Source organism: Bufo bufo, chromosome 3, assembly GCF_905171765.1.
Source record: "Bufo bufo chromosome 3, aBufBuf1.1, whole genome shotgun sequence".
Classification (NCBI taxonomy): domain Eukaryota; kingdom Metazoa; phylum Chordata; class Amphibia; order Anura; family Bufonidae; genus Bufo; species Bufo bufo.
This window is the reverse complement of record NC_053391.1, coordinates 124,308,015-124,433,135: the sequence shown is the minus strand read 5'-3', so window position 1 is coordinate 124,433,135 and position 125,121 is coordinate 124,308,015. Positions and strand designations below refer to the sequence as shown.

Sequence of the window (125,121 nt, the reverse complement as noted above, 5' to 3'; positions counted from 1 at the left end):
TGACCCCATTTTGGAAAGAAGACACCCCAAGGTATTCAATGAGGGGCATGGCGAGTTCATAGAAATTAGCGGAAATTGATTTTAAATTTTTTTTTCTCACAAAGTCTCCCTTTCCGCTAACTTGGGACAAAAATTTCAATCTTTCATGGACTCAATATGCCCCTCAGCGAATACCTTGGGGTGTCTTCTTTCCAAAATGGGGTCACATGTGGGGTATTTATACTGCTCTGGCATTCTAGGGGCCCTAAAGCGTGAGAAGAAGTCTGGAATATAAATGTCTAAAAATTTTTACGCATTTGGATTCCGTGAGGGGTATGGTGAGTTCATGTGAGATTTTATTTTTTGACACAAGTTAGTGGAATATGAGACTTTGTAAGAAAAAAAATAATAATTTCCGCTAACTTGGGCCAAAAAAAGTCTGAATGGAGCCTTACAGGGGGGTGATCAATGACAGGGGGGTGATCAGGGAGTCTATATGGGGTGATCACCCCCCTGTCATTGATCACCCCCCTGTCATTGATCAGCCCCCTATAAGGCTCCATTCAGATGTCCGTATGTGTTTTGCGGATCCGATCCATGTATCCGTGGATCCGTAAAAAACATACGGACATCTGAATGCAGCCTTACAGGGGGGTGATCAATGACAGGGGGGTGATCAGGGAGTCTATATGGGGTGATCACCCCCCTGTCATTGATCACCCCCCTATAAGGCTCCATTCAGATGTTTGTATGTGTTTTGCGGATCCGATCCATGTATCCGTGGATCCGTAAAAAAACGTACGGACATCTGAATGCAGGCTTACAGGGGGGTGATCAATGACAGGGGGGTGATCAGGGATTCTATATGGGGTGATCACCCCCCTGTAAGGCTCCATTCAGACGTCTGTATGTGTTTTGCGGATCCGATCCATGTATCCGTGGATCCGTAAAAAACATACGGACATCTGAATGCAGCCTTACAGGGGGGTGATCAATGACAGGGGTGTGATCAATGACAGGGGGGTGATCAGGGAGTCTATATGGGGTGATCCCCCCCCTGTCATTGATCACCCCCCTGTAAGGCTCCATTCAGACGTCCGTATGTGTTTTGCGGATCCGATCCATGTATCAGTGGATCCGTAAAAATCATGCGGACGTCTGAATGGAGCCTTACAAGGGAGTGATCAATGACAGGGGGGTGATCAGGGAGTCTATATGGGGTGATCACCCCCCTGTAAGGCTCCATTCAGACGTCTGTATGTGTTTTGCGGATCCGATCCATGTATCCGTGGATCCGTAAAAAACATACGGACATCTGAATGCAGCCTTACAGGGGGGTGATCAATGACAGGGGGGTGATCAATGACAGGGGGGTGATCAGGGAGTCTATATGGGGTGATCACCCCCGTCATTGATCACCCCCTGTAAGGCTCCATTCAGACGTCCGTATGTGTTTTGCGGATCCGATCCATGTATCAGTGGATCCGTAAAAATCATACGGACGTCTGAATGGAGCCTTACAGGGGGGTGATCAATGACAGGGGGGTGATCAGGGAGTCTATATGGGGTGATCAGGGGTTAATAAGTGACAGGGGGGGGGGTGTAGTGTGGTGCTTGGTGCTACTTATTACTGAGCTACCTGTGTCCTCTGGTGGTCGATTCAAACAAAAGGGACAACCAGAGGACCAGGTAGCAGGTATAGTAGACGCTGTTATCAAAACAGCGTCTAATATACCTGTTAGGGGTTAAAAAAATCTCATCTCCAGCCTGCCAGCGAACGATCGCCGCTGGCAGGCTGGAGATCAACTCTCTTACCTTCCGATCCTGTGAACGCGCGCGCCTGTGTGTGCGCGTTCACAGGAAATCTCGCGTCTCGCGAGATGACGCATATATGCGTGACTGTGCGTAGGGCTGCCGCCTCCGGAACGCGATCCTGCGTTAGGCGGTCCGGAGGCGGTTAAACAGTGAAGAGACCCCCGCCAATCTGATATGGATGACCTGTCATCAATAAAAATAACTTGGACAACCCCTTTAATGTCATTGTTCTTTTCTTCAACATTTTATGCTTACAGTGTAACTGTCTATTTTTTTTATAACGTGTAGGGGCAGTGACACTGACCATTTTTGTAATATACTTTAATTACTGAAATCGTACATTTGATAGAAAAATAGCTGTAAAGTGGCCCATTTTGAGACTTAGCAACGCTTCTTTGTCTTCTGTTTATATAACACAGTCAGTTTTGAGCAAGTCTCCACAGTTATGTAAACAGAAGACAAAGGAGCGTTGCTAAGGCTCAAAATGGGCCACTTTAGAGCTATTTTTCTAATAGAAATGTACGATTTCAGTAATTAAAGTACATTACAAAAATGGTCAGTCACTGCCCCTATACATTACAAAAATTGAAAAAAGAATGACAGTTACACTTTAAAGAAATCCACCAGATGGCGCTATACAGCCACTTTTTATTTATTAATTTATTTATTTATTTATTCCAGACCAACCGGTTTGCAAATCATGTTTTAGGCTCTGATCTACAGCTTTGAGTCATGGTAATCTCAGATCTTTCCAAGAGATTTGTAAAGAATAAACTACAGCTGGCTTTTTTTTTTTAAACAATCAGGGACTTAAAATGTTCTCAAGTCCAGTAATTCACAGACTTTCTGTTCCCTCGACCCAGAAGAAGAAATAATCTGTTATTTTGGAAAAGTAGAACATCTGCAGAAAAACAAATCCATTATCTGCCGTGTACGCAAAGACAAGGCTTTCAGGTCAACCCTCATTCGGCACCCCCGGGAGTCTGGCTTACTGGGGCAATCTACTGGTGTGTCCACATTTCACTGCTGGATGATCATGAAATATGTGGTTGTGCCAAGTCTTCAGGGCAAGGGCTCATGCACACGGCCGTTGCCTGTATTGCAGCCTGCAAACAACAGGTCAGCAATATACAGGGACCGGCCATGTGCGCACTGCATCACGGATGCGGACCCATTCACTTGAATGGGTCCGCAATCCCGGTGATACGGTGCGAAACAGAGGTACAGAGCGGAAGCCCATGGAAGCACCACAGAGTGCTTCCGTGGGTTTTGTGCACTAACTACTTTTTGGCTGGATGCGGATCGCAGACCCCATTCAAGTCGGTGGGCACACGCTCAGGGCCCATGCATTGGGGACCGCAGCATGAGCTCCAGCCGGCACACGTTCGTGCGCACGATGGAATAGCCAGCAGAGGAGGCAATATGGTCCATCACAATACATTAGTAAGTGTCTCTACATGATAAATGTCATTTGCTGAAGTGAGACAACCCCTTTAACCATTTCTAGAATGTGGTATGCCTGTGCATGTCCTTGTGCTCTTTTGCAATCTTAACGAATGTCACTGCTGAGAAAAGAAAAACATAACCTTCTGGTATTTCGCCAAGTTCAAATCATATTGGTGACTTGCAAAACGACATCACTTTGCAATTTGAAGTGTATTTACACATCCCTCAGCAATTTTCTGTCTTTGTCCTAAAAAAACCTTGGACTCTGCAAGATTTACTTTAGGTGTTCCCTGACTAAAGCTGCGTTGTTTACCAACGTAGGTGTCAGTTGTCAGGCGCATACAGTCATGCTCCAGCTATGCCGCACCCAGGGCAGGAAACGGTTGCTGTCATTTTAAAGAATTTCTGGTGTCACAGAGTTATGATTGTGGATATTTTGTGTGTAAATTGGGAATATGTAGACTGATAATACACGGGCCTGCAGCAAACTTTTTTTTTTTTGCGCTGGCATATTTGTGGGAGCTTTTTCCCATTTAAAAGCGTTATCCCTTGTATCATATAGTACATGACAATCTCTTTCTAACAAAGCTATAACCAGCCCTGTACCTCACATGGATTCAATGTTCCTATTGTTCTGCTACATTTATATCAAACTGGCAGCTTAGGGAGCATGTCCTTTCTGCTGCAGCTCAATGGAGCATGTCCTTTCTGCTGCAGCTCAAGGGGGCATGTCCTTTCTGCTGCAGCTCAATGGGGCATGTCCTTTCTGCTGCAGCTCTCTCCCTATCACAGCTCTGGAGGTGGTTGAAGGATGGAACTTGGAGCATGTGCGACCATCACACTGAGGTGGACAGAGGAATAAGAAAAACAATTTTTTAATTACATGCAGTTTCAAACATATTCAGTTTCAGGTGCTGGTGTAAAACCTGCAGAATGCTTTTGTGGGACAACCCCTTTAACTTCAATGTAGAGAAACCCATAATTTATGTTTGGTCCCTAAGATGGAGAAAAAAAGACAATGCAGCAGCACCCTGCAAACCAGATAAAGTACAATAATGCCATAGTCACAAAAAATATTATAGTGCTAATGCTACGCTTATTTATAAAGTGAGATGACTGGCAAATACATTTTGTACAAAACCATTTGAGCCCGACTGCCGAACGTCAAGGCGATCTCTGTAAGACGGGTCCTAACACTAAATAATACCTGTTATGCGCCATAATGTTCAGGAAGTGTTGGATCCACATGCATGCTGGGTCCACTTTGCCTTTTACCATTTTTGGTGCCAAAATGGCCTCCATTACTGCAGGTACCAACATGCATGCCGAGCCCACTCCATACCTTTCCTTGTGCCAGACAGTTAGGACCCGTCTTACAGAGATCGCCTTGACGTTCGGCAGATGGGCTCAAATTTGTACAAAATGTATTTACTAAGCATCTCACTTTATAAATAAGCGTAGCATTAGCACTATAATATTTTTTGTGACTATGGCAATATTGTACTTTATCTGGTCTTTTTTTCTCTTTGTTTTCAGCCATGGCAGTGTGCACCTGCGCATTGGGAGGTGCTGACTAACCCCCTTTTCTTGGTCCCTAAGATGACCACATTTCGTGGCAGGTTTATGTGGATCCTTGTGCCACAGGTAATAAAAGACACAAGTCAACTCCACACAATGGGTGATGCATTGCACTTTACACCAATGGTCAGTTGCCATCTATGCCATCCCAGGAACTGCAGACTAAGCCATAGCTTGGTGACCCCTTTTTTTTATAATATGCAGCCAAACCTCACATATCCCTGCCCCTTTCCCTCTGGTAATTGGTCTCTCTAATTTTTCATTTTGCTTTTTTAGCCTTAATGTTCTTGAGAGTACGTGCCTCCCAATGATGATCCTTATAGTACCAGACTCACAGTCTAGACCCAGGTACCCCTTATAATGTAAGCCTTCTATATCTGCCTACTAGAAAGAGTTCCTCCACCTCCACGGCAGCCACAGTGTCACCCACTACCCCCCATAGTCTTAGGTGCCTCACAGAGCCCGCTCCACTCTTGTCTCCATGGCTGGTCTTCTACCAATGTTCTGCAGGAACTGAAGGACCTTTATGATATCAGTCTCCCGATTTCTGCCCTTACAAATCAAAAGTTGGTTATGGCTGTGGTGTAATAAAGATTCTTCTGTAGCAACACTTTCTAGGATAGAGTATAAATTTATCAAAAAAACTTTTTGGGTTCCCCATTGATATTTCATCTTCTGGAGTTTTTGGGGCACTGTTCCTGTCTTAGGGATCATGCACAAAACCGTTTGTATTTTGCAGTCCGCCAAAAAAACTGATGACATCTGTGTGCATTCTGTACTTTGTGGTACGGCTGGCCCTTCATAGAACTGTACTATCCTTGTCCGTAATGCGGACAATAATAGGACATGTTCTATTCTTTTGAGGAACGGAAATACGGACATACGGAATGCCCATGGAGTAACTTTCGTTTTTTTTTTTTGCGGACCCATTGAAGTGAATGGTTCCGCATACGGTCCGCAAAAAAACAACAGAACGGACATGGAAAGAAAATACGTTTGTGTGCTCTCCAGAAGTAGACAGTAGCACAATCACAGAAATGTTACATTTGGCTTCTAACCCAACTGGTTGGTGGAGTCTACTGGAATGTTAACCAGTGGAAGTCAAAGGGCAGGGCATATCCTCCTATTTGATTATGGGTTCTTCTAAAAAGTATTTAAATGCTATTTACACCCTTTTTTGAACATTGTTTTTGTGTTAATGCCTCTGCTATGGGGCAGCACGGTGGCTCAGTGGACTTAGGTTCAAATCCAGCCAAGGACAACATCTGCATGGAGTTTGTATGTTCTCCCTGTGTTTGTGTGGGTTTCCTTCGGGTACTCCGATTTACTCCCACACGCCAAAGACATACTGATAGGGAACTTAGATTGTAAGCTCCACTGGGGAGAGCAAGTGATGACAATGTTTGTAAAACGCTGCGGAATATGTGAGTGCTATGAAGGTAAGACAAATAAATGAAATATAAAGCAACTTTGTAACAGACCTTAAAAATGTCTTATCTTTTGTTTCCACAGCTCATATGTATACAATGCATCTCCATGGTAACAGACAACAAAAGGACCCTGTGAAGTCTAATCTTGCAGCCATTTCTCTTTCCATTTGTCCATTACTTTGTACTAATGTACAGTTGTGTTCAAAATAATGGCAGTGTGTTTAAAAAAAAGTGAATAAAGCTCAAAATCCTTCTAATAGCTTTTATTTCCATACACACAAATGCATTGGGAACACTACACATTCTATTCCAACTCAAAACATGAAGAAAAATATATAAAATTTGTGCTGTTCCTCAAATTTCTTTTTAAGAAAAGTGAATATTAGGCTGTTCAAAAAAATAGCAGTGTTATCTGTCTGTAATGCGGTTGAGTTGGCACTGCCAATGTGGCTATCTGAAGCGCTGACTGTGTTACCGCTTATTGATGATTATTTTGTATGTCTAAAAGTCAATAAAAACTTATTGATTGAAAAAATAATAATAAAATAGCAGTGTTTGTATTCTTCTTTACAATATATTCTTCTCTATAAACTGAAAAATGTTTGAAGATTTTGCTTTCCTTTGAATCACTTTACTAATATTTAGTTGTATAACCGCTGTTTCTGAGAACTGCTGTACATCTGTGTTGCATGGAGTCAACCAACTTCTGGCCCGTGAACAGGTATTCCAGCCCAGGATGATGGGACTACATTCCACAGTTCTTCTCTATTTCTTGGTTTTGCCTCAGAAACTGCATTTTTGATGTCACCAGTTTTCTATTGGATTAAGATCCAGGGATTGGGCTGACCACTTCATAACGTCCATCTTGTTGGTCTGGAACCAAGATGTTGCACGTTTACTGGTGTGTTTGAGGTCGTTGTCTTGTTGGAACACCCATTTCAATGGCATTTCCTCTTCAGCATAAGGCAGCATGACCTCTTCAAGTATTCTGATGTATTCAAACTGATCCATGATCCCTGGTATGTGATAAATAGGCCCAACATCGTAGTATGAGAAACATCCCCATATCATGATGCTTCACTATCTTCACAGTGTACTGTGGCTTGAATTCAGTGTTTGGGGTCGTCTGACAAACTGTCTCCGGCCACTAGACCCAAAAAGAACAATCTTACTTTCATCAGTCCACAAAATGTCTCTTTAGGCCAGTCAATGTGCTTTTTGGCAAATTGTAACCTCTTCAGCACATCTTTTTTTTAAACAGTGGGATTTTGCGGGGACTTCTTTCAGATAGCTTGGCTTCACATAGGCGTCTTCTAATTGTAACAGTACTCACAGGTAACTTTAGACCTTCTTTGACCTTCCTGGAGCTGATTGTTGGCTGAGTCCTTGTCATTTTGGCTATTCTTCTATCCATTCGAATGGTAGTTTTTCGCTTTCTTCCATGTTTTGGTTGCCATTTTAAAGCATTTGCAATAATTTTAGCTGAGCAGCCTATCATTTTCTGTACTTCTTTATATGTTTTCCCCTCTCCAATCAACCTTTTAATCAAGGTACGCTGTTCTTCTGAACAATGTCTGGAACGACCCATTTTCCTCCGAATTTCAGAGAGAAATGCACTGTAACCAGCATGTACATTTGCTGCCTTCCTTCCTTAAAGGCAGTGCTTCTCAAGTAGTGGGGCGCGCCCCCCAGGGGGGGCACCAGGCTCCGTAAAGGGGGGCTCGTTCAGGGCCGGCCTTTGGGGTGTGCGAATTTCTTCTGTATAATGCCGGCAGGCAGGCCGGCGCGTCCCTCAGTGATGTCACGTGCCTGCGCAGCCTGCTTTATGAATGAAGCAGGCGGCGCAGACAAGTGACGTCACTGAGGGACGCGCCGGCCGCCCGGCCCGCCTGCATTATACAGAAGAAATTCGGATATACGGTACTATTAGGAGTGAGGGGGGCATGTTTAATAACTTTAAACGGCGGCGGCGGGCACACGGAATCTGTGGATGGCACAGTTAAGGGGTGGGGGTCTGTGGATGGCACTGTTATGGGCTGGGGGGGGCACTGTGGATGGCATTGTTATGGGGTGGGGGGTCTGTGGATGGCACATATATAACAGTGCCAGCCACAGATCCCCCTGTAACAGTGCCAGCCACAGATCCCCCCATAAGTGTCCGTCATCCACAGATCCCCCCATAAGTGTCCGTCATCCACAGATCCCCCCATAAGTGTCCGTCATCCACAGATCCTCCCATAAGTGTGTGCCCGATCCACATTTCTTTCTTTTTTTATTCTTATACGTTAATAAGGATACAGTGTTATGCAGAGGTGTACTTATAACAATTTTATAGACAAATGATACTATTTACAGTCGCGCGGGGGGCGCAAAATGTTTTCTTCTTCCTAGGGGGGGCATGACAGAAAATAATTGAGAAGCACTGCTTAAAGGGAACCTGTCACCGGGATTTTGTGTATAGAGCTGAGGATATGGGTTGTTAGATCGCTGCTAGCACATCCGCAATACCCATTCCCCATAGCTCTGTGTGCTTTTATTGTGTAAAAAAAACCGATTTGATACATATGCAAATTAACCCGAGATGAGTCCTGTCCCTGAGATGAGTCCGGGACAGGACTCATCTCAAGTTAATTTGCATATGTATCAAATCGTGTTTTTTACACATCAAAAGCACACAGAGCTATGGGGACTGGGTATTGTGGATGTGCTAGCAGCGATCTAGCAACCCATATCCTCAGCTCTATACACAAAATCCCGGTGACAGGTTCCCTTTAAATAAAGGCAATAATTGCCACCTGTTTTTCAAGGAATGAATGACCTCACCCATTGAACTCCACACTGCTATTATTTTGAACATGCCCCTTTGAATAAGTGGTTGAATTACAGAGAATCAGCAGCATGCATGTCATGACTGTTGGATTTCTATTACTCTACTACACCTGCTAGTAAATTTTTTGCCATGTAGAAATATCATTTCTGCCAAAAACAGTGATTGATCAGGTTAGTGATGTCTGACTGCTATTATTTTGAACATAACTGAACATCTATCTGCTAGGTTAGCAAGCAGTAAAGGACAAATAGATGGGAGTATGACTGCAGAATCAGACTATACAAGGTTTGTGGTTGTCTGTTACAATGGAGACACATAGGTCTGTATGGTAGCTGTAGAAAAAAAAAAACTTTTTTTTTTTATAAATTAGTAGCAAAGATGGACACAGTGTTTAAAGGGGTTTTCCAGGCTCCTGATATTATTTATTAAAGCGCCAATCATTCCATTTGCGCTGTACATACGATAAGGGGTGCACATACATAATACAGACAATTGCACTAAGCACAATATGAGTTACAAACTGGTACAGAAGTAGAGAGGGCCCTGCCCATGAAGGTTTACAATCTACAAGGTATGGAGGAAGGAGATTTGATGACCAGGATAGGTTATCAATATCTGATAGGTGGGGATCCAAGACGTGCACCCCAACAATCAGATGTTTCCTGCAGCCACCTATGCAGAAATTAACACTTTGAACGCAGCAGGAAACACAGCTCCATTCGAAGTGTAGTGTCCATGCAGGGTACTGCAGCTCAGCTTCCAGTCACTTCAGAGGTGGCCAAGCTCCAGTAACATGACAAAGCCACTGTACTTTAAATTCGAGCTGGGCTTCAAGCACTGGAGGCTGAAGGTAATGGTTAATCGGTGGAGGGTGTCAGATCGGCTATTTAAGACCTCCCTTTAAACATGTGATCACCAGTAAATGTGCTGAGGAAGAGACTGCCAGATATCATTACATTTATAATGTTTACGCCAAGTCTCATCGTTATTTATTAATCAGAACAATCTGCAAGAACCTACACATATTGTGATGTTGTAAAGCTGTGGGCGTGCTGGGTCATCCAAGGCAAATATTTCTAAAGGGCAAACAGAAAATAGCTGCAGTTTGGGTGCAGGGAACTATTGGTCAAGACTATTTATTCCAAGCAGCCAGGCAGGTGCGTCCCTATCTGCAAGCATTGCCGGAATCTATGCAGGGGGCGGTGGACCCGTTTCAACATCAAAAACTGTTTCATCAAATTCATTATTGGTCTCTGCTTGAGGCCTCGTGGTCAGTGGTTCATCCCTGAAGATGTCCGTGTGTCCATTCTTGGCCCTCCATGTCATCCGTATTCCATGGACACTGCTAGGCTGAAAATTTATTTCAAGAGCGTCTGCTGCCAATGGTCTGTGAAAACCACGGATCAAACACGGATGGCATCAGTGTTGTGTTCGTGGTTTTTGCAAACCTACAGGTGATGTGGTTGGTCCACCTCTGTGGTTTTTCCATAAACCCAGTCATTGGAAAAACACTGATGTGTAAACAAACACATTAAAACCAATGGATCCGTGTGCTGTCCGTGGAGAACACAGACAATTGACTTACATGTGAATGAGGCCTTAAAGGGGTAGTGCAAGAATGTGGGGGCGGTGACCAACCCTTACACCATGACAAATGGTCACATGATGTAAGGGGATATGATCTCTGCCGCGGCCAGGACAAACCGGATGTTGACATCGAGGGAGCCCAGCGGAGCAATGCAGGCCTGCTGGAGAAGGTGCAGGGAGCTGGCACCAGGCAGGTAATATCTCTTTTACAGGTCCGGCCGAGTTTGTCAACCCCCCTCCCCCCCAATTCTTTGACAACCCCTTAAATCTGTGATTTCCTAGGACGTTTTATTAAGGGTTCAAATCCACAGCCATGTGAATGTAGGTGTTCCATATCCCCCCCGCCTACTGTTAGGGAAGATTCATCAATATTAGCGCACCATGCGAACCCTATGCCTGAGTTTAGCGCAGCATCTGACAGATTTACCAACAGGCCGCACTCCCTGTGGATGAATCTGACCTAGTTTTTGGCCACTTTCACATGGCAGTATCTGTAAGACAAAACTAGGAGTGACAGCGACACAAACAAAGATTTCTACCTGCTCCGTGTCATGGCTTACAAATGCTGACCTAAATACTGCCAAGGTAAAGTTGCTTTGGACTGAGTTCAAATGCAGACGTAAAATCTACAGCGAATATTTCCATGAATCTGTTGTAAAAGCCGCTTGTGTATTTTTCCCTGAATGGAGTTCACCACTTGCAGTGTAGAAGGTCGAGACCCTCCGTAAATCTGCAGCGTTCCCTCAAACCCACAGAAAACCTCATGCCCTCAGTTCTGTTCAAAGCACCATTCACACGAATTGAACTTTGATTCACATTTTTCATGTGGAATCTGCAGAGATTCGAGAATAACGGCCGCGGCCTTGGAACACCAGATCAGCCATCATCTTCTGATACTTTGTTGCCTGGAACTGTCAGAAATCTTTGATAAACCAGTCACGTTCGGCACCACTCCAAAGCCCCATCGAGTCTCTTCGACGGAGGGTACGTTCACATCCGCGGCAGAGGATCCTGCGGGCTGTTCCGGCAGAGAGAAGCCTGCTGGATCTGGCTGATTTCCGGCATAGATGCTGGGTTTCAGCCAGGCAAAAACTGTTGCATGCAATGGTTTCTACCCGACCAAAACCCAGCATTTGTGCCGGATCAGGCATGCCGGACACGTGCCGCACACAGCCTGTTACACAATCGTATTTTTGGTCCGATCTGCATTTTTTTGCAGATCGCACATGGACCCATTCATTTCTATGGATCCGCAAAAAAAAAAAAAACGGACAGCAGAGCAATGTCATTGGCATGCTGTCTGCAACAGTGTGACTGGACAGCAAATTATAGAACCTGTCCTATTCTTGTCTGTTTTGCGGACAAGAATATGCTTTTTTTTTTACAGTGGGTTCCGTGCAAATTGCGGGACGTACATGTACCCCATCTGTATTTTGTGGATCGGCTTTCACACAGTCAGTGTTTGATCAGTGATTTCCAACATTACTTAGGAGCCAAAACTAAGCGCAGGTCCAAAACACAGGACAGGTGCAAATCTTTCCCTTAGGCCTCGTTCACATGACCGTATTTTTAGTCCGCGTCCTCTCCGTAAAAAATGCGGATCGGATGTGGACCCGTTCATTTTAACGAATCCGCAAAAAATGCGTGCTTGCTGTCTGCATCCGTCTGTCCGGTCCACATCTCCGCAAAAAAAAAAGAAAGAACATGTTCTATTCTTGTCCATTTTGTGGACAAGGATAGGCATTGTTACAATGGGCCCTCAAAAAAAAAAAAAGGATGCAACACGGACGTCATTCGTATTTTTTGTGGATGCTTGTTTTGCAGACCACAAAATACATACAGTCGGGTGAATGCACCGTATACCATATCTCTGGGTAACCTCTACTGCTGATTTTGGAACGTTACCGGTTTGGTGGGTCTAGGAGTTCTATTATGGATTCCGTTATAACGAACTTTGTAGGTGGAATGCAAAGCGGAAGCCTTTACGGGGCATTCCGTCATTATAGAAGTCTATGGCGAAACACGACGGATCCGTCTGGTTTCCGTTACGCAGGACTGAAAACAAAGTCCTGCATAACGGAAACCAGACGTATCTTTTATGCTTGCCCATAGACTTCTATTATGACGGATCAAAACGGGGCGCCCCTTAAAGGCTTCCATTTTGCATTCTGTCTACGAAATCGGTTATAACGGAATCCATAGCGGAGTTCCTACACCACCCGAACCCGAAAAGTTTGGGTTCGCTCATCCCTAATGAAAATCACTGATCAAACACTGACTGTGCAAAAGCAGTGTAAATCATACTTGTCAGAAGTCATCCAGGGGCTTCTTCGATATGACATTTGGCCTGAATGCTATATCCAGAAAATACACATTGACAACATATGCGCCCCTATAAATGACTGGATATCTTCCGGGGTGTAAGTACCGGACCACTGGTCACACTGCAGGTGGACTGACACGTTTATGGCCGGCATATCTCACAAGTTCAGGATGATTGTATAAAGGCATGGACAGAGGAGCTGTGTCCCGGCTGCTGGGTGGGTGAGGGTCTCCAGCTGCTGTCTGTCCTCTTTGTCCCGGCTGTGTTTTGCCATTGGCTGCGGTCCATGGATCAGGTTTCCTTTTGAGATGACAAAATAACAATGGCTGTCTAGAAGTGTCCATATGTCCTTCTGGAGACAACATCTCAGAGCAGTGCCACCCCCACCTCTGCTGGTCACTGGGTGCGGGCAGGTATGTGCCCCCCTGGGCGGATGCCTCCTTCTCCTCCTCGCTCCTCTCCCTCTCTGCTTACTATATGTATCTGATCACTTCTCTCTATCCAGCCGCCCTCTGATTGGCTGGATTCTGTCTCTAGCCCCTGTCAGCCAATCAGCGTCGAGCACTGTTTTTCTCAGAAGCTCCGCAATAAAAAGGACCTGAATAAAGCGCAATGAGAAAACAAGTCGGTCGGGCCCGAAAAGGACGAGAAGGGGCTGCGGTACCGGAACCGATCCGGTCCAAAGGCAAGTAAGGAATAGGAGGCAGCCCCGGGACCCGCACCGAACATCGCCGGCAGCATCCCCTGTCACTGGAGTCTACTAGCCCGGTAAGTGAGGTGACAACAGCTGCTGTCCCGTACACGGAGCGGGGCTCGGGCTGCGCTGGGTAATAGGGGGTCGTGTACACGGAGCGTTCCAGTCCTCCTCACCAGGAACAGCTGTGTGCGACACTTCTCTACTAAATGTCGCGCACTATTTCTCACACACTGTAGTTGGCACCGGGTGGTTCCAGTACAAGTGTATTCTCCATTACACCGGCTGTACAGGTAACGACTATTGCATTCTATAGACCCCTGTCCTGTCCCCCTCGTCTTCCGTCCGGGACGACCCCCTCTTCTGACATGTCGCGCACTTGCGCCCTATTGTTTCCACACATACATATGCTGTACATTAGGGTTCCGTCTCCGTCATTATTGACAACTCCGAACCTGTGACCCGTAACGTGTGTCCCCGTGTATGACAGCTGTTCCCCCAGCTTCCCGTCGGTGACACAGCCCCCCATGTTCCTCTCTTTTTCCCGTCGTCAGCGCCCAGCAGCTCATACAACCCCCCTCCTCCGCCGTGCCCGCCCGCGCTCTCCCGTCTCCCCCTCGCGAGCACTTCTTCCGCAGAGCCGCAGCCTCGCGCCTGCCGGTTCAAACCGGCTTCTCTGACACCTGTCCCCCCCACCCCTTGCCCGGCTTCAACTCACCGGCCAATCAGAGGAAGGCTGTTGGTTTTAGACGACCAATCCCTGCTCGCGGGGCGGAGTCGATCTCTCCAGAGCGCGCTCATTTGCTCCTTTCTGCAGAGCCGGGCGCTACGCGCTAGTCCGGGAAGCCGGCGGTGACTGTGCTTGACAGGAGGGCTGTCCTTCTGGGACCAGAGCTGCGCGGCTTCTTCTCATGTGTGGCCACAACCTCGCATGCTGGAAGGAAACACGTTTTCAAAGCTGTGGCGAAGTATTACCTCAGACTGTCTAATGGTTTCTAGTCAGTAAAGAAAGTAGATATTGTGCTCCACTGCCCCAGTACTGAGAGGCGTCACCAGGGTCGTTTTACCTCATTGGTGGGCCTCATGAAGAAATGTCACGAGTGCCCTCTAGGGTGTTTAATTTTTCCAAATATCTAATTTTCATATGACTTTGCTTATGCCCCGAGTTTCAGTGATGTAAAAGATATCTATGCCAAATTTCAAGAAGATTGGATAATATTTAGGGGTTGCACACATTGATCACCTTTATTACTCCTCTCCCTCCTGTACCTAAGAGGTTGGTCTAAAAACGACTTAAGGATCCCAGGGGCTCTGCATCAAGCAAGGTGGATGGCAAAGGCAATATATGCACTTAAAATTGTCCTCTTCACTAAACAGTTGAATATTCCTCAACGAGAATTGAAAGGAATGATACAGGTTGCACATTTTGTCAGCCTCCTAAATGTTCATTTTTTGCACAAGGCAATTGTAAGTCGATGGTCTCCAAAGAATGATTTGGATATGTCTACAGCTTCTGAGAACCTACCCAGATGCAGACGTCAAAAGAAAGTGCTCTCCCAGTTGCTAAAACAAACGTAGGATTGGCTTTTTTGGACAAACGTATTACTCAAGCTGTTAAGCAAAATATGACTAAAAACGTGCAAAGAAAAAGGAAATGAAACAATTAGAGGGTGAAAACCTAGTTTTTGAAGGAAAAGACCTGAACCATTTTGTTACTAATAAAACAAAGACGTTCTTTGAATTGTTTGGGGTCCACAACGTGACAGAATACTGCAGAATAAGCCATGTGAACGCTCTTAAGGTGGTCAGTGATACCGCAGAAAGAGGAATTGCTCTGATAAAAAAGTGTAACGAATCGGTCAGGGACGAGCAACAAAAACAGTTCTTGTTGAGGGTCGTCGAGCATCACAGAAAAGTCGTCACCAAGCTAACAAAAGAAGGGATTGCATCATTCAAAGTGGATTAATATAACACACGTTTTGCCGATCATACTACCTATTAATCTTAGTGTCTTGTTTTAATATTATTTTAAGTTTGTGATTTCTAGTTTTCCCAGTAAAAGTAATTAACATTGAAAAATCTTATTTTTTGCCTACTTTGACAAAACTGATCAAAGTGTGCAACCTCCAAATACCCAATCTTCTTGAAATCTGGCAGAGAGGACATCACTGAGACTCAGGGCGTAAGCAAAGTCTGCAAAAATGTTACATTTTATTTTTTTCCATTAGTGCCCTCCACTTAGTATCCCCACATGTTTTTGTCCCCCTAGTTCCCCCACACAGTAGTTATTCTCTTAGTGCTCCCTTAAGGGCTCATTCAAATGTCCATATGGCCGCCGTGCCCATGTGGTGTGCAATACACGGGCACCGGCCGTGTGAACCCCGTGCTGTGGTGTGGACCCATTGACTTAAATAGGTCTGCGATCTGCAAGATACGTCAAAAGATACGACATGTCCTCTCTTTTGTGGGGCGGATTGGAAGCCCATGGAAACACTCTTCGTGGACCCATTCAAGTCAATGAGTCCACACCGCGACACGCAGTTCAAACCGCCGGTATACGTGTATTGCGGATCACTATTTGTGGGCACAGCAGCCATACAGTTGTATGAATGAGCCCTAAAGGGGTTGTCTCATCTCAGACATTGGTGGTATATTGCTAGGCTATGCCAACAATGCCAGATGCAGGTCCTGCAACTATCTCTAGAACGGAGCCCCCAAAGTGAACGTGAGTGCACTGCACATGCACGGCCGCCCTTCATTAATTTCTATGGACATTTCGACAAATGTAGAGCACACAGAGTATGAATGGTGCTCTCTTGTTCTCTTTGGGGCAGGCATCCCCAAACTGCGTCCCTCCAGCTGTTGTAAAACTACAACTCCCACAATGCCCTGCTGTAGGCCGATAGCTGTAGGCTGTTCGGGCATGCTGGGAGTTGTAGTTTTGCAACAGCTGGAGGGCCGCAGTTTGAGGATGCCTGCTTTGGGGCATCCATTCTAGAGATAGGTGCGGGACCCACATCTGAAATTGGTGGCATATCCTAGCAATATGCCACCAATGTCTGAAGTGAGACAACTCTTTTAGGGGGCACTAAGAGGGAATTACTATTGCTATGGGGTGAAAATCATTTCCCTTCATCAGAATGGGGTGGTTTTGGCTGCAAGCACATGGATTTCTTAAAGCTCCAGTAAGTGAATGGTGTCAGTCACTGAAATCTCTGCCATGTATAAGTATAGCCTTATAGTCCGGGGTTACCATCACAGTTCTGCTGCCTTTGGAAACAGCCAACAGCCTTGTAATGAGCCACATCCTTGGCTGATCAGCTGAGCTCCTACAATGAACTGGGACAGTTAGAGCACAGGCCACACGGTCAGGTTTCCTGATGCAGTTTTGGAAGCCAAAACCAGGGATGAAAAGAAAAAGTCCTTTCCTTTATACTTCCTCCTGCAAGTGGCCGTGCCCTTAGTTCTCTTCTACATAAAATCAACGTACCAAGTGTGAACCACCAGAATAGGCTCTCTGCAGACATTGCACCTGGAAGTAATGCTGAGAGGTTTTAGGCACAAAGGAAAATGCATCCGCTAAAGTTTTTCTCGCTCCCATAAATCGAAAGGCCTATTATTATTATTATATGGATGTGCACATGACCCCATAGAAATGAATGGGTCAGTGTGGTATCTACAAAAATGGCAGATACTATACTGAAGAACAATATGAGGGTGTTTTTTGGCTTGCTTGAAAAAACCAATTGCCAGTGTGTGTTGTATTTTTTAATTTTACCTTATGCTACTTTCACATCAGCATTTTTCCTTTCCGGTATTGAGATCTATCATAGATCTGAATGCCGGAGGAAAACGCTTCAGTTTTTTACCCATTCATTGTCAATGGGGACAAAACCGGACTGAACGGAGTGCGCCAGAAACACAATGTAAGTCAATGGTGACGGATCCGTTTTCTCGGACACAAAAGAAAACTGATCCGGCGCCCATTTACTTACAATGGTTTTAGTGCCGGACACATCATGGCTATTTTAGAGATAATACTACTGGATCCAGACGGTTGTATTATCATGACGGAACCTTTTTTTGTCTGATTCATGACGGATCCAGCAAAAACGCACTTGTGAAAGTAGCCTTATAATGCTCTGTTTACAGAGGGCACATATACTCTCCTATAAACAAATATATACAATGCATACCAAAATTGACATTAAAAAGGTTTACAGAGTGTTTTCCGAGCGTTTTCCGAGTACCTGATCAGCAGGGGACCCCACCAATTTGCTGTTTGAGAAGGCATTGGTGCTCCTGTGGCCTTCTCTGTACTCACCAAGAACAGCGCCGTACATTGTATAGTGGCTGTACTTGGTATTGCAGCTCAGCCTCATTCACTTCTATGGGACTGAGCAGATCCTAGGCCACGTGACCGATGAACGTGTCATCATTTGGCCTAGGTAAAGCTGAGAGAAGGTTGTGGCGGTACCATGAGTGCCACTGCCTTCTCAAACAGCTGATCGGTAGGGGTCCCGGGTGTCTGACCCCCACCAATCAGATACTGATGGCCTATCCAGTGGATAGGACATCAGTATTTAAAGGGGTTGTCCGGGATTGGGAAGATTGGTGTGTGTGGACAACAGTGCCCTAAATTTTACACTCGTGCCTCTCCTACCTTTACCAGACAATTCTTATGCCACTTTTGCCATTGAGAAAATCCCAGTCGGAAGTGCCGGTTTTCTTACAGTCAGTAACGTACCGGGTCCCTTTCTGCCGAGCGAAGCCTCTTCTTCCGCCCAGCAGTGTGCCCGGTGACGTCACCGGCACTGATGGGCGGGCTTTAGTGCTGCCCTAGCCAGTAAAACGGCTAGGGCAGCGCTAAAGCACGCCAATCAGAGCCGGTGACCTCACCGAGCACACTGCCGGGCGAAAGCCTCCGCCCGGCAGTGTGTTGTTGTAAACAAAAGAGCCCGTGCCCAGCGCGATTTAGCGCAGGGCAAGGAAGCGCATCACAGCACGAGATGCTCCGATGCTAGCATCAGGGGGGCTGCCTGGGAGAAAATATGGGTAAGTCCGGGTTCAGCTCTGAACCCGGACAACCAGGGTGGATTTGATTTAAATCATAGTTTTTTACATAAAGATTCATATTTGGACAATTTTTCTGTTGTACTTAGGAAGGAGAAAAATAATCATTACCTTTAAAAATAACAATTTAAATAGGATTTATTCAACTGAAACAATAACATTACAGCATGTTATTTGCTTAAACATCCATGTTTGTTAACTAATTTGGCTAAAGAAAATATATATATATATTTTAAGATATATAGTTTCACTTTCTTTTTGTGCAGATCTATTCCACTCCAAACAATCAGAAAAATATTGTTTATATTCACTGAACTTTAAACTTAGCACTGAAGGGGTTGATTCTGTATTTATAGGTTTGTAGAAGTTAGGATTAAAGAGGACCTTTCACTAGAATAAAAAATCTAAACTAAGTATACAGACATATACAGTGGCGCCCAGGGATCTCCCTGCACTTACTGTTATCCCTGGGCGCCGCTCCGTTCTCCAGTTATAGCCTCCGGTATCTTCATATGTTCGGCTCCACCCAGTTGAACCTGCCGCCGTCTCCTTCTCCCATGCTGTAGCGCTGGCCAATCGCAGCGCTCAGCTCATAGCCTGAGAGAAAATAAAACCTCTCAGGCTATGAGCTGAGCGCTGCGATTGGCGAGCACTACAGCCTGGGAGAAGGAGACGGCGGCAGGTTCAACTGGGTGGAGCCGAACATATGAAGATACCGGAGGCTATACCGGGAGAACGGAGCGGCGCCCAGGTATAATAGTAAGTGCAGTGAGATCCCTGGGCGCTGCTCTCCATGTCTATATGCTTAGTTTATATTTTTTATTCTAGTAAAAGGTCCTCTTTAAGATCTTTTTCTCAACTCTTTTCATGTTATAAATTCAGTTTTGAGAACTCCAAAATTAAACCAAGCATCTGTGATAATATTTTGTAGGCAGAGAAACTACCCAGTAATCTTACAAAAACCTCTGGAAGAGCATGACATTGTGAATGGATTAATGGAATTTAAAAAAAAAATTAAACATATACAGCCTTATTCTACATAATTAAAAAAGTAATCTTTATTTCATAATAAAATAACCTTTGGATGGTAATATATTTTCCTCAAAAAGCATTTTATATTAAAAAATCTGACTTAAATAAAAAAAATCTGATTTAAATAAAAAAAATCTGATTTAAATCAAAAATTTTTTTTAAAAAAAATCATTGATTTTTATCCACCCTGTGGACAACCCCTTTAAGCCTCGGATAACCCCTTTAAAAACGCCAGGTGCTAAAACACACTATAAAGGCAAAACGCCTAAAAAAGCGATAAAAAAAATTCTAACCAAAAACTATGTGTGACAGCACCCTAAAGGCTTTTGCCGTTGGCTTACGTATACTGTATATCCTCAGTCTCACAAGTTTATTTATGTAAAACTTTTTACTGTTTACCTTTATGCTGTTACTATACTTAGGGCTCTTTCACACCTGCGTTCTTGTCTTCCGGCATAGAGTTCCGTCGTCGGGGCTCTATGCCGGAAGAATCCTGATCAGGATTATCCTAATGCATTCTGAATGGAGTGAAATCCGTTCAGGATGCATCAGGATGTCTTCAGTTCCGGTACGGAACGTTTGTTGGCCGGAGAAAATACCGCAGCATGCTGCGCTTTTTGCTCCGGCCAAAAATCCGGAACACTTGCCGCAAGGCCGGATCCGGAATTAATGCCCATTGGAAGGCATTGATCCGGATCCGGCCTTAAGCTAAACGTCGTTTCGGCGCATTGCCGGAGCCGACATTTAGCTTTTTCAGAGTGGTTACCATGGCTGCCGGGACGCTAAAGTCCTGACAGCCATGGTAAGTGTAGTGGGGAGCGGGGGAGCAGTGTACTTACCGTCCGTGCGGCTCCCCAGGCGCTCCAGAGTGACGTCAGGGCGCCCCAAGCGCATGGATCACGTGATCCATGTGATCACGTCATCCATGCGCATGGGGCGCTCTGACGTCATTCTGGAGCGCCCCGGGAGCCGCACGGACTGTAAGTATACCTCTCCCCCGCTCCCCGCTCCTACTATGGCAACCAGGACTTTAATAGCGTCCTGGGTGCCATAGTAACACTGAAAGCATTTGGAAGACGGTTCCGTCTTCAAATGCTTTCAGTACACTTGCGTTTTTCCGGATCCGGCAGGCACCTCCGGCAACGGAAGTGCATGCCGGATCCCAACAACGCAAGTGTGAAAGAGGCCTTAGGTTGTCATATTTTCCTTGCTCGTTTTACCCTGGACTTATTAGGAAAGCCTTTCAGTAGTGACTGGTAGACAGGCTTAGTACGTAGACAGATGTTGAGCCTGTGAGACATTCCTGTCATGTCGCCTGTTTGATTTTCCCTCATAGGAGTCTGTACCTTTGCTTGTTGTGGTAAATAATTCAGACATCTACAGTTTTTTCTGTATTTCATGGCAATACACATCCGAGTAACACAGTGACGGTAGATTCTTAGGAGCGGAGAAGAAAGATTTAATAAGCAGTCTAAGAACTCCACGTGGAGGCATGTAAGCTGTCATTTTAATATCGTGGCGGCAGCTAGATATTATTTCTGGAGCAAGGCTTTATGTGAAGGTGGAGGACTTTTTTTTTTGTAATAAACTTTTATTCGGATCAGAAACAGGTTCACATCTGATATAAGAAAAGAAAGATCTGACTTCCATATACAGAGCAGATAACAAAAATGTTGATAGATCTTATCAAGATCAAGACACTTTCAAAATGGCGTGTATTCCACCTAGATTGTCTTGGCTGAAATAAAATAAAATAAATCACACCCTGATCCATTTTTTATATGTAAAACCCTTCCCTTCCCCTCTCCCCCAAAAACATAAACCTACAGCACTGTGAGGAGACCGGATCCAGAGATTAAACTGCCAGTTTACCTAAACTATTGGCTCTTTGTTCCTTCATAAACCAAGTAGTTCCAACAAATAGTTTCATCACCTCTCTGATTTCATGTACTGTAAGCGTCTTTTCAATAAACTTTCTCCATTTTTTAAAGAAATTCTTTGTGGCTTTTTCTTTGTTTCTTTCAGTATCTAGTCTATCCATATACATAAGCTTTTTCATTGTTCCAATCACTTAATCTAGAGAGGGTAATTGGGGTTGCAAGCACTTTCTCAAAATACACTTTTTGGCTGCCGATAACAAAATATGTGGTCCCTTAGACCCCTTGCACACGAGCGTGTCCGGATTAGGTCCGGATGCGTTGCGTCTGCCATCAGGGAAAATCGTGCGAGTAGGTATGCAATTGCAGTCAGTTTTGACTTAGATTGCGTTCTGTTGTTCAGTTTTTATCGCGTGGGTGCAATGCATTTTGCACGCGCGTGATAAAAAACTGACTGTGGTACCCAGACCCGAACCCGGACTTCTTCACTGAAGTTTGGGTTTGGGATCGGTGTTCTGTATATTTTATTATTTTCCATTATAACATGGTTATAATGGAAAATAATAGCATTCTTTAATTCATAATGCTAAGTAAAAGGTCCATTGTGGGGTTAAAAAAAAAAAATCCACATCCACTTGATCGCGCAGCCGGGCTCGTCTTCTTTGTTCTTCTTGCGGGACCTGGCTGGAAAAGGACCTTCGGTGACTCGATGACGTCACCGAAGGTCCTTTTCCAGCCAGGTCCTGCAAGAAGAAGAAGAAAGAAGACGAGCCCGGCTGCGCGATCAAGTGGATGTGGATTTTTTTTTTTAACCCCACAATGGACCTTTTACTTAGCATTCTGAATTAAAGAATGCTATTATTTTTCATTATAACCATGTTATAATGGAAAATAATAAAGTAAATGGGGTCCCTGATGGCATAACACTTTGACCCTGCAGAATCGAATTAAATAGTGATAACAATGACAACTAATTCTGTGCTAAGTGCTTTATAAAACTCAGCCGGGAATCCATCTGGGCGCGGGGTTTCCCCGTTATGCAAGGATTTAATGACAGAATTTCTTGCTCAGTGATTTGGGCATTAAGAATTGGTAGATCAGGAGGACCCCTACCCTCAGTAAGGATATGTTATCTAAAAAAGCTTTTCCACCTTGAATGTCATAGGGGTCCTGAGTATATAATTTTTCATAGTAGTCCCTGAATATTAGTAAAGTGTCTCTAGGGTCATTTGTCACTCTGCCTCCACCTTGGCATTGGTTGTTGAGGTCTCCTCCCTTTTGCCAGTCTGGCTAATAATTTGCCTGCCTTGTTACCGTACCTGAAGAAGTTCGCTGAGGTATGATCAGCATATATCCTTTCTAGCTTTTCTGAATAATGGTCAAAGATGTTCTAGCCCACTCATCCCTCGTCTCCTTAGCAACCATGCATGAAAATCGCTTTGCATCCGCACTTGCTTACGGATGCTTGCGATTTTCACGCATCCCCATTCATTTCTATGGGGCCTGCGTTGCGTGAAAAACGCAGATTATACAACATGCTGCGATTTTCACGCAACGCACAAGTGATGCATGAAAATCACCGCTCATCTGAACAGCCCCATTGAAGTGAATGGGTCCGGATTCAGTGCGGGTGCAATGCGTTCACCTCACGCATTGCACCCGTGCAGAATTCTCGCCCGTGTGAAAGGGGCCTTAATGCTCACTGTTTGTTGAGTCTGTATCCTGATCTCTGGGAATGTACTGGAAGATACATTGTTGAGGCACATCACGAACTTCAACTTCCCAAGTTGTCTTAACACAATCACATATTTGCCCCCAAAAGGATCTCAAAAGGTCAGATCCCCACAACCCATGTAATAAGTCTGCTTTCCGTAACCCACATTTAGGGCAATTTCTCAAATAGTGAGCTGGAGCATTGCTATATGACAGGTCAAAGGCATATGTTGCTTTATGAATTATTCTGAATTGGATTTCCCTCCACTGTTCGTTGTTAATAGATGAACGAATCTTATCCATTTTAAAGGTTATAGTATTATCCTCTAATGTGGCTTCCCCCCCTTTAAAGACATTTTGCGCCACCCCTCCAAGTTGGGCATCACAGAGTCTTCTGTAAATGGAATAAAGCGAATCAGTTCTAGTTTCAGTGCCCATTAACCCTTCAAAATGAATGAGACTGTTTTCTGTCCCCAGGGAACTGGCTTGGGCCGCACAAAATGCCATCATTTGTAGAAACTGCAAATAATGCTTTGACGAAAGCTGGAACCTATTCTGTAATTCCTCCCAAGAAATCAGGTTTGCCCTTGAGTGATCCAGTATGTCCCTGAGAGTCTTAGTGTACTTTTACACTGGTGTTATTCTTCTCCGGCATTGAGTTCTGCCCTAGGGGCTTGTAAGCCGAGATATACATGGGAAGTTTATACAACTTTCTGATATCACTCCATGTTGCCAACGTATCCCTAATTAATGAAACATTTTTTGCCGCTTCCTGGAGCAATGTCCTTTTGGTATGCAAAAGGGCCTGCAAATCATAAGGTGCCTCTAGTTCCTGTTCCAGATCCCTACTTGAGTAGTTAGATGTTCCCCAGACCCAATCCCTAATGTGTCTAAATATTGCTGCCTAATTGTATCCTCTGATATTAGTTGGTTGTAGACCTCCCTCCCACTTTAGAAGACATAACTTTTTATATGCTATCCGAGGCCGTTTTTTCTGCCACAAGAATTCAACAAAGGCTGTTTGTAGCTTACAGGCATCAATATGTTTCAGCAGTAAAGGAATAGTTTGCATTGGGTATAATAACCTAGCAAAGCTGGTTATTTTCACTAATTGTGCCCTGCCCAGAAGGGTCAATGGGAGGTCTTTCCATCTCTGCAATTCCTGTACTATTTTGTTTATCAAAGGGTTATAATTTAGTTTATACATCATAGCAGGGTTTCTCCCTATTTTTATCCCCAGATATTTTATACATTCTCTCGCTACTGAGATCGAATCTATTTCCTGTAACAGTGATGTTCCTCCCCCAATCTGCAACAATTGGCGTTTGGTAACATTTATTTTGTGCCCCATGAAATCATTCACCCCATTCAGGGTCTCGAGCACCTTTACCAAATCTTTGGTCAGATCATTCATAAATATTAACATATCGTCCTCCAAGCAGATTATTTTTACCTCTTTTTTCCCTATTTTTATTCCTTCATAAATATTAGACCTCAATAGATGTAGGGCTAATGGTTCCAATGCTATATCAAATGGGAGCGGTGTCTTGTCCCTTTCTGAAGTTGGATCGGAGCAGAACCCAGGGAGGCAGATTCTAGCCTGGGGTGAAGTGTATATTGCTTGAACAAAGGTAAGAAAGCCTCCCCTAATTCCCATCCGGTCCAGAACCAACCCCAGCCACTCCAAATTTACATTATCAAAAGCCTTTTCGACATCTATCGCCAAAAGAGACTGACGTCCTCCTTCCTCAGGGTGTTTTTGTCTTGTTACTCAATCCTGTACTGCCAATACTGTACATATGTTTATAGTGGCTGAATGACCTTTTACAAATCCCACTTGATGGTGACCAATTAATTTAGGTAGGATGTCCGCCAGTCTATTGGCCAATATTTTAGCAAAGATCTTCAGATCTTGGTTTATCAAGGAGATTGGTCTATAAAATCCCGGATGTGTTAAATCCTTATCCGGTTTGGGTATAAGTTTGCTGTGCGCCACTTCCCCTGATGGCATAACACTTTGACCCTGCAGAATCGAATTAAATAATGATAACAATGACAACTAATTCTGTGCTAAGTGCTTTATAAAACTCAGCCGGGAATCCATCTGGGCGCGGGGTTTCCCCGTTATGCAAGGATTTAATGACAGAATTTCTTGCTCAGTGATTTGGGCATTAAGAATTGGTAGATCAGGAGGACCCCTACCCTCAGTAAGGATATGTTATCTAAAAAAGCTTTTCCACCTTGAATGTCATAGGGGTCCTGAGTATATAATTTTTCATAGTAGTCCCTGAATATTAGTAAAGTGTCTCTAGGGTCATTTGTCACTCTGCCTCCACCTTGGCATTGGTTGTTGAGGTCTCCTCCCTTTTGCCAGTCTGGCTAATAGTTTGCCTGCCTTGTTACCGTACCTGAAGAAGTACGCTGAGGTATGATCAGCATATATCCTTTCTAGCTTTTCTGAATAATGGTCAAAGTTGTGCTTAGCTGTCACCCATTTAACCTTGTTTTGTGGGATTCTGCAAAAATGCGGTGTAAAATCTCCTCTAACGGAGCTAGTGGCTTCTAGAAATTTAGTTCTTGCCTCTTTTTTCTGGGCCGAGGTACCGTATATGAGATTATTCTCCCTCTCAACACCGCCTTCACAGCATCCCAAAACAAAGCCAGGGTGTCCCTATGTTGCTTATTAGTCTCCATATATTCCCACCACTACCCCAGAAGTCTGTTTTTACAATCCTCTTTAGTGGCTAGATATCCAGACAGACGCCATATAAAGTATTGGCCTTTAGGGCTGGCTTCTTGTAATTGCAGGACTACCGGAGCATGATCCGAGATCACTATCTCCCCTATCTCCACTTCCTGTACTCTCAGGATCAGGTGACTAGTTCCTAAGAAATAATCAATCTGTGACCAAGCTTGTTGAGAGTGTGAGAATTGTGTAAATTCCCTTTCCATGGGGTTAAAGTACCTCCAGATATCAGTAAGCCCAGTGGCCTCCAGGAGGGTGGGGAGAAGGGGAGATGTCATAACTCCCATCCTGACATCAGTTCTTGTCCTCTTTCTGTCCTCCGAGACCACATTTACCGTGTTCAAGTCTCCTCCCACCAACACAGGGCCTTGCGTCTCCTGCATAATACGTCCTTCTAGTTCATGAAAGAAAGAATTAGCTTGTGCATTTGGTACATATACATTATATATTACCATTAGTCCCACTGGCGTTTCCAATGTCACTCTAGCTAGTCGCCCTTTTCCATCATCTTCTCTAGTAAGTATCTTATATTGTAACTTTTTATGTAGCAAGAGGAGCACCCCTGCCTGCCTTCCTTCAGACGAGGAACCCAAAACTTTACCTACCCATAATCTCTTCATCCTTCAGAAATCACTTTCTTCTAAGTGGGTCTCTTGTAATAGTGCTATGTCAGCTTTAAGCCTTTTTAGAGTACCATTAAACTCTTATGAGATGATCTCAGATCTTTTACATTCTACGTGACTATATGTACTATCCTTTAAAATAATGTGATACCATCTTGTTCAATCTCCTCCCTCGGGTCCCCCCCAGTGCTGTAAACAACTCACCCCCCCCCCCCCCCATTCCTTCCCCCAAAATAGAACTTAACCACAAAAAAAAAATAAGAAAGTAAAAAACAGAAACCTCCTTTCCATCTCTCCAACTAAAGCATTTTCTTCTAGACTTCACTTTTTTCTCGCATTCAAAGAGACTTCGCTATCTCTACTCCTATCTTTTCCTTTCTGTTCTTTTAACAATTTCCCCATATCTGCTCCGCCTTTGAGCCTAGTGTGCGGTAATAGTCGGCCCTAAAACAATCCTCAACATTTCTGCATACATCCTCAATGACCACTAAACCTCTCCCTTCCTTTTACAATCCCCCTCTTGTTAACCTACTGCAGTTATTATCTGTACCCTATCTCATTATCTGAGCATCTGAACTAACCCAGAATATACATTCAAACATAATGTTATATAGGGTAAATTCAGCAAGTAAAATAAAATAGAAGTAAGAGAGCCTAAAGCAAAATAAGAGCACTCAGTCTCAGTCTCTAGCGGAGTCTTCCTGATCTCCTTCCCTCCGTCTTCTGGGTGATCTGGACGACTTGGATGGGATTGGATCATGCTGAGATGGATGTCTTCTAGCTGGTGATGAAGATAAGAACCCACTGGAAGAAAGTTATGTCTGTTTAGAGATGCCCATTGCCAACATAGCTTCTTCAGGAGTCTTGTATATATCCGGCTGACCCTCATCTTTAAATACTTTCAAAACTGCTGGGAATTATAAAGCAAATTTCTGTTTCCTCTTTACCAGAGCTGAGCAAACCACTGTGAAAGCTCTCCTTTTTCTCGAAACTTCAGCTGAGTAATCCCCGAACAGGAGCAGCTTATGGCCTCTTACTTCTATAGGCCTCCCCTCCTTTTTGAACTTGCCCAAGATGTTGGCTTTGTCCGAGTAATTTAAGTATTTGACTATGGTTGGACAAAGCCTCAAAATCACATTATTATTCTGTGTGCCTCTTGGCGGGCCACTGCGATGTGCTCTTTCCACTGTACAAGGGGTATGAAGGCCAAGAGTTCTGGGAATCTCTATGGCGCAGATCCGGGAAAGCTGTCCTGGTGGGATCAATTCTGGCAGGCCTATGATACGCAAGTTATTTCTTCTTGACCTGTTCTCAAGGTCTTCTACTTTCTCTTGCAGAGCTTTATTAGGTTTCTGTATAGTCCGCATCTGGGTCTGCGACTTCTCTAGCTCATCCTCTAGTAGGCTCATACGCTGCTCTAGCTCTGTTATTTGAGAGGAGTGTTGATAAATGTTATCCTGCAACTGTGCTAACGTCGCCTCCACAGTGTGACCTCTAACGTTGATTTAATATCTGGGAAGAGCAACTTTGCTACCTCCAGTACCAGTGTCTTACATGTTATAGCAAGCCCCTGCTGTACCCCTGGCTCCTTGTCCTCCATGTCCTCCTCTGGATCCATGTCAGTTGGTCTGGGGGAGGAGGGCTGTGAGGAAGATCTGGTGGAGCGCATGGCGCTGTCAGCCGCGGCTGCCATCTTGCCGCTATGGTGCCGTCTCTTTCTACGGGGTAACGGGCCTCCTGTAGACTTGCCACTTCTGATCAAGAACCTCTCCATCCACTCCTGGAGAGGTGTAGGCAGTGCGAGCGGGGATTCCTCCCCTCTGTAAGGCTTGGCGGCTTGGTCTCCGGCTCTGAGTAGCGGAGCTCATTCCTCCTGCTACCTTACATGCGCTCGCCGGAATCGGAAGTCTCGGAGGACTGTTTTAGGCCCATGTTCAGATGTTTTCAGTCTTTCTCCGTTGCTGAATTAGGCAGTAAGGATTTTGGAGGTGTAATATATTTTCCACCTTCTCATAAAGTGACATCTTCAAGATAGGGCATGAGTATCTAAAATCTGGAGTACTCCTTTAAGACTTAGCGACTGTTGTATAGTAATTGGGTGGAAAAGAGTAGATTTTATCCAAATTGCTTTATTAGACTGCATACATACTACAGTTTCTTATCCGCTTAACGACCGCTCACTGTCTTTTGCAGGTCCTCAGTCTGCAGCGATGTCTTATGACGTTGCTTGAAGGGTGTTAAATGGCTGGCGGAGTGCTGCAGCTCTAACAACCAGCTGTTACTAAGCTGTTCCTGCTTGACAGCCGGGGTCTGACGAACTTTATTTCTCGCTGTTAACCCTTTGATTGTGCCGTTGTCCTTACCATGGCATGATCAAAAGAGACTACGCCCTGTGGTCGGGTCACCAAGTTTGCCAGTGACCCAAATGTAGCAGAGGGAGCTAATCACAGTCAGTCCTGAGGACCTATGAAGGCCCCCAGGGCTGGTCTTTTTAGTAAGCCTGACTCATACTGACACAGAGCGTAATGTATTACCACACAGGAATATACAAATACATTATAATTGTGAAATAAACGATAACAGTAATCCCATAATGGGATTAAAAAATGTTATAAATAAGGTCATAAAACATTAAGAAAAAAAGCCACAATGCTCCCCCCAAAATATTGCCATTACATTTTATTGTGCACACGTGAAATCCATCATTGGTGGTCGCGCTTGCACACTGTAGGAAAAAAGCGCCGTTCTATGTGCACTCCCACGGTCCTCGCCACCATAGAGGTTGGCACTTTTTAATATAGTGTGCAAGCACGACCACTGCTGCTGGATTGCAAGGAAACAAGCATTGTATAATGTGTGGGGACTTGCTCTGGTAGACAGGATTAGTGGACGCAGTATAGAGGCAACAACAAGTTCTTTGGATCAAACAGTTCAGTGTTTTATTTACACTTTTTAGGCAAGTGACAAAAACAAGCAGTCATATTCAAACAAAAAGTCACCTGTTGGTGGTAATTCACACCATGCGGCAATTCTGTCTTAAAGAGTCCTTGCTGATAGCAGCACCAACCTGTTTTTACGCCAAACAGGTAGCAAACCTTCATCCAGACACAAGGCTTCCAGATCCCAACACAGAGACCTGGCTTCTGAGCCCAGCTGCCTATTTAAGGACAGCCAGGTGCTGCCAAAATCGGACTCCGGACGGGTATTTGACCTCACCTGGCTGTAAATCAGCCCAGCAGCACATGCTGGGAGAAAAATACCTGTTTTCCCAGACCAAACCTCTCACTGTGTCCCAAATGTGATGGAAAAATGAATCCAGCCAGCAAAGGAAGCAATATGGACAATCACAATACATTAGTAAGTGGCTTGTATTAACTTTATCTACATGATAAATGCTTTTTGCTGAAGTAAGACAACCCTTTTAAGGGCCTTTCAGGCCTGGTCATTAATGAGTTAAAGAACTAAACAGAAAATTAAACTTCTTATAAAATATCTGTTAAATGGGTTATCCAACCGCTAAAATGCCTCCCCTACTGCCCGGGCCCCTCACACTAATTGTACTTAGCTTGCTTCCCGGCACTCGTGTCGCTTCTGACGCCCGCACAGACGCCGCTGCATCTCCCCGTCGCGTGGATGAAAACATCTGGTGACGGGGGGAGCAGCCAATAGCAGGCCGCAACAGTGACGAACCTCCCTAGCGTCACCTGCGATGCTAGAGAGGCTCGTCCCCCTCGCATCCTGCTACTGGCTGCCGCCCCACCAATGCCAGATGTTTTCATCCACGCGACGGGGATATGCAGCAGCGTCTGTGCGGGCGTCCGAAGCGACACGAGTGCCGGGAAGCAAGCTAAGTACAATCAGTGTGAGGGGCCCGGGCAGTAGGGGAGGCATTTTAGGGGTTGGATAACCCCTTTAATGTAATTAAAAAGTAAGTTTGTTCATGTGCAAATTCATGGAGAAATATCAAAAGTGAAGATACGTGAGAGAAAGTATTGATCACAGACAGGGCTCGTTCACACCAATTTTTTTTGCGTTCCGTATACGGGCCGTTCTTTTAGGTCCGTATACGGAACCATTTATTTCAATGGTTCTGAAAAATAAAAATGGAATGTAATCTGTATGCATTCCGTTTCCGTATTTCCATTTTTCCGTTCTGTTCAAAGATAGAACATGTCCTATTATTGCTCCATTTAAGTCATTGGGTCCGCAAAAAAAAACGGAACACATACGGAATGTACTCCGTATGTCCTCCATATCCGTTCCATTTTTGTTGAACCATCTATTGAAAATGTTATGCCCAGCCCAATTTTTTCTATGTAATTACTGTATACTGTATATGCCATACGGAAAAACGGAACGGAACCGGAAACACTACTGAAACATTTTCCTACACTTCCTGGCAGCAGTCACAATGAAGAACATTACAATCTCCTCAGTCTGAAATGGCTTCTTACAGGAAATGTAGATACTGTAAGATAGATTCAGGATAGGACATGCCATAAATGTCTGAAAGATGTGGGACTTGAACCTGTTTAGAGAACGGGGGTCCCCCAACTCATCTGGTGCAGCCACGGGACGCAGCATCCAGGCAGGGAATGAAAGGTGAGGTGGCTGCTCCATTTACTTCTATGGGAGTGTGCAGCTCTCCTCATTCTCTTTTATGGAAGCTATGGAAACTGGGACCTGCATCTGTCATTTACAGCAGTGATCCCCAGCGGCAGGGCCGCGGCACAGGACCGGGCCCTAGAAGTTTGTTTGCCGGGCACGCACATCAGCTTCTCTCCCTGGGCGTTCCTTCTCCCTGGCTGTAGCGCTGTCCAATCACTGCGCAGAGCGTCACAGCCAGTGAGAAAAAAGAACTCACCTTCTCCCTTGCTGTGACACTCTGCGCAGTGATTGGACAGCGCTACAGCCAGGGAGAAGGAACGCCCAGGGAGAGAAGCGGATGTCTCCTTCCTGGTGTTCCAATAGTAGTAATTAGCAAACAGCGCCGGAGACGGTAATGGGGGCCACAGCGGGCGAACGGAGCAGCTCCCAGATATAATAGTAAGTGCAGGGAGATCCCTGGGCGCCGCTCTACATGTCCCGCTACTTAGTTAATAAAGTATGGACCCATGAAAGGTCTTCTTACAGATACAGGATGCGGCACCTGAGGGGTGAATTGCCACTGATCGAAGTCCCCTGTCAGAGGTCGGATGACGGCTATCTGATTCTGCCGCACCTGCCTCCTGTATCTGTATTAAAGGTTAATTATCATTGGTGGAACAGTGCACGCCCCCCCAGTATTAAAAACATTGGTGGCAGTGGCCACAGGATCCCCCTCTCCCCTCCTCCTCATTGGTGCAGTGGCAGCTTCTGATCGGAGCCCCAGCAGTGTAATCCTGGGGCTCCGATCAGTTATCATGGCAGCCAGGACACTACTGAAGCCCTGGCTGCCATGGTAATCTGCCTGCTGCTGTGTGTACTATGCAGGGAGAGTATGAGGTCCTATTCACCCTAATAGAGCTCTATCAGGGTGAATAGGACAAGGGATTAAAAGATCCCAGGTTCTAGCCCCTAAGGGGGGAAATAGTTATTAAATAAAAAGTAAAAAAAACAACAACAAAATATTAAGTATAAATCACCCCCTTTCCCAATTTTACATATAAAATATATAAACAATAAATAAATAAAAATATGACATATTGCCATGTCTGAAAAGTCCAAACTATTAAAATATAAAAAAAAATTCCTATGTGGTGAGTGCCGTAACAGAAAAAAATAAAAAACCTAAGCCCCGCCCCAGAACCCTCGCCCCCTTACCCCCCCACCCAGTTCCTGGGAAAATTGATTTGCATGAAACTGGTCCTTGGTGCAAAAAAGGTTGGGGACCACTGCTTTACAGTATATCCTGTGGAAATGCCATGACTTCATAGGCTTTCCTGTCCCCTACCTGATTTTTTTGTGTTTTAGGGCTCAGGCACACAAACTTATTTTTTGTCTGTGTCCGCTCCTTTTTTTGCGGCCCGTATGCAGAACTGTTCAATTCAATGGGGCCCGCAAAAAATGGAAATGACTCTGTGCATTCCGTGTCCGTATGTCCGCATGTCTGTTCCACAAAAAAAAATAGAACAGGACTGTTCCATTATGGGCAGGCTGGTCTGTTATGCAAAATGCAGAAGGACGGTATACATGTTTTGCGGATCCGCAATTTGTGGACCACAAAACAACAAGAGTTGTGTGCATGAGCCCTTAATAGTATTTTCCTAATGTGTGTGTGTGTGTATATATATATATATATATATATATATATATATATATATATATATATATATTATACCATAAACATCTGAGAGGTAGAGGTCCAGTAATTTTTTCATTCTACCATGTTCATGTAGCGTTCAGAGCGGGTCCGTCTGGTGTCTGCACAGACGGATCCTCTCCTATAATGCAGACGTTTGGATCAGTTCAGAACGGATCCGTCTGCATTATAGTTTAGAAAAAATTCTAAGTCTGAAAGTTGTTCAGACGGATCCGTCCAGACTTTACATTGAAAGTCAATGGGGGACGGATCCGTTTGAAAATTGAGCCATATTGTGTCAACTTCAAACGGATCCGTCCCCATTGACTTACATTGATCCGTTTGCCTCCGCACGGCCAAGCGGACACCCGAACGCTGCTGCTGAGCAGAGGCTGAACGCTGCCAGACTGATGCATTCTGAGCGGATCCGCGTCCACTCAGAATGCATTGGGGCAGTACGGATGCGTTTGGGGCCGCTTGTGAGAGCCTTCAAACTGAGCTCACAAGCGGAGCCCCGAACGCTAGTGTGAAAGTAGCCTAAGATGGCTGCTGTACAACACGCTTAGACTCAGTATAAATGGAGAGGTTCCCGCACATGTGCTTACCTCTGCCCATTCAATTACCGGTATATGGAAGTTAGTCACTCAGACTATCAGGCGTGTATGTGTCTATCTCGCCATTCCCTCTGCTTCTTGATGCGGTGACCCCTTTATCTGGAGAAACAGGATTCAGGAGACCACAGTTCTCATAGATGGAGGTCCCATAGGTCAGACCCCCACCCATCAGACATTTACAGCGTGCCCTGTGGATATTCCACCATTGTCTCAGATGGAAAATCCATGAACGACCGTATTTTGTTTTCGATCGACTTTAATCTAAGGCTCGCCATACACTTTAGATGGTCGGCTGGTCCCACCAAAATCAGTGGCTTTGGCTGACATTTATCTAACGTGTTTGGCTGAAGAGCTGATTGTATAAGTGTTTTAGGTGCTAATGGACGGGGCAAAGGATGTTTGTCACCGTTTTATATGCTATTTGTAGAGCAATAAAGAGATCTCAGAATGGGAAGCAGTTGGACTTGGTGAAGGATTCCTATCTTATCTCTATCCATGTTTGTTGGTGAAGAGTCTGAAGGAAGCAGTTCTGTTATCAGTTTTTCAGTTTCCACTGCAATCTTGAAACTTTGGCAAGGAATTAGATCTTTGCCCCTCTTAATATCTTGAAGGTGATAAGATTGAACCCAGTGACTTGTTTCATTGCTTCTTGATGGCTTCCCTGCTGTGTGCTTTGTGTCCCTCCAGAGCTGTGTGCATAATTCTGCCGTATAAATGGTGGAGCTTGTTAGCTTTGGATAGCTACCTGCACAGGAGAGAGAATGGCAATAGGCACGGGTGGGAGCCTCTCATTTGGAAATGTGAGCCGTGTATATAATGATATTTGGCGCTTGTAAATAAAGACTTACTGTAAGACCTCATGCACACGACAGTTGTTTTTTGCATCTGCTAAAGTAAAACAGATGCGGCATCCGTTTTTTTTGGAGGATCCGTTTTTTTCCACAGATCCCTTGTAATAAATGCCTATCCTTGTCCGCAAATATGAAAAAAGTAGGACATGCACAATTTTTTTGCTGAAGGGAAACACGGACAACGGACACGGAACACAAACGGATGAACTATCAGCATTTTTTTGCTGACCCATTGAAATAAATGGGTCCCCATCCTATCCGCAAAAAAAAAACGGAATAGAGGCCGGGAAAAACAATTGTCGTGTGCATGAGGGCTAACAGGTATGAAATAATGGGATTCTTGAAAAAAAACCTCTGCTTTACTTCAATGGCACCGGTGTATTATGAAAAAGTTGGGTAACTTTGTAAATTGTTTGCTTTACTTCTCTTGTGCCACGTTTTAATGATGTAATGTTTTTTTTTTTGGCTGTTCAGACAGAATGGGAGATAACAAATTCTTGCATTGTAGGACTTAGGACAATAATCAGGGGCATAGATATAGGGGTGCAGAGGACGCTGTCAGTGCACCTCAGCAGCTTTCCAGTGCTGGCCACACCCCTCGGTGCACTGAAGCCCTCATTTGCATAAATAATAAAATAAAGAAAATCTTGGGAACGCTGTGGCCGATTTTTCACAAGGCAGGTATTGTTTTTATCAGCAGGGTGAACCCTACCAGGCAGAATACCTGGCTTAATTGGGTTGATCCTGTTGACAGAGGTTTGAAAAAGACAAGGATTGTTGAAAAAACATACCGGTATATGAACACTGAATACTTCTAACCATCAGACCTGTCGGCTGGCAATCTTCTAAACTCTCCAATTATAAGCTCAATCATCATGATCTTATTTTAATGTAAAGATTTCTCCTACCCCCAAGGTAAAATCAGCTAAGGAAACAAAAGCCACTCACCTGTGTTCTAGCTCACCAGAAGTGTGATGTCTCCGTCCATTGTCGCATGCACAGCTTCAGCTATTTACTTGGCGGTTTTGTGCCACTAGGGAACACGTAGGCACGGAATGGCTGCAGCGGTGCACGTGACGACAAATGGGACATCACACTTATGGTCCACTGAGGATCAGAAGCAGCGGGATGGGAACCTCAGTGCAGAGACGGAGCACCGAGGAACAGGTGAGTGGCTTTCTTTATTAAGCTAAATGCATTCTGGACCTCAGTTGATTTTACCTTGGGGGTTGAACAACCCCTTTAATCTATAAGCAGACGTGGAACCATTGTCATGTGCTCTGTTTGGACGGGGCTCTAGCGGACCACAGACATCCGTAGAACCTAGTGGCATTTCATGATCAGTGCTGAAGGGAAGATGAGCATTTATATAGTGGTTTCCCTAGCAATATAATGATAATGTTTCATTCTTTCTTTTACAGGCTGACGATCACTAGAAGAAAAAAATGGCTCCTACACTAGCTACAGCGCATCGGCGTCGGTGGTGGATGGCAGTCACTGCTGTGGTGGAAAATCTTTTCTTTTCTGCAGTACTTCTAGGCTGGGGATCCTTGCTTATCATGCTGAAATCTGAAGGGTTCTACTCTTACATGTGCCACTATCCAGGTATAACATATGTCTGGACTAGTCCAGCAGTCTTACATGGTTTTATTATAATATTAGTTTTGAAAAATGTATTTTAAAGGGTTTACTGTGATGACCTTCATGTTTGCACCAGCCTATGCATATGAATATGTCTTATGTCCTGATTCTAATCCCGGGGGTCAGATCTCCCCTTATTGCACCTATTGCATATAAATGGCCTTTTCTAAAGACCCCTTTATACTTCTCGAACCTCAAATCATCGCTAACAAGGGTTGAACTGCTCTGTCCCCATTCATTTCTATGGGACGGCTCTGTAGTATTCACTTGAACAGGAAGGAGTTGTCCCATAGAAGTGAATGGGGACGGCTGAGATGTAATTACACTGCCACCACTTCAGTTGTGACGGCGAGCAGGTAAACAATGAAGAGAAGGCGGCGCTCGTACGAGCGCTGTTTTCTCTTCAAACAGCTGATCGGCAGGGGTACCGGGAGTCGGACCCTGCTGATCTAATACTGTGGACCTATCCTGAGGAAGCATCATGGTTTGCTGCCTGGATGGTAATGTGTGTAGTAGAGCTCACCCACTGAGTATGGGCTCATTCAGATGATGTCCGCAAAAATGCGGATCCGACAGTTCAGCATGTCTGCAAAAAAAAACGCGGATAGCATGCAATATTTTTGTGGACCCATAGACTTCAATAGGGCCATGTTCTGATTTTCACTGACAAATATAGGACGTTTCATTTGTTTTGCGGAGCTGTGGAATGGAAGATAAGGGCCCTATAGAAGTGAATGGGTCAGCATCTAATCCGCAAAAAAACGGATCCGCATTTTTGCGGACAGTATACGGTTGTCTGAGTGAGCCCTATGGCAAATATCTTTTACTTTACAGTTACTCAAGGCAGTTTCTAAGGCATTATTGATTTACTGAATGATTTATGACATCACCGAGATGACTAAGCAGACGTTCTGCATCACTGGTGCATAGCTGGAAAAACCTGATTGTGTTCCTTCACAATTAGAAGCCTTTAATAGACCTATTGGCATGTGAGATACAATACACTATATTATACACTATGCATATTAGTAGCTGGGGTAACAGGGCACTAGACATAGCTCCACAGTATATATGAGGCCATACTGTACGTACTAGAACAGCAACAGGTTAAAAAACCCAGCAGGATGTTATATAGAGGATGATTTGACATGCTTCACCTATATTGTATGGTAGGGTTTGGATTAGAAAATTCTTGTCCTTCAGATATTTCATCATACCGCCTGCTCCATAGACAGGATATGTGCATGTCTGTACGAAGCTTTTGCACAAGATTTTTCCGTGGTACATGAGGCTTGATATATATTATGAACGTAGAAGGGATTTTATCATTTACGGGGTTTTTTGTGTCATACTTAAGTCTGTCTTTGGTCTGTGTGGGCATGACTAATTTATGAAATGGTGCACAGTAATAATGAATTTGGCGCAAGTGCAATGTGGTTTATCATTAAAAGTACATCAGGGGGTTGCCTGGCCTGGAGATGCGACTTTTTTGCGTCTTTTTAAAAAGCCGCACGTCATAAACGAGACTTCTTAAAGTGTTGAAGCTCACCAAAAGTCACAAAATTTCACCCAATGTCACAAAAACATACACAAATGTCGCCAGCGTAGCAGATTTGATAAATGTCTCCCTTAGGCCTCATGCACACCACTGTATGTATTTTGCGGTCCGCAGAAAACGGATTGGCAAAAAATACGGATGACGTCCGTGTGCATTCCGTATTTTGTGGAACGGAACAGCTGGCCCCTAATAAAACAGTACTATCCTTGTCCGTAATGCGGACAATAATAGGACATGTTCTATTTTTTTGCGGAACGGAAATATGGTCATATGGAAACGGAATGCACACGGAGTAGCTTCCGTTTTTTTTGGGCGGACCCATTGAAATGAATGGTTCCGTATACGGTCCGCAAATAAAACGGAATGGACATGGAAAGAAAATACGTTTGTGTGCATGCGGCCTTAGGCTTATTGCACACGACCGTATGGCTTTTTCAGTGTTTTGCGATCCGTTTTTCACGGATCCGTTGTTCCGTTTTTTGTTTCCGTTGTGTTTCCGTTTCTGTTCCGTTTTTCCGTTCCGTTTTTCCGTATGGCATATACAGTATACAGTAATTACATAGATAAAATTGGGCTGGGCATAACATTTTCAATAGATGGTTCAGCAAAAAACGGAACGGAAACGGAAGACATACGGATGCATTTCCGTATGTGTTCCGTTTTTTTGCGGACCCATTGACTTGAATGGAGCCACGGACTGTGATTTGCGGGCAATAATAGGACATGTTCTATGTTAAAACGGAACGGAAAAACGGAAATACGGAAACGGAATGCATACGGAGTACATTCCGTTTTTTTTGCGGACCCATTGAAATGAATGGTTCCGTATACGGACCGTATACGGAACGCAAAAAACGTCCAGTAAACGGGAAAAAAAAACGTCCGTGTGCAATAGGCCTTAGAGTGTATTCTAGTAATGGAAAGGAAATGTTTTATTACATACATAGACTAGGTCCACTAAAGCTTGAGTGGCCAATAGCAGGGACACCGACATCCCCGTACCCTCATAGGACACTATCTGTGTCGTGGCCTCCCCCCCCCCCCTTCCCCTATGCCCTGCCCTAGGCATACTTTAATCAATCAGTTTTGCCTTCAGTGCTTTTTATCTGGAAGCAACAGAAGGAAAACCAAACTCATTGTATCCCTCTTCCCCCTGTTGACAATCTGTGGTTTGCAAGATTTCATAGACATATTTGGCCGATCTACTGTTGGTGGCCAACTTGAGAATATACAGTATACTAGCTGACACTATTTGATTACTTTTGTCATGGGGTCCCATGCAGTGGTCACTGCACGGCTGAGCCACAGTCAAGGGTCAGCCAAAATCCCCAAGTTGGTGCAAACTGCACGTGAATCGGGTGTTCACTGGTTCAATGAATTCACCCACCGCTTGGGTGTGTGGTAACCAGTGATGGTCAGTTCGCAGTGTTTGCCAGCGAACACATGCGGGCTGCCATCTTTATTAAGGTAGACTCACCCGTCCGGCGATGCACAGGTAAGCCCTTACCTGTGCCTGTGTTGCGAGCCGGTCTGAAATCAGTTCCGAGAACAGCCGCCGGGGGCCTTCATCGGGCTGTTCTCGAAACTGCCTGTTCTTGGTGACCGCATTTGATTTCAGACCGGCTCGCGGCACAGGTAAGGGCTTACCTGTGCATCGCCGGACGGGTGAGTCTACCTTACTAAAGATGGCAGCCCACATGTGTTCGCTGGGGAACACTGCGAACTGATCATAACTGGTTGTAACCGCTATGTGGTTGATTCACTTTCCTGTGAGACTTTAGCTGCTGCAGGTGGATATAGCATGCCACAAGGGACGGCACTATCATTGCTGCTTACACACGTCACAGTGACAATTGTCAGATTTTTTTAAATCATAAATATCTGTGTGTCCTCGATGATGGTGGCTGTGTCTTGTTTGTGTGAGTTTTTGAGCTCTGTTTCTGGGATCAATACGTAAAGCAAACACAAAATGATAGGATGATTAATAGACTAAAGTACAAGACATTAAACACCTGGCCGTGGTCTGCAGCGGTCTGCTCATCACTAAGCATGCCCCATTACATTCATTCTGCAGGCCTACTGCTTCTATGTGTGACGTACGTAGAATCACGGATCTGCCCCTGTTCCTTTTCTGGCACCAAGCAGCAGATTGCATGGCGCAGGGACTTTTAAAGAGGTTCTAGCCTTTCGATAAATACATTTTTATCTCTGTTCATGCTGTGTCGGGTAAATGACTAATGTCTCTCTGGCCTAGAAAAGGTCTATTTGACATAAACTAGGCTCAGTGCAAACCGCATCTTATTCTTTTGTCGGAAGGATATCCCAATGTATGCCTTTATTGTACATCTACGGCACATAGGCATGCAGTGGCATACCTTTTGCATCTTTTGGCGGTGGTCCTACGTATAGGATAATGCAGTTTTCTGCTCTTTCCTATGCAGTTGAAACAATAAGCTGATGCTTTCCAAATAGAAAAACGCTTTTAGCCGCCGTCACGTAAATGGAGCTTTATGTTTGATGTACAGTATCTGCTTTTCCTTCCATATACACCGAACGTAAGGCTGGGACACGGTGTGCGTTGAGCCTTCAGGGTGGTGTCTGTCAGTATCCTTTTTTTCACCTCTGTAAATAATTTTTTTTTTTCATGATGGGAGACAATGGGCAATGTATGTAAGTTTATGGCATAGCGTTGCAGGTGTTGGCGCTATATATTTAGCGCATACATTGTGAGATTCTGCCGGTGTATACGCCAAGCGTGCTACAAGTGCAAGATCGAGATGGTTTGGTCATTTGTATTTGCTGGGGCATTGTACAGATACAGTTTGAAGTTTAGCACCAACTGCACATAATATACTGTAGGAAAGCACGTCTTCTCCCTAATTAACCTTCCCGCTGTCTTGGTATATTCTTATTATAGTAACATTAGTTATGATATCCTCTTTATACTATTGTCAGGAGATGTAATTGGAGCTAGAGGCTTCTCCTGTACGTCAGTACATGGCAAACCGGGGTAATTATACCCTCTGCCCGCACTTAGATTCAGTAACGGCCTTGTGACTCAGGTACTTAGTAGATGAGTTAATATGAAAGCCATGATCTTGGAGATGCAGGTCCTTAATGTCCAAGTATTTTATCTTCTAACAACTTCTAACAATATTCAGACTGAAAGGTCACTTAAAAAAATCTGTACTATTTCTTTGTAGCACCATATACAATGAAAGAGGACGTGGATTCCGACGTGGATTTTAGTGCAGATTCTGGAGCCCAAAAATGCACCGAAAAACACTTGCGTGCTTGGCTATTTTTTGAATCCCCATAGAAATTAATGGGAGCACACCGCGCGTGGCTATTTTCAGCATCCCCCATAGAAATGAATATGCTGTGTGCCATCCGGGACTTTGCCATCAAAGTTTCTGAGATGGGTGCAGGTCCCAGAGGTGGTACCTGCACCTATCAGACAATGGGAGTCCTAGCGATATGCCCCCATTGTCTGAGATGATACAACCCCCTTTAATTTACACAGCTCTGTTTTCTGATGCAGTTTTGGAAGCCAAAATCAGGAGTGGATCATAAAAGGAGAGAAAGTATAAAGGACAGATACAACTTCTCCTCTTTTTTGAATCCACTCCTGGTTTTGGCTTCCACAACAGCATGCAAAAAAAACCTGACCGTGTTGCCGTACTGTTAAAAACCTCGGCATGGATAAAAAGAAGTGACATTCATTCTTGGCGTAGATTCCATGTCAAATTCACATCTAAACTTCCTGTGCAGGAGCAAAACCATGTAAAAACGCATAAAAAGCCACGTCAAAAACTACAGCCAAAAAGCCACAAGGAATCCTGAAGTGGATTTTGCATCAGTTTCTTTTCACCTCAGTGTGAACATACTCTAAGGGATAGCTGAAACAGACGATTTTGCCATTGTCATTGAATAGGGCTAAACAGCGAGCAGATGCCCGCCAGTTTCCAATGGTGTCCATGTTGTTTCTTGGCGCAGTGGTAGAAATATACTGTGGTCACATGAAAGGCAGCACGTCCTTCCATGGAAAACATCAGGAGTCGTTTTTTGGTGCAGTATCTGCTCCACAATCCGCGGACATAAACCTATTGGGGCATAAAGACGTTGTGAGCCACAATGGCGAGCTGGCCCGTTCTTGCATTGTATAGATGGACATTCATTTGGATGGCTGCCATGTATGCTACAGATCCACTTTAACAGCTGAAATGTCTGAATATGGATTGATTGCTCCACGTATAATTTAATGATTAATCCTATTTTGATGTCATTGAAACTGCTATTGCACTAGTAATAATTTACATGGCATTTAAAGCCGCCAGTAGTTGTGTGACCTTCTCGGGCTTGAAACCTTTACTCTCTGTCCCCACGTCAAATCATTTCATTAGCATTTGACTTTACCACACGGGCAGAGGGCAAAACCTTTTCTCTTAGTTTAGCAATCCAGCAAGTAATTTAGCCAACGCCTCAGCCATAATGTGCTCCAAAAGTTGCTGCCACAGGCAAGAAAATGAGTAAATGTAGCATAAAAATATGTTGTGAAAGGAGGACTCTGACACATCTGCATGTAGTGTAGCTATCTTTAATCAGTCCAGAAACAGCATCTCAGCACTCCAGGAGCTGCCCTTTGGACGGTGTAGTAAAGCCCAGCCTTCAGTCCCTGCAGCTCCCGGATCTGCTGAGTATTCCACTGAACTTTGGCTAGAGAGGAGCAGTAGGAGTCTTTCACTTGTGGAACCATGAATCAGCTTGTCATAGTTGCTTGGTTTCCTGATGCCACTATTATTATCCACTGTTCACCGCATGGCACATTTTTCTTCTTAAAGAGGTTCTCCGGGAATGACTTAGAATGTCGACAGGACTTGTTTCTTCCGCTTGCAGAGCTGCCTAGAGGAGTGATGGAGTGGGGCCTCACTATATCCTACACTGCTCTACAATACATGGTGATGATGTGATCCTGCCTGTGATATGCCATCATGGCTGAGCAGCCTGACAGGAACACTCAAAAAGGCATAATACACTGCTCAAAAAAATAAAGGGAACACTTAAACAACACAATGTAACTCCAAGTCAATCACACTTCTGTGAAATCAAACTGTCCACTTAGGAAGCAACACTGAGTGACAATCAATTTCACATGCTGTTGTGCAAATGGGATAGACAACAGGTGGAAATTATAGGGAATTAGCAAGACACCCCCAATAAAGAAGTGGTTCTGCAGGTGGTGACCACAGATCCCTTCTCAGTTCCTATGCTTTCTGGCTAATGTTTTGGTCACTTTTGAATGCTGGCGGTGCTTTCACTCTAGTGGTAGCATGAGACAGAGTCTACAACCCACACAAGTGGCTCAGGTAGTGCAGCTTATCCAGGATGGCACATCAATGCGAGCTGTGGCAAGAAGGTTTGCTGTGTCTGTCAGCGTAGTGTCCAGAGCATGGAGGCGCTACCAGGAGACAGGCCAGTACATCAGGAGACGTGGAGGAGGCCGTAGGAGGGCAACAACCCAGCAGCAGGACCGCTACCTCCGCCTTTGTGCAAGGAGGAACAGGAGGAGCACTGCCAGAGCCCTGCAAAATGACCTCCAGCAGGCCACAAATGTGCATGTGTCTGCTCAAACGGTCAAAAACAGACTCCATGAGGGTGATATGAGGGCCTGACGTCCACAGGTGGGGGTTGTGCTTACAGCCCAACACCGTGCAGGACGTTTGGCATTTTCCAGAGAACACCAATATTGGCAAATTCGCCACTGGCGCCCTGTGCTCTTCACAGATGAAGGCAGGTTCACACTGAGCACATGTGACAGACGTGACAGAGTCTTGAGACGCCGTGGAGAACGTTCTGTTGCCTGCAACATCCTCCAGCATGACCGGTTTGGCATTGGGTCAGTAATGGTGTGGGTGGCATTTCTTTGGAGGGCCGCACAGCCCTCCATGTGCTCGCCAGAGGTAGCCTGACTGCCATTAGGTACCGAGATGAGATCCTCAGACCCCTTGTGAGACCATATGCTGGTGCGGTTGGCCCTGGGTTCCTCCTAATGCAAGACAATGCTAGACCTCATGTGGCTTGAGTGTGTCAGCAGTTCCTGCAAGACAAAGGCATTGATGCTATGGACTGGCCCGCCTGTTCCCCAGACCTGAATCCAATTGAGCACATCTGGGACATCATGTCTCGCTCTATCCACCAACGTCACGTTGCACCACAGACTGTCCAGGAGTTGGCAGATGCTTTAGTCCAGGTCTGGGAAGAGATCCCTCAGGAGACTGTCCGCCACCTCATCAGGAGCATGCGAAGGCGTTGTAGGGAGGTCATACAGGCACGTGGAGGCCACACACACTACTGAGCCTCATTTTGACTTGTTTTAAGGACATTACATCAAAGTTGGATCAGCCTGTAGTGTGTTTTTCCACTTTAATTTTGAGGGTGACTCCAAATCCAGACCTCCATGGGTTAAAAAATTTGATTTCCATTTTTTTATTTTTGTGTGATTTTGTTGTCAGCACATTCAACTATGGAAAGAACCAAGTATTTCAGAATAATATTTAATTAATTCAGATCTAGGATGTGTTATTTTTGTGTTCCCTTTATTTTTTTGAGCAGTGTATATGCAAGTGCCAGAGCGTAGTGAGGTCCTGGCCCCTCACCCTCCTAGGCAGCTAGCTCTGCAAGTGGAGGCAACCAGTCATCCTCACATTCTAGGACAGGTTGCTTGCAGTCATTTTAAATCATTCCTTGAGAAGCCCTTTAAAGTGCAGATAACGGTGATATGAAGCATTATGAATACTTATGGCTTATCCACAGGACAGGCCAACAATATCTGATCAGCGGGGATACAGAACCCCGCTGATCAACTCATTCATTCAGGGCCAGACCTATACAGCCGAGTAACCAACTCCGTCCACTACACAACAGACAGAGCTCAGTAGTTCTGATGCTGACTTACGGCACCCGAGTTAGGGTCCATTCACACATCCGTTGTTTTATTCCGCATCCGAGCCAGAGTTTTTGCGGCTTGGATGCGGACGCATTTACTTCAATCGAGCCTCAAAAGATGCGGACAGCACTCCATGTGCTGTCCGCATCCGTTTCTCCGTTCTGTGGTCCGCCAAAAAAATATAACTTGTCCTATTCTTGTCCGTTTTGCGGACAAGAATAGGCAGTTATATCAATGGCTTTCCGCGCTGTTCCGCAAATTGCGGAACGCACACGGACGTCATCCGTGTTTTGCGGATCTGCAATTTGCGGACCGCAAAACACACAACAGTCGTGTGCATGAGGCCTTAGGCTGCGTTCACATTTCAGTTATTTCAATCAGTTATTGTGAGCCAAAACCAGGTTTGGGAGCTCACATCTGCGCTGTGAACTCCGGCAGTTCACCGTATCCAGCATTGCCAGATATAACCTTTCACCGCCCAATCCCATTACAGTGAATCCGGACGCTTTCCGGCATATATGCTGGCTTTCAGCCGGACAAAAAATGTCCCGTGTAGCATTTTTTGTCTGGCTGAAAGCCAGCATGTACGCCAGGTACAGTGACCAGATTACAGTGCCGGAGTTCCCAGCGCAGATGTGAACCCAGCCTTACACTGAATGAGCTGATTGTCAGGGATGTGGGGTGTCAGGGCCTCATGAATCAGATGTTGATGGCCTACCTGAGGAGAGACCATTAGTGGTAAAATCCTGGACAACCTTTAAAGTGGCATATGTCATAAATTCTGAATAGGTACAAGTCCCACCTCTGGGACCAGAACTTTTTTTCAAATCAGGGGTCCATTTTTGTTTTTGCCCCAGCACACAAGGTTGGAGTTAGCAGTAGGTGCAGATTGCGGCAGTGTATATGTCATAAATGTCTCTGGATGGGTATAATTTATTAAGAGATTACTGAAGGCTTCCCAAAGCCATTAGGAGCCCAGCAGCAGATGTGGATATTATAATATAATGGTGGAATGTAAGATATTCTCATAGTAGTGATATGAGATCCTGCATGCACTGTGTGATCATTGAGATACTGACATTCCTTACCTGGTGACCCTCTGCATATGGAAGCTGAAGCTAAGTGTACTTAGGTTTTATAAGTGTAAAGAAAAGTCAGTGCAATTTATGTGGTGGGAAAAAAATCCTATACAGTTGCAATTGGCACGCAACGTATTCCCCAGAGGGAATAACAGAAATCATGTGCAGTGGAGGTTTTAATGCAAATCACTTGTTGTGTAGCCTAAGTGTAGAATATTGTTACTAAAAAAAATGTTTTAGTCAAAACTGGGCTCCTTCTTCTGAGGGAGACCTTGCCCTCCATCTTGCATAAAAGAACAGCATCAATCCCTAACCTCACCACAGTGTTTATCCCAGCCATAACTCATCTCTTCAACCTATCACTAACCTCTGGTGTCTTCCCCTCTGCTTTTAAACATGCTACCATTACACCCATCCTCAAAAAGCCTTCACTTGATCCATCATCTTTGTCCAGTTATCGCCCCATATCACTTCTTCCCTATGCCTCAAAGCTACTTAAACAACATGTCCATTCTGAACTGTCCTCTCACCTCTCCTCCTGCTCCCTCTTTGACCGCCTACAATCTTGCTTCCAACCCGACCACTCGACTAAGACTGCCCTTACCAAAGTCACCAATGACCTACTAACAGCCAAAACCAAGAAACAATACTCTGTCCTCCTTCTCCTTGACCTGTCCTCGGCCTTCGACACTGTTGACCACTCCCTTCTGTTGCAAACTCTCTCATCTCTTGGCATCACTGACCTGGTCCTCTCCTGGATCACATCATACCTCACAGACCGGACGTTTAGCGTCTCCCACTCTCGCACCACCTCCTCGTCTCATTCCCTCTCTGTTGGTGTCCTACAAGGCTCTTCTCTATCTACACGTTTGGCCTGGGACAGCTCATAGAGTCCCATGGCTTTCAGTATCACTCTTATGCTGATGACACACAAATCTACCTCTCTGGTTCAGACATCACCACCTTACTATAAAAAATCCCACAATGTCTATCTTTTATATCCTCCTTCTTCGCCTTTCGCTTTCTAAAACTTAACATGGATAAAACAGAATTCATTATCCTTCCCCCATCTTGCTCAACCCCCCCCCCCCCCCCCCCCCAACAGACCTATCTATCACGATCAATGGCTGCACACTCTCCCCGGTCAACCAAGTCCGCTGCCTTGGAGTGACCTTGGATTCTGCCCTTTCCTTCCAACCGCACATCCAAGCCCTTTCCACCGCCTCCAACTCAAAAACATCTCCCGCATCCGTGCTTTCCTTAACTTTGAATCTGCGAAAATGCTTGTACATGCCCTCATCCTCTCCCGCCTAGACTACTGCAACACTCTCCTCTGTGGCCTTCCATCTAGCACTCTCGCACCCCTCCAATCTATCCTCAACTCTGCTGCCCGACTAATCCACCTCTCACCCTATTACTCCTCTGCCTCTCCCCTCTGTCAATCCCTTCACTGGCTCCCCATTGCCCAGCGAATTCACTTCAAAGTACTAACAAATACATACAAGGCCGTCCATAACCTGTCCCCTCCCTACATCTCTGAGCTACTTTCCCGATACGTCCCCACACGCAATCTCCGATCCTCACAAGACCTCCTTCTCTCCTCTCCTCTTATTGCCTCTCCCCACAATCGACTCCAGGATTTCTCCCGTGCATCCCCCATACTCTGGAGCTCGCTACCCCAACATATCAGACTCTCACCTACAGTGGAATCCCTCAAAGGAAACCTGAAAACCCACCTCTTCAGATAAGCCTACAACCAGTGACCCTGCTGCCTCTATACCGCCATGACCAACTTAACTCGCACCTACTGTGTCCTTCTCCCATAGATTGTAAGCCCTCACGGGCAGGGCCCTCTATCCTTCTGTACCAGTTTGTAACTCGTCTTGTTTATGATTAGTGCAATTGTCTGTATTATGTATGTATACCTCTTCTCATATGTACAGTGCTGTGGAATGAATGAATTTAATAAAAAAAAATAATAATAATGATAATAATAATATACTATATGCAGTTACTATGGAAGCACAGTGATGTAGACTAAGGCCACATGCACACGGCCATTGTTTGTTGGTGTATTGTGGCCACCAAACAGCGCATCTGCAATATACAGGCACAGGCCGTTTGTGCACCACATCACCGATGTGGACCCATTCACTTGAATGGGCCCGCAATCCAGAAGGTGCAGTGCGGACCGTCGGATGCAGATTGCAGACCCGCATACTGCGGCTACACGGTCGGTGCCTGTGCATTACGGACCACAATTTGCGGTCCGCAGCACAGGCCAACAACGGCCATGTGCATGAGGCCTAATACACAGTGGTTCACACAAAAATCTGCTTTTAGCAAATAGACCTCTCCATGATGTTAGGACACTGTTTCACCCTACTGGCCATGAGATGCAGAGATGACTCCATGTAGCCCACCTGCTGCACCTTCCTTCTCCAAGAAAGAGAGGTGCCTGGTCAGGGAGACCCCCTGAGGAGAGCTTCCAGTATCTAATCCCTCCAATTCCAAGTTAGATCGGTCACTAAGTATTGATTCATAACCATATTATTATTATTATTATTATTATTGGGAACATTTAAACAATTTTCCACTCCTGATGAACTTCTACTCTATCTGTACTTTAAAAGTGATTGCTGCTGCTATGTTCTGGAGAACCTGAGCAGGTTCCAAAAAGCCTAAGGGGGCTTATATAATGTGTATGGGGGAGGGTATTTATTGTGTGTGGGGGGAGGGGGGGGGCTAATGTATGTGGATGTGTATCTTTTGGAGACAGCTGAAGTATGGGACATGATGGATTTAAGCAAGCACCATTCTTTGTTCCCCCCACCAAAAGATACCTCTTTTACTTTATAGTTATTTTTTTGCCTATGCGCCGCCATCATACTACCGTAGATTTGCACCTGCCTGTTACAGAATTTAGCTTTACTACAAGGTAATCACTAACTTCTCGCACATACATTACTGATTTTTCTCATTTGGGTTGCCCTTCCTTGGTCCTCCTCAAACACTCCAGTGAGTTGTCTCTATGAACTCCAATTCCCCAAGTCATCAAAAAGCTAATCTTAACAAAAAAATGTACATTTTGTCAGCATTTATGGCAGATGAAAACTGTTGAGTCACACTGGAGCAAGTTTCAGCGGCCTTTCATTCTGCAGACAATGACAGCATTATACTTCCAGCGCTCTTCTGTCCTCCTTGTCATCAGGAATGTGTTCTTGAGATCCTCTTGTCTCTCCTTATAGGGTCTAGTGTTCAGTGACCAATACTAATCACTAGAATGAGGGCCCTGCACCCTCCATTACTATGAATGGACCATGTCCAAATATGCTTCCTGTTACTCCATTCTATGTCTACGGAGCTGACGATAACAATCAGTTGCTGTTCCCAGGTATCTCTGTCAGTCCCATAGACTTTGAATGGCAGTGTGCATGCATTCAAACTCCTCTCCTCCAGTGACCGGTGGGTCCCAGACGTGGGACCTCAGTGATCAGACATTTATCACCTATGGGGCCCTCAGCAACCAGACGCTTATCTGCTATCCTGTGGATAGGTGATAAATGTTGACTGAGGAATAATATGGTGTGAGATATGTTGCCCTACCCTTAAGTTGGATTTACACAGGCCAACTGAGCGGCCGATTGTCGAGAAGGAAGTGTTCCTTCCCGACAGTCGGCTGCTCGTTCAGTGAAGGGGGGATAGCTATTGCGATTCCTCGTCCTCATACAGAATCATGGTTTCTGAGCAGTAGATCACTGTTTAGACCACACAATCTGTGCCCAGAAACATAATCGGTGGTGCCTGCACAAATGAATGAATGAGTGAAATCAGATGAATGGCGGCACATTTACATGGCCAGATTGTCAGAAACATGATTCCATGAATCCATGATTTTTCTTCTATGTGCCTCAGCACTGAAGAATCTCATCTAGTTGAACTACTCTGGGTTGATATTTCTAGCTATGCACTGCAGTATATTTATGTAGTTACCTCCAGGATATAAGATCTCAGCAGCATCCACACCCTTCACTGCTATTTCAGGACAGTTCATATGCAGAGTAGGAGGAAGCGCACTCAGGAGAGCATTCATTGCTTTTACTGGTGCATTCATAGCAAAGAATGGAACTGGACCCTTTTATATCTTGTATTGGGCACTTCAGTAACTGAAACCTTCCACATTTAGTATCTCTTTTGGAATGGGAACTAGTGGAAATAGTAAATCCATTAGAATCTAAAAAGTAAGGGCGACATTGTAATCCAATACAGTACTAAGAAGCAATGTCTCTTCAGATGCTATGGGGGTAGTTTATCATTGTAGGTGTTTGGGGGGTTAGTTTTTAGATTGGAGTTGCTATGTTCACCTGCTACCAAATTTCGTAAAATTACGCACAGTAAGGCCTCTTGCACACGACCGTATGGCTTTTTCAGTACTTTGCGGTCCGCAAAAAATGGATCACCAAAAAAAACGGATGACATCCGTGTGCATTCCGTTTTTTGCAGAACAGAACAGCTGGCCCCTGATAAAACAGTACTATCCTTGTCCGTTATGCGGACAATAATAGCCGGACATGTTCTATCTTTAAACAGAACGGAAATACGGAAACGGAAGACATACAGAGTACCTTACTTTTTTGTGGATCCATTGAAATGAATGGTTCCGTATACGGAACGCAAAAGGGAAAAAAAAACGTTAGTGCGCAATAGGCCTAATAATTAATTTTGTGCAAGTGCAATGTGGTTGTGCCTATTTCAGTAAAAGTAAGCCTGGGGGTTGCCTAGAGTGGAGTTGCAACTTGTTTGTGACTTTTTAAAAAGTCGCAAATAATAAATTAGATAAAAAAATTATACTGGATAAAAATTTCTCTACCCTTCTGAAAGTGGCAGAGGCAGCCAAATGTCACAAAATGTTATGTCACAGTGACCGTGCTCCATCAGTTGTGACATTTTTATTTTTTCTGGTGTAACACATTTAATAAATGCCCCCCAATGTTTCTACCTGTTGTCAGCCAATTGTTCTGTAGAAGCAGCTAATGTTACCATGATCACTTGTCCTCATTATCTATAATTAGAGACTGACGAGCCCATTACTACTTTACAGTAAAAGCAGTAATTTGTTTGCTGGGCCTTGGGGGGAGCACCTAACAAGTAAACAGTGTGAGCTCATTAAATAAAATGTTCTTGACAGTGTGACAAGCACTGAGGTTATTTGGAATAGAGATCATATATCCCTATGGGGAACACATCCACTGACATCGGTCCGTCCCAGTTGGGGTCTTTAGGCCATGTTCACACAGTAGATTTTCCATGTGCATTTTATGCACCAAAACCTGTTAAAATCCACTCTTGTTTTCAATGGAAAATCTGCAATGTTGTTCATAAGGACCCTTCTAATGGAAAATAATAAAATCTACAGTACACCAAACCTAAACCCGAACTTCAGTGAAGGAGTCCAGGTTCTGGACTGGGTACCACATTCAGTTTTTTCTCACGCGCGTGCAAAACGCATTGCACTCGCGTGGAAAAAACTGAACAACTGAACGCAATCGCAGACAAAACTGACTGAAATTGCGTGCCTACTCGCACGATTTTCCCTGAACGCACCTGCATCTCATCCGGCCCTCACCCGCGGCGCCCATGTGAAGAGGGCCTAAGGGTACCTATACACAATGCTGATTATGTGTGTTTTTTCTGTGATGATTTTTATGTGGAAAAAACACAGCATAAGGCCTCCTGCACACGGTCGTATCCTTTTTTTGCAGTCCACAAATCACAGACTCGCAATACCGGATATCGGCAGTGTGCATCCCACATTTTCCCGCTAAATGTTACAAATTCCTATTCTTGTTGCAAAAGAATCGGGCATGTTCTCTTTTTTTGCAGGGCCGCAGAACAGATATACATATGCGGACAGCACACGGCGTACTGTCCATATCTTTTGTGGCCCCATTGAAATTAAATGGTCTGCATCCGATTTGCAAAAAATGCACAGGAATCAGTGAGGAAAAAAACGTGCGTATTCCACAAAGTGTGCAGGTGGCCTAATGGGCCCCATCTGTGGCATTTTGCCCAGAAATTTTTATGGAAACTGCAACCGAGCGCCCAGTGCAGGTATGAACGAAGCCCAATGTACTGTACATGTCATAGAGACATGAGGGGAATTCTTGATGTCACTTTTGCTTTCAGTCTGTGTTGCCATAATTTGCGCCACATTTAACAAACGACACACCATCATTTGATAAATATGGCGCATCTTTAAGCTTAACACTTCGTCTAGAAATGTTACTTCAGTTTTTATACACAATTGATAAATCCGGTGTGCACCTACAGTAATTCATAAATTTTCCACCCCTGTCCCCAAAGTACAAAAGTGGCGTAAAATCACAAAGAGTCACAATAAAAATGTGAGCAAAGGGAATGACAGATCCCCCCCTCATAGAGAATCTTTTTTAGACACTCTTCCTGGGTGGGTCTGAGTGAGAGGCTTAACATTTCCTGCAATTTTGGGTGCAAATAGTGATAACAATTAATTGCAATTTATCAAATCCCTGGCAAATCTGGAGAAAAAATCCATCTCAGAGGGTGTATGCTGAGGAGGCACAATTGTTTTGTCACTTATCATGAGTTTTTGTAAAACATTATTTTCCTGAATTCTACTGTAGTTTCTGCAGAAAAAAATCTGCAACAGACACTGTGAGAACCTAGAAGCTGTTACTGCAGAGGTAAATCCATCGGTATCAGATGCAGCTCTGCCAGTGACTAAAGTGTCCTATGAAGTCAATGGAAATCTGTAGGTAGAGATAATGGGGCCCATTTATCAAGCTCGCCTGTTTTTAGGTGTAAAATTAGACAGGCATATTTGCTTTGTTCGTCAATCTTTTCTGAGTATTTATAAGTCTCACTACACTTCATGAATTAGACTAGGGTTATAGCTATTACGCCTCATGCACACGGTAGTTGGAAAAACAAAAAAGACCCAGGGCGTCCCAGAGGAGGGTGAAAGACAGTGCCCACCCAATATGACCACAAAGGACACCTGTGATTTGTAACTCGGTACAAGCTCCCGAGTATGATAACAAAAGAACAAGAAAATGGAGCTCATAGTACCAAAAAGTAAAAATATGTTTTATTGAAACATGATTAAAAAATATACATAAGTAAAGAAACAAGTGAATATATTGCCATTAAAAAAGTGAATGGAAGCAGAGAAAAAGCGCCACCCTGGGATAGCACACAGGTCAAATATAAAACATGTATGTATGGATCACAGGAAAATGCTAGGTACAATGACCAACCTATGACCCAACAGCAAGGTGAAAACCTAAGTACACAGGTGAGTCAATGGTCCACAAACAGACCCGCACGGCAGTAAGACGAGGCTTGTTTGGCATGTGCAATATTGAAAAATAATAAACAACAAACCTCAAAGGAGACCAGGTGTGGTAAAGCAGAGACTCACCTAGAAAGGACCGTGTGCTAAGTTACCCAGGATGGCGCTACCCCAACGCGCGTTTTGGCGTGCCTTCGACTCACATCACGCATCGCACCCTCGCAGAAAACTTGCTTGTGTAAAAGGGGCCTAAGTCTGACCTCTGGTGGTAGTTTTTCAGTTCTGCAAGTTCATATTCACTAAGACTGGTCTAGTTAGTATGCGCATGAAAATGTTGTGCAAATGAGGTGAAAATAGGAAAACATCTCCATGAAAAGGCCTCTTGCACACGAACGTGTGAGCCCCGTGGGGCAGCTGCAGCGGATCGCGGAGCCATTCACTTTAATGGGTCCACGATCCGCCCGTCCCGCAAAAAGATAGGACATGTTCTATCTTTTTGCGGAACGAAAGTACGGGACGAAACCCCAGGGAAGCACTCCGTAGTGCTTCCGTAAGGTTCCGTGCTTCCGTTCCGCATCTCCGGATTTGTGGACCCATTCAAGTGAATGCGGAATGCCCACGGAATGGCACCCGTGTATTGCGGATCCGCAAATGCGGTCCGCAATACGGCCACAGAGCGCACACGTTCGCGTGAAAGAGGCCAAAGGCAACTTTTAAGGCAAAATTTTGAGCAACTCATCACTCAAAACTGATGAAGCAAAGTACGGCAGCCCTGGAGTGGAGTAGAAATCACTGACTGAATCAGGTGCAATAAAAGTCGCACCTACATAAATAGGTTGGAAAAAAGGCGCAAAAGTTAGAAAACTTCTGAATTAGTCTAAAAAATCAGAAGAGACGAACAAGGCGCAAATGCCTTCAAAACAGGCGCATTTTCAGTAGTAAATACGACTAAAACAGCATTAGTAAATGTGCCCCAGTGATTCTGGTTGTGGTGGGCAGCTCCACCGCTTTATGCAGTCTAGTATTCCCACATGAAAGTCGTCAGATTTGATCAGCCTCAAATTATGCTTAATCTAAATTTAGACGGATGCAGCAGCAACGTCTGTTTCCTCTTCAATGATCTGCCAACAAAAGTATCCCTGAAACGTAGGCTGGTGATTCCTGACTGTGAGGCTCATGGAAGTGCCAGGGCCTGCAGGAGCTGCTGGACAATGAACCTCTTTATGACGTGTGTTTTTTTTTTTTTTTACTTTTGGCTGACGATATTAGTATCAGGCACACCAGACCACTTCCTGCTCCATATCTTCTCTCATCCAAGCCAAAATGTACAACGTGAACGCGCTGTTGCATCCTCTAGGTTTTGCACATGCCCATTAACCATTATGGGAACGTGGAGGTACCGCGTGTCAGCAGTCAGCATATATTCCTGGCTAAGATATACAACATGTGAGTCCATTAGGAAGACAAACAGGAAATAGCAGGAAGGGCTTTTGAAGTTAAACTCTGCACCAGTGCGATACGGCACTTCCTAGTTTCCTGGAAAACGACCCACAATATAGAACATGGCTGGGCGCTAATATGTCTGTCTGTAGCAGCTTAGCACGCCATGTGCTTGCCTATATTTAAAGAGGACCTTTCACCACTCCTGACAGGCCTGTTTAATAGCTCCATGCATTCCCCATGTAATAACAATTCTGGAGCATCTATTCTTACGTCTCTATGTTGTGCCATTCCTTTATTATTCCTACTGGAAGTTATGAATGAATTGCTATTAGCCTTCAGTAAGGGTACAGAGGGGAGGTAACCAGTTGGGGGGGTGTACCTGCACAGACTCGCTCTATCCAATCAGTGCTGCCATTGTCAGACTGTGCAGGTACACCCCCCCAACTGGTTACCTCCCCTCTGCACCCTTACTGAAGGCTAATAGCAATTCATTCTTAACTTCTAGTAGGAATAATAAAGGAATGGTGCAACATAGAGACATAAGAATAGATGCTCCAGGATTGTTAGTACGTGGGGAATGCACGAAGCTATTAAAACAGGCATGTCAGGAGCAGTGATGGCCAGTTCGCCGGCGAACACATGCGGGCTGCCATCTTAACTCACAAGTCCGGCATTGCACAGGTAAGCCCTTGCCTGTGCCGCGAGCCAGTCTGAAACAAATGCGGTCACCGGGAGCAGGCAGTTCCGAGAACATCCCGATGAAGGTCCCCGGCGGCTGTTCTCGGAACTGCCTGCTCCCGCTGACCGCATTTGTCTCAGACCGGCTCGCGGCACAGGTAAGGGCTTACCTGTGCATCGCCGGACTTGTTAGTTAAGATGGCAGCCCACATGTGTTCGCGGGCGAACTGGCCATCACTGGTCAGGAGTGGTAAAAGGTCCTCTTTAAAGGCCAGCCCCAGTGAGCTTAAAGTAGCCCTTGCCACTGCCAAACAAGACAAGGCCCAACATGGGTTTGCCCTATAACTTTAAAGGGGTTGTCTACTTTGCATGTATCCGGCAGAAAAGGCTCCATTCCCTCCGCTGTGACATCTGTTGTTTCAGGTATCATTTCTTCTCGGGGTATGCAGGACCTCCAAAGCTAGAAGTGCACTTTGTATATGCCTTAAAGGGGTTCTCTGGGCTTAACCTTTTTTTTCCTTTAAAAATCTAACCTGTGGAGGAAAGATTAATGATCACATACTTACCTTCCAGGGTGCAGCCGTTCTTGAGATCTGCTCCCGGGCACGTGGTCCCTCCAGATGGCTTTTCTTGGCTTTCGGCTGAAGTCCGTCTTCTTATCTTCCTGTCTTCGCTTCCTTTCTCCAGCAGGAGACGGATCGTCACTAGTGACGTTACCGCCTCCTGCTGGAGAAAGCTGCGTCCGGCAGTCTTCACAGCGCACTAGGCTGAATGCTAGTGCGCATGTGCAGGACCGCCGGCCGCTCTCTGTATCGTACAGGCTTCTATGTGAAGACTGTACTGACTCCTGCACAGCGCGATATAAGTGCTGTAGATCTCACTGGGGGGCACTGACTGGCACATGGGAAGGGGGGGGGGGGGCGGCGGCACTGTGGAATTGTGGATGGCACTCTGGGGCAATTAGGATGGCACATGGGGGCACTGGATTTCACTGGGGCACAGTGGATGACACATGGGGGCAATGGATGGCACAAGGGGGGCACTTCATGGCATAGTGGGGGTACTGGATTTTACTATGGGACACTGGATGGCACAAGGCGGCACTGGCTGACAAATAAGGGGCATTGGATGGCACTAGGGCACAGTGGACGTCACTGTTATGGGGGCACTGTGGACGTCACTGTTATGTGAGCACTGTGGATGTCACTGTTATGGGGGCACTGTGGATGTCACTGCTATGGGGCACTGTGGATGTCACTGTTATGGGGCACTGTGGACGTCACTGTTATGGGGGCACTGTGGATGTCACTGTTATGGGGGCACTGTGGATGTCACTGTTATGGGGGCACTGTGGATGTCACTGTTATGGGGGCACTGTGGATGTCACTGTTATGGGGGCGCTGTGGATGTCACTGTTATGGGGGCGCTGTGGATGTCACTGTTATGGGGGCGCTGTGGATGTCACTGTTATGGGGGCGCTGTGGATGTCACTGTTATGGGGGCGCTGTGGATGTCACTGTTATGGGGGCGCTGTGGATGTCACTGTTATGGGGGCACTGTGGATGTCACTGTTATTTGGGGCACTGTGGATGTCACTGTTATTTGGGGCACTGTGGGCGTCACTGTTATGGGGGCACTGTGGATGTCACTGTTATGGGTGCTGAGTATAAGTGATAGGGCTCGTGCACAGAACCGTATCTTTTTTGCGGTCTGCAAGTCGCGGATCCACTAAATAAGGTTACTGTCCGTGTGTGATTCACATTTTTTTTGCAATCCCATTGAATTCTATGGGTTTTAGATCTGCATTATGATGACCAGAATAGGACATGTTCTATCTTTCACAGAACTGACATACGGATGTGGAAAGCACATGGACGTCATCAGTGTGTTTTTTACATCCGTATGTCAGTTCCAGTAAAGACAGAACATGTCCTATTCTGGTCCTCAAAATGATGACGTCAAATCCATGGAACTCAATGGGACTGCAAAAAATGTGGATCGCAAAATGGATACGGTTGTGTGCACACTCTGGAGATAGCGAGGGAAGAGCCTGCAGACGGTCAGTGATTGGATTAGATACACAGCTCAGCAGGCTGTATCACACAGGATAGGATTAGATACACATGAGGGCAGAGCCTGTGGATGGTCAGTGATGGGATTTAGACACTGGGTGAGAAGTAGATTCCTGTCTGGGTGTAGAAAGACACAGGAGTTATAGATGGAGTAGCTGCTGCAGGCAGAGCAGTGTGGGGGGCGTGTCCAGCCTGTGACTCATCACTGTGCAGTGCAGCCAGGCTTGTGTGTCAATAAAGTTATGTATTCAACAAAACAAGAAGGGGAGAAAGTAAACAGATCTGCCAGGAAAATGTGATGTCTTCCATGGGGGAAGTAAAGAAGAAAGAAAAACAGGCATTGGGGCCATATGTATGCATGGTGAGGGGTGTTAGGAGCACATAAAAATAATTTCGATTTTGGGACCGGACAACCTCTTTAAAGGGGCTTCCCCACAAGCAAATGTAAAATCCATTTAGCCCCAACCACTGGGACCCCCCCTTGATCACTAGGATGGGTTTCCTGAGCACTCTGCATTGCCGTCTCTGTGAGTACTACAGACCTTAAATGGAGCAAGAGTGCACGCGCTCTCGATGCAGTCGTGCAATGAAGAGGACGGAGGGTCTTGGGACCCTCATTTCAGTAATAGATGGAGTCCCAGCATGGGTCCCCCATCCTCTCGGTGATAAATGTTGTTATTTATGGGATACATGAACAGGAGTTGTCAAAGGCAGACTTTATAATCCTCTATGTTGTGTGCTCTGGGTAGATCAGTACATATGCATACTCGGCCAAAGCAGCTCATACGTGTAGATATAGCATTCTAATGTGTATGACCAGCCTTAGTTATTGTGTGAGAAGCCCTTGGTCTTCACTAAAGTCTATACGAGGAGTATGTTCCCCATGAGATCCCATGATGATGATTACCCACTTGCATGTTTTCTTCAAAATAATAGCTTGGAGCGAGGCACAGCATTATTCCTGCCTCAACTTTCAAACTTGTTGGCGATGAAAAAAGAATATTGTTCAGAAGGGGCTTGTATTGGCGCCATTTACCCTCGGCAGTGACCCTGAACGTCTTATCTGCTCATAGCCTTTGATTCACATTTAGTAGTTTTCTGTAACTATAGAGGTCACATTCTAAAATATTTCTATGCACAGCCATAAAGCTAACTGGGTTACAGATTAACCAGAAGGTAATCCCAAATGTGAGTCACCATAGAAAGCCGTTCATTATATTGTGTCAACAAGGCCGGCTGAATGAGTAAAGTTTATAAAATTAGCATTTTGATTCTCACAATTTCTATATTTTCTGGGGGTCATTTATCAAGGGACTTAGTTGTAAAAACAAAAAATCGAAAGTCCCTCTTTATACCAGCTGTGTAACAGTATTTGGTCACATGGCTGATTTTACGGATTTTCAACATTTGGGCAGGACAGGGGTAAATTTGCTAACATTTATGCCTGGAAACAAGAGTAAGGCCTCTTTCACACGGGCGTTGCGGGTGACGTGCGGGAAAAGATGTGCAAAGCGTTTTAATGCGTTTTGCACGCGTGTGAGAAAAATCAGCATGTTTGGTACCCAGACCCGAACCAGAACTTCTTCACAGAAGTTCGGGTTTGGGTTAGGTGTTGTGTACATTTTATTATTTTCCCATATAACATGGTTATAAGGGAAAATAATAGCATTCTTAATACAGAATGCTAAGTAAATTAGGGATGGAGGGGTTAAAATGAATAAATAATTAAACTCACCTCATCCACTTGTTCGCGAAGCCCGGCTCGTCTTCATTCTTCTTCTTTGAGGACCTAGGAGGAAAAGGACCTTTGGTGACGTCACTGCGCTCATCACATGGTCCATCACCATGGTGATGAACCATGTGATGAGCGAGGACTGCCGTAGATGTGCCTAATTTATTATGAGGCGCACGTCTCATCATAAATTAGCCAATTCCTACGGCAGCGTAGGGCGGAATCTAAGACCAGCGTAAAAAGCCTGTGTTAGCCCTCATGCACACAACCATGTGCCGAACGTGCCCCTGCTGTGGACCGCAAATCTGCAGATGCGGACCCATTCGCTTGCATAGGGTCCGCGATCCGTATCTAATGGTTCACACTGAAAAAATAGAAGTGCATAGACAGAAAACCCACAGAAGCACTCCATGTTGCCTCTGTGGGCTTCCAATCCGTGTCTCCGTTCCGCACTGTATCTTCTGCATTGCAGACACATTCAAGTCAATGCAATACGGGCATGGACCTGCTACGATCATGTGCATGCACACGACCGTGTACCGCTGTGCCCGTGCTGCAGACGCAAATTGCAGTACGCAATGCACAGGCACCGACTGTGTGCCCACCGTCTGCAGACGCGGACCCATTCGTTTGAAAAGGGGCTGCAATCCGCATCCGACAGTCAACACTGCAAAAAAGTAGTGCATGCAGTTTGCGTCTTGTTAGTCTGTTTACCATACGCACCAGGAAGGGTCTCGATACATCTGTTAAGAGGATCCATAGATCCTCCATAGATTCAGCGCCGCTTGGAATAACGCTGCAGACTGCTCTATTCCATGGAGAGATGTCCTGTAAAAAAACGCATACTGCGTGGTATTCGTTGTTATTTTAACATATGCGCTTATGGGGGACTGATGCCATACGGTGGCAACTGTTTTATCAGTCCGTTTAATGGATGCACCAGGACCTTTCCAAGACACAGTGTGGAAAGATCAATAACTTGTACGTTTACCTTTCTGTCAAAGTTTTTCAAGCCTCTGTTCACATTTACATCATAGTTTCCATTTATAAGGGAAACCATAATCCATAGTTGTCCCTGTCATAAGAAGGATCCAGTCTAATGCCTCCAAAATGTCGATCAAATACGATAGAGTCTGCAAAGGAGCCTCCAACACAGGCCTGACCATAAGATTGGCGTAGTGTAGAAGATCAACCAGCTATTCAGCCATGGTTTCCGCTCCAGCCAGCGCGGTGCACGTGGAAACCAAGAGCAAAAATCCAGCTCCACCGGAAAAGTGCAATCTCCTTCTTCTTTATTGACTAATAAAATAGTCGACAATCACGGCAGTGAGTACATGTTATGATGAAGATCACTTGTGACCGAAACGCGTCACTATTTTATGTACTCAAAGCCGTGATTGTTGACTATTTTATTAGTCAATTAAACAAAACAAGATTTTACTTTTCCGGTGGAGCTGGATTTTTTTGTCCTTGGTTTCTGTAAATGTTTTGTAAGCGCAGATTTTTCTAAGGCGGGTGCATAGAGGCTGATTGGGGACCAGAGGAGCATTGCCATGGGAGCGCTAGGGGACAAACTCATGGGGAGGTTAATCATTTGTTTTCTGACGGTGAGATCCTCAAACAATTCTGCACCAAAAGCTAAAGGATTTGTTGCAGATTTGCCCCTGTTGTAGATTCTTGCGAAACTGCTGTGGAAATTGTCGGCAGCCATTCAGATGCATGTGGATGTATGCCATGGTGCACCAAAGCTTCTACTATAGCAGTCACACAGCTTCCTCAGAGTCACTTTTACTAGTGATTATGATAATTATGCCGTATCACTTCTTAAGGGGCATCTTATGACTTACCTAGGACACTGGCTGACCTGTTACATGTGCACTTGGCAGCTGAAGACATCTGTGCTGGTCCCATGTTCATTTCATAAGTGCCCGCATTGCTGAGAAAAATGAAGTTTTAATATATGCAAATGAGCCCCTAGGAGCAATGGGGGCGTTACTGTTACACTTAGAGACTCTGCTGTCTGCAACTGCCGCGTCCTCTACACCTTGAGGCTCATGCACACGGCCATTGTTGGCCGGTGCCCGTATTGTGTCTCACAGACAGCAGGTCCGCAAATATATATGCACCGGCCATTTGTGCACTGCATCACGGATACGGACACATTCACTTGAATGGGTCTGCAATCCGGAAGGCACGGTGTGGAACAGAAGCACTACGGAGTGCGTGCCTCTGCATCATAAAAAAGTACTGCGGACTATCGGATGCGGATCGCAGACCCCATTCGAGTGAATGGGTCCGCGCCCGCATCCGGTGGGCATATGGTCAGTGCCCGTGCAGTGTGGTCTGCAGTTGCGCCAGGTGTGATGATGTTTTCACTGTCAAAGTGCAGAGGGCACGGCAGGTGCAGAGAGAGCAGAGGCTCATTTGCATATGTAAAACATTGCAGCAATGCGGGCACACATGGACATGGGACCTTCAGCTGCCAAGTGCACATGTAACAGGTCAGCCAGTTACAAGGTACATATCTGCTGACAGATGCCCTTTAAAAGTTGATCCGCTGTTCATTACTTGTATATATGTGTGTGTGTATATATATATATATGTGTGTATATAATATTATTAGGAAAACAGAGACTGATAGTCAAATATAGGACATAGGACATAGGTAGGAAGAGCTGGCAGGGTGTGTGCCTCATGTGCTGGGTGTCAGGAGGGTGTCAGCCACTCTGCTTCAGCCAGGTATTTAGTTACAGGTCTAGCGAGAGATAAGTATATGGTATATAGAAACGGGATCTGTTTTTTAGGACGCAGACTGTTTACTGAATGTTTGGAGTACATCGTGTTTTAGTACTGTCTCTGTTTGATCTCACTATTGAGTATGTACCCAAACGCTGAAAACAAGCGAATATATCACTGCTCACAATAAACAATTACTGGCATATGACGAATGGCGGAGGACTCTGTGAAACTGCCGGGGCCACACCTCTGATTGCATCACCTGGGCACAGTGATGCCAGGCCTTGAAATTGCACGATGAGCTGATTGTGCAGTATTCTCAGCCTGCGAGGGTCACATTACCAAGTGTGAATGAGCACCTTGCTATACCCATTTTTTAGGTATATATACTCTGGGTATTGAGTATTGATTGTGCCCATAAAATAGGCGCATCGTTTGCATATCACTTAAAGTGGATCTGTCAGCTTGAAGGGTCACTGAGATTGTCTAAAACTTTTGATATGTTATCGAGACATATCAAAAGTTTTTATTGGTGGGGGTCTGAGTGCTGAGACCCCCATCGATCGCTGCAGGAGATGGAATCAAGACAGGCCCATAGACTTTGATTGAACCCGTCTCCTGCAGCGAGGAGAGACAGCGTGATAGGCGAGCGCCTCTCTCTCCTCATTCTCTGCACACAGACCCCCAAGAATCAAATCTTTTCACATTTCTCTATCACATATCCAAAGTTTTAGGCCTCATGCACACGGCCGTTGTTTTGGTCCGCATCCGAGCCACAGTTTTGGTGGCTCGGATGCAGACCCATTTACTTCAATGGGGCCTCAAAAGATGCGGACAGCACTCCGTGTGCTGTCCGCATTCGCTGCTCCGTTCCGTGGTCCGCAAAATAAATATAACCTGTCCTATTCTTGTCCGCGTTTTGCGGACAAGAATAGGCAGTTATATTAATGTCTGTCCGTGCCGTTCCGCAAATTGTGGAACGCACACAAACGCCATCTGTGTTTTTCGGATCCGCGGTTTGCAGACCGCAAAACACACAACGGTCATGTGCATGAGGCCTTATGGAAACTTTAAATTGCTGCCCCACGTAAGGACAGCAGTATTACAGCTACAGGTCCATACTCCTAGTAGCTAAGGCTACTTTCACACTAGCGTTCTGGGTTCCGCTTGTGAGCTCCGTTTGAAGGGGCTCACAAGCGGCCTCGAACGCATCCGTACTGCCCCAATGCATTCTGAGTGGATGCGGATCCGCTCAGAATGCATCAGTCTGGCAGCGTTCAGCCTGCAGCGTTCGGGTGTCCGCCTGGCCGTGCGGAGGCAAACGGATCCGTCCAGACTTACAATGTAAGTTAATGGGGACGGATCCGTTTGAAGATGACACAATATGGCTCAATTTTCAAACGGATCCGTCCCCCATTGACTTTCAATGTAAAGTCTGGACGGATCCGTCTGAACAACTTAGAATTATTTCTAAACTATAATGCAGACGGATCCGTTCTGAACGGATCCAAACGGCTGCATTATAGGAGCGGATCTGTCTGTGCAGACCCCAGACGGATCCGCTCTGAACGCAAGTGTGAAAGTAGCCTAAAATGGCATGAAAAATGTTGTGCTGTTTGGCTGCTAGGAGCGGCGACAAATTACACCGGAGGCATAGTCAGGTATGTGCACTTGGATCAGAGATGCACTTTAATCTCATTAAATCTTTTCGCTTCCTTCTATTATACATATTCTTATCACTAGTGTTCCTTAGAAGCTAATATCCGTAATATAACAATTCCGTCATTTTCTCAGAAATGCTCCAATGCTAGTCTATCATCTGGTAGCGTCCCGCGTTCACACTGGCAGAAAGCCGCAATACTCTGCCGGCAGGACCAGCCTTATGGCCGCTACAAATCATAATGTATTGAATTGTATATTACATACGGTATGTATGGAGCCAGTATTCGGTCACTGTATGTTTGCCTTAGCTGAACACTGTATGGTGGTATTTTTGCAGTGTGATGGCGGTGCTATTTAGACACAGTGTCATTTGGCCAACGTATGGCGCAGATATTCCAGCACAGTGTTTGGTATGGTTATTTGTACATGACGGGGAGCTACAGAAGGTTCTCTCTGTACTGAGCTATGAAAGTTCAGAGGTTTAAATGAATAAATGACAAGTTTTGCTGAATCTTTTCCCACAGTCTGCTCCATAACATACTGCCCTAAGACTGTGCTCTATTTCATGGAGACAGATCCACTTTAAAGGGTTTGTTCCAAATGTATATATTGTGGGGTCTGGTCGCTGGGACCCTCATAAATGCTGAGAACAGTGGTCCCGATTCCCCTGAATGGAGTGCTGCACCATCCATTCTCTGGGATTTCCGGAAATAGCAGAGTATAGCGCTTGCCTATCTCAAGCAGTTCCATAGAAAGTGAATGAGCAGCAGTATGCATAATCGACCCCTGCTTCATTTATATGTGGAATCGGGTCCCAACGGTTGTACCCCATTGATCAGATGCTGTGGATGGGGATAAAGTTTCATCTTTGTACAAGCCCTGTAATAAGTCCCCTTGTTGCATTTAATGGGGTTGTCTCACTTCAGCAAATAGTATTTATCATGTAGAGTAAGTTAATACAAGGCACTTACTTGCTTCATTTTTCCATCACATTATACACTGCTCATTTCCATGGTTACGACCACCCTGCGATCCAGCAGTGGTCGTGCTTTCACACTATGGGCAAAGGCGCCGGCCTCTCTTTTGGCCATGACCATGGGAGCGACCATAAACCGTAACCATGTTATAATAGAAAATAATAAAATATACAGAACACCGATCCCAAACCCGAACTTCAGTGAAGAAGTTCGGGTCTGGGTACCACAGTCAGTTTTTTATGACGCACGTGCAAAACGCGTTGCACCCGCGCGATAAAAACTGAACATCAGAACGCAATCGTAGTTAAAACTGACTGCAATTGAATACCTACTCGCACGATTTTCCCTGATCGCAGACGCAACGCATCCGGACCTAATCCGTGTGCAAGGAGCCTAAGGGTACTCAGGGGTGGAAACTAGGGATGAGCGAATCAACTTAGGATGAAACAACCAAAGTCGATTCGCATAAAACTTAGTTAGCATACTGTACGGAGCAAGCGCTCCGTACAGGATTAGAATGTATTGGCTCCAATGAGCCAAAGTTATTTTCGCGAGACTTCGGGTAATAACTTCAAAAATAAATTTTTACAGTAATTTTTTAAAAATTGAAATCCGGTTCAGTTCCAAGTGGTACCTTGTCGATTCGCTCATCCCTAGTGGTAACCAGTTGGGGGGGTGTACTTGCACAGTCTGACTCCATTCAGTCAGTGCTGCCATTGTCAGACTGTGCAGGGCCCCCCACCTTCCCAACTGGTTACCTCCCCTCTGTATCCTTACTGAAGGCTAATAGCAATTCATTCATAACTTCTAGTAGAAATAATAAAGGAATGGCACAACATAGAGTCATAAGAATAGATGCTCCAGAATTGTTATTACATGGAGAATTCATGGAGCTATTAAAACAGACATGTCAGGAGTGGTGACAGGTCCTCTTTAAGGCTCCAGCCTTGTAGACTTGACCTGGATGAGTTAGCATTCTGTGCTGTAGTACTGATTGGTATATTTAGATAGCAATTATCAGGCCTTATAATACAAACAAACCCTCTTCTGTTTTAGGAACCGAGTTAGAATCCCTCAGTCTGAACATGTGGAGGGCAGGGCCTGAGACCTTCTGCAGTTTGTTCAATTCCAGACTTGTTTACCATCAATTTATACCCACACCTTCTCAGGACTACCTACAGATCTCATTAAGGCCTCTTGCACACGAACGTGTGCGCCCTGTGGTCGTGCTGCGGCCCGCAAAATGCGGTCCGCAATGCACAAGCGCAGTCCGTGGGGCAGCCACAGCGGATCGCAGACCCATTCACTTTAATGGGTCCGCGATCCGGCCGTTCCGCAAAAAGATAGGACATGTTCTATCTTTTTGCGGAACGAAAGTACGGGACGAAACCCCACGGAAGCACTCCATAATCCGTGCTTCCGTTACGCATCTCCGGATTTGCGGACCCATTGAAGTGAATGGGTCCGCATCCGTGATGCGGAATGCCCACGGAACGGCACCCGTGTATTGTGGGTCCGCAATACGGCAACGGGGCGCACACGTTCTTGTGCAAGAGGCCTAACACCCAGGGGTGGACTGGGAACTTAAAGTGGCCGTGGAAAAAATACTAAAAGTGTCCCCGTTTTGTAGTCGGGTCCAAGTTGATAAAAGGCAGGGCCAACAATACCATATTGTGGCACATTACACCACCCCAACAGAGCCAAATACCACAGTCCATCACCAAATACTGCCCCAGCAGCACAAAATGCATCCCCAAAAACGGCCGTTAAGAGGGCTCAGGCGTCCCCTGGGAAATTTCTCTGTAAGGCTACTTTCACACCTGCGTTAGGTGCGGATCCGTCTGGTATCTGCACAGACGGATCCGCACCTATAATGCAAACGCTTAGATCCGTTCAGAATGGATCCGTTTGCATTACCATGAACAAAAAAAAAATAAAACATTTTTTTTTTTTGTTCATGATAATGCAAACGGATCCGTTTTGACTTTACATTGAAAGTCAATGGGGGACGGATCCGTTTGAAAATTGAGCCATATTGTGTCAACTTCAAACGGATCCGTCCCCATTGACTTACATTGTAAGTCTGGACGGATCCGTTTGCCTCCGCACGGCCAGGCGGACACCCGAACGCTGCAAGCTGCGTTCAGGGGTCCGCCAGCGGAGCGGAGGACAAACGGTGCCAAACTGATGCATTCTGAGCGGATCCGCATCCACTCAGAATGCATTAGGGCTGGACGGATCCGTTCGGGGCCGCTTGTGAGACCCTTCAAACGGAACTCACAAGCGGAGCCCCGAACGCTAGTGTGAAAGTAGCCTAAGGTCTATGGCCAATCCGCCCCTGTTAACACCAAAGCCAAGCACCAACTGCAGCCTGTAGGTAGCACCACCATGTAGTGCTACCATGTTGCATTGTCTTCTTCTTTTCTATATGGCCAGACGCCCTAAGCTGCTTATCTGACCTTTCACCCACATCGGTTTCCTGTTATCTTTTCCCTGTTCTGCGGAAGACACATAGACAAGGGGCTTGGGGGAAAGGAAGGTTGTACTTGTGTGCTTCTCCAGAAATGGTTAACGTTCCTCCTGCAGTATGTCCCTCGTTATGGGCAGAACTAAGTAGTATTTTTTGTTCTTTTTACTATATTGTGGTTTCTTTTTTGCATGCTAATATTGAAGAAAGATATAATACTTTGCTGGCGCATCTGAAAAGGGGTTGATTTTAGTTTTCTTTCTACTTTTTCCACAGTGTTAAAAAGGATGTGTAAAAAATACGATCATGTTTAATCTCACAATTTCCATACAGGCTGTTCTAGGAATATTTCGGAGCGCTACCTCTGTAATAAAAAAGAAAAACATGGCAACCGATCTGGGGTGTGGTGTAACGCTAAAGACACAAAGAGTAAAGCTGGTCATACACTTTAGGCCGAACGTGGCGATTTTAGCCATCTTATTTGTATGGGAACCTACCGATGTCGGGGGAGAGAAGGATCAATCTGTTGGAATTCAACATATCTAATACTTTTGTTACAGAGGAGATAAGCCGCTGCCAGAGACCTCCTAATGTCCTTCCTTTAGTAAGAGCACAAGTATGGGGGTTCAGAGAGAGAGTTATCGAAATGAGCCTTCAGCTGACCGCAATGGCCAGATTAAGCCAAGTCAAAAAGAGGGTTCGACTAATAATGGCGGAGCAACATGGCTTCACCCGCAACTTAGGTTACAACTTCAGTGTGTCCCTATGAGAGTCACATTGCAAATACTGACACAAGTAATGGCAACTGCATTTCACTCACTTCATTTCAACGCAGGCTAAGGCCTCATGCACACGGCCGTTAGGCAGCTGTGGTTGTATTGCGGCCCGCAAACAGCGGGACGGCAATCCACGGCCGCCGGCCGTGTGCACCCTGCATCACGGATGCGGACCCGTTCACTTGAATGGGTCCGCAATTATGGAGATGCGGAATGTAGTCACAGAACAGAACACCGGAAGCACTACGGAGTGCTTCCGTGGTGTTTCTTTCCGTGGTTCCCCACTGCAAAAAAAATATCACATGGGTCCGGACCGCTGCACGGATGTTGCCCGTGCAATGGGGACCGCAATTGCGGTCCCCAATGCACGGAACGGCCGTGTGCATGAGGCCTAAAGGGCCCTTTACACGGGCTGAGAATCCTCCAGATAATTGTTACCGAGCTTTCATAGGAATGCTTGTTAGCAATTAACTGGCATTATAAAGGTGCTGCCGATAAACAAGCGAAACGCTTGTCCATCAGGTACTGGGTCATTTGTGGACACAAATATCATTGTTCGTCGGCAGCAGACTGCCAGCAAACAACGAGTCTGTATGGGAACAAGCGATAGCATTAGTGATCACTCCTCCCCATACTGTGGAGGAGATCGCTGCATGTAATAGCAGCGGTCTCCTCCACTGACGAGCAGACCATTGCCGGGAAGGAACACTTATTTTCCAACAATTGCCTGCTGTATTGTCCCGTCTATAGATATTGAGGGTCATTTATCAAGACCAATGTTTTCTACATCAGTATAAGGCCTCATGCACACGACCGTTGTGTGCACCCGTGGCCGTTGTGCCGTTTTCCGTTTTTTTTCGCGGACCCATAGACTTTCAATGGGTCCGTGGAAAAATCGGAAAATGCACCGTTTTGCAGCCGCATCCGTGATCCGTGTTTCCTGGCCGTGAAAAAAATATGACCTGTCCTATTTTTTTCACGGCCAACGGTTCACGGACCCATTCAAGTCAATGGGTCCGTGAAAGAACACGGATGCACACAAGATTGGCATCCGTGTCCGTGATCCGTGGCCGTAGGTTAGTTTTTATACAGACGGATCCGAAGATCCGTCTGCATAAAGCTTTTTCAAAGCTGAGTTTTCACTTCGTGAAAACTCAGAACCGACAGTATATTCTAACACAGAAGCGTTCCCATGGTGATGGGGACGCTTCTAGTTAGAATACACTACAAACTGTGTACAAGACTGCCCCCTGCTGCCTGGCAGCACCCGATCTCTTACAGGGGGCCGTGATCAGCACAATTAACCCCTTCAGGTGCGGCACCTGAAAGGGTTAATTGTACTATCATATCCCCCTGTAAGAGATCAGGGCTGCCAGGCAGCAGGGGGCAGACCCCCCCCCCCCCCCCCCAGTTTGAATATCATTGGTGGCCAGTGCGGCCCCCCCCCCCCCCCCTCTATTGTAATAATTCGTTGGTGGCACAGTGTGCGCCCCCCCCCCCTTCCTCCCTCTCTTGTAATAAATCGTTGGTGGCACAGTGTGCGCCCCCCATTGCCCCCCCCCCCTCTATAGCATTAACAACGTTGGTGGCCAGTGGGCAGCCTCCCATCTCCCCCCCCCTCCCCCCCATCATCATTGGTGGCAGCGGAGTTCCGATCGGAGTCCCAGTTTAATCGCTGGGGCTCCGATCGGTAACCATGGCAACCAGGACGCTACTACAGTCCTCGTTGCCATGGTTACTTAGCAATAGTACAATAGTAGAAGATTAATACTTACCTGCTGCTGCGATGTTCGTGTCCGGCCGGGAGCTCCACCTACTGGTAAGTGACAGCCTCAGGTCTGTGCGGCGCATTGCTAAATGAACCGTCACTTACCAGTAGGAGGAGCTCCCGGCCGGACACGAACATGACAGCTCCCAGGTAAGTATGAATCTTGTACTATTGCTAGTAACCCGCTGCCACCAATGATCGGGGGGGGGGGGGGGGGGGCGCAAGATGGGAGGCCGCACACTGGCCACCAATGTTGTTAATGCTATAGAGGGAGGGGGGCCAATGATTGCCACCAACAATTTATTACAATAGAGGGAGGAAGGGGGGGGGGGGGGGCGCACACTGTGCCACCAACGAATTATTACAATAGAGGGAGGAAGGGGGGGGGAGGCGGGGGGGGGGGGCACACTGTGCCACCAACGAATTATTACAATAGAGGGAGGAAGGGGGGGCGCACACTGTGCCACCAACGATTTATTACAATGGAGGAAGGGGGGGGGGGGCCGCCCTGGCCACCAATGATATTCAAACTGGGGAGGGGGGGGGGGTCTGCCCCCTGCTGCCTGGCAGCCCTGATCTCTTACAGGGGGATATGATAGTACAATTAACCCCTTCAGGTGCAGCACCTGAGGGGTTAATTGTGCTGATCACGGCCCCCTGTAAGAGATCGGATGGCAGTCATGTACACAGTTTGTAGTATATTCTAACTAGAAGCGTCCCCATCACCATGGGAACGCCTCTGTGTTAGAATATACTGTCGGAAATGAGGTTTCACGATCTAACTCATATCCGACAGTATATTCTAACATAGAGGCATTCCCATGGTGATGGGGACGCTTCAAGTTAAAATATACCATCGGATTGGAGAAAACTCCGATCTGATGGTATAAAAGGGACTCCGGACTTTACATTGAAAGTCAATGGGGACGGATCCGTTTGAAATGGCACCATATTGTGTCAACGTCAAACGGATCCGTCCCCATTGACTTGCATTGTAATTCAGGACGGATCCGTTTGGCTCCGCACGGCCAGGCGGACACCAAAATGACTTTTTTTTCATGTCCGTGGATCCGCCAAAAATCAAGGAAGACCCACGGACGAAAAAACGGTCACGGATCACGGACCTACGGACCCTGTTTTTGCGGACCGTGAAAAAAAACGTTCGTGTGCATGAGGCCTAAGGCCTCATGCACACGACCGTTGTGTGCACCCGTGGCCGTTGTGCCGTTTTCCGTTTTTTTTCGCGGACCCATAGACTTTCAATGGGTCCGTGGAAAAATCGGAAAATGCACCGTTTTGCAGCCGCATCCGTGATCCGTGTTTCCTGGCCGTGAAAAAAATATGACCTGTCCTATTTTTTTCACGGCCAACGGTTCACGGACCCATTCAAGTCAATGGGTCCGTGAAAGAACACGGATGCACACAAGATTGGCATCCGTGTCCGTGATCCGTGGCCGTAGGTTAGTTTTTATACAGACGGATCCGAAGATCCGTCTGCATAAAGCTTTTTCAAAGCTGAGTTTTCACTTCGTGAAAACTCAGAACCGACAGTATATTCTAACACAGAAGCGTTCCCATGGTGATGGGGACGCTTCTAGTTAGAATACACTACAAACTGTGTACAAGACTGCCCCCTGCTGCCTGGCAGCACCCGATCTCTTACAGGGGGCCGTGATCAGCACAATTAACCCCTTCAGGTGCGGCACCTGAAAGGGTTAATTGTACTATCATATCCCCCTGTAAGAGATCAGGGCTGCCAGGCAGCAGGGGGCAGACCCCCCCCCCCTCCCCAGTTTGAATATCATTGGTGGCCAGTGCGGCCCCCCCCCCCCTCCCTCTATTGTAATAATTCGTTGGTGGCACAGTGTGCGCCCCCCCCCCCCTTCCTCCCTCTATTGTAATAAATCGTTGGTGGCACAGTGTGCGCCCCCCATTGCCCCCCCCCCTCTATAGCATTAACAACGTTGGTGGCCAGTGGGCAGCCTCCCATCTCCCCCCCCCTCCCCCCCATCATCATAGGTGGCAGCGGAGTTCCGATCGGAGTCCCAGTTTAATCGCTGGGGCTCCGATCGGTAACCATGGCAACCAGGACGCTACTACAGTCCTCGTTGCCATGGTTACTTAGCAATAGTACAATAGTAGAAGATTAATACTTACCTGCTGCTGCGATGTTCGTGTCCGGCCGGGAGCTCCACCTACTGGTAAGTGACAGCCTCAGGTCTGTGCGGCGCATTGCTAAATGAACCGTCACTTACCAGTAGGAGGAGCTCCCGGCCGGACACGAACATGACAGCTCCCAGGTAAGTATGAATCTTGTACTATTGCTAGTAACCCGCTGCCACCAATGATCGGGGGGGGGGGGGGGGGGCGCAAGATGGGAGGCCGCACACTGGCCACCAATGTTGTTAATGCTATAGAGGGAGGGGGGCCAATGATTGCCACCAACAATTTATTACAATAGAGGGAGGAAGGGGGGGGGGGGGCGCACACTGTGCCACCAACGAATTATTACAATAGGGGGGGGAAGGGGGGGGGGGGGGGGGGGGGGGGGCACACTGTGCCACCAACGAATTATTACAATAGAGGGAGGAAGGGGGGGCGCACACTGTGCCACCAACGATTTATTACAATGGAGGAAGGGGGGGGGGGGCCGCACTGGCCACCAATGATATTCAAACTGGGGAGGGGGGGGGGGGTCTGCCCCCTGCTGCCTGGCAGCCCTGATCTCTTACAGGGGGATATGATAGTACAATTAACCCCTTCAGGTGCAGCACCTGAGGGGTTAATTGTGCTGATCACGGCCCCCTGTAAGAGATCGGATGGCAGTCATGTACACAGTTTGTAGTATATTCTAACTAGAAGCGTCCCCATCACCATGGGAACGCCTCTGTGTTAGAATATACTGTCGGAAATGAGGTTTCACGATCTAACTCATATCCGACAGTATATTCTAACATAGAGGCATTCCCATGGTGATGGGGACGCTTCAAGTTAAAATATACCATCGGATTGGAGAAAACTCCGATCTGATGGTATAAAAGGGACTCCGGACTTTACATTGAAAGTCAATGGGGACGGATCCGTTTGAAATGGCACCATATTGTGTCAACGTCAAACGGATCCGTCCCCATTGACTTGCATTGTAATTCAGGACGGATCCGTTTGGCTCCGCACGGCCAGGCGGACACCAAAATGACTTTTTTTTCATGTCCGTGGATCCGCCAAAAATCAAGGAAGACCCACGGACGAAAAAACGGTCACGGATCACGGACCTACGGACCCTGTTTTTGCGGACCGTGAAAAAAAACGTTCGTGTGCATGAGGCCTAAGTATCTCCCTGTGCCGCTCATCCTACATCATATATTAAGTGCATCCTTCTACAGTCCGTGCACCTAGAATGAGGTCTACGCGCTCTCACCGATGGCATAGATTTCTGTTATCATTTATGGCAGAAAACTGGCGTCAATTATGATAAAACTGCCTGGTCTAATGACCCCACCCTTACCCACGACAAGGCCCGTTTTTGGAAAGTGCCAAGGGTGGTGTAAAAACTCCATTTGTGCTAAACATTTTGAGATTTGCAATTTTTATTATGGCAGATAACTAGCGTAGGGGCTTGATAAATGACCCCCAAAGTTATTCTTACGAACCATCTGACCATTTGCCAATTATTTTAATAATTTATTTCTCACATTGTTTTCTATTAGCAAAAATGCCACAAATTCACAATAATGACCAAACAAAAGAGAGAGTCCTTTTAAATGTCTCTACCCAAACTTGAGAAATGCAGTCACTTCCTCGGCTGTAAACATATTTTTGAGGCTGAACATCTGCTCTGAGGTCTGAGATGTCTTCAAAAGCACTGAGTAAATATGGCTGTCAGCACACCACCCTTTTAGTGCCAGTCCACAGAAAAGAAAAGAAAAAAAAAGTAAAAACACTAAGGTTTTGTTTAAAACACATTTTGTTTGCTCTCTTCTCTTAAAGAAGGATTGGATATCTGTTAATTATTGACCCTTTAAGGTTGGTGTGCAGAAGAATGCAGCCCATGTTATCCACGTGGTGTTATGTATATTCAAGGTCTTACATAGGAGGCGGATTGGAAAATTGCCTAAAGAAGAATCCGGTTATTTGTTAACTTTCAATGACATCCCCTGTCCATATACCTTATTGTGGCATAGGGATATCATAGAATCGGCTCCTGTGTTTGGGATACCCTTATGTGAGCCAGAATGGAAAGCCAGCTCGTCCATGTATTACATGGTCAGCCCGGGACTAGAGAAGCCAGACCGAATCCGATTAGCCGATTGCTGGGTTGGTTTCTATTTGAAAGTTAAAAAAATTGTCTTTGTGTGGCAATAGAAGACTGCAGCCTGTGACTACCCCCGGGAAAGGATATAAGTGGCTGCCAAACAAATCCGTTGTCTATGGCCACTTAAAGAGGAACCTGTCATCAACTTTATGCTGCCCATACTAACGGCAGCATATAGTAGGTACAGGTGAGTTGATTTCAGCGGTCTGTCATTTATAAGTTAAAAGTAAGTGGTTGCCGAGAACCAACATCACAATCCTTGCAGACTGGGCCTGGAAAAGAGTCACGGCCACCTGAGAAGAGTCCTGGTTATTCATGAAGTCCTGCTCTCCCTGCCCACCTGCTGATGACTGACAGTCTTCTACCTAGTTTTCTCCCTTTCTCTCTAGGAGAGAACTGCCAATCATCAGCAGATGGGTGAGAGAGCAGGAGATTATGACTAACCATGACTCTTCTCAGGTAGATTTGACTCTTTTCAAGGCCTGGGCTGCAATGATTATGATGCTGGTTCTCAGCAACCACTTACTTTTAGCTCATGAGTGACACACCGCTGAGATCAGCATTTCTGTCACTGTTTTATGCTGCCCTCAGTGAGGTCAGCATAAAGTTGATGACAGGTTCCCTTCAAGACTGTCCAACCTTCTGATATACAAGGTGGTGACTCTTCCCCGAAGATTTCTTAGTAAAGAAGGATCAGGTACATTGAATTTCAGCACGCTTGACGCTTTGTTCTCAAAGGAGAAAAGCCAGAGATATCTAATAGTAGATCACCTCAACTCAATGATCGATTGAGTCAAGCGTGCATGTGTATGGGGGTCAGGAGGGGTTTGACCAACAACTGTCTAAAGTGCATTGCAAACCTTGTTTTCTGGGAACTATATTTTATTGCTTTGCAGTTTAATAAAATTGCATTTGATTGCCTATCCTTCTAGGTGGCCTTGACCATGAGTTTGTAGATTAGAGAGCCCGTTTGTCACTCTGTGCTCAATACTAGTTTATACTTGCATCAAGTTCCTTTTTTTCACTACATTGGTTCATTTGACTCTTGAATTTTTAGAAGCATGTAAAAATGAGCAAAAAAAAAAAAATGGGTCTGTTCCAGAAACTGCGCTATTATTGTCTTATGAACTGCAGTACCAGGCACAGCCCATAAGCAGCAGTGGCGCTGTTTCCGCTAAAGGACAGACCCTTTTTCCAATTCTGGACAACACCTTTCCTGTAAGGTTTTATTTAACTGGATGGGACACATTCTTCAATCTTATCCGTGTAGTTCATTATTTCTACTTGAATAAATCCATTGTGTAGCAGGTGCTCCAGGAGCCGCTCAAATAGACTTTTGTTTGTCACCTACTCAATTCATGTTTTTTTTACCCCTTTAGAGAACGTGACATGGCACAACTCTACCAACACCAGCTCTCATTTTGGGAATAAAACAGACAGCGAACAAATCATTGAGCTGAATGGTTGGCTGGTGTGTAAAGATCAGGATGAGATGTTGAACTTGGCCTTCACGGTGGGGTCTTTCCTTCTCAGTGCCATCTCACTGCCTTTGGGAATCATCATGGACAAGTATGGGCCACGCAAGCTGAGGTTAAGTGGAAGGTGTGTATTGGGTTATTGAATTGGGTCTGTGGTGACTTCATATGGGATGAAATAAAATGCAATTTCTTGTTTTCTCTTTTGCAGCGCCAGCTTTGGTGTTTCTTGTCTATTAATTGCCTATGGAGCAAGTAATCCAAACTGTAAGTCAGATCCATCTGCCAGTACATTACACAGCTCATTGTACCTTTTTATGTGTTCTTTACATTGTACAGTCTTTATTGGAGACCTAAGCTGACAAATTATGACACCCTGGAAGAGACCTATCGGCAGGTCTGCTGTACTGATCAGAACAGGCAATTATCGGGAAGGAACCGTTCCATCCTGATAAATGCCTGATCACTAGTGGAGGTAGGTACTTTCACACTTGCGTTTTTCTTTTCCGGCATAGAGTTCCGTCCTAGGGGTTGAATACCGGAAAAGAACTGATCAGTTTTATCCCCATGCATTCTGAATGGAGAGTAATCCGTTCAGGATGCCTTCAGTTCAGTCTTTTTGACTGATCAGGCAAAAGATAAAACCGCAGCATGCTACGGTTTTATCTCCGGCCAAAAAAACTGAAGACTTACCTGAATGCCTGGAAAACCCCTGTAATGTACAGTGTAGCTAGCAGTTGTGTGCCAAAGACATGGAAATGGTTGAAGTGGGCCTGTCTCCTCTCCTGACATGTCTGCTTTAGGCCTCATGCACACGACTGTATGTATTTTGCGTTCCGCAAAAAACGTATCCGCAAAAAATACAGATGACGTCCATGCGCATTCCGTATTTTGCGGAATGCAACAGCTGGCGCCTGATAGAACAGTACTATCCTTGTCCGTAATGCGGACAATAATAGGACATACGGAAACGTAATGCACACGGAAAAAAAAAAAACTGAACGGACACTGAAAGAATATACGTTCGTGTGCATGAGGCCTTAGTAAAGACTTGTATTCTCAAGGGAATAACGCTTAAAGCATGTTTTCTTTTCTCTCTGCATTGCATCATTACTGTTACACCTCCTGGAAATGTACAGATAATTGACAACTTTATGTTAGCATTCTTCTTGTCAAAGGGTCACGTCAGCCTTGATCAGACAGTGTCAGACAGTGTAGGCATACGCCCTATTAACAAGGTGACTAGTAACACCCAATTGTCAGTTTATTCATACATTTCAAGGAGGTATAAGGGCATGACCCCATCAGGGTTGCCAACTGTCCAGAAATTTCTGGACAGCTCATAAAAATAGGTAAATTTTTTCCTGTGTCCGTGAAAAAAATTTGATGAATCCATGATTTTTTTTGAGGCTGGTGGTACTTGACTAGATTATTTTGGTGGTAATAATCATCATTTTACAGCTCACAGTAAATGCTGGTAATGAGTTCTTATCAGTAGATTGAGATATAGACATGTATTAGTATCATCTTTTATTAATTATTATGGTTTCCAGTTTCTCCGTAAGAAGTGTTGGCTGTCCATGATTTTGGGATAAGTTGTCCAGAAAAAAGAAAAATTCTGGTTGGCAACAGTGATGGCCAGTTCGCATTGTTCACCAGCGAACATATGCGGGCTGCCATCTTTTCTCACAAGTCCGGCGATGCACAGGTAAGCCCTTACCTGTTCCTGTGCCGCGAGCCGGTCTGAAATCAAATGCGGTCACCGGGAGCAGGCAGTTCCGAGAACAGCCCGATGAAGGCCCCCAGCGGCTGTTCTCGGAACTGCCTGCTCCCGGTGACCGCATTTGATTTCAGACCGGCTCCCAGCACAGGCACAGGTAAGGGCTTACCTGTGCATCGCCGGACTTGTGAGAAAAGATGGCAGCCTGCATGTGTTCGTTGGCGAACAATGCGAACTGGTCATCACTGGTTGGCAACCCTGGACCCCATTTTGTGGATGGCCAGATGCAGCCAAGCCTCACCCACCTGCAGTAAAATTGTACAGCCATCGGCTGCTGGAGGTGGGCGTCATACCGTTCTACGAAAAGAACCTCCAAAATTGTTATTCGTAAGGAATACACTTATTTACTAAAAGAGATAGTTCTTTCGACGTGACAGGGACTCTCAAAAGTCATGTCCTTCCATACCTAGTATTTACTAATGGGAAAGTTCTTTTGAGAAGTGTTTTATTAGCTAGTTGTAGTCCTTCTTCATGATAGCGAACAGGTAACCTGTCAACCGAAAACTCACATTGTAATCTTCTGTTCTCTTGGTTTTCATGGCAGCTTTGTCTGTGCTGATTTTCGTAGCCTTATGTCTGAATGGTTTTGGTGGAATGTGCATGACCTTCACTTCTCTTACAGTAAGTCCAAAATTACCTGTAAATGTGTCATTGAATGTACAGTGCCATCTGCAATTACTTGAATAATATTCTCCTGGAAGGCAATTTTAGACAGTCGCGGTCAGGTCATAAAATGCATAAAATTTGGTGGGGTCCAGCAGGTGGATCACCTACACAGATACCATGAATGGTCTGATCATGACCCCTGTTAGGAGGAGGCCATGCACTTATGGTCATTCTTGATGAAAATGAATGAGAAACCTATACATATAAACCCTTGCAGGTTTCATGTCCTCCATTCATTTCAGGGGAGAGTAAAACATATAGGCAGTCATTCCCACTCTGAAGGTCTGTGAGTCCAAGCTGCTAAACAGTCAGATTTTTTTTGACATGACACTAGTTTTTGGGGGAGAATTTATATTGTCTTACTACAGCTGTGTTTATCTATACATGTTCACACATGATGATAATAAGGCTCCATTCAAACGTCCGCAAATGGGTCCGCATCCGTTCCGCAATTGTGTGGAACGGGTGCGGACCCATTCATTCTCTATGGGGACGGAATGGATACGGAGAGCACACTATGTGCTCTCTGCATCCGCATTTCCGGAGCGAGCCGCTGATCTTCCGGTCCGCAGCTCCAGAAAAAAATAGAGCATGTCCTATTCTTGTCCGCAATTGCGGACAAGAATAGGCATTTCTATAGGGGTGCTGGCCGGGTGTATTGCGGATCCGCAATTTGCTGATCCGCAATGCACTACGGACGCGTGAATGGACCCTTAGGGCTTATTCACATCAGTGATTCACATTTCCATTCAATCCTATCTGTGTATTGTGACGACCATGTTTTAATGCAGACTGTTGGTCTGCACGAAAAGCACAAGAGCATGTATTACTTTGATTTGATTGATTCATTATGTAGACCATTGATGCAAAGGTCCAGATTTACTAATGTGTCTGCGTCTAGTATCTGTCTAAAAAGTGGCACAGTTTGGATTTCTACATTTCCGACTTGCTCGAAAAGGGGATAGAGCTTTGCTGGAAGGAGGCAGGGCCTAAAATGCAAAAATGCACCACAATTCTGGCTTAAAATTCTGTCTTCTGTCTCAAAGTAAACCAACTTATAGTTGGTATAGAGCTGGAGAAAAGTGTACCACATTTATCATCTGCCTGTATAAGTTTACGCCATCTACAGGATTCGTAAATATGGGGGCCAATGATTGTTAAAAGAACAGGTTGCTGTGTTTTGTAGATTAACCACAGTGAGAAGACATTGACACACTTCCTGACCTCTGCCCATTGTGGGTGCAGAACAGCCTGAGTTTTTGTACGTCTACAAAACGGACATGGATGTGTGAAGAAGGTCTAAGGCCCCCTGCACACGAACGTGTGCTTCCCTTTGCCGTATTGCGGACCGCATTTGCGGATCCGCAATATACAGGTGCCGTTCCGTGGGCATTCCGCATCAGAGATGCGGACCCATTCACTTGAATGGGTCCACAAATCCGGAGATGCGGAACGGAAGCACGGAACGGAACCCTACGGAAGCACTACGGAGTGCTTCCGTGGGGTTTCACCCCGTACTTCCATTCCGCAAAAAGATAGAACATGTCCTATCTTTTTGCTGAACGGCCGGATCGCGGACCCATTCAAGTGAATGGGTCAATGATCTGCTGTGGCTGTCCCACGGACTGTGTTCGTGCATTGTGGCCCGCATTTTGCGGGCCGCAGCACGACCACGGGGCGCACACATTCGTGTGCAGGGGGCCTTAGGCTGGGTTCCTATGTTCAGGGTTTTTGCAGCCAAAGCCTGGAATGGATCATAGATAGAACATGTGTAATGACTGGGTCTTCTTCTGAATTCACATCTGGCTTTGGCTTCAAAAACTGCATCAAATATTGGAATATGGAAACCCAAGGTGATATCAGTCTAATATTCCTATGGGGACGGAAGACGATGAATTGGGCTGTACAACCAGAGAGGCGATGAGCCTGTCTCACTGCTATAATGTGCCTTCTGTGTCATTGCCCTAATGAGCACATGGGTTTACTCATGTGTGTGATCCGTGTTTGCTTTCTCTTCTTTACATAAGTGCCTGTTTATGTAACACTGACTCCTTTAGGGCAACAAGTCCAAATAGTTTTGTTACTTTATGGCTTATGACTTTATTCCTGTGTTGTGTCAGTTCATTGCCATAAGTGATATCGGTTAAGCTCAAAACATACCATTCGACTAACTGGCTAAACGAAGAACATAGCCGTGTTCATCTCCGTGTGCTATTAATATATTTATTGAAAGAACACTCTTTTGGCATACGTGTAGTGAATGACATCCATAGGCATTTTATAGGGCTGCCAACATATACAGTATGTGAACAGAGTCATGTATATTATTAGCAATATTGCTATTAAAATTGCAGGGTTTCGCCACCATTGTCCGAATGGTGGGGACCTGATCATTGTAACCACTGTCGATTACTTGAAGAAGGTGATAGCGGCTCTAGGAAAATGATATGTTACTTCATTTAGGGCTCATGGACACGGCCGTAAGTGTTCTGCGGTCTGCAAATCATGGATCCACAAAAAAAAATTCTACTCCTGCAGAAATGTCCTATCCTTCTCAGGAAAAACGGACAAGAATAAGACATGTTCTATCTTTTGGCGGGACCGTGGAACGGACTTACAGATGCAGACAGCACAAGGATGAGCTGTCCGCGTCTTTTGCAGCCTCATTATGATGAATGCATCTGATCTGCAAAAAACGCAAAAATCTGATGCGGACCAAAACTACAGCTGTGTGCATGAGCCCTTACTTCCACTTGCATTTTTTTCAGGGAGGCCACATGGATAGCCTTTAGGCCTCTTTCACACAGGCGTCGCGTGTGAGGGCCGGACAAGATGTGGGTGCATTGTGGGAAAATGCGCAATTTTTCAGCGCAAGTGCAAAACGTTTCTAATGCGTTTTGCACGCGCGTGAGAAAAATCGGCATGTTTGGTACCCAGACCCGAACCCGGACTTCTTCACAAAAGTTCAGGTTTGGGTTAGGTGTTGTGTAGATTTTATTATTTTCCCTTATAACATGGTTATAAGGGAAAATAATAGCATTCTTAATACAGAATGCTTAGTAAAATGTCCATTGAGGGGTTAAAAATAATAAACAAATTGAACTCACCCTATCCACTTGGTCGCGTAGCGGATCTCCTCTTCTTTCTACTTTCTTCAGGACCTGGCTAAAAGACCATTGATGACGTCACTGCGCTCATCACATGGTCCATCACGGAAATAAAATACGTTCGTGTGCAAGAGGCCCTACAGCCGGTGGACATCCATGCAGCTGCTTGGAGTATGGCCTCTTGCACACGAACGATACGGATTAGGTCCGGATGCGTTCAGGAAAACTCGCACCATTTCGCAAGCAAGTTCAGTCAGTTTTGTCTGCAATTGCGTTCAGTTATTCAGTTTTTTTTGGCACGGGTGCAATGCGCATTGTGTGATAATAGTGAGGATCTGCGCCACGCCTTACACATTACTATCTGGACGTAGAACAGTGCTATCTCGCACGTAGAAAAGTTCTCCACCATATCTCAGCTTCAAACCTTTCGAATGACGGTTACATTCACTGTTTTTGTTACCAAAAAGGAGCATATGATAAGCGATTGAGTGTCCCTCCCAAGGTACTGTCATCTGTCGATAAGTGGAGTCCTTCTAGGTCTGTGATCTATGGTTAGGTTGCTCTGTAAAGCCTTGTCTTTGACCCCAGCTTTCACACAATAAGGGCTCGTTCACACAACCATGTGAAGCCCGTGCCCGTGCTGTGGACTGCAAATTGCGGTCCGCAATGCACAGGTACCGACCGTGGCCCAGCCGCATGGGGATCGTGGACCCATTCACTTGAATGGGTCCGCGATCCCTCCGTTCCGCAAAAAGATAGAACTTGCTCTATCTTTTTGCGGTGCGGAGGCATGGAACCCCAGGAACCACTCCGTAGTGCTTCTGTAGTGTTCTGTTCCGTGCTTCCGTTCCACATCTCCAGATTTGCGGACCCATTGAAGTGAATGGGTCCGCATCCGTGGAACGGTGGCCGTGTATTGTGGATCAGCAAATGTGGTCCACAATACGGCAGCACACATTTGTGTGAACGAACCCTTAGGCCTCTTGCACACGACCGTATGTATTTTGCAGTCCTCAAAAAAACGGGTCCGCAAAAAATACGGATGACATCTATGTGCATTCCGTATTTTGCGGAAAGGAACAGCTGGCGCTTCATAGAACAGTACTATCCTTGTCCGTAATGCGGACAATAATAGGACATGTTCTATTTTTTGCGGAGCGGAAATATGGAAACGGAATGCACACAGAGTACCTTCCGGTTTTTTTGTGGACCCATTGAAATGAATGGTTCCGTATACGGTCGGCAAAAAACATGGAACGGACACGTAATGAAAAGAGGCAAGAGGCCTAAGGCTACATTCACACGTCCGTGGTGTGTTGCGGACCCACAAATTGCGGGTCCGCAACACACCAGCCCGTCACCCCCATAGAAATGCCTATTCTTGTCCGCAAGCTGCGGACAAGAATAGGACATGCTCTATCTTTTTGCGGAGCTGCGGACCCAAAATCGGGGCCGTGCTCCGCAATTGCGGCTGCAGACAGCACACTGTGTGCTGTCCGCATACATTCCGTCCCCATAGAGAATGAATGGGTCCGCACCCTTTCCGCAAAATTGCGGAAAGGATGCGGACCCATTTTGCGGACATGTGAATGGAGCCTAAAGCACACATGCGTGTCCTCTATTAACATTGCAGTCATACTTCACAAGAGCACAGGAGACCCACCGCAAGTCAGATGTTAGTCATAGAATTTAATTAGCCAGCCGGTTATGTGCTGACTAAACCAGGCACTTTAATGGGACAGTGAATGCCTGCTCGTATTCCACTGTACGCATAGTAATTAGAGAAAAGTGAATATTGAAGTAAACCATAGTAAATCTGACAAGCTAGTGCGCCAGTAGTCATGACCTGAGCACGTGCATCCTAATCTGTAACTCGAGAATGTACAGTGTTTATATCAGAACATCCACGGTCAAAACCCGTGTCAGTGAGCAGCATTTCCAAACTGCTAGTTAGGGCCGTTCCAGGGCAATATGCGGGCACTGGCCATGTGCTCACCGCATCACGGATGCGGACCCATTCACAGAGGAGGCACGGAAGCACTACAGAGTGCTTCCGTGGGGTTTCTCTCCGTGCCTCCGCACCGCAAAAAAATAGAACGTTCTATTTTTTTGCTTTGGGGACGGATCACGGACCCGTTCAAGTTGAATGGGTCTGGATCCGTCTGTGGAATCCGCACGGATGTTGCCATGAATCGCAAATTGCTGTCCCCAATGCACGGAACAGCCGAGCAACGTGTGCATAAGCCCTTAAAGGGGTTTTCCAGGCTCCTGATATGGACTTATCCTCAGGAATGGTCATTAATATCTGTTCAGGGACTGGTCATTTACCTGAGTGGGAGCCGAGTTGCGGTAACACGGCATGGCCACTACACTTTGGAGCCAGAGGCGGAAGTAGCACCATAGCAGCTGCTACACGGCATGTCAGTACACACAGAGCCTGGCGTATATACCTGAACGAACCCCCGGGCATATACTGGCTGCATGGACACCTCAGGGTGTATACACAGATGCCCATGTCTATACTCCAGGTTACCACAAGAGCCGCTGAGGACTGAGTCCAATGGCTGGAGGGGGTTCTGATAACTGCACATACGTCCTCTGCTGCTGTTACAGCAGTGGTGTCTGCTGTACCGCACTACGACTTCTGCAGCCGGGCCAGGAGGACGATGGAGGCCACACTCCGGTCTCAATTAGTGTAGCTGAGGCCGCGAACAGTGCACTAAAGAAATGCCAGGAGGGGTGAATGAAGGACAGCAGCAATGACTTGCAGCACTAATCTAAATCCATAATTATGTCTTCTGACAGCTCAGCATATCTCCATCGTATCACACAGAGGAGGTCACCTCCTGGAGTACATACCGTATACATCTGACGGACAACTCTGGTGCCGCTCATCTCAGGGGCAGTCCAGAACTGAAAGGAGAATGAAACCTATTGCATCTGTGCCCCCAACATTAAGGAATGATCTTTCCACAGGGGCTTCACTAATCTAAGGGGGGTTCACTATTGTAAGGAGGGCACTAAAGGGGCGTAACTACTGTGAGGGTGGCTTTAAGGGGGCACAGTAATTTTCTGTCCTTGTGGACGGGGTTGTGGATACCCTGTGGACAAGCATGAGATTGAATTTGATGCTAATTTTGGCAGAGAATCTGTGTCAAATCTAACACACGTGAACTGACCACTGTGGATATCACTGCAAACCTGTAGCAAATCCACGTCACTGTCACTAAAAAATGCGGGTTTTGCTGGGGACTACTGTATGCGGTTTCACCTCTTCAGTTCTATAGCTGTACAGCGCAGAAATTCAAAGCTGAATTTTTCTGCTGCATTTCACATCCATGAAGGTATCATCCTACTTTCTTCTACTAAAGTGACACCTTTGTCACGGGCTGCATTGTGAAGGCTGCGATCAATGCCATGAGCTGAACGCCGTATAGATCATTGTGTGTGGGGTGCTGGTACTGCTTCTTGGTGGCAGGGTAGGGGGATGTACTTGATGTTCTCAGTTTTAGGGCTCATGCACACGAACGTATTTTCTTTCCGTGTCCGTTCCGTTTTTTTTGCAGACCGTATACGGAACCATTCATTTCAATTGGTCCGCGAAAAAAACGGAAGGTACTCTGTGTGCATTCCATTTCCGTATGTCCGTATTTCCATTCTGCAAAAAAATAGAACATGTCCTATTATTGTCCGCATTACGGACAAGGATAGGACTGTTCTATTAGGGGCCAGCTGTTCCGTTCCGCAAAATATGGAATGCACACGAATGTCATCCGTATTTTTTGCGGATCCGTGTTTTGCGTACCACAAAATACATACAGACGTGTGCATGAGCCCTTAGGGCTCATGCCAACGAGCGTGAGGGCTCCGTGCCCGTGCTGCGGACCACATACTGCGGTTACGCAAACCACGGGTCACTTGAATGGGTCCGTAAATCCGGAGATGTGGTGCGGAAGCACAGGTCCGCGATCCGCATGAGGCCGTTTGTGGGCATGAGCCCTTAGGCCCGCATACGGCAAGTCCGCAGTACACGGGACACCAGCCGTGTGCATCCGGCATCACGGATGCGGACCCATTCACTTGAATGGGTCCGCAAACCTGGAGATGCGGTTTGGAACAGAACCACGGAACGGAAGCACTACGGAGTGCTTTCTGGGGTTTCGTTCCACAGAAAGTTAGAACTTGCTCTATCTTTTTGCGGAACGGACGGATCGCAGACCGCATTCGCGTTCTCAAGTGAACAGGGTCGCAATCTGCATGCGGCTGGCCCACGGTAGGTGCACAGAGCCCTTATGTTCGTGGGCATGAGCCCTTAGGCCCGCAATACACAGGACACCGTCCCTGTGCATTCAGCCTCACGGATGCGGACCCATTCACTTGAATGGGTCCGCAAATCTGGAGATGTGGTGCGGAACGGAAGCACTTCAAGTGAATGGGCTCGCGATCCGCATACAGCTGGCCCACGCCGTTCGTGTGCAAGAGGCCTTAGGAGGTCAGACAGAATATGCTTGTTTATTATTACAAAGGCAAAGCTGAGAGATTTAGGAATGACTCAGGGAATGTGCCCATTTAGAGGGGGGTTTGTTACCATAGACAGGTCAGGGTGAGCTGGTAAGTGTCTCCCTGTCAGAAGGGAAGAGGACGAATAACACTGGGCAGGGCCAATGACTTCAGGCTGTTTTTAGAAAGGAGATTGTGAGGACAGCACAAGAGACTGGCAGTCCTTCCCTCTGACTGCGGGCACAACCAAAACTGGGAATGAACTTCCCTGGATGGCGTATCAGTGCCTGACGTACAGAGCACACAATCCGCCTGCGTCAGCAGCATTCACCTGTGTTTGCAGAATAGATGAGCTGGCACCATATGATCTGGTAGGAGGAGGCAGGAGAACTGACTGTGAAAGACTTCAGTTTTCAGTCCCAGGGTATATACCCTGCTGGCCAACGATGCTATTTTCACTCAAAAGAGTACATTAAAGGGTTTTATGGATTGGAATTGAATGTCATTTATTATCCTGTCCAAGAAATTGTACTACATAATGTAGTAGTTTACATATATTTGTTTGCTCTGGGGCACCCTAACATTGATACACACACCTAGTACTGGTTCACACCATCGCAATCCCAAGACAGGAGGTCCTGGTGGTAGCCCATAAGTGTTCATACCCAGCTCAGATCTACACGTGTAGAGCAGGGTGCACAAACATTTTGGGGAATTTTAACAAAACTGGTGGAAAGTAAAACTGGCCTAGTTGCCCATAGCAGCAAATCAGATTGAGCCTTTTATTTTACAAAGGAGCTCTGAAAAATGAAAGATGGGATCCGATTGGTTGCTATGGGCAACTAAGCCAGTTTTCCTTTGCACCAGTTTTGCTAAATCCTCCCTATGTTGGGTCCGGGAGTCTGTCAACAGGTTTTATAGCAACTGCAAGGTCTGACTCTATAGTATGTGTAATCTTAAGATACGGAGGAGAACACGTCCAAGACACAGGATAAAAGTAGATCTCTATTTCCCATAAAAGAGCACAAAAGTTACATTCTAGATATAAGTTGCAGTAAAAATTCTGAATTCTTTTGGACGCTGCACATGCTGCTTATCATACTTACTGTATCTACTGGTTGCCTCACTGAGCCGCAATGCACGAACACTGTCCGTGGGGCAGCCGCAGCGGATCGCGGACCCATTAACTTTAATGGGTCCGCGATCCGGCTGTTCTGCAAAAAGATAGGACATGTTCTATCTTTTTGCGGAACGGAAGTACGGGACGGGTTCCGTTCCGCACCATTTCACATCTCCGGATTTGCGGATCCATTGAAGTGAATGGGTCCGCATCCGTGATGCAGAATGCACACAGAACGGTGCCCGTGTATTGCGGATTCGCAAATGCGGTCCGCAGTATGGCCACGGAGCGCACATGTTCATGTGCAGGAGGCCTGAGGGCTCATGCACACGACTGTATGTATTTTGCGGTCCGCAAAAAATGGATCCGCAAAAAACACTGACGTCCATGTGCATTCCGTATTTTGCGGAACGGAAAAGCTGGCCCCTTATAGAACAGTCCTATCCTTGTCCGTAATGCAGACAATAATAGGAAATGTTTTATGTTTTTGCGGAACGGTCATATGGAAACGAAATACACACGGAGTAACTTCCGGTTTTTTTGTGGATCTGTTGAAATGAATGGTTCCGTATACGGTACGCAAAAAATGGAATGGACATGGAAAGAAAGTACATTCATGTGCATGAGCCCTAAAGGAAATCAGGAAACAGTATTTTACGTGTTGTCAGGTATTGTTAACCAGCTGTTTGCCCTATGAGTCCATGATGATCCTTGTAGAGCAGTGTCTGACTCCATATGCTGCACATTTACATTACCCTCCTGCAGATACTATTCTACCGCCACGTTTGACAAGGCCAGGTGCAGTTTGTTAGGTTAGTGTTAGTGTCACATCTGCCATTACACACTCACAGAGGAGGAATTCCTCCAGAGCTTTAAATAAACTGGGTGAGACTGAAATATATCTGCGGCTTAGGTCGGGGAAGAGCAGATTACAAACTCCCCTGAGCCTATTCAGAGCCTCACCCAGTCTGTCCTGTGAGACACGGTAAACCTTGCAGGTGTATACAGTTACCTAGTGACTGCTTTTGGCTTGCTCTGACTCCAGTCTAGTTAGTTCAGTATAGTAAGGAACATATACAAGAACCAGGTTACTTATTACCATCTGTACATGCAGAGTTTCTGACAGATTACTACCATAGCAAGGTTACGTTATTGATTGCTCCCATAATGTATGTAGCCCGACGTCACTTCGGATAAGGTTATTCCATCGAGCTCCACTGAGAATGTCCCAGAGGGTGACATTTTTGGATCTTATGGTGCAGTTTATCTTCCACACTCTCTTTTTTTGTATAATTGTCTTTTTATTGAAGAAAAAGTACAATAATAAAAGTGTACATTTACAAATTTTTCATGTAAACATTTGACGATCAAACATTTTAAATGGAAAAGGTAGCAGGAATGACAATACAGATACATCATCAAATTATAACTCCTATCAATCTCAATCAGATGTCATCATGCCATAATAAGTCCCGATAGTCGGGTAAAATCTTCCACACTCTTTAAATGAGTTTATCCAAGAACAGACTTTGAAGACTTTCTCAGCCAGGGTCTGCTACTCATTTATGGGTTTCTAGAACCCATTCATTCTCAATGTCAATAAGGGTTCCCGCTGAGGGCCCTGAACACTTGTGTCTGGTGAGGTATCACATTCACATGATGTCAAAAAAGACTGATCTAGAATATATGTAACCTGCTTTGCACCTGACATTGCCACGTACAGTAAACACAGTGAATGTGTTCAAATCGGGGACATGCGGCACCGGTTCTCAGTCTGGGTGGGGGTCCTGCTGTTGATTCTACTGCAGCCCATATAAATATGAGGTGTTTGTGGCTGCCATGCCTCCTTAAAGAATTACCAGAATGTGCTGGACAGAGGTCACATCTGCTATATATTACCTAGAGAGATGACAGTGGACAATGGAGATTTCAGTTGCAGTGATGGCCAGTTCGCAGTGTGTCTTTATTCCCAAGCCCGGCGATGCAGAGGTAAGTCCTTACCTGTGCCTGCGCCGCGAGCCGCTCTGAAACACATGCGGTCACCGGGAGCAGGCAGTTCAGAGAACAGCCCGATGAAGGCATGTGTTTCAGAGCGGCTCGCGGCGCAGGCACAGGTAAGGACTTACCTCTGCATCGCCGGGCTTGGGAATAAAGATGGCAGATCGCATGTGTTCGTCGGCGAACACTGCAAACTGGCCATCACTGTTCAGTTGCCTAAGGGCTCATGCTCATATGTGGGCCCCGGCCGTGTGCACCCCGCACCACCTCCCCTCTTCCCATTCACTTAAATGGGTCTGCAATCCGAAAGTTCAGTGCGGAACGGAGGCACAAAACACTCCGTGCCTCCGCACCACAAAAAAATAGAGCATGTTCTATTTTTTTGCGTTGCGGACGGATCACAGACCCATTCAAGTTGAATAGGTCTGGATCTGTCTGCGGAATCCGCACGGCATGAGCCCTAAGGCCTCCTGCACACGAATGTGTGCACCCCGTGGTCGTGCAAATTGCGGGCCGCAATGCACAAACACCGTCCGTGGGGCAGCCGCAGCGGATCGCGAACCCATTCAATTTAATAGGTCCGCGATCCGGCCGTTCCACAAAAAGATAGGACATGTTCTATCTTTTTGCGGAACGGAAGTACGGAACGGGAAGCACACGTTTGTGTGCAGGAGGCCTAATTCTGAGTTTTGCAGACATGAGTGCAGTTGCTTACTACATTGATTAACATTAACGGTGAAACACAACTACTGTAGATAAGCCTACAAAATATATGTGGATGTTCAGTATATCAGTGACCAGTTACTTTATATATCAAGATAAAAATCCTGCCTAAAACCTGCTGCACCGGCAGGAAATATTATTATTCTAACATTTTGGGACCATGCTGTGCAGTATACCCCAGAACAATACCCACATAATAAACTTCTGTCATACAGACTGTACAGTATAATCATTCGTCTGTCAAACAGAAGCTGATAATATCTTTTCATTTCCGTTTTGGCCCTGATCTTGCTTTCTGGGAAGATAAAATGTAATAATTCTATATTGTAAATCTCTCGTGTTCTGCTGGATCTGCTTGTGACTTTATGAAAGTGCTTATTCCTACAGATGGACCCTGTAACTGTGTCTCTTCTGTTTTACAGCTGCCCAATATGTTTGGTGACCTGCGCTCAACCTTTATTGCACTAATGATTGGGTCTTATGCTTCCTCAGCGGTCACCTTCCCCTTTATCAAGGTGAGTTCTTGTGGCCTGGAGTTTGTGCTGTCTGGAGTCGGTGAGCTTGTAAAGTTATTCATTTGGTGAACGCAACCTGCATGGCCTTGAGGAAAGTTTTGCATCAATTACACTACTACACTAGAAAAATGTGTTTTGGAGATCTCCCATAGAATGAGCATGTGTGGCAGTTACTAACAAAGACCCCAAATGACCCTTGAGGCATTATAATAGATTAAAGAGGACCTGTCGGAACTACTGGCATTCCCCATGTAATAACTATTCTGGAGCATCTATTCTTATGACTTTATGTCCTGCCATTCCTTAATTATTCCTTGTAGAAGTTATGAATGGGTGTTACCATTTGGGGTTGTGTCCCTGCACAGTCTGAAACTAGGTAATCGGTGCTGCCAGCAGCAGACTGTGCAGGGACCACCCTCAGCTGGAAAAAGCACCCAGCTTAGGCTACTTTCACACTTGCGTTCGGAGCGGATCCGTCTGGTGTCTGCACAGACGGATCCGCTCCTATAATGCAAACGATGGTATCCGTTCAGAACGGATCCGTCTGCATTATATTTCACAAAAAAAATCTAAGTGTGAAAGTTAGTCAGACGGATCCGTCCAGACTTTGCATTGAAAGTCAATGGGGGACGGACCCGTTTGAAAATTGCACCATATTGTGTAAACTTCAAACGGATCCGTCCCCTTTGACTTACATTGTAAGTCTGGACGGATCCGTTTGGCTCCGCACGGCCAGGCGGACACCCGAATGCTGCAAGCTGCGTTCAGGTGTCCGTCTGCTGAGCGGAACGGAGGCCAAGCGGAGCCAGACTGATGCATTCTGAGCGGATCCGCATCCACTCAGAATGCATTGGGGCTGGACGGATGCGTTCGGGGCCGCTTGTGAGAGCCTTCAAACGGAGCTCACAAGCGGAACCCCGAACGCAAGTGTGAAAGTAGCCTAAACCTTCATTGCAAACTGCAAGTAATTCAATCTGAACTTTTAGAGGGAATAATAAAGGAATGGTACAACATGGAGTCATAAGAATAGATGCTCCAGAATTATTATTACATAGGGAATGCAAGTAGTTATTAAAACTGACATGTCAGGAGAGGCGGCAGGATGGATCCATAGGCACTTTGTGTGCCCCTCCCGTGTATTGCTTCTGCAAGGGAGTGTATTCTTCTTTAAAAGCAATGCGCGTACCACAATGTTTTACTCTGTGTGCCTCCGTATAAAATTGGAGGCACATGGGCCTATAGCAGGTGCTGTACCAGGCCATGTCACTGTGCTGATCATCTGTTGAACAGAGATCTGTAATACGGCTGTGTGCATGAGCCATGGCGCAGAATAAAGATATTTCATGCTGTGCATCCTCAGAAGGGGGAATGTAAAAATCCTCTACAATCTATGGCCACAAATCAGATGCATTGTTATTAAAGAAAAATAAAGCAGAACTTTTATTTCAGTAAAAAATTCAGAAACTTGACATTCTGTTATTTTTATCATTGAAGTCAATGGAAAAACAGATTGAAATTGAAGGTATATGTTACGCTTCAATCTGATCAGTTGAAAATGATTTGTTAAAAAAGTGAAGCAGGACACTGGTGTGAAGAGCTTATAATAACTGATATGAATTCCATCTGAGATTGGCCATTGACCGGTTCTAGATCCTTTAAGGGGTTGTCTGGCCCAGAAGCCAACAACCCCTATGGTCCATAAAAAATAAAAAATAAATAAAAAACATTCACCTGTCCATGGTCCCTCCGTGCCTGCACCGCTGCCCTGTTCCTGGCTGTTTCCAGTCCCCTCAGTCGCAGGAGGTGGCCTGGTACCATGACCACTGCTGCCAATCACAATCCTTAGCGATCACATCTGGTGGAACTATATATGACACCAGTGACGTATCCTTCAAGCAGGCCATTTCCTGGTCCTTTGGGGACCAAAAGCAGCTGGAAATAGGGCAGCAGAGCAGGCATGGTGGGACCGTGGACAGATCAGCATAGTTTTTTATTTTATGGGACACAGGTTAGGACCGTAGGGGTTGTCAGTTGCACACCCGTGCTGCCAATCCATTCAAAATCTATGGGGCTGAGGAAGGTAACTGAGCATTGTACCCTTATGTACTATTTATGTACTGAACCAAAAAGCTACCCCTTGTCGTCCTGGCCATACACAGAAGCTTGTATCGTACTGTTGCTAGTGTTATTTCTGTGTCTAGTGGTTAGGTAGCCACGTTACTAAGGTCTAAGGGGTTTGGCAATGACCTGTCATACAACTATTGTCTACTTTGCATTCTTTGTTGGAGAATTGAAGCCAAACCATGTTTGCTTTGAAGATTTATTTCTCTTGTGACTTTACCTGGAGGCAGTTATTGAGACTCTAACTAGTCAGTATTTGTTAGCAGAGGCGGCTCTAGACTTTGTGAGGCCTTAGGCGAAACTCGAACATGAGGCCCCCACGAAGATCGTTGGGATGCTCGTGATCTCCCGTACGGCGCCCCGGCTCAGTCCTCAAGAAATAAGCTGTGCCAACCGCCGCACGGAGCGGTGGTGTGGTCAACACTCCCCCCTCCATGTATCTCTATGGAAGACTCGGAGATACACAAGTGCTGTATCTGCGGCTCTCCCATAGATACATGGAGGGGGAGTGTTGACCACCGCTCCGGGCACAAGGAGATCCGGAGTACCATACAGGAGATCGTGGGTGATCCCATCGGCCGGACCCCCCGATCAGACACTTATCTCCTATCCTTTGGATATGGGATTTATTTTCCTATCCCGGAGTACCCCTTTAATATGCAGTGACATCACAGTAAAGGGTTAATATGCACAGTGACAACACAGTACAGGGCTTATATTCACAGTGCATATTAACACTTTGCATTAACCCTGGCTATACTGATATGTGGATATGTATAAAAAAGAGGAAAAAAAGGGGATGTGGTTACCAAACATTACCAAAGTACACAAGATGTACAGCAGGTGGAAAGGAACCAGAGGCGCCAAAGATAATGGACAAAAGTATAGAGATGATGGATAGTGAATGATACTAGTAAAGAAGGCAGCCTGAGATAGTGTTAGCAATGCTATACACTTAATGGACAAATGGAGAAATGGGTCAAGGATGGGCCGTGTGTGCCCGAAACGTCCACAAAGGGAGTCTCAAGATGGCCTTACCCCCACCCCAAAAAAGAAAACAATAAACAAAATTCGGTACCACTCTTAGTAATCGATGATATTAATAATGTTAAAAGCCCACAGGTAAATAGTAAATATCACGTGCATATATTGGCGTATTGAATACACAATGCGCTGACAATATTTCAGAAGATGTCAAAGCACGCATACTCACAATTCTTGTTAGTAATATGACCTTGGTTGCTAATTTAAAAATCACAACTGAAATTATTAAAACATAGTTCAAGAATTAAAATTAAAAAAATCAAGATTATGTACAATCCTGATGCACTCACTTCACGGGGGGTGTGCCACCAGGATAAAGCTCAAGACACCTGGAGCAGAAACCCCCCAGCCAAGGTCGCCTGTAGTATGTAGAAGATCTGACGTCAGCGCTCCAGTTGTACTAAGTTGGATATATACGGCACACGGAACAGCGGTTCTTCATCAATCTTTTATTTCAATAAATTGGCTCAACGCGTTTCGGGGAGAAGTAGCAGTCCCCTTCATCAGGAGCAGAATATATATATAACACATTGACAACAGTACAACATATATAATCTCAGACATCTTCTGAAATATTGTCAGCGCATTGTGTATTCAATACGCCAATATATGCACGTGATATTTACTATTTACCTGTGGGCTTTTAACATTATTAATATCATCGATTACTAAGAGTGGCGCCAAATTTTGTTTATTGTTTTCTTTTTTGGGGTGGGGGTAAGGCCGTCTTGAGACTCCCTTTGTGGACGTTTCGGGCACACATGGCCCATCCTTGACCCATTTCTCCATTTATACTGAGATGTCACAGTGCATATTAACCCTGTACTGTGATGTCACATTGCATTAACCCTGGTCCCTGTCTGTACTGTATGTGACATCACTGTGCATAATAACCCTGTACTGTGACTAGCAGTACAGGGTTAACATGCACAGTGAGTGACATCACAGTACAGGGTATACACAGTGATGTCACAGTCTGGGTTAAGCAGCTGCATGCTTGCAGCACATAGTACAGGGTGATCTTGTACCTTGGGCTTGTATTCACTGGTCGGGCACCACTGTCTGTCTGTGGGCGGCCGCGGAAGCCAATAATTGTACTCTTGGGCATTGCTAGGCTCTCAGAAGATCCGGGGCCCAAGCCCCAATGAATATGGCCCAGTTCTCTAAATTGACCCGCACACCGCATTTTGCTGTACTTGCTATACATAATAGTGCCCCCATAGTAATAGTGCTCCTCATAGTCCCACCAATAGTAATTCCCTTCTAGAATGCCCTCATTAGTAATATTGCCCCCCCACACTGCCCCCATTATGTAATTTGCCCCCCACACTGCCGCATTAAGTAATTTGCCCCCACACTGCCCTACATTATGTAATTTGCCCCCACACTGCCCCACATTATTTAATTTGCCCCCACACTGTCCCATTAAGTAATTTGCCCCACATTCTGTTATTTGCCCCACATTCTGTTATTTGCCCCCCACACTGCCCCATTAAGTCATTTGCCCCCACACTGCCCCACATTATGTCATTTGCCCCTCACACTGCCCCATTAAGTAATTTGTCGACCACACTGCCCTACATTATATAATTTGCCCCCACACTGCCCCCATTAAGTAATTTGCCCCCACACTGCCTCAAATTATGTAATTTGCCCCCATTAAGTAATTTGCCCCCTACACTGCCCCACATTATGTAATTTCCCCCCCACACTGCCCCCCATTAAGTAGTTTGTCAGCCACACTGCCCCCCCATTAAGTAATTTGCCCCCCCACACTGCCCCACATTATGTAATTTGCCCCCCCACACTGCCCCACATTATGTAATTTGCCCCCCACACTGCCCCACATTATGTAATTTGCCCCCCACACTGCCCCACATTATGTAATTTGCCCCCCACACTGCCCCCATTAAGTAGTTTGTCAGCCACACTGCCCCACATTATGTAATTTGCCCCCCACACTGCCCCACATTATGTAATTTGCCCCCCACACTGCCCCACATTATGTAATTTGCCCCCACACTGCGCCAAATTAAGTAATTTGCGGCATTTGCCCCCCACCTTTTACTTGTTCCGCTGATCTGCTAGGCTGCTGCGCGGGCATGAGTTCAGTCACTTCAGAGCGTAACCCCGACAGGGTTACGCTCTGAAGTGACTGAACTCATGCCCGCGCAGCAGCCTATCAGATCAGCAGAACAAGTACAAGGGGGGTGGGGAATAGCATTCGGGGCACTAGACAAAACATCCGGGGCTCAAGCGCCGAATGTTTTGACCTAACGACGCCCCTGATTGTACTTGCAGCGGTGTCGGGTGGGAGCCAGAGCGAGGCCTTAGGCAGCGGCCTAAGTGGCCTAATGGAAGAGCCGCCTCTGTTTGTTAGCTTAAATAATGTAGCCCCTTAGTGACCACTAATACGCCTTTTTACTGACAAAGGGGGTTTTAGCTAAACAGCTGGCTTTTATCAATCATTACATGTACCCAAAATGGTGCATTGAAAACTATAACTTGCCCTGCAGAAAATAAGACCTCATACAAGTACATTGATGAAAAAACAAAGTTCTAGCTCTTGGAATGCGATTTTTAAAAAATGTGTGTGGTCACTAAAGGGGTTAAAATAATGTTCTTCAGGCTTCAGCAACAGCTGGCTATGCAGGGAGGTGCAGGCTACACACAAAATATGCAACTATAAATTGATATAGTTAAAACATTAAGGGGCACATTTATAAAGACCGAGGTTTTAGACGCTGGTCTTAGTAAAGGCCCTGCGCTGGCGGTGGATGCACCGAAGTTATAACTTCAGTGCATCCAGCGCCAGTCCTAAACGTAAGACCGCTTCCGAGCTGTCTAGCATTTAGACCATCTTCTACGCCTAAAACGGGTGTAGAAAGTGATGAATGAGACGGGCCTGCCGCCCCCTTCCCTGTACACTCCACATCCACAGTTCTAGACCTGACTTGAGCGAGATGAAGTCGCAGATAGCGGCGCAACTAACCGTTAGCGCAACTACCTAACTTAGTCGTATTTCAGAATAGTAAGTGACTCCCAAAGGGTGCAGCCACACATTCAGGTGGAAGTCCAGAAGTCATCCACTCCTGATTTTGGCTTCTAAAAAATCCTTTAAAACCCACAAATGAGCATTACCTAGAATCCCACCTTTCTGTGACCACAGTGCCACCAATTGTGAACTGAAGAGCTGGCTACCTCACAGTAAAATATAATAATGGTCAGGACTTGGCTTTCATATTTGAGGTCAAACAGAAGGAAGGCTTTGTACTTCCAACCTTGTAACTAGTTTGTTCATAACTAATCAGGTATCTGCTTTCTTCTGCAGGTCATTTATGACCTTGGTGTCAGTTTTATCACTATCCTGATTGTCTGGGCCGCTTGTGCTGGACTTGTCTTCTTCAACTGCTTCTTCAATTGGCCTCTAGAGCCATTCCCTGGACCAGAGGACATGGACTACACGTAAGGGCATCACAATCACTACCAGATTACTGCCGCCCATGGTACTACTCTGACCAGGCTAATATTATTTATCATGTTCACAGTGTGAAAATCAAGTTCAGCTGGTTGGGATTTGACCACAAGATCACAGGAAAGCAGTTCTACAAGCAAGTGACTACTGTGGGCCGACGACTGAGTGTAGGAGGCTCCATGAAAAATCCCAAAGAGCTGTCAGCATTACAGGAAGGGAATAAGCTGTGCCTGTCTACAGTAGATCTGGAGGTCAAATGCCAAGCTGACAATGCAGGTATATAGTCTGACATTTGTCAAGGACCATCTAAACATCTACATGGTGGCTTATTGGAACGCCTATTGGAATTTACCTATTAGACTGCGGTTCCGTTCACAAACGTTTTTTTTTATTCTCTCAATACATATAAAATTAAGCAACTGCAGAAGGTTTTAATTAAATATTTCTTACCGTTTTGTGTCTACAGCTCCTATGCGCACTGTATCTCCATGGTTGCAGACAACAAACAAACTCAGTGTAGTCTGATCCTGCAGTCATATTGCTGTCTGTCTCCTACGTCTGGTTAACATACCAAATTGTACATTTGCCCAAATTAGGAGACAAATGGATGAAAATATTAGACTGTAAATATTACACTACACAGAATTTGTTTGCTGCCTGTTACCATGGAGATGCATAGTCTGCATAGCAGCTGCAGAAACAGACCTACAGCAAATGTTTAATTACAATCTACAGCAAAGTCTCTTTTAGGGTCCATTCACACGTCCGTATGTTCCGCATTTTGCGTACCGCACATCGCCGGCACTCTAATAGAAAAGGCCTTTTCTTGTCCGCAATTGCGGACTAGAATAGGACATGTTCTATTTTTTTGCAGGACAGAAGTGCAGATCCGCAATTGCGAATGTGGACAGCACATTCCGGCCCCATTGAAAATGAATGGGTCCGAACCTGTTCCGTACTTATTACTACTAGAAATTAAGCATCACAGAAGAAGAGAGTATAAGAAATGAGTCTGTCTAGTGCAGGGATGGCCAACCTGAGGCTCTCCAGCTGTTGCAAAACTACAACTCCCATCATGCCCGGACAGTCTACAGCTATCAGCCTACAGCAGGGCATGGTGGGAGTTGTAGTTTTACAACAGCTGGAGAGCCGCAGGTTGGCCATGCCTGGTCTAGTGCAATATACATGTTACAAGGGAAATAACACATCGTACCGTGTTTCCCCTACCCCGATAATAAGCCCTAGCACTATTTTGCAGGGTTTTTGGAGCCCTACTCCAAAAATAAGCCCTAGATACAGCCGTATTTTATTTTATATAAAGGGAAGGTGGGGGAAATGTGCGGGCTGCAGCAGCTCAGGAGCGCTCACTAATGGCTCCTGAGCTGCCATAAAACTGTGGGCGGGCAGGCGGACAGCGCAGGCTTCAGTGAATTAGCCTTCAGTGAAGCCGCCAGTCCGCGCATACATCGCGGCACTAAGCAGCACCTGACGGACAGGCTGGTGGCTTCACTAAATGCTAAATTATGCCGGCAGCCCGCGCTTCCCTTCACTTTTACGTTGGGCGGGCTGGCGGCTTCTCTGTATGCCCTGTACTGCCGCCATCCCGCACATTCTTACTTACATGAAGGAGGCAGCAGCAGGATCTCCTTCTCCTCTCTGCTTCCTGGAGGATCTCCCCACATCTCTCCCATTCCGTATCTGCTCTCCCTGGTACCGTAGATTGCTGCCTAGGTCCCTTGGGTAAGGACAGCTCAGGCGCAATATACGGTACCAGAATGAAAAATGTGTGTCAAATATGACTATAACCCCCCTCATCCATAGGAATGCACCCATGTACTGCAGTATATGGGTGCATTCCTATGGAAGAGGGGGGTTATAGTCATATTTAATATAAACACTGTCCAGGGACTGTTCTGTAATTGGCATGTGTCTATATAAAATATGTTCATGGAGCCAAAATAAGCCCTACCCCAATAATGAGCCCTAACCCTTTTTTCGGAGTAAAATAATAATAATAATCTGTACAGATGGTGGAACCTATAAGGCGATATTTCTTCCCCAGACGTCTCTTCTACATTTATTACCTGTCGTTCGACATTTGCTTTTCTGCTTGGAAAGATCTCAGCTTCCTGTGAAATTAGATCAATAATTTCCTGTCCTGGAGTTTTATGTTCAGAGAATGAAGATTTAAATGGATTATGGTCTCCCTACAAGCACAGAATTCTTATCTCATCAGCTATGTCAATATGACATTTGCTTTGTGGAATATGTTTTTGTCTCATTAAGAAGTTACAACCCCCAAAATTCTGCAGTACCGTGTAAAGCCACCCAGGTTTTATTACCATACTGCCTGATTACACTCTTCTTGTACTTGGTTTAAATGCCAAACTCTGGGAGTTTGTATTGTGGTTCAGACTAGATACCCTTTAGGGCTGTTTCACACGAGCGGATGCCGTGCGTGACATCCGCTCCGTGAATGACAGCCAAGACCCGATGCAGACTGCAGAAGCACGGAGCAGTAACATGACTGATAATGCTCCGTGCCTCTCTGTGATCTCTTTACTACGAAATCACAGTGAGATAAAGTTGTCACTGTGATTTCGTAGTAAAGAGATCACAGAGAGGCACGGAGCATTATCAATCATGTTAATGCTACGTGCTTCTGCAGTCTGCATCGGGTCTTGGCTGTCATTCACGGAGCGGATGTCACGCACGGCATCTGCTCGTGTGAAACAGCCCTTAGGCAAACTGACTGCAGGCAATTATCCAAAAGCATTACAGACGCCCTTTGAAATCAGTGGCTGCCCAGGTGTCCTAAATGTTTTTCACTCTAACTTAAAGTGAATGTACACCCTTAAAGGGGTTCTTTGATATTTTTTAAAATTAAGCAGGGGGCATTAAAAAAAAAAGTGCTCACCCGTAAAACATCCCACTGCTCCTGTGCCTGCCCCGGCACCGCTCTGGCAGCGGTGGCCGTGCAGGGATCCGGAGGGACGCAGGCATCAGGGACAAGGTAAGTATGTTCTGTATGAGGGACCCGGGCATTTCAGGGGTATTTACAGGATCAGATAACCCCTTTAAAGGGGTTTTGCCATCCCATACAATGGGGGCATATCGCTAGCATATGCCCCCATTGTCTGATAGATGCGGGTCCCACTTCTGGGACCCGCACCTACAACAAGAACGGAGCGGGGAAATGCGCAGCCGCCCTCCATTCATTTCAATGGGGCCGTCGAAAATAGCCGAGCTGGCTCAGCTATTTCCGTCTGCCCCATAAAAACGAATGAGAGCAGGGGCTACGCTTGCGCATTATGCTCCCATTCACTTGAATGGGAGCAGCGCTTGGTGGTGAACGGACCCCAGGAAACCCGGGGTCCTCCAGCCACAGCTCTCCCTGCTCCCTTCTCCTTGTAGGACCCGCACCTATCAGACATTGTGGGCATATCCTAGCGATAAGCCCCCATTGTATGTGATGCGAATATCCCTTTAATTGTTTTGTGTATCTTGTTTTGTCATCACATAATATATAGACACATATTCTCCTCATTCTGATGTGTTTTGTGCTTCTTTTTGCAGCAACTCCTCCTTTCATGAAGAGTGTTTTCAGCCCCATATTACTTCTTAGTCTTATTACAATGTGCGTTACCCAGTTACGTCTCATCTTCTACATGGGAGCCATGAACAATATCCTAGAATTCTTGGTGGATGGAAATTTGGAGACTGGTAAGTGGTTGCTGCTACTGATTTTGCAGAATCGTTTACACATTGGGATTTCCAATACTTAGATATTAACGGCTTATCGTCAGGATAGGTGGATCAGTGGGGGTCTGACACCCAGCAGCCCCATCTTTTAGCTGTTTTGGGCAGCCGTCGGAGACTGTACAGTTGACGGAGATGCAGGCACAAGATTGCATCCACTGTGTAGCAGCCATGTTGGGGTATTGCAGCTCAGCTCAAATTCAAGTGAATACCGGCGCCAGAAACTAGACAGTTGACAGAGCCTTCCATCCATGTATCGTGGGGGTGCCGGGTGTCAGACCCCCTTCCATCTGATATGGATGACCTACCCTGAGGATATGCCATCAATATCTAATTAACGGGAAACCCCTTTAATGTATCAATGCCTTATGCACTACAATCAATGGAAAATGAGAATTCATTGACCACCTCAGAGCAGCACTTTTTAGCATACAGTGCTTTTGCCCACATGTCGTATGACCCTTTTAAAATGTTCTGTGACAGAAGGCATGAGCATTAGAAAACACGCTCCAATGTGTCAGGTGTCACGGTCACCTTGGTTCACAGGCTTGTGGTGACTGATGTTTTCCACTTGTTATCGTGTGTTTGATGTTTCATTGCGAAAGCATTTGTTTTGTGTCTGAATTGATCACAAGATTTGCTTTAACTCTATCATCAACCTACAGGTAACCCTGCACTTAAAATTTACACTCGTTCTATACCCATCCTTACTATGATTTAGAGAAGGTTAGAGCAATAAAAAACACAAAACTCTTGGAAACCTCTTGGAAAGCATGGCGGATTGGTAGGGTGTGTCATCAGTGAGGGTCCCAGCTCCTAAGAATGAAGGGGACGTAGCAGGAAAGCTTCTGAAGTTAAATGACTGTGGGGTTGAACCAGCGCTGCTGTGTTCCTATCATTCTTAGGATTGTAGGGGTCCCAGAGGGCAGAACCTCAGAAGCTGAAAGTGAACCGCACAGTTTGTTGCAGATTTTGATAAAATACTTCCTTTTTTATGCAGTTCCCACTTTGGTTATTAAAAACTACAACCAAACTGCCCTAGGGCGGGTTTCAGACAGCAGTAATATGGTTGTGTTTTAGGATCTGTATTATAGCTGCAAGACACTATGTGGTTATAATACAGATCCTAACAAGTGACCATATTCCTGCTGTCTGAAAGTGGCTACTGTCATGTGAAAGCTATCATCAAGAAGAAAGGGCCCTCTAAGAGATATCTAGGACCTTAAAGGGGTTGTCTCACTTCAGTAAGTTGCATTTATCATGTAGAGAAACTTATTCACTAATGTATTGTTATTATCCATATTGTTTCCTTTGGCTGGATTCATTTTTCCATCACATTATACACTGCTCGTTTCCATGGTTACAGACCACCCTGCAATCCATCAGTGGTGGCCGTGCTTGCAAACTAGAGGAAAAAGCATCAGCCTCTCTGGTGGCCAGGACCACGGGAGCGCACATAGGCCGGTGCTTTTTCCTATATTGTGCAAGCACGACCACCACTGACGGATTGCAGGGTGGTCTGTAACCATGGAAACGAGCAGTGTATAATGTGATAGAAAAATGAATCTAGCCAGCAAAGGAAGCAATATGGACAATCACAATACATTAGTGAGTGGCTTGTATTAACTTTCTCTACATGATAAATGCCACTTACTGAAGTGAGACAGCCCCTTTAAGGGTGCTGCGTGTAGAGGGCACACTGCAGATTTTCCACTACACGTGGCCATACCATTACAGACCGCATTCTTTCCGTCAGTTGTCTGCCACATGCTAAAGCAGGGCTGTGTGTGGTTCTACAGCGCCCTCCGATGTAGAAACTATTTTTAGCAGCGATGAATTCGCGCGCTGTTTATCAGTTACTCGTCCCAGATTGCAAAATGTTTTGTGGCAGAAGTTCAAGGAGAAGAAGCCAGTCTGAACCTGATCTATCAGGAAATGTAAAGCCACGAGTTGAAAGTCATGCTATGAGACAGGCATGCAAAAAATGCATCCACAGATCAGACCTGAGCACGTGAGCGGAGAGAAGAAAGCCACGTACCGTACACTCAGTCGGGTGACTCCGTGTTTACATACATAGGAGCTTAGCTACGATTATAGAGCAGATAAACAGGGATTCTGATGTCCCCATGAAAGATAGGAGATCAAGAGAGATACAGGTTATGTTTTGCATATATACATTTCCAGCGCGGTGTTAGCCTATATTTGCCGAGCTGTTGTGATGCTCCCGTTCAGGACATGCTGTGATCCACAGCAGCGAGAGCGCTCAGGTTTCCTAACATTGCCCTGGAGTGTTGGAGCCAGAAGAGACGTAATATGGAAGGTCATGTGAGGAGAAGACATCCCACGGGACTGTGTCCAGGAAAGGAATTGAAGAGCATAACATGAATGCAGGGATATAAATGCTTATGGCTGGATGTCGGCGATCGGGTTATTCAGTTACAGAATATTTGCTTTTCCTACAATGGAAACTCTCGGCTCCTAAGAATCTAACGTAGCAGGAAGACGCGGTGGCTCCCACATTTAGTATATAACTATATTAAAAAGCCTAATAAACTGCCAGTAAATGGTAATGAGATAGCAGCACATGCCAAACGTGTACCAGACCAGTGTCTGTACATTACATCACATGGAGGTCCACAATGTAACAGGCCACCGCCATCGGTGTCAGAAGGGGCCTATAGGGGCAGACTTACTATAGACCAGAATTCTGACGCCCATGCCCTAACACCACATTTAGGGCTCGTTCACACGACCGTTGGTGTCCCGTGCCCATGCTGTGAACCGCAAATTGCGGTCTGCAATGCACGGGCACCTTCCGTGGGGCAGGCGCATAGGGATCGCAGACCCATTCACTTGAATGAGTCTGCGATCCCTCCATTCCGCAAAAAGATAGAGCATGTTCTATCTTTTTGCGGTGCGGAGGCATGGAACGGAACCCCAGAAAGCACTCCGTAGTGTTCCGTTCCATACTTCTGTTCCGCATCTCCGGATTTGCGGACCCATTGAAATGAATGGGTCTGCATCCGTGATGCGGAATGGCCACGGAACGGTGCCCGCAATACGGCAACGGGCATCGCACATTTGTGTGAACGAGCCCTTAAACTGATTGAGTGGTGCTCAATGTAAAAACCCATAGCCAGTAGTCCGTAAAGATAAACGAAGTGCATGGCAATTACCAAGTTAAAATGAAACTAATCCAAGGCTTTTCCTCACAGAATCTGCAAGAAGAATGAACATGCTCATTCTTCTCATGGATGTTTTTAATTTTTTTAACTACCTTGTGGATTTTTTTTCCCCACTGTGTTTCATACCCCATATATTTGTGAAAAGTTAGCAGATTTGACGAGGTTCTCAGTTTGAAATCCCTGCCAAAATAGTCATTAAATCCTGAATGTGTGGACAAGATCAATGACATATAGAAGTTTTAGGCTTATTGCACACGACAGTATATTTTCACGGTCCGCAAAACGGGGTCCCGTTTTTCCGTGATCCGTGACCGTTTTTTCGTCCGTGGGTCTTCCTTGATTTTTGGAGGATCCACGGACATGAAAAAAAGTCGTTTTGGTGTCCGCCTGGCCGTGCGGAGCCAAACGGATCCGTCCTGAATTACAATGCAAGTCAATGGGGACGGATCCGTTTGACGTTGACACAATATGGTGCAATTTCAAACGGATCCGTCCCCATTGACTTTCAATGTAAAGTCAGGAGTTAATATACCATCGGATCGGAGTTTTCTCCAATCCGATGGTATATTTTAACTTGAAGCGTCCCCATCACCATGGGAACGCCTCTAAGTTAGAATATACTGTCGGATTTGAGTTACATTGTGAAACTCAAATCCGACAGTATATTCTAACACAGAGGCGTTCCCATGGTGATGGGGACGCTTCAGCCCCCCTGTAGTTAACACATTGGTGGCCAGTGGGCCCCCCCCTCCCCTGTAGTTAACTCGTTGGTGGCCAGTGGGCCTTCTCCCCTCCCTCCCCCTCCTAATTAAAATCTCCCCCCTATCATTGGTGGCAGCGGAGTGTACCGATCGGAGTCCCAGTTTAATCGCTGGGGCTCCGATCGGTACACTCCGCTGCCACCAATGATAGGGGGGAGATTTTAATTAGGAGGGGGAGGGAGGGGAGAAGGCCCACTGGCCACCAACGAGTTAACTACAGGGGAGGGAGGGGGGGCCCACTGGCCACCAATGAGTTAACTACAGGGGGGGGGCCCACTGGCCACCAATGAGTTAACTACAGGGGAGGGGAGGGGCCGCACTGGCCACCAATGAGTTAACTACAGGGGAGGGGGGGGGGGAAGGCCGCACTGGCCACCAATGAGTTAACTACAGGGGAGGGGGGGGGAAGGCCGCACTGGCCACCAATGTGTTAACTACAGGGGGGGGGGGGGGGCTGCTGCCTGGCAGCACCTGCCAGGCAGCAGGGGGCAGTCATGTACACAGTTCTGTTAGTATATTCTAACCTGAAGCGTCCCCAGCACCATGGGAACGCCTCTGTGTTAGAATATACTGTCGGATTTGAGTTTTCACTTCGTGAAAACTCATCTCTGAAAAAGCTTTTATGCAGACGGATCTTCGGATCCGTCTGTATAAAAACTAACCTACGGCCACGGATCACGGACACGGATGCCAATCTTGTGTGCATCCGTGTTCTTTCCCGGACCCATTGACTTGAATGGGTTCGTGAACCGTTGGCCGTGAAAAAAATAGGACAGGTCCTATTTTTTTCACTGACTCAAACCACGGATCACGGTCAAGGATGACAAACGGTGCCTTTTCCGAGTATTCCACGGACCCATTGAAAGTCAATGGGTTCGCGAAAAAAAACAAAAAACTGAACAACGGCCGCAGAGGCACACAACGGTCGTGTGAAAGAGGCCTTATAGTTATTCTCCTGCATTCACACTGGCCGATTACCAGTACAGACCGTCAGCCAACATGGTTGTGCCTGCTTGTGTGGATATGCTTGCGTTTCTCCAGTTTCCTCTTACACTCTATGCCAAAAACATATTGGTTATCTGACTTTCTAAGAAATTGTCCCGAAGTGTTTCCACGAAATGAAAGATTGCGAACCACATTGGGGACAGGGAATGATGTGACAATGTCTGTAAATGCTGTAGAATGTGTTGGTGCTCTATAAGCATCAAGAAATAAATGATATTACAACCCGGGTTCACTACAGAGAGATGCACATACAATGACATCCGTTCAGGGTTTGGGATTTTTTGCAGTAACACGTTTTTAATTCTGCAGTTCCCTTTTTTCACTTCCTCTTCTGTGTGCTAGTCGCTGATTCGGCATAGGCACACTCATCAAACATAAGACATGTGGTGGCTTCCATTTGGTCTAGGAGGTTTGATCCAGTTTTATGTCAGCATATTAGTCATCCTTTGTACCGATGTGATGTCCTTTTTCTATGTGTGTGTTGCTAAAACCACTTACTGGAGTCTGTGCTAACCCATCTCTTCTTGTGTTGCTTCCTTTGCCGTCACATGCTGCCTTGCTTTCCTCATACAGTGATGCACACGGGTAAGATGAGAGAAGTATAGCAATAAAACCCAAGGAAAAGATATAGTTTCATTTTCTATCCCTACACATAAAGCATTGATAAAGATTTCTCACTACACGTCCTCTGTGCCATTATTGCAAAAACATAAAAACAATTTATAATGGCCTCCTTTGGCCTCCATCAGGTGGGTGGAGCCCTAAGGAAACGTTTAAGGGCTTGTTCACAAGGCCGTTGTGGTTCCGTGGCCGTATTGCGGCCTGCATACGGCTGGTCCGCAATACACAGGCACCGGCCCATGTGCACTCCGCATCACTGATGCGGACCTATTCTCTTGAATGGGTCCGCAATCACGGAGATACGGAATGGAAGCATGGATTGGAACCCCACGGAAGCACTCCGGAGTGCTTCCGAGGTGTTTCTGTCCGTGCCTCCGCACCGCCAAAAAATAGAACTTGCTCTATTTTTTTGCGGTGCGGGCGGATCACGGACCCATTCAAGTTGAATGGGTCTCAAATATCCGTCCTGGCCGCCGCATGGATGTTGCCTGTGCATTGGGGGCCGCAAATTGCGGTCCCCAATGCATGGAACGGAACCACAACGACTGTGTGAACAAGCCCTAAACCAAACTAAACGCAAGGAGAACATAGCTTAAGGCCTCTTTCACACGACCGTTTATTTTTTCCGTTTTGCGGACCGTTTTTTGCGTTCTGTATACGGTCCGTATACGGAACCATTCATTTCAATGGTTCCGCAAAAAAAACTGAATGTACTCCGTATGCTTTCCGTTTTTCCGTTCCGTTGAAAGATAGAACATGTCCTATATTTGGCTGCAAATCACGTTCCGTGGCTCCATTAAAGTCAATGGGTCCGCAAAAAAAACGGAATGCATACGGAAATGCATCTGTATGTCTTCCGTATCCATTCCATTTTTTACGGAACCATCTATTGAAAATGTTATGCCCAGCGCAATTTTTTCTATGAAATTACTGTATACTGTATATGCCATATGGAAACAAAAAACGGAACAACGGATCCGTTTAAAACGGACCGCAAAACACTGAAAAAGCCATACGGTCGTGTGAAAGAGGCCTAAATCTGTGACCAACATGACATGAACATAACCTTAGTTGTTTAGTCCTCTCACATGATTTTACAATAATTCAATCTAAACTGGTGAATTATAGGACAAATTATATTTTATGGGTCATCCACAGGGCCATGGTTAAAATAATAAACTCTCCTTCTGAAGCCCTCTCTGATCCAGCACTGTGGGGCTGTGGCAGCGATGTCCTGTATACTGCTACAGCTGATCGTTGGCCTCTCTGTTCTGGTGCTGATGATGAGCTGCAGTGGTACACAGGACATCACTGCTGAGCAGCGGCACTGGATCAAAGGGGGCCCAGGCGTTAATTTAAAAAAAAAAGTTTATTATTATTATTATTCCAAGACCGCAGATCGTCTTGGAATAATAACTGTTGTAATGAGTTTCTAATCATGGCGCAACTGCACACTTTGGGCCTGTACCTTTTAAGACCTCAGCGTAATAGCAAGCTATTAAGGGTTTTTCATGTGAATGTACATTGAATGGCCTCATTACTGTTACATCTCCTACGGCAGTTTCCATCACTGCCATAGATTTTGAGTGGAAAGACAGGGTGCACGCTCAACTACGCTCCATTCAAACTCCTCCTAGCCACTGTCTTGCTGCTGGGGGGAATGGGGAACGGGCTGGTCCTTGTTCTGGTGATCAGTGAGGGTCCAAGGGGCCCAGGACCCCACCGATCTAGCATTCATCATGTATGATGGCTAACAAATGTTTCTGGTCTGAATACCCCTTTAAATCCTTCTCCACATTAGTTGCATTGGCACATACTAAGTGTCAGCAGCAGGTAGTCAGGGGAAGGCTACATGCACACGACCGTATGTGTTTTGCGGTCCGCAAATTGCGGATCCGCAAAAAAAACTGATGATGTTCCGTATGGCATCTGTTTTTTTTTTTTTGGCGGATCCATTGTAATAATTCCTATCCTTGTCTGCAAACTATAAAACAATAGGGCATGCACAATTTTTTTGCAGGGCAACGGAACAGAGATACTGTTGCGGACAGCACATGGTGTGCTGTCCGCGTTTTTTGCGGACCCTCTGAAATGAATGGGGCCGCATCCTATCGGCAAAAAAAAACGTAACGGACACGGAAACAAACAACGTTTGTGTGCATGAGGCCGGATTCTAAGAAGGAAATTTGCTACCTTTTTATTGCATGATGGGAGTGATGTGATTATGTTTATACCATCCAAAGCAGCTTTCTGTTCCCTGTACTTTGTACCTAGACTACTTGTGATATTCTTATCACATTTATTATAATGGAAGTGTAAATTAATAGCCGTGTATTGTGTTTTTACAGTCAGCCTTTATACATCCATCTTTGGCGTGTTACAACTGCTGTGCCTGATGACAGCCCCTGTGATCGGCTACATTATGGACTGGAAGCTTAAGGACTGTGATGATGGCAATGATGGGGAAGATAAGGATGCTGCTCAGTATGTCTTCTTTTCCTTAAGTTCTTATGTCCAGAATAACACACATTTATCAAATCTGCTGTTGATAACACAACGTTTTGTGGGAAAGGTTGAACATTTTTCACCTTCTCACACAACTTTCAGTAGTGGAGTAAGAAGTTGGTCAGGTTTTGCCAGAAGATCACTTTTAACTCATATGAATTTTTTAAAAGTCACAGTCAGTTGGATCTCCGCGCCAGGTAACCCCCAGGCGTACTTTCACTGAAATAGGCGCAACAAGATTACACTTGCATCAGTTTTCTAAAAGCCATGTGCCATGTACATAAATTTGATGCAAATTAGCATATCAACTCCAATCTTAAAACTAATTTCAAATACACCTATGATGATCTATAATCCTATCTTAAATTTGAGTTTTGAATCAACGGGTCATATTATGAACCTTCTGCCACATTTAATGTCCATATTACATCCACAATAGCCAGACATCTTGCAGGTCTACTGCACCATACCCTGTGGTGATCTGTTTGCTTCTGTAGAACCATATGAGCACTATGTTTTGCAGTGTTAGGACTCATTCACACGAAAGTGTCGGGCACCGTTCCGTGTGCATTCCCCATCACGGATGCTGACCCATTCACTTCAATGGGTCCGCAAATCCGGAGATGCGGAACGGAAGCACGGAACGGAACACTACGGAAGCATTATGGAGTGCTTTCTGGGGTTCCGTTCCGTGCCTCCGCACCACAAAAAGATAGAACTTGCTCCATCTTTTTGCGGAACGGACAGATCGCGGACCCATTCAAGTGAATTGGTCTGCGATCCCCATGCGGCTGCCCCACGGACGGTGCACGTGCATTGCGGACCGCAATTTGCGGTCCACAGCACAGGCACGGGCTTCACATGGTCGTGTGAACAAGCCCTTAATGCAATAACAACCTAGCCCCAAACATGTACGCCGCCTCGATATGGGCTTTAATCCTGCGCTATTGTAAATGTATGTCACAGGTTTAAAGTTCCTGCTCCTTTAATCCAGCAGGAGCTCATCAGGGTCCTGAGTATAAAACATAACTATTTCCTAACAACTTTTGTCTTCTCTTTTCCAGCCTACGTAGTGCTTATTAAGCACTGTGTAGTGAACTGAGGCAGCCAGATAATCGCTGGGTGCCCCCGGGCATTGCAGAGCTGCTGCGCCTTAGTAGACCCAGATCACCTCTGCCAGTGATTAATGTCACTACAGGGGCTGTTTTCTTTTGTAACCGGGCTCCTATGGATGCTCCAGATACGGGGCAAACTGCAAAAATAAATTATAAAGAGGGAATATCCCCCAAAGCCTTTTATTGCCTGACCTGATGAGTGATATGCTACACAATATATACAAAGAAAAACGAAAAAAAAGTACATTTTAAAAAGTTAGTGCTGTGTAACTACTACCCGTCAAAAATCGTTAAAAAAGGTCTCTCTCATAATTAAGGGGTTAATACAGATCCTGAAATGTGTCTGTAAAAGGAGTGTGATTTACTAATAATCTAAAGTTTTTGAATTCTTTATTCTATATAGGCCTCATACACACGACTGTTGTTCTGGTCCGCATACGAGCCGCAAACTGCGGCTCGGCTGCGGACCCATTCACTTCACTGGGGCCGCAAAAGATGCGGACAGATGCGGATAGCCCCGCAAAAAAAATATAACATGTCCTATTCTTGTCCGTTTTGCGGACAAGAATAGGCATTTCTACAATGGGCCGCCTGTTCCGTTCCACAAATTGCGGAAGGCACACGGGCGGCCTCCGTGTTTTGCGGACCCATACTTTGTGTGTAACGCCCAAAGAACCTGGGGCACACAAACCAATTTGCCATTGTTCTCTAAGGGTACGTTCACACTAGCGTTAGAGGAATCCGGCAGGCAGTGCCGGAACTGCCTGCCGGATCTGGAAATCCGTGTGCAAACGGATACCATTTGTTTCCAGATCCAGATGCGGATCCGTTTGACAAATGCATTGAAATACCGGATCCGTCTCTCCGGTGTCATCCGGAAAAAACATATCAGGTATTTATTTTTTTCACATTTTTAAAGGTCTGTGCATGCGCAGACCGGAAAACCGGATCCATTTTTCCGAAACACTTTGTACTAATTCCGGCATTCCAGCAAGTGTTCCGGAATTTTGGCCGGAGAAAATACCGTAAAAGTGACTGAACTGAAGACATCCTGACGCATACTGAACGGAATGCTTTTCATTCAGAATGCATTAGGATTAGGACAAAACAGAAGCGTTTTTTTCCGGTATTGAGCCCCTATGACGGAACTCAATACCCGAAAACTTTAACAATTGTCATAGTGATGACCACAGCTCCAACACAGCACCACCAAAACCCCACTCCCGCATAGACCCCAGACTGCTGGTTAGTGAGGCACAAGTCCAGATGAGGTCTGACAAGTTATCACAGGTCACTTATGAATCTTAGGCCTCATGCACACGACCGTTGTGTGCATCCGTGGCCGTTGTGCCGTTTTCCGTTTTTTTTCGCGGACCCATTGACTTTCAATGGGTCCGTGGAAAAATCGGAAAATGCACCGTTTTGCAGCCGCATCCGTGATCCGTGTTTCTTGTCCGTCAAAAAAATATGACCTGTCCTATTTTTTTGACGGACAATGGTTCAAGGACCCATTCAAGTCAATGGGTCCGTGAAAGAACACGGATGCACACAAGATTGGCATCCGCGTCCGTGATCCGTGGCCGTAGGTTACTTTCATACAGACGGATCCGAAGATCCGTCTGCATAAAAGCTTTTTCAGAGATGAGTTTTCACTTCACAGTATATTCTAACACAGAGGCGTTCCCATAGTGATGGGGACGCTTCTAGTTAGAATATACTACGAACTGTGTACATGACTGCCCCCTGCTGCCTGGCAGCACCCGATCTTTTACAGGGGCCTGTGATCAGCACAATTAACCCCTCAGGTGCTGCACCTGAGGGGTTAATTGTGCATACCATAGCCCCCTATAAGAGATTAGGTGCTGCCAGGCAGCAGGGGGCAGACCCCCCTCCCCCCCAGTTTGAATATCATTGGTGGCCAGTGTGGGCCCCCCGGCCCCCCCTCTATTGTAATATCATTGGTGGCCAGTGTGCGGCCTCCGTCGGCCCCCCCTCCCTCCCTCCCTTTATTGTAATATCATTGGTGGCCAGTGTGCGGCCTCCCCCGGCCCCCCCCCCTCCCTCTATTGTAATATCATTGGTGGCCAGTGTGCGGCCCCCCCCCCCGCCCCCCCCCCCCCATTGTAATATCATTGGTGGCCAGTGTGCGACCTCCCCCAGCCACCCCCCTCCCTCTATTGTAATATCATTGGTGGCCAGTGTGCGGCCCCCCCTCTATTGTATTAATATCATTGGTGGCCAGTGTGCGGCCTCCTCTCCCCCCGATCATTGGTGGCAGCGGAGATTCCGATCGGAGTCCCAGTTTAATCGCTCTGGGGCTCCGATCGGTAACCATGGCAACCAGGACGCTACTGCAGGCCTGGTTGCCATGGTTACTTAGCAATATTACAATATTAGAAGCATCATACTTACCTGCTGGCTGCTGCGCTGTCTGTGTCCGGCCCGGAGCTCCTCCTACTGGTAAGTGACACGTCTGTGCGGCGCATTGCTTAATGATCTGTCACTTACCAGTAGGAGGAGCTCCCGGCCGGACACAGACAGCGCAGCAGCCATCAGGTAAGTATGATGCTTCCAATATTGTAATATTGCTAAGTAACCATGGCAACCAGGCCTGCAGTAGCGTCCTGGTTGCCATGGTTACCGATCGGAGCCCCAGAGCGATTAAACTGGGACTCTGATCGGAATCTCCGCTGCTACCAATGATCGGGGGGGGGGGGGGAAGAGGGGAGGCCGCACACTGGCCACCAATGATATTACAATAGAGGGGGGGAGGGAGGCCGCACACTGGCCACCAATGATATTACAATAGAGGGGGGGCCGCACACTGGCCACCAATGATATTACAATAGAGGGGGGGAGGGAGGCCGCACACTGGCCACCAATGATATTACAATAGAGGGGGGGCCGCACACTGGCCACCAATGATACTACAATAGAGGGGGGGCCGCACACTGGCCACCAATGATATTCAAACTGCCTGGCAGCCCCTGATCTCTTACAGGGGGCTATGATACACACAATTAACCCCTTCAGGTGCGGCACCTGAAGGGTTAATTGTGCTGATCACAGCCCCCTGTAAAAGATCGGGTGCTGCCAGGCAGCATTGGGCAGTCATATACACAGTTCGTAGTATATTCTAACTAGAAGTGTCCCCATCACTATGGGAACGCCTCTGTGTTAGAATATACTGTCGGATCTGAGTTTCACGATGTAACTCAAATCCGATGGTATATTCTAACATAGAGGCGTTCCCATGGTGATGGGGACGCTTCAAGTTAAAATATACCATCGGATTGGAGAAAACTCAGATCCGATGGTATATTAACTCCTGACTTTACATTGAAAGTCAATGGGGGACGGATCCGTTTGAAATTGCACCATATTGTGTCAACGTCAAACGGATCCGTCCCCATTGACTTGCATTGTAATTCAGGACGGATCCGTTTGGCTCCGCACAGCCAGGCGGACACCAAAATGACTTTTTTTTTCATGTCCGTGGATCCTCCAAAAATCAAGGAAGACCCACGGACGAAAAAACGGTCACGGATCACAGAAAAACGGAACCCGTTTTTGCGGACCGCAAAAAAAAAACGGTCGTGTGCATGAGGCCTTAGTCTTATTCTTGAGGGCAGTATGTGAGAGGTGATGATGCACACTGGTTTGCCAGTCTGCTTACAAATCATGATTCATATTTGGGGTCAGCAGCCTTTTTTGTATGAAGTGTCAATTTGAAAAAAATAAAATCACGGCTGAAGCGCTCAGTGTGCCGTACAATACAAGAAAGTCATATAACATGAACTGTATGTGACATGTGTGACTTGTCCCTTACTTTCTTTGCTGTGTTCACACGAGGTGACTTTGAGCTGAAGACAGCATTGCAAATGCAATCTTCTTCAGAGGTTTCCAACAGTTTTTTTTTTTTTATTGCTTTCCAGCAAATATATCAGGGATGGCCAACCTGCGGCTTTCCAGCTGTTATAAAACTACAATTCCCACCGTGCCCTGCTGTAGGCAGTCTGGGACTTGTAGTTTTGAAATAGGTGGAGAGCCGCAGGTTGGCCATCCCTGAAATATATGGATGGAAAATTAAGCATGACACTCCTCCTCTGAAGGGACCAATATATGGGGAACCCCTTTACCAACCATATACTTAAATGTCATTACAACTGCCCTCCCCCACCACTGTCAGTAAATGCATGGTTAGTAGGTGGTCCCCCATTTACTAGTGCCTCATACACTGCCCCCCCTCCCCACAGTAATAATCAGTGCTCACCCCCCATGCACCAAACACATCCAGATCTCAACCTACCCAGTAGGCTCATCTGCAGGCTCACCATCCTCTCCCATCCCCTAAAGTTGTCAGAAGCTTTCTCCCTGTCGCCCCCCTTATTCCCCCCCCCCCAGCAGACACATAGAGGCTCACCATCCAAATTCCGCCCAATTCTTTCCGCCACCCGCCAAGCTATCCCCATATTACATTTCCCCTGCAGCTGCCATTGCAGAAGAGATGCCTGGATGCCTGTGGCTTCCACTGACAAAATCGCCTGTTTTCCAGAAGCAGGTCTTTGATGAGCCAATCCCTGTAGTATATTTACTGTCATACAATATTTAGTTACAGTTTTAATTCTTTATTTCTGCAGAGATGGAAAGAAAACGAAAAAACGAGATCGACAGATTCAGAAGATTACAAATGCCACAAGGGCCTTTGCTTTTACCAACTTTTTAATGGTGGGATTTGGTATCACCTGTCTCATCCCTAACCTGCCGTTACAGGTATGTTAGACACAAAGTCCCTCCTGAGTTTCCATTGTATATCTCATTTTATATCATTTTATAATAAATGCTTATTGTCTTATGTTCCACTCTTTGACAACAGGGCATTATAATGACATCCGTATTATGCTTGCTTCTACAGATTCTGTCTTTTATTTTGCACACAATAGTGAGAGGATTCATCCACTCTGCTGTGGGAGGCCTCTATGCTGCTGTGTAAGTATCTTTAATATCCTGCAGTACGTTTTTTGTTCAGTTTTAATTAACTTAAATGGATTTTCCAGTAGTTCGCTAATGATAGGTCATCAGTATCTGATCGGTGGGGATTTGACACCCAGCACCCGCCAGTCAGCTGTTTAAAGAGGCTGCTACACTCCGGTGAGCGCTAAGGTCTCCTCACAGTTTACTAAGTATAGCGCCATACATTATATAGTGGCTGTGCTTGGTATTGCAGCCCAGGGACTGAGCTGCAGATAGCCTATGTGACCAATGAATGTGACGTCACTGGCTTCCTCAAACAGCTGATCAGTGAGGGTGCTGGGTGTTGGACCCCCACCAATGTAATACTTGATGACCTATCCTGAGGACAGACCATCATTATTGAAACTCCCGGAAAACTCCTTTAAAGGACATTTCCGCCTTTTTTCTCATTTTATGGACTATGCTGTCAGCATTGACGAGGATTTCAGATCTATCTTTATACAGTTGTAATTATTGCACGCCGTATATGTACAAAACAATACATTTAACAGCAGTGAAAACAATAGGGAAGATAAGGGCTCATTTCCAAACAAGCTTTCAGTAATCCTAAATAGACTTGCCTTCACATTGTACTCTGGATAGGTCATAAATGTCTGATAGATGTGCAGCCCACCTCTGTAGCATGGCCCCCCCAACCCATTTCCACCTAGATTTTGCAGTCGGGAGGTGTTCAGGACTACGGAAACAGCTGAGCAGGGGCTGTGCAATGCTCCAGTACCTATTCTGTAACTTGTGAGATGTAGGAACAGCATTGCTTAGGCTACTTTCACACTACCGTTCAGAGCGGGTCCGTCAGATGTCTGCCCAGACGGATCCGCTCATATAATGCAGACTTGGGATCCGTTCAGAACGGATCCGTCTGCATTATATTGCAGAAAAAATTCTAAGTGTGAAAGTAGCTTCAGACGGATCCGTCCAGACTTTACATTGAAAGTCAATGGGGGACGGATCCGTTTGAAAATTGAGCCATACTGTGTCAACTTCAAACGGATCCGTCCCCATTGACTTACATTGTAAGTCTGGACGGATCCGCTTGCCTCCGCACGGCCAGGCGGACACCCGAACGCTGCAAGCAGCGTTCAGGTGTCGGCTTGCTGAGCGGAGCGGAGGCTGAACGCTGCCAGACTGATGCATTCTGAGCGGATCCGCGTCCACTCAGAATGCATTAGGGCTGGACGGATGCGTTCGGGGCCGCTTGTGAGCCCCTTCAAACGGAGCTCACAAGCGGACACCCGAACGCTAGTGTGAAAGTAGCCTTACTGTGTAACTCCCATTCACTTGTATGGCAGTTATAGAAAAAGTGTAGCGCAGCCCAACCACCTGTAGCTACCACATCCAGGCATAATGGAGTTAGGAGAGTCCTCTTCTAGAGATAGGTGCAGGTGCCAGAGAACATTTATGGCATATCATATGGATATCCCATAAATGTCTGAGATGGGAATACCCCTTTAAAGGGGTTTTCCAAGATTTTTCTGCTGATGACCTATCGTCTGGATAGTTTATCAGTATCTGATTGTTGGGGGTCTGACACCCGGGACTTCTCTTATCAGCTGTTTGAGAAGGCACAAGCGCCCACAATAGCGCCACGGCCCTCACCTAGCACAGCGCCGTACATTTGATAGCAGCTTTGTTTGGTATCGCAGCTCAGCCGAAATCACTTCAATGGGGCTGATCTGCACCTAGACCGATGAACGTGACATCACTGGCCTAGACCGATGAACGTGACATCACTGGCCTAGACTAACCAGTGAGAAGGCTGTGGTGCAAATGCGAGCGCCAGTGCCTTCTCAAACAGATGATCGGCCGAGGTCCTGGGTGTTGGTCCCCCACCAATTAGATACTGATTACCTATCCAGAGTATAGGTCATCAGTATAAAAGTCTCTGAAAACCCCTTTAATACGCTGCTTAAAAAACAGTAACATCACATATAGTTTGTATTTATACTTTCACCATAACTGTTGACTATTGAGATTACCAAGGCAAAATGGCTGCAAGTTATATGACACAGGCGACAAGACAAGCTATGCGCACATTCACGTTCTTGTATCACTTGCAGTACTTAGTTTCATCAATTGCACTCTAAGGCGCCCGCCCAAAATTACCAGTGACATCACTAGGTCAGGGAACGAGTTCTATACCTAACTGATTCCAATGTGAACCAAACCATGCTTCATTTCCAGCAGTACATATAGAAACCTTCTGTTTTTCACTGGAGATGGAGAAATTGAATTGTATCTGTTTTTCTCATGTCTATTTTAAGATATCCGTCATCACATTTTGGCAGTCTGACAGGACTTCAGTCTCTTATTAGTGCTCTCTTTGCACTTCTTCAGCAACCACTCTTTTTGGCTATGATGGGACCGTTGGAGGGTGATCCGCTTTGGGTATGGATTCATTTAATCAGATTTTGTTTAGAGCAAGTAATAAAAACATGTATGCTTGAAATGTCTATGATTCTACCAGGGGCGGATTAAGTGGATGATAGGCCCGGGGATGTCTACCCAACTTGGGCCCCCCCCCCCCCCCCTCCCTCCATTTTAGTTTAGTTTTTCTTTTTGTATGAAGAGGCTGCGGTGCTTTGTGAGCGCCACAGTCTCTTCCTAGGCCATATGACATCTTCAGACTAAAAAAAAATACCCCAAATTACCCCAAATTGTCTCCTAAACTGAAAAATTTGGTCACCAAATTTAAAATACATATAATTGTAATAAAAAAGACATGGAGGAGAATACAGCACCACATGCCTCTTACATCCAGGGACATCTCCTGTCATGTAGACCTTCTCTTTCCTCTTGATCGCCATGGCAAATTCTTTCAGCCACATCTTGTCTCTACAGAGTTTGTAACACAGACACGTTAGATTTCTAAATTTTTCCATCAACCTCCTCATCCTGGTGTCCTCACAGTGTCATCCTGCTGCCACTCCTAATACTGTGCCCGTTGTGGTCCCCAATGCCCGAGGTACTATACTGCTGAAAAAATAGTGACCCTAATAGACATAATTGGAGTCATTTATAAAACTGGTGTAAAGTAGAACTGGATTTCCAAAAGAGCTGTCAAAAATGAAAGGTAGAATCTGACTGGTAGCTATGAGCAACTAAGCCAGTTCTACTTTGGTAAATTACTCCAAAGGCCCCTATAGTGTCTACAGCAGCTATAATGTCCCCTAGAGTGCCCCTAGTAATAATAAAACCCTATATTCTGCTCCAGTTAATAATACCTGTATAGTGTCCCCAAAAATAATAGAATTTCCCCTACAGTGCCTCCCCAATAGCAACGCCCCCATATAGTAACTTCCTCCACACTTGCCCCTTCATTGTAATCCCTCATAGTAATTTCCCTTCCACACAGTAATTTCCCCCACACCGCCCCAACATAGCAATTTCCCCCACACTGTCCCATATAGTAATTTCCCCCACACTGCCCATATAGTAATTTCCCTCAAATTGCCCCATATAGTAATTTGCCCCCACATAGTAATTTGCCCCACACTGCCCCCACACAGTTGTTTCCCCCACACTGCCCCCACATAGTAATTTCCCCCACACTGCCCCCACACAGTAGTTTGCTCCCACACAGTAGTTTCCCCCACACTGCCCCCATATAGTAATTTCCCCCACACTGCCCCGTATAGTAATTTGCCCCCACACAGTAATTTCCACCACACTGCCCCACATAGTAATGTGCCGGGATTTCACTACCGCATATGAAGCCAATGGTGGTCATCGGCAGCGGGGCAGGGAACTATACGCTCCCGTGCCCCACCACAGTATGTGGGCGTTAGCCCGGGGCTGCCGACCCGAACACGCCTATTGTAATCCGCCATTGGATTCTACAAACTATCTCACAGTCAGAACTGGTTTTAGTTCTGTGTCACACACTAAAATGCTCTAATGCAGGTGTCGGTAACCTTCAGGACTGAAAACCTACAACTTCCATCATGCACATTTGCTTTTTAACTCACATAGAAGTGAATGGAGCATTATGGGCAGTGGCGTAACTAGAGTGTTTTGGATCCCGGTGCAAACTTTGGATTGGGCCCCCCCCCCAATTTATACAATATTTTTTTACGCTAAGCCCAATGCATGGCTAGATAGAGAAAAAAAAGAACAATCACATAAGGAAGGGATAGTGACTGCCCCTGTGAAATCACCAGCAGGGGGCGCTATGCTGGTCCTGTAAGACTGAGCCATGCCAATGTATAGCAGGGTAATCTAGGACATTTCCCCTTAGTGCTACCACACAGTACTAATGCCCACATTGTGGCCCCTCACAGTAATGAAGCCCACCTTGTGGCCTCTTCACAATAATTATGTCCTCCTTGTGGCCCCTCACAGCAGTTATGACCACCTTTGTTCCTGTCACAGTAGTTATGCCCACTTTTGTGCCGCCTCACTGTAGTTATGCCCAGATATGTGTCCCCTCACAGTAGTAATGCCCAGATATGTGCCCCCTCAAAGTAGTAATGCCCAGATATGTGCCCCCTCACAGTAGTAATGCCCAGATATGTGCCCCCTCACAGTAGTAATGCCCAGTTATGTGCCCCCTCACAGTAGTTATGCCCAGTTATGTGCCCCCTCATAGTAGTTATGCCCACATATGTGCCCCCTCACAGTAGTTATGCCAGATTAGGTGCCCCCTCAAAGTAGTTATGGCAGATTAGATGCTCACTTTTGTGCCCCCTCACTCTTGTTGTGGTCCCCCTTTTGCCTCCAGTCTGCAGCTTTAAAAAAAAAAAAAAAAAAACACATACTTACCTTCTTCCCTGATGACGCGCTCCCACACTCACATCGCGCTGCTGGCTGTGCTGGAGGCCGATTCCCAGGCTTTCAGCGCTCCTTCCACAGCCAGCAGGGGGAGCGCCGGAGCTCAGAAGAAGAGTGAAGCAGGGAGCGGAGAGAGCTCCCTGCTTCACTCTGGAGACGATCAGTATGCACCCCCCACTTGCCTGTGCGCCGGGGGCGCATAATATACATGTTTGAAGAGCGCTCTGATGGGGCCCGACATTGTCACTGTACTTCATGCCGAGCCCTGTCGGAGCGCCCGCATTACATGTGAGCGCAGCGGGCCCCCTCCCCCCGCTGGGCCTGGTGCGCCCCTGATTATGGGAGTTGTAGTTTCAGAACAGCTGGAGATTGCTGATCCCTGATCTAATGTCATATATGATATCTGATTGGCTTGCTGTAAATGATCTTTTACCTCACTAACTGATGTTCTGGCCTTTTGCTTTGATGACAGGTGAATGTTGGACTGCTGGCGGTGAGCATGTTAGGGTTCTGCCTCCCACTCTACCTCATTTTCTTCAAACGGAGCCTGGAACGCCAGAGGAAACAGAAGATTGAAGACTCCAAACTGTATCTGAAAATAAACGGCACTCCTGATCATGAAGCCTTTGTCTAAGTGAAGTCAGGTAGATGCTTTGACTGTATCCTCTCAATGTTCCTTTCCAACACTCTGGAAAGGTCTCACTCCAGCATAAAAAGTTACCATCCTAGAACAGATTTCCAATTCCAGCATCCCACCTGTGAACCAACCTTCTTTTCAGAATAGGAGGCTGAATCTTTTCATCATAGAAACCTAATAAGTCCTACTGCACAAGAAAATCCAAAGTTTATCCTATACTGTGAGGAATAAGGCAATGTGAATTAATTTGAGTCATTGGCCTGGAGATTCCTCCTCCTTTAAGAAAGGGATGCATACTTCTTGCAGTAACTTGGTGGCATGAGATCCCTGTATTTACTTTGCCATAAGTCTGGAGAATATCCACTGCCGTCTGGATTTATGTTTCCAGGTGCTCAGCAGCGTGGCAGCAGGATATATCGTTCTATGATGATCTAGTTAGCATGATCTCTGGCTCTAATGATGCTTGTGTAAATGGCAATACCAGATAAACTGCATCCTTGGGGCATTCTTGAATGGGCATTATGACGCCCTGCTAGCAGGAAACACAACAGAGAATTTCAGCACCATCAAAGTGTCGTCTCTCTCTATCCTGCAGCACGGTGCCTGCGGTTTTTGGTGCATTACAGTGGAGAATATGCACCTGTTCATTGGACTTTCTCTCTCTCTAATGGACTTTGCTGCTTTCCACATAATGTTATAGTAGACAAAGGCAGGCATATCACTTTTAAAGGGATAAAGCATCCATCCTCTATGTCAATATAGGTGATGAGATTAAACTCTGTTGTAATGCATATATAATTGTTGTGCCATAATATCCTTAAACCTGGCGATTGCCCACAAGCCAGGAATTGGCGACCTGTGGCCCCAAGTGGTTGCTGCACCCCTTCTTCCAGTTAACTATTTATGAAGCTGAGGTGCATCGTCCAGGGTGGAGCCACCGATGTCTAGTCTGTGTTCTAAGCAATACCTGTCTGTTTAATTTTTTTATTTTTTTTTTAGCAATTACTAATATGAATATGATGTTTTATGTTCCTTGCATGATACAATTAAGTATTTTTATAATTGGACATATACTTGTTTGTGTGAAGTGCTTTCTGTTGAATGGAGCTGTGTCACAAACCTTTATCTTGACAACCAAATGAGTGCGATGATGCAGAAAGCCATTGTCTATCTTCCCTATGTTGATTTTCGTTCTTATAATCACTCCGGCTGATATAATTGATGTGTGCCACATTTTTCTTACTCCTTAAAGTGTTTCCTTGATCATTTTGTTCCAAATTTTATGTATGTCCCCTTGTTCTCAATAGTTTCAAATTCTATTTGTGTGGTATTTTATTACTATTTCTCATATTTTGGGGGACATTTATGAGAATCGCTGTGCACAGAGCGACCAAATCCGTTGTTCACAGAGCGACAATATCTGCTTGGTTGCTCCCCACATCTTCTACCATACTAATATTCAGATGCCGGGTGTACAGTTCCATAGGTGTCCTCCAATATATTTGGGGATTAACCTTTACCTCACTCCAGTGCACCCCTCTGTAAGACTTTAGTGTAACTCTCCGGTCATCCCGATAAACCGGTTACAGGGTGTATAAGACATAAATACTGTCAGGTCTATCAGTGACTTGTTGCACTCAAAGTATATTGATTATGTTAGTATTTCCTTTATTCATTGTGTTCGTATTATCTTCCAGATGAGTAAAAATCTTCAGAATCTATACATCTGCAAACACTATGTTGTAAAGGAGGATAGCCTAAAAGTCCCAAGAGACTTCATTTCTAATCATTCGACACAGTGGATAGAGCTTATTCTAAGGTAATTCCCTTAGAACCAGTATTTTGACACTCCAGATTATAATGAGCAGACAGAGTAAGGACATTTACGTGCACCTGTCACCTATCTGTAGTGTCATAGATCATGACAAGACTAGGAACCAATGTCACTGAGGGAGAAGCTATCCTGAGCCTCATGCCTCTAGTGCAGGCATGGCCAACCTGCGGCTCTCCAGCTGTTGTAAAACTACAACTCCCACCATGCCCTGCTGCAGGCTGATAGATGTAGGCTGTCTGGGCATGCTGGGAGTTGTAGTTGTGCAACAGCTGGAGAGCCTCAGGTTGGCCATGCCTGCTCTAGTGGATGTCTGCCTCCTCTGTAAGTACAGGTGCATTTTAGTATCTTCTGTTCTTTCATTGCGTGGCGTCAAATACAAAGTAACAAGAGGAAGTAGTACCACAGGGAAGCGCCAGTATTTTACCTAAACTGCAAGCAGAGTGGTTATACGATAGGATGGGGAATATAGAGTACAAAAGCAATATACCATTTCCTCCCCATGTTTATTACTGAGCTGGTCTCCAGGAGAAGACACCTTGATATTCCATCTCTGTTTGGAAGCAGTATGGCTGGAGCTGTGCAACCCTGAGCAAATCACTGTATCTCTCAGTGCCTCAGGTGCAAAAAGATTGTAAGCTCTCACGAGTGGGTATTTAATGTGCCTGTACATTCTACATAAAGTGTTTGTTGTTACTATGAAAAAATACAAAAAAATAAACCCTTTTTATAACCAATCACTTCTCAAGATTCTTCATGAGTTATATTCTTTATGTGTGTTATGTGAGTGGCATGTGAGGACATGTATAGAGGGATTGCATAGGCGCCAAAAACATTGAGGCAGGTTTATGAAGCCGGTATGTGGTGTAAACTTAGAGCGGCTGTCTAGAACTGCACCAGATTTATCACAGTGGCTCAGTCTGGATGAGAAATGTGGTGCATGGCTGGACACTTTTGTCTAACTCTATACCAATCATTGGTTGACTTACTTTAAGAGACAATTTTATGCCAGAAATGTAATTTTGGCGCAAAACATTGCATCGTAGCCCACAGCCCTTTGTAACGGCATGCCCCTTTCTGGTAAGTCAAATCTCTTTTTCAGACTAGGAGCAGAAACTTTCTCTAAACCAAGATGTGTCAATTTACTCCAAATTGTGCCATTTTCTGGAGCAATTTGTACCAAACCTAGGCGTATTGTCATTAGTAAATGTGGGCCTTAAGCCACACGCCTTTTAACATGGCTCGACTGATCAACTGTTTAAAGTGACAGGTGAACGCAACGAAACTGCAATACCCACTTCCATTGCTAATTAGACGGACCCATGTAAACAGTGATAAGTCTGCAGGACTCACATTTGCGCCATGGCCTCCTAAACTCCTTCCCGACATCTGCCATACATATATGGCGGATGTTGGGTCTTTAAAGATGGAGTCTGCAATGAGATCGTAGTGCAGTTCAGTTGCTATTTTGGCCTTCATCTTCTGAGGGCCTAGACACCTTCCATAGCAAAGTTCCTACCAAGCCCTGCTTGAAAGGAACACACTAATTCTCCCATAGAATGCAATGATAAATCATTGCAGTCTATGGGATAAGCGATCAGATAATCACATGGTAAAGTCCCCTAAGGGGACTAAAAAAATTTTTTTGCCAGCTTCCCATTGCATTGTATGCAATATCAAATGGTGCCATTAAAAGTACAACTTGTGCTGCAAAAAAAAATTGTAGAGCTATGTGACTGAAAGAATAAAAAAGTTATGGCTCCTGAAAGGCAGGGAGTAAAAAAACGAAAATTTGCTGTGTCAGGAAGGGGTTAAAACAGCTGTGATACTGATGGTCTATTCTCAGAATAATTCTGATATGAAAACCCCTCCAACACCACCTGACCACATGGTAACTTGATGTAATATCACTGTACAGCAGACACATCAACACTGAAGTGTAGTAAATACATATGACCAGAAGGTCTGCTATGGAGGCTAAAATCTATGTGAGTAAAAACAATGTAAAGACGCAATTACAGGTAGCAATATTAGTACTCCACATGGAGAGGGACAACTGGTTTAAGCAACATACAGTTGTGTGCTGGTGAGTAAATTCAATTTTTTATATTTGAATGTGTTATTTGTCTATAACATCAGCCTTAGGCCTCATGCACACGACCGTATTTTTTCACGGTCCGCAAAATGGGGTTCCGTTGGTCCGTGACCGTTTTTTCGTCCGTGGGTCTTCCTTGATTTTTGGAGGATCCACGGACATGAAAAAAAATTCGTTTTGGTGTCCGCCTGGCCGTGCGGAGCCAAACGGATCCGTCCTGAATTACAATGCAAGTCAATGGGGACGGATCCGTTTGACGTTGACACAATATGGTGCAATTTCAAACGGATCGGTCCCCCATTGACTTTCAATGTAAAGTCAGGAGTTAATATACCATAGGATCAGAGTTTTCTCCAATCCGATGGTATATTTTAACTTGAAGCGTCCCCATCACCATGGGAACGCCTCTATGTTAGAATATACTGTCGGATATGAGTTACATCGTGAAACTCATATCCGACAGTATATTCTAACACAGAGGCGTTCCCATAGTGATGGGGACGCTTCTAGTTAGAATATACTACAAACTGTGTACATGACTGCTGCCTGGCAGCACCCGATCTTTTACAGGGGGCTGTGATCAGCACAATTAACCCTTCAGGTGCCGCACCTGAAGGGGTTAATTGTGCGTATCATAGCCCCCTGTAAGAGATCAGGGGCTGCCAGGCAGCAGGGGGCAGACCCCCCTCCCTCCCCAGTTTGAATATCATTGGTGGCCAGTGTGTGGTCCCCCCTCTATTGTAATATCATTGGTGGCCAGTGTGCGGCCCCCCTCCCCCCCTCTATTGTAATTTCATTGGTGGCCAGTGTGCGGCCCCCCCTCTATTGTAATATCATTGGTGGCCAGTGTGCGGCCCCCCTCCCCCCCCTCTATTGTAATTTCATTGGTGGCCAGTGTGCGGGCCCCCCCCCCGCTCCCCCTCTATTGTATTAATATCATTGGTGGCCAGTGTGCGGCCTCCCCCCCTCCCCCCCCCCCTGATCATTGGTGGCAGCGGAGATTCCGATCAGAGTCCCAGTTTAATCGCTCTGGGGCTCCGATCGGTAACCATGGCAACCAGGACGCTACTGCAGGCCTGGTTGCCATGGTTACTTGGCAATATTACAATATTAGAAGCATCATACTTACCTGCTGGCTGCTGCGCTGTCTGTGTCCGGCCGGGAGCTCCTCCTACTGGTAAGTGACAGGTCTATGCGGCACATTGCTTAATGATCTGTCACTTACCAGTAGGAGGAGCTCCCGGCCGGAAACAGACAGCGCAGCAGCCAGCAGGTAAGTATAAGTATGATGCTTCTAATATTGTAATATTGCTAAGTAACCATGGCAACCAGGCCTGCAGTAGCGTCCTGGTTGCCATGGTTACCGATCGCAGCCCCAGAGCGATTAAACTGGGACTCCGATCGGAATCTCCGCTGCCACCAATGATCGGGGGGGGGGGGAGAGAGGGGAGGCCGCACACTGGCCACCAATGATATTAATACAATAGAGGGGGGGCGCACACTGGCCACCAATGATATTAATACAATAGAGGGGGAGGCTGCACACTGGCCACCAATGATATTACAATAGGGGGGGGCGCACACTGGCCACCAATGATATTACAATAGAGGGAG

At 45.8% G+C, this 125,121-nt stretch overlaps 1 protein-coding gene across 2 annotated transcripts; it reads left to right on the top strand.

The window, feature by feature from the left end:
* The first annotated feature begins 13,558 nt into the window (after positions 1-13,558).
* On the top strand, positions 13,559-121,565 carry SLC43A2 (solute carrier family 43 member 2). 2 transcript variants are annotated; one of them, XM_040423547.1, is made up of 14 exons: positions 13,559-13,673; positions 35,913-36,096; positions 75,048-75,270; positions 75,355-75,410; positions 77,468-77,544; positions 89,460-89,552; positions 96,049-96,182; positions 96,266-96,468; positions 99,769-99,915; positions 107,872-108,007; positions 113,784-113,916; positions 114,059-114,132; positions 116,439-116,562; positions 119,417-119,578. In XM_040423547.1, exons 2-14 carry the CDS (start codon positions 35,937-35,939, stop codon positions 119,576-119,578), a joined length of 1,722 nt encoding a protein of 573 aa, XP_040279481.1. In that variant the 5' UTR covers positions 13,559-13,673; positions 35,913-35,936. The 2 variants fall into 2 exon arrangements, with proteins under 2 accessions (XP_040279481.1, XP_040279480.1); XM_040423546.1 differs by having other exon boundaries at positions 13,571-13,756; positions 119,417-121,565.
* Positions 121,566-125,121: the final 3,556 nt, after the last annotated feature.

What these genes read in the sequence shown, in the direction of transcription:
- SLC43A2 (XM_040423546.1), top strand. Translation starts at nt 35,937, where the DNA reads ATGGCTCCTACACTAGCTACAGCGCATCGGCGTCGGTGGTGGATGGCA. An exon ending in GAAGATAAGGATGCTGCTCA is followed by an intron (nt 108,008 to 113,783) that starts GTATGTCTTCTT and finishes TTATTTCTGCAG; the next exon opens with AGATGGAAAGAAAACGAAAA. An exon ending in GGAGGCCTCTATGCTGCTGT is followed by an intron (nt 114,133 to 116,438) that starts GTAAGTATCTTT and finishes GTCTATTTTAAG; the next exon opens with ATATCCGTCATCACATTTTG.